The sequence below is a fragment of the Hyla sarda genome, chromosome 9, assembly GCF_029499605.1.
Source record: "Hyla sarda isolate aHylSar1 chromosome 9, aHylSar1.hap1, whole genome shotgun sequence".
NCBI lineage: Eukaryota > Metazoa > Chordata > Amphibia > Anura > Hylidae > Hyla > Hyla sarda.
In genome coordinates, this window is record NC_079197.1 from 142,108,895 (window position 1) to 142,253,073 (window position 144,179).

The 144,179-nt window shown below is 44.1% G+C and overlaps 1 protein-coding gene across 2 annotated transcripts; it reads left to right on the top strand.

The window, feature by feature from the left end:
- The first annotated feature begins 12,856 nt into the window (after window positions 1-12,856).
- LOC130290757 (cytochrome P450 2F3-like) lies at window positions 12,857-105,626 on the top strand. 2 transcript variants are annotated; one of them, XM_056538815.1, is made up of 10 exons: window positions 12,857-13,153; window positions 17,018-17,195; window positions 54,632-54,794; window positions 57,399-57,548; window positions 57,690-57,850; window positions 72,234-72,410; window positions 74,686-74,827; window positions 86,377-86,564; window positions 104,059-104,200; window positions 104,666-105,626. In XM_056538815.1, the coding sequence occupies exons 2-10, from the start codon at window positions 17,019-17,021 to the stop codon at window positions 104,845-104,847; spliced, it is 1,482 nt and encodes a 493-aa protein (XP_056394790.1). In that variant the 5' UTR covers window positions 12,857-13,153; window position 17,018; the 3' UTR covers window positions 104,848-105,626. The 2 variants fall into 2 exon arrangements, with proteins under 2 accessions (XP_056394790.1, XP_056394791.1); XM_056538816.1 differs by lacking the exons at window positions 12,857-13,153; window positions 17,018-17,195 and adding an exon at window positions 32,029-32,111.
- The last annotated feature ends 38,553 nt before the right edge of the window (window positions 105,627-144,179 follow it).

The window sequence follows — 144,179 nt, forward strand, 5'->3', positions numbered from 1 at the left end:
GAAGGTTTCGTTTTCACGCCGTACAATTTATGGTAAAAATGATGTATGTTCTTTATTCTGAGGGTCAATGCAATTAAAATGATACCCATTATTACATACTTTTATATTGTTGTTGCGCTTAAAAAAAATCACAAACTTTTTAACCAAATTAGTACGTTTATAATCCCTTTATTTTGATGACCTCTAACTTTTTTTGTTTTTCCGTATAAGCGGCAGTATGGGGGCTCATTTTTTGCGCCATGATCTGTACTTTTTTTTGATACCACATTTGCATATAAAAAAACTTTTAATACATTTTTTATAATTTTTTTTGAATAAAATGTATTAAAAAAGTAGGAATTTTGGCCTTTTTTTTTCGTTCACGCCGTTTACCGTACGGGATCATTAACATTTTATTTTAATAGTTCAGACATTTATGCATGCAGTGATATCAAATATGTCTATAAAAAAAATGTTTACGCTTTTTGGGGCTAAAATAGGAAAAAACGGACGTTTTACTTTTTTATTGGGGGAGGGGATTTTTCACTTTTTTTTTACTTTTACATTTTTTTTTTTACACTTGAATAGTCCCCATAGGGGACTATTCATAGCAATACCATGATTGCTAATACTGATCTGTTCTATGTATAGGACATAGAACAGATCAGTGTTATCGGCGATCTTCTGCTCTGGTCTGCTCGATCACAGACCAGAGCAGGAGACGCCGGGAGCCGGACGGAGGCAGGTGAGGGGACCTCCGTGTGGCGTTCTGAATGATCGGATCCCCACAGCAGAGCTGCGGGCGATCCGATCATTCATTCAAATCGCGCACTGCCGCAGATGCCGGGATCTGTATTGATCCCGGCACCTGAGGGGTTAATGGCGGACGCCCACGAGATCGCGGGAGTCGGCGGGTCCCTGGCTGCGATCAGCAGCCGGGATCAGCCGCGCATGACACGGGCATCGCTCCGATGCCCGCGGTTATGCACAGGACATAAATGTACGTCCTGGTGCGTTAAGTACCACCGCACCAGGACGTACATTTACGTCCTGCGTCCTTAAGGGGTTAAATGAATTCTCAAGACGGAGGCACATAGGGTATTCCTTAAGACTTGTATCAAAGACTTCTTTCTCCAAAACATGGGCTCAGTTTCCTCTCTATCCAAACTGTTGGAAGCCCACAAGGTAGTATTTAGAGGCCACTGCATTGCACTGTCTTCAAGACTAAAAAGAGATTTGCTCAGATTAACTAATGATACTATAAAAAAAAAATACAAACTCTAGAGGACAGAATGGCTAGATGTCCTTCTATACCCATACTTCGACAAATAGTTAATCTTAGATCTCAACTGAAAGACATTGTGGTTGGAAAAGTCAAGAGACTCCTTACCTTCACAAAACACAAATACTATATGAAGGCCAATAAGCTAGACTCTTTGTTGGCATCCCAACTAAATTCACAATCGATACAAACTAATCCTTTCGCCTTAAAAGACGCCAATGGCCACCTGGTGTACTATACAACACAAATGGGTGGCTTGTTTCACGATTTCTATCACAAACTATAGAATTTCCCTCCTTCCTCGACCACACAGATTAGGGAGAATCTGTCCCAAATCCAAAACTACCTTGCTTCCTGTGGTCTCCCAACGATCAAACCTGATGACTTACACTCACTAAACACCAGTTTTACCGTTGAGGAGATACAGGAGGTAATCAAGGAGTTGCCTAATGGGAAGACTCCAGGACCTGATGGTTTCCTATATCTTTATTATAAAACATACTCTGAGATACTTTCCCCACACCTGTCACAACTGTTCAACTCTTTTTTATTAAAATCCCCCATCCCATCCACTATGCTAAATTCATACATCATCATCATTCCGAAATCAGTTAAAGACCCATCTGACTGCTCAAGTTATAGGCCTATTTCCCTTTTAAATTTGGACTTCAAATTATTTAAAAAAAACTTTTAGCAAATAGATTAGGCTACCTTATCCCCTATTTAATTAATAAAGACCAAGTGGGCTTTGTGCTGAATAGACAGGTGGGGGACGGCACCCGACAAAACATTGACCTGATAGACATACTAAACAAGACGAAAACCCCAGGCATCTTCCTGAGTCTACACGCAGAAAAAGCATTCAATATGCTCAGTTGGCCCATTCTGATGTCAACCTTACACGCTTATGGACTTTAGGGTCCTTTCTTCGATGCCGTCTCCTGCCTTTATACCTCCCCCACAGCACAAGTTTGCCTACCACATGCCACCTCCCATAGCTTTGCCATAAAAAATGGGACACGCCAGGGATGCCCCCTATCCTCATTGTTATTTATTCTTTGCATTGAACCCCTTGCGACTCATATCCACAATAACATTCAAGCACTTTCAATACGAGGGAATTTAAAATGACCCTATTTGCAGATGATGTCCTTCTGTCACTATGTAATCCCCAAATTTCCCTGCCAAACTTACATGCCGCCCTTAACGAATATAACAACCTCTCAGATTATAAAATAAACTCTCACAAAACTGAAGCTTTGCCAATAAACGTCTCTGATGGGGTCCTTGGGTCCTTAAAATCCTCCTTTCCATATAAGTGGCAAACTGAATCCTTATCCTACCTAGGGATTTGCCTTACCGCTAAATACAAGGCCAATTTCCCACCCCTCCTGAACAACATTAAAATTTTATTGAAGAAGTGGTCTTCCCTTCCGCTATCCTTTTTCGGGAGGGTGGCCATGATAAAGATGTCCATACTACCTTAAATATTATATATTCTTGAAACATTACCTGCTCATGTCCCCAAAATTATGCTGAAAAAACTCCAATCTGAAATATTAAAATGTATTTGGGGTTGAGGCCACCATAGAATCCCTACATCCGGCCTCACTACTAAAAAGGCAGTGCCGGATCTCCATAAATACTACCTGGTGGTTCATCTACATGGAATCCCATCCTGGTCGACCTTTCTGGCCTTTAACAAATCGACTGAGGTAGAGATGATGTGGGTCTCCCCTATACATGAAACTGACAATTAAAATTTGGGAGCAATCTACATCCATGTTCCAACTAAAATCTAAGATTGCACTCCTTACTCCCCTTCTATTCAACCCACAGATCCCAGACAGTTGGGACCCTATAACTATCACTCCATGGATCAAATCCCAACTCTTTCACTTGGCGGATATAATAGACCCACGCTCGAGAACACTCCTCCCCTTCCAGAGATTACGGGAAAAATACGACCTCCCAGTTGATGCCTCTAGGCTCTACCAGGTGATTAAACATTATCTGGGGATGCCCCTAAATAGGTTCCCCTTCCCACCTCCCACATCGTTTGAGTTGCTATGTAGGGGTTCTAACTCCACTAAAGGTCTCATCTCCATTATTTACGATATTTTGTCCTCGGAAGGAGGTATCAACAACCATAGACATATGGACAAATGGGAGTCCTATGTAGGCAACCCATTATCCACTTCCCAATGGCAGAATATTTGGAAGGCTGCAGCTAAGTCGTCTTCCTGTATTTCTTACCAAGAAAATCAATACAAAATCTTAATGATGTGGTATCAAACTCCAGAAAAGCTGCACTGCCTTTTCCCTCAGGTGTCCCCTCTGTGTTGGAGATGCCAGGCTGGAACTGGCTCTCTACAACATATTTTTTGGGACTGCCCCGCATTGAGACACTTCTGGTTAGAGGTACAGTCCCTGATCTTTCAGGTCCTAGGCGTTCGTATTCCCCTCCATCCGACTACATATCTCCACCTAAATCTCCCTACTCCCGGTATGCCCTCCGCCTCATCTAAATTACTCCTACATATCCTGACGGCATCCAAGTGCCTTATAGCCCGCTGGTGGAAATCTCCTTAAACCCCGCCGACTCGGGCCCTGCTAGAAAAGATTAGGGAGGTATACAGGATGGATCGCTTGTCAGCAGTGTTGGGTAATAAGTTCCACATCTTCCAGAGGACATGGAGGCTTTGGGAAGAATATGAAAATTCTCTGAATAATCAATGACACACCGTTGCCATGTGAGATTTTATTTATTTTTATTCCCTCTTTCTTACTTATTCCCATACTCTTCTTTAGATCTTTTGCACTTTATTCCACTTCCTCTGCATTTTTCCTTTGTACAAGGTTCTTTCTCCACATATGTGCGAATTTTTTCTTTTCCAATTGATTATGTTCATTGTACATGCTCTGGCCTTTTCTGTTTTGTTTTTCATTTATGTTAAAATGAAAAATTCATTGAATAAACAGTTATAAAAAATATATATATATTATGTCCTGTCAGTTTTCTTACATTATCTATCTCATCAACTGCAAATGTGGAAAACAATATGTGGGGCGTACCACTCAAATACTTAATAAAGTGGGAATGGTTGGTGATATAACTTCCTGTTTGTGGCACATTAATATATGTGAGGGGGGAAACTTTGCAAGATGGGTGGTGACCATGGCAGCCATTTTGAAGTCGGCCATTTTGAATTCAACTTTTGTTTTTTCAATAGGGTCATGTGACACATTAAACTTATTGGGAATTTCACAAGAAAAACAATGATGTGCTTGGTTTTAATGTAACTTTATTCTTTCATTAGTTATTTACACTATAATATGTGTTCAATGTGATGCCCATTGTGTTGGATTGTCAATGCAACCCTCTTCTCCCACTCTTCACACACTGATAGCAACCCCGCAGGAGAAATGCTAGCACAGGCTTCCAGTATCCGTAGTTTCAGGTGCTGCACATCTCGTATCTTCACAGCATAGGCAATTGCCTTCAGATGAACCCAAAGATAAAAGTCTAAGGGGGTCAGATCGAGAGACCTTGGGGGCCATTCAACTGGCCCACGACAACCAATCCACTTTCCAGGAAACTGTTCATCTAGGAATGCTCGGACCTGACACCCATAATGTCCGAGCATTCCTAGATGAACAGTTTCCTGGAAAGTGGATTGCTCGTCATGGGCCAGTTGAATGGCCCCCAAGGTCTCCCAATCTGACTTCATCTTTGGGGTCATCTGAAGGCAATTGTCTATGCTGTGAAGATACGAGATGTGCAGCACCTGAGGAGGAGGAGGGGGAGGAGGGTGATGGGGAGGGGGGGAGGAGAGAGCACAGAGCTGTGAGGAAAGGAGAGCACCGCAGAGGCTGTACAACATGGGGCCTGACTAAAGTAGGTGTCTGCATATTGATGTGTATAAGTAAGTGCGTGTGGATATATATATATATATATATATATATATATATGTAATGTGCCTGTGTGTGTGTTACTACATAAGGTATATGTAAAGTGGATGTGTGCATCTATACCAGTGTTTCCCAACCAGTGTGCCCCCAGTTGTTGCAAAACTAAAACTCCCAGCATGCCTGGACAGCCAAAGGCTGTCTGGTTATGCTGGGAGTTGCAGTTTTGCAACAGCTGGAGGCTCACTGATTGGGAAAAAACAATCTATTCTATGTATGTATGAAGCATGCATGTACAGTATGTAATGTGTGCAGTATGTGTATTGTGTGGATATAATTCATGCATGTACAGTATGTAATGTGTACAGTATGTTTGTGTGCATGATGCATGTACAGTATGTAATGTGTACAGTATGTGTGTTGTGGGGATGTACAGTATGTATTGTGTACAGTATGTATGTGTATGATGCATGTACAGTATGTAATGTGTACAGTGCGTTGTGTGTGTGATGCATGTACAGTATGTAATGTGTACAGTGCAATGTGTGTGTATGATACATGTACAGTATGTAATGTGTACAGTGTGTTGTGTGTATGATGCATGTACAGTATGTAATGTGTACAGTATCTTTGTGTGTGTGTATGATGCATGTACAGTATGTAATGTGTACGGTATGCGTGTGTATGATGCATGTACAGAATGTAATGTGTACAGTATGTGTGTGTATGATGCATGTACAGTATGTTATGTGTACTGTTTGTTGTGTGTGTATGATGCATGTACAGCATGTAATGTGTACAGTATCTGTGTGTATGATGCATGTACAGCATGTAATGTGTACAGTATGTGTGTGTATGATGCATGTACAGTATGTAATGTGTACAGTATGTGTGTGTATGATACATGTACAGTATGTAATGTGTACTGTGTGTTGTGTGCGTATGATGCATGTACAGTATGTAATGTGTACAGTATGTGTGTGTATGATGCATGTACAGTATGTAATGTGTACAGTATATGTGTATGTATGATGCATGTACAGTATGTAATGTGTACAGTGTTTGTGTTGTGTGCATGATGCATGTACAGTATGTAATGCGTACAGTTTGTGTGTGTATGATACATGTACAGTATATAATGTGTACAGTGTGTTGTGTGTGTATGATGCATGTACATTATGTAATGTGTACAGTATGTGTGTGTATGATGCATGTACAGAATGTAATGTGTACAGTATGTGTGTATAATGCATGCGCAGTATGTAATGTGTACAGTATGTGTGTATGTATGATGCATGTACAGTATGTAATGTGCACAGTGTGTGTGTGTATGATGCATGTACAGTATGTAATGTGTACAGTATGTGTGTGTATTGTGCATGTAAAGTATGTAATGTGTACAGTGTATGTGTATGATACATGTACAGTATGTAATGTGTACAGTATGTGTGTGTGTATGATGCATGTACAGTATGTTATGTGTACAGTATGTGTGTGTATGATGCATGTACAGTATGTAATGTGCACAGTGTGTGTGTATTATGCATGTACAGTATGTAATGTGTACAGTGTGTGTGTGTGTGTATGAGACATGTACAGTATGTAATGTGTACAGTATGTGTGTGTATGATGCATGTACAGTATGTAATGTGTACAGTATGTGTGTGTATGATGCATGTACAGTATGTAAAGTGTACAGTATGTGTGTATAATGCATGTACAGTATGTAATGTGTACAGTATGTGTGTATGATGCATGTACAGTATGTAATGTGTACAGTGTGTGTGTATGATGCATGTACAGTATGTAATGTGTACAGTATGTGTGTATGTATGATGCATGTACAGTATGTAATGTGTACTGTGTGTTGTGTGTGTATGATGCATGTACAGTATGTAATGTGTACAGTATGTGTGTGTATGATGCATGTACAGTATGTAATATGTACAGTATGTGTGTGTATGATGCATGTACAGTATGTAATGTGTACAGTATGTGTGTATGTATGATGCATGTACAGTATGTAATGTGTACAGTGTGTGTGTTGTGTGCATGATGCATGTACAGTATGTAATGTGTACAGTTTGCGTGTGCATGATACATGTACAGTATGTAATGTGTACAGTGTGTTGTGTGTGTATGATGCATGTACATTATGTAATGTGTACAGTATGTGTGTGTATGATGCATGTACAGTATGTAATGCGTACAGTATGTGTGTATGTATGATGCATGTACAGTATGTAATGTGCACAGTGTGTGTGTGTATGATGCATGTACAGTATGTAATGTGTACAGTATGTGTGTGTATCATGCATGTACAGTATGTAATGTGTACAGTGTGTGTGTATGATACATGTACAGTATGTAGTGTACAGTATGTGTGTGTATGATGCATGTACAGTATGTAATGTGTACAGTATGTGTGTATGATGCATGTGCAGTATGTTATGTGTACAGTATGTGTGTGTGTATGATGCATGTAAAGTATGTAATGTGCACAGTGTGTGTGTGTATTATGCATGTACAGTATGTAATGTGTACAGTGTGTGTGTATGATACATGTACAGTATGTAATGTGTACAGTATGTGTGTGTATGATGCATGTGCAGTATGTAATGTGTACAGTATGTGTGTGTATGATAAATGTACAGTATGTAAAGTGTACAGTATGTGTGTATAATGCATGTACAGTATGTAATGTGTACAGTATATGTGTATGTATGATGCATGTACAGTATGTAATGTGCACAGTGTGTGTGTATTGTGTGCATGATGCATGTACAGTATTTAATGTGTACAGTATGTGTGTATGATGCATGTACAGTATGTAATGTGTACAGTGTGTGTATGTATGATGCATGTACAGTATGTAATGTGTACAGTGTGTGTGTGTATGATGCATGTACAATATGTAATGTGTACAGTGTGTGTGTATGATGCATGTACAGTATGTAATGTGTACAGTATGTGTGTGTGTATGATGCATGTACAGTTTGTAATGTGTACAGTATGTGTGTATGATGCATGTACAGTATGTAATGTGCACAGTATGTGTGTATGTATGATGCATATACAGTATGCAATGTGTACAGTGTGTGTGTGCATGATACATGTACAGTATGTAATGTGTACAGTATGTGTGTATGATGCATGCACAGTATGTAATGTGTACAGTGTGTGTGTATGATGCATGTACAGTATGTAATGTGTACAGTATGTGTGTGTATGATGCATGTACAGTATGTAATGTGTACAGTGTGTGTGTGTGTGTATGTGTGTATTATGCATGTACAGTGTGTAATGTGTACAGTATGTGTGTGTATAATGCATGTACAGTATGAAATGTGTACAGTATGTGTTGTGTGTGTATGAAGCATGCTCGTACGTGTATATGATCGGAACCTTCCACCAAGATTTACCTCATAATCTCACACTGTGCTATGGGCCTTTTAATAAACATTTCTACCATGTCTGAGCTATAGCTGACACCATTGACGCAATTCACATATTTATTACAGCCATGGTGGTGACTGGGGGGTTGGGGGAGGAGGGAACATAGGGGTCGGGAGGAGGACTAAGGCTTTTGAGGGGACTGAAGGGTCTGGGGTGATTGAGAGGTCAGGGAGGAGAAGACAGGGGTCTGGAGGAGGGGACGCAATTCACATATTTAATTCAGCCATGCGCCCTATGCAAATTGTTTTATTGTACTTTGTACATGGGCTTCTGTGTTTAACATCAATATAACCAAGGGAACTATGACAATATCTGCATAAAAATTGCCCTTATGCATTAGGGAGGACTATTAGGTATACAGTGAGTCAATGTGCATATTAACCCCTGTAAGTCACTGTACAGGGTTAATATACACAATGATGTCACAGTACAGGGATAATATACAGTGACGTTACAGTACAAGGATAATACACAGTTATGTAATAGTACAGGGACAGGACTCAGGAAACAGTATGTGGGGAACAAATTTTAAAACAAAGGGGTCTGGAGAAAAGGAAAGTGGGGTGATGAGGATCTCTGGGAGAGGACTGAGGGGTTGGAGAAGGTGGGTAAAGAGGGGTCTGGAGGAGGATGGGTGATGATGTAGGGGTCTAGGGGTGACTGGGGGATCTGTAGGAGGACTGAGGAGTCTGGGGGTGCCTGAGGGGTCAGTGGAGGAGGGGTCAGTGGAGGAGGGGACAGAGGGGTCTTGAGGAGGACTGGGGGTGACTGAGTGGTCTGGGGATGACTAAGGAAACTGTAGGAGGACTGGGGGTGACTGGGGGGTTGGGGGAGGAGGGAACATAGGGGTCGGGAGGAGGACTAAGGCTTTTGAGGGGACTGAAGGGTCTGGGGTGACTGAGAGGTCAGGGAGGAGAAGACAGGGGTCTGGAGGAGGGGACTCAGAGGTCTGGGGGGACAAAGGGTTCTGGAGGAGGACAGTAGAGAGGTGGGATTCAGCCAAACTGAGAAAAACAGTGTGTGGCAGTATTTTCAGAGGCTTAGTGTTTGGAGGGGTTATATTCAGGGGGCACAGTGTTTAACAGGCTCATATTGATTATTTTTTCATATACAGGTTAAGGATCTGCTGACAAAGTGAGGAACCAATAATGTCTGGGCATCACACTCTGCAGAGGAAGATGTAGCTGGAAGCCACGACCCCATCTGGACTGGATGAAGGAGAAAATGGAAGACAACATAGAAGACGTCATCTGTGAGCCATTATATCATTGTGTATTCTTTCTGACTAGGTGATCATGAGTGAAACTGTAGCCTAATCTGTGGCTTTCCAACTGATGGAAAACTCCAACTTCTATGATGCCTAAGGCTCTCAAGACATTATTGGAGTTGTAGATTTTCAGTAGGTGAAAAACTGCTGGAACTGAGGTAATTGATGGGGGTCCCAGCAGAGGGAGCCCCACCAAAAAATGGGTTGCATAGACTGAAATGCCCATGCCTTTGTGAAGGCTTGTTAATTGTCATCATTGAAAACATGCACAGGGGGATGAGGTTCAGGGATGTGCCTGTGTTGGCATTGGTTTATTTTCGGGGAAGGGGGGACCCATCATACTAAAGTGCTCCGTCCTCCAAGCAGCCTTAATCTGGCCCTGGGAACCGTGCAGCCACTGTCTCTACTCACATGCTACTACTACGTGCACAGGACAATAAAAGGGGGGTCAGACTGGTCAGGTTAATAACTTACAGACTCAACAAGGATAAAATCAGAAGGATAAACCAGAGACAAGCCAAGAGACAAAACCAATCAGTGCCAAGACAACGTAATACAGGCAAGAGGTCAAAACACGAGAGTCAGCAGACAAAAGTTATAGTCAAATGTAAAAATCACACATGGAAAATCATTACAGTATCCAGTAATTAAGTGTTAACCAGTTGATGCCGTACTGATGTGTTACAGTCACCCTGTAGTTACACACCTAATCCCCTAAACCTTGCAATGTGGGGAGTTTCTTTTTTCCCTTGGAGGCATATCTTATCACACATGAGATCAAATATAGAAGTAGCAGGCAAAGGAGGAGGAGAAGATGTGGATATAATTCATGCATGTACAGTATGTAATGTGTACAGTATGTGTGTATGATGCATGTACAGTATATAATGTGTACAGTATGTGTGTATGTATGATGCATGTATAGTATGTAATGTGTACAGTGTGTGTGTGTTGTGTGCATGATGCATGTACAGTATGTAATGTGTACAGTATGTGTGTGTATGATGCATGTACAGTATGTAATGTGTACAGTGTGTGTGTGTATTATGCATGTACAGTGTGTAATGTGTACAGTATGTGTGTGTATAATGCATGTACAGTATGAAATGTGTACAGTATGTGTTGTGTGTGTGTGTATGAAGCATGCTCGTACGTGTATATGATCTGAACCTTCCACCAAGATTTACCTCATAATCTCACACTGTGCTATGGGCCTTTTAATAAACATTTCTACCATGTCTGAGCTATAGCTGACACCATTGACGCAATTCACATATTTATTTCAGCCATGCGCCCTATGCAAATTGTTTTATTGTAATCTGTACATGGGCTTCTATGTCTAACATCAATATAACCAAGGGAACTATGACAATATCTGCATAAAAATTGCCCTTATGCATTAGGGAGGACTATTAGGTATACAGTGAGTCAATGTGCATATTAACCCTGTACTGTGAGTCACTGTACAGGGTTAATATACACAATGATGTCACAGTACAGGGATAATATACAGTGACGTCACAGTACAAGGATAATACACAGTTATGTAATAGTACAGGGACAGGACTCAGGAAACAGTATGTGGGGAACAGAATTTTAAAACAAAGGGGTCTGGAGAAAAGGAAAGTGGGGTGATGAGGATCTCTGGAAGAGGACTGAGGGGTTGGAGAAGGAGGGAAAAGAGGGGTCTGGAGGAGGATGGGTGATGACGTAGGGGTCTAGGGGTGACTGAGGGATCTGTAGGAGGACTGAGGAGTCTGGGGGTGACTGAGGGGTCAGTGGAGGAGGGGTCAGTGGAGGAGGGGACAGAGGGGTCTTGAGGAGGACTGGGGGTGACTGAGTGGTCTGGGGGATGACTAAGGAATCTGTAGGAGGACTGGGGGTGACTGGGGGGTTGGGGGAGTAGGGAACATAGGGGGTTGGGAGGAGGACTAAGGCTTTTGAGGGGACTGAAGGGTCTGGGGTGACTGAGAGGTCAGGGAGGAGAAGACAGGGGTCTGGAGGAGGGGACTCAGAGGTCTGGGGGGACAAAGGGTTCTGGAGGAGGACAGTAGAGAGTTGGGATTCAGCCAAACTGAGAAGAAACAGTGTGTGGCAGTATTTTCAGAGGCTTAGTGTTTGGAGGGGTTATATTCAGGGGGCACAGTGTTTAACAGGCTCATGTTGATTATTTTTTCATATACAGGATAAGGATCTGCTGACAAAGTGAGGAACCAATAATGTCTGGGCATCACACTCTGCAGAGGAAGATGTAGCTGGAAGCCACGACCCGATCTGGACCAGATGAAGGAGAAAATGGAAGACAACATAGAAGACGTCACCTGTGAGCCATTATATCATTGTGTATTCTTTCTGACTAGGTGATCATGAGTGAAACTGTAGCCCAATCTGTGGCTTTCCAACTGTTGGAAAACTACAACTTCTATGATGCCTAAGGCTCTCAAGACATTATGGGAGTTGTAGATTTTCAGTAGGTGAAAAACTGCTGGAACTGAGGTAATTGATGGGGGTCCCAGCAGATGGACCCCCACCAAAAAATGGTCTGCATAGACTGAAATGCCCATGCCTTTGTGAAGGCTTGTTAATTGTCATCATTGAAAATGTGCACAGGGGGGTTGAGGTTTAGGGATGTGTCTGTGTTGGCATTGGTTTATTTTCGGGGAGGGGGGGCCCATCATACTAAAGTGCGCCGTCCTCCAAGCAGCCTTAATCTGGCCCTTGGAAACGTGCAGCCACTGTCTCTACTCACATGCTACTACTATGTGCACAGGACAATAAAAGGGGGGTCAGACTGGTCAGGTTAATAACTTACAGACTCAACAAGGATAAAATCAGAAGGATAAACCAGAGACAAGCCAAGAGACAAAACCAATCAGTGCCAAGACAACGTAATACAGGCAAGAGGTCAAAACACGAGAGTCAGCAGACAAAAGTTATAGTCAAATGTAAAAATCACACGTGGAAAATCGTCACAGTATCCAGTAATTAAGTGTTAACCAGTTGATGCCGTACTGATGTGTTACAGTCACCCTGTGGTTACACACCTAGTCCCCTAAACCTTGCAATGTGGGGAGTTTCTTTTTTCCCTTGGAGGCATATCTTATCACACATGAGATCAAATACAAAAGTAGGAGGCAAAGGAGGAGGAGAAGACCGTAACCAGAATTATTTCAGTCTGGTTATTTGAGATCTGCTTTATGTTACAGCGGGACACTTATCCACAGATAATCACAGCCCTGGAAAGACTCGTTCTGCATCAGGTAAGAAACTTTCCTCACCTTATATCGCATTAAGTAGTCATTATTAGTGTTGCTCGCGAATATTCGCAATTCGAATATTATTCGCGAATATCGCATATTCGCGAATTCGCGAATTTCGCGAATATAGCGCTATATATTCGTAATTACGAATTTCCTTTTTTTTTTTTTTTTTTTTCTTCACAGTACACATCACAGTGATCACCCCTCTCTGCTTCCAGCTTGTGTGGTGTAAAGAAGGCTCTAATACTACTGTGTGAGACTGGCGTGCGAATATTCGCATATGCGAAGATTAGTGTATGCTAATTTTCACATATGCGAATTTTCGAGTATGCGAATTTCCTATATGCTAATTTTCACATATGTTAATTTTCGCATACGCGAAATTTCGCATATGCGAAAATAAAACGAGAATATAACGAATATGCGAATATTCGCGAATATATGACGAATATTCGTCCATATATTCGCGAATATTCGCGAATTCGAATATGGCCTATGCCGCTCAACACTAGTCATTATAGTATAAATAGTCAGCTATTATACTCCCCTAAACTGTTAATGCATTATATGAGACTATACTACATTATACTATGCTATATTACATTTTAATGTATAGTGTTATATTGTACACTATACTAATACTATACTACACTACATTACATCGGGAGGGCAAAAATATTTCATTTTAAAACGGCAAATTTTCCTGGGCTGCATTTTAGGACATAGACTGAGATCATCTGTTGTCAAATAAAATACAGATGACAAATGAGATGGGATTTATGAACTTCAAATATACACTGGGTTATTATACTGATTTAAAAGGGCAATCATCAACATAAAAATGAATTTAAAAAATATAAATCGGAAGAATGAGCTTTAGTCTTTGCTAATTAAAAAGAGCTTGTAAAAAGGCAATAAAAGTAACAAAAATACACAATGAAAGGCAGGTGGCCAAAGAAAGCAAAAAAGGTAGATTGACACATAATGTTGTGCGTATTATATGACCGTTCCTCTTTTTGTACAAAAACTTATAATGTAGCTTTTATTGCCCGGTCTTCCTACCTAAACCTTATGGGAAAGGGAAAGCAACAATGATGCTCTTGTCCTCATATCCCGACCTCATATCCCAACCTCATATCCCAACCTCATATCCGTCCTCATTTTCAGACCTCATATCTAGACTTCATATTCCATCCTCATATTCTGTCATCATATGCCAACCTCATATCTTGTCCACATATATTTTCCTCATATATCCCAACCTTGTAGCCCCATCCTCATATCCCCGTTCTCCTGCCCTCATATCTCGTCCTCATATCCCAACCTCACATCCTGTCCCTCATATCCCATCCTCATATCTCGTCTGCATATACTGTCCTCATATCTCAACCTCATATCCTGACTTTATATCCCGATCTCACATCCCTATCCTCATATCTCGTTCTCTATCCTAACCTCATATCCCAGCCTTGAATCCTGTCCTCATATTCTATCCTTATATCACGACTAGTGATGAGCGGCATTGCCCATATTCAAATTTAAATTTTATTCGCGAATATATAGATAAATATTCTTCTTTGTTTTGCGTATTGTTAAATTTTGCATATTTGTTATATTCGCAAATGCGAATGTTCACATATTCGCGTATTTGAGGAAGAAAACAGTGAGGGGGTGGGCAACTTTACTATTAAGGAATTTGTGAATATGCGAAAAAAAAGTGAATATTCGTAATTTCGAATATATAGAGAATATATTCGCAATATTAACAAATTCACGAATTGCGATATTCGCGATAAAAATTTGAAATGTGAATATTTGCACCTAACAATAATCACGACCCCATATCCCTTTCTAATATACAGTCCTCATATTCCGTCCTTTTATCCCGTACTTTTATACTTGTCCTCATATCTCAAACTGGCCTACTGGTTTTAAAAACTTCTCTCCATATATATATTCTCAGGGAGATGCATAATAAAAAAAAATTAAAAAAATGATCCTCTTTGCTCCCCCATCACCCCTGGAATCTCAGAGCTCCGGTCTCTTCAGCACAATTCATCTGAATTTGTAGATGTACTGTCAGAGGCCCACTCAGCCAATCAGTGTCCGCAGCGATGTCCCACCTCAGCCACTGATTGGCTGAACAGGCCAGTGACAGCACATCTATAAAAAAAAAAGTACAGCACTGCAAAGATCAGATCCTGGGGGCAGTGGGGAGTGAGGAAGGTAAGTGTTGTTTTTTTATTCCACACCTCCCTGAGCATGTTTATAATAAATAAGTGGAGCCTGGACTACCCCTTTAAATCCTGTGTATGAAAAGCTGGCCTTTTCCCAATGCAATGCTAATAGAAAAGTTGTTAAAGGTGTACTCCCATGGAAAACTTTTTTTTTTAAATCAACTGATGCCAGAAAGTTAAACAGATTTGTAAATCACTTCTATTGAAACATTTTAATCCTTCCAGTACTTTTTAGGGGCTGTATACTAAAGAGAAATCAAAAAAAGAAATGCATTTCCTCTGATGTTGTGACCACAGTGCTGACATCTCTGTCCATTTTAGGAACTGTCCAGAGCAGGAAAAAATCCCCATAGCAAACATATGCTGCTCTGGACAGTTCCTAAAATGGACAGCAGAGGTCAGCAGAGAGCACTGTGGTCATGACAACAGAAGAAATGCATTTCTGTTTGGGATTTCTCTTTAGTATACAGCCCCTAAAAAGTACTGGAAGGAATAAGATTTTTTAATAGAAGTGATTTATAAATCTGTTTAACTTTCTGGCATCAGTTGATTTAAAAACAAAAGTTTTCCACGGGAGTACCCCTTTAAATATTAGATGTGTACCACCTACATGTATGTAAAGGAGGACAAATGTGCTCCTTTAATAATGTTTCCACTTTGGATAGGGTCACATGTAGCGTATACGCAGCATATTATATGTGATCATATAGAATAAGAACATGGTGTTAATAGGTGGAAATTTACCGTATTTTTCGCCCTATAGGACGCACCGGCGTATAAGACGCACCCAATTTATAGGTGAAAAATCTAAAAAAATAAAGATTTTGAACCCAATAGTGGTCTTCAACCTGCGGATCTCCAGATGTTTGAAAACTACAACTCCCAGCATGCCCGGACAGCCAACGGCTGTCCGGGCATACTGGGAGTTGTAGTTTTGCAACATCTGGAGGTCTGCAGATTGAAGACCACTGCATAGGAGGTAATACTCACGTGTCCCCGCCGCTCCGGACCTGTCACCGCTGCCCTGGATGTCGCTCCATCACTGTCGCTGTGTCCCCATTGCTCCGGAACGTCTCTGCTGCCGGCCGGGTATCCTCGCTCTCCGTCACCGCCATCACGTCGTTACGCACGCCGACGCACGTACGCAACGACGTGATGAAGAGGAAGGAGAGCGCCGGCCATACAGGGGATCCCTGAACAGAAAAGACACCGAGGAGGCAGGTAAGGTCCCTCCCGGTGTCCTGTAAGCACTAACCCGGCTATCCAGTCGGGCTGTTCGGGACCGCCGCGGCGGTCCCCAACAGCCCGACTGAACAGCCGGGTTAGTGTCACTTTCCCTTCAGACGCGGCGGTCAGCTTTGATCGCCGCATCTTAAGGGTTAATACAGGGCATCACCACGACGTGATGTCCTGTATTAGCCGCGGGTCCCGGCCGTTGATGGCCGCAGGGACCGCCACGATAGGGGTGTATTCGCCATATAAGATGCACCACCTTTTTCCCCCCAGTTTTGGGGAAGAAAAAGTGCGTCTTATACGGCGAAAAATAAGGTACTTAATTATGTTGAACATTAATCTTGATTAATATGTAAGTTATTTCCTAATACTGTATAAATGTGACTTTCGGCAGTATGGACTGGTCCGGCACCTTTCTCCTTCTCTTCATCCTCTTCCTCTCGTCTATCATCCTGAGCTACATGAAGATCTTCAAAGAGAAGGCAACACTTCCTCCAGGACCTATGCCCATTCCATTTCTGGGAAATCTTCTTCAGATCAACACGAATGACATTGTCAGCACACTCATGAAGGTGAGAATTACTTGTAGGGTGAAGGCAATATATTGGTACACATTTTACTCCACAATAATGTGTATGAAAGAAACAGTCCTGGGCATAATTTCCAAATGTCCTTTTGTCAGGCTGTATTAATACACAATAAGAGAGTCTTTGCACATGAAAATGTCCTTGCAAGCTCTGAATAAACTTATTCTTTTTTTTTCTTGCTATGCCAACAGGATTACTTAAACTTTAATGTACAGACATAGGTACTGGTAAACTCACAAACAAAAATGTATTGTCCATGAATTTAGGAACAGGATGACATTATTATGCAAGAAATACATCCTAGTATCTATTTACGTTATTTTTCTTTAGTTATTTAGTTTTTTCATTTTCTTACTGATTAGAACTGTTATAAGTATGTATGACAGAGTGAGAGCGACTACATACTAAGACATTAGAAATCTCCCATTACATTTTTTTTTATACCACATTAGTTACCTGTTACGTACACTGATAATGTACTGGCTTGCCTGAGGCTGTCTGACCAATACCTAGCTACTAGGGTCCATTGGCTACACGCACTTATCCCTAGAACTCTTTTTAGAAAAACCTTACCTAGGTTACCTTTATTGAATACATGTGTACACTTAGGCTTACAGGAGCGCCTTCTGCGCAAGGAAGAGCATCCTGAACACGTAGAGAGAGAACAGAGAACAACTTAGTGTACAAACAATGGTATGGACTGGGTAATGACATGTGACAGTCCCTAAAGTTTTTCTTTTAGTTGTTTAGAGTGTGAGATATTAATTTTGTGTACTGCAATGAGCATGAGGTAGGTACACTAAATAAGTGAAAATATCTACTATGTGTACATGAAATTATTTGGAATTCAGTCTTGATATCTGAGGGGTAGATTACCCTGAGTAGGTGTTAGCGAGGAGTGACATTAAAGCTACTCTCAGTGGAGCTGAGAGAGTCACCTGAATACAGCTACTAGTAACATAGTAACATAGTTCATAAGGTTGAAAAAAGACCAGAGTCCATCAAGTTCAACCTATACCCCTACTGAGTCCCTACTGAGTTAATCCAGAGGGAGGCAAAAAAAATAAAAACCTCATACTAGAGGTAAAAATTTCTTCCTGACTCCAAATATGGCATCAGAATAAATCCCTGGATCAGCGTTCTGTCCCTATAGATCTAGTATACATAACCAGAGATGTTATTATTCTCCAAAAATGCATCCAGACCCCTTTTAAATTCTTTTACAGAGTTCCCCATGACCACCTCCTTTGGGAGAGAATACCCCAGTCTCACTGCTCTTACAGTAAAGAACCCTCGTCTATGCTGGTGTAGAACCCTTCTTTCCTCTAGACGTAGAGGATGCCCCCTTGTTATAGATACAGTCCTGGGTATAAATAGATAATGGGAGAGATCTCTGTACTGTCCCCAGATATATTTATACATAGTTATTAGGTCTCCCCTAAGCCTTCTTTTTTCTAAACTAAATAACCCTAATTCTGCTAATCTTTCTGGGTACTGTAGTCCTCCCATTCCCCGTATTACCCTGGTTGCCCGTCTTTGAACCCTCTCCAGCTACTCTATATCTTTCTTGTACACTGGTGCCCAGTACTGTACACAGTATTCTATGTGTGGTCTGACTAGTGATTTGTACAGCGGTAGAATTATTTCCTTGTCGTGGGCATCTATGACCCTATTGATGCACCCATTGATTTTATTTGCCTTGGCAGCAGCTGCCCGACACTGGTCACTACAGCCAAATTTACTATTAACTATAACTCCCAAGTCCTTTTCCACGTCAGTCATCCCAAGTGTGCTCACATTTAATACATAATCCCAGTCTGGATTTTTCCTCCCCATGTGCATTACCTTACATTTATCAGTGTTGAACCTCATCTGCCACTTCCCAGCCCAAGCCTCCAACCTATCCAGATCCATTTGTAACAGTGCCCTGTCCTCTATTGTGTTTACCGCTTTACAGAGTTTAGTATCATCTGCAAAGATTGCTACTTTACTATTCAACCCCTCTACATGGTAATTAATGAATATATTAAATAGGACAGGACCCAATACTGACCCCTGTGGTACCCCACTAGTAACAGTCACCCAATCAAAATAAGTACCATTAATAACCACCCTCTGTTTCCACTTACACATATTCTCCCCCAGCCCAATCCTTCTTATTTTATTCACCAACCGTTTATGTCGCACTAAATGCTTTGGAAAATTCGAGATATACGACATCCAGCGATTTCCCCTGGTCCAGTCTGGAGCTCACCTCCTCATAAAAGCTGATCAGGTTAGTTTGACAGGACCGATCCCTCATAAAGCCATGCTGATATGGAGTCATACATTTATTTATATCAAGATATTCCAAAATAGCATCTCTTAGAAAACTTTCAAACAATTTACATACTACAGAGGTTAAACTAACAGACCTATAATTCCCGGGGTCCCCTTTTTAAATATTGGGACCACATTTGTCATGTGCCAGTGCTGGGGGACAGTCCCTGTTACTATAGAGTCCATGAATATAAAAAATAGGGGTCTGTCCACTACACCACTCAACTCCTTTAGAACACAGGGGTGAATGCCATCTGGACCTGGTGATTTGTCTATTTAGATTTTCTGTACTTCTTCCTGGGTTCGACAGGTGACCTGTACTGGGGAGTTAACCTTATTTTGCTGTATTTCACCTGGCATTTCATTTTCCTCGGTGAACACAGTGGAGAAGAATTTGTTTAATATATTTGCTTTTTCCTGATCCCCGTTTATAATTTCTTCTTTATCATTTTTTAAGAGGCCTACACTTTCATTTTTGACATTTTTGCTATTTATATAGTTAAAAATAATTTTGGGGTTAGTTTTAATCTCTTTGGCAATGAGTGTTTCCGTCTATATTTTTGCGGCTTTTATCTGTTTTTTACATGTTTTACATTTTTCTCTATAGCTTTTTAATGCTTCTTCACTGCTGTCCTCTTTTAGTAGTATAAATGCTTTATTTTTGTCATTTATTGCCCCTTAACATTTTTATTCACCCATATTGGTTTTCTTTCATTTCTGACCCTTTTATTCCCATAAGGTATATACATCTTACAGTAAGAGTTTGAGATATTTTTAAAAGTCTCCCATTTAGTGTCAGTATTCTTGTTTTTGAGGACATTATCCCATTTTATATTGGTAAGGGCTTCTCTGAGTTGGTCAAATTTTGCCTTCCTAAAGTTCATTGTTTTTGTGGCCCCTCGAGAAATTCCCTTATTGAAGAACAAGTTATAATGTATTATGTTATGATCACTATTTCCTAGGTGTCCTTCTACTTCACATTAGCTACTCTGTCAGGTCTGTTGGTTAATATTAAGTCTAGTAGGGCGCCCCCTCTGGTCGAGCCCTGCACCATTTAGGACAGATGATTGTCTTTAGCTATAGTCAGAAACCTGTTTCCTTTATGAAATTCACAGGTCTCGGTCTCCCAGTTTATATCAGGATAGTTAAAGTCCCCCATTATTATCACCTCATTCTGATTTGCTGCCTTGTTTATTTGCCTAATTAATTGATCTTCTGCTTCTTCCATTATGTTTGGTGGCTTATAGCAAACCCCTATCAGAATTTTATTATTTTTATCTCCATATATCTCTACCCATAATGACTCCACATTATCAGTTCCCTCCCGTATATCCTCCCAGAGTGCGGCCTTCAGACTGGACTTTACATAAAGACAAACTCCTCCTCCTTTCCGTTTTGTCCGATCCTTCCTGAATAGACTATAACCCTGTATGTTGACTGCCCAGTCACAGCTATTGCCCAACCAAGTCTCTGTTATACCCACTATGTCATAATCCTCCTCAGACATCAACCACTCCAGTTCATCAATTTTATTGCTCAGACTTCTGACATTAGTCAACATGCAATTCAATGGCATATGGTTTTTCTTCCTTTGAAGCCTTAGAATTTTGTGTACACGTGTACAGAGTTGAAATCCCTGCACAAAAATTATTTACATTGGTTTAACCTTTGGACACACATTTATTAACAAGTACAACAATTTCCAGGTGCATTCACCTGATAGAAGTGCAAAGGAGCAAGGTAAGCAAATAATATATTAACTTTAAGTTATGTACATGTAAACAGACGCACAAGGAGGAACAGTCCACCTGTGCTAGGAGTCCAATAACACGGCTACCACATTCAGGCCGGGCACACACTTACGAATCTCCTAATGACCAGGAGTCTCTTAGCCAAGGGCCAGGCACAAGCTTGGTGGTTGCATAAGTAACTGGAACTGTCTTAGCATAGTCCTGCTAGGTGCTTCTTTAACATTGCATTCTGTAGGGACAAAGCTGAACAGAAAAAATTAGATCAGCCTTCACATAAACACCTTCCTGACACGCCCTCCCCTCTGGGTGACACTCTTGCGCCTCTGGGAGTCAGGATGAGCTGAGGACCCCTTGACGGGGTTAACGGTGGTGTCCCAAGCAACATTAGACAGGGTAGACTGAGACACCGTGGGGTTTACATTCACGATAAAATTGATAGCTGCTGTTCCCGTTGGTGCCGGTTGGTCCGGCCAAACCTCCTCAGTAGGAGTAGGCCATGGCACTGTAGTTGATACCCACAGTTTAGGCCAAACCTCCTCAATAGGAGTAGGCTTGGGTACATTACAAGGCATGGAGAAATCTTTCTTGTTGGAGGCAATAGGGATGGACCTCTTCGGCCTCAGTCCATGTGGATCCGCCTCCCAGTCATCAGAGGGAAAATACTTGAAGGGGATCTGTGTAGGGTTCTTTGGCCTCGTGACCACTGCAGCCCTCTCACCCTTTAAACTCTGGACCGCTGTATATTCAACGATCTCTCCAACTTCCAGGGAGTGGTATTTCTTCTGAAGATACTCCCTTTGGACGTCCCTTCTGTTCAACAGGATGGTATGCCCAGTCCTGCAATCAAGAAGAGTACCGTATCCTCTGGCTTTATCAAATTTTGCCACCGTAGCGTGGCGGCGCTCTAATGGTGTTTCCCCTTCTCGGGAGTAGTCCCACATATGGATGTAGAGGGCCTCCAGGTCCTTGGTGTTTTGCTGTTGACGGACCCTCTCTTCATAAGACAGATGGATGGATTTAGGAGCATAGAGTGCCCTATGTCGAGCTTGGAGCTGTTCCATAAGCTTAGCCATCTCGGCCTCCCTGCGGGCCCTCTCTCTTTGTGCTATAGGGACCGGTGGGAGTGGCTTCCCGGGCTCAGGGAGGACAGTCTCGTGCATGAATTCGATCAGTCCCAGTTCATCCCCAAATATCCACTTAGGCAGAGGGTGTGAGTGCGTTCGTGCAGTCGGCAGGGTTATTCGGGACAGGGGTATTTCAGATGTCCCTGGAACCTCCTCCAGAGGGGTTGCCGGCCAGTCCTCATCGTCATTGGGCAGCGGGGGCAGGTCTTTGGCCCCCTCCGTGTTCAGCGACAACTGTTGCAGACGGTCGTCTAGTTCTTGGAACAGTTGGGCTGCGTCCGACACAACTTTCCGCTGCTCCGGCACCATCTTGGTACTTTCGCCACGTGGAACACTGCTCTCAGCCATGTCTATACTCTCCTTCTCTTCCTCGTCCAGACTGAAGAGGTATCTGTGCAGTGCTCCTTTTATTATGGGTTTCTCCAAAATGGCTGCCGACCGGAAGGACGTCATCGGTGCACCCCCGGCAAACAACAGCAGTGACTTTAAGTTCCCCTTTGGCTGCGACACATGTACTTGGTAGCCACACCCAGGGCGGGCTTTCTTTGCATGCTTTTCGGGCAAGCAGTTAACCCTTGCAGTACTATATGGCCCAGAGGATCAAAGCATGGCTTCACTACGCACTTTACACATCTTCGCAGCAAATACATTTTCGCCTCCCCCTTACTTTTCGTGCGCACTTCATGCACACTGTACCATAAGCACAGTCCCGTACACTTGAATGTGATTCACAGTACATTAGTACAGCTCTTTACATGGGGGGAGTACTCTGTTAATGGTGGCAACAGCTGTAGGCAGACACCCGTATCCTGTTCGTAAGATGCCAAAAAGCTATGTGGTGAGCTTGTGGGGATGTAGGGTAGGTAGGGTGTAGCTGTGCAGTGATGAAAGTGTGTTGGATTAACCCTTAACTGTTGTGACACCAGGGTGCGGGTTCTTCCTCTGTATATATATATATATATATATATATATATATATATATCCTACCGCCACCCGTCCCAGGAACAATGGGGAGGAATAAAGGAAACTGGAAATAACTTTACTGCAACTTTTATGCAGGTGAACAGGTAGTAAGAGTCTTTACAGAGGACCGGACTTTAAGTTCCTCACAGTTGGTTGGGACCTTGTAGGGAGTAAGCTCTGAGGCTTGCTTTACGCTGTTCCACTGAATTTAGGGTTTGGTTTTAGGTTCAGTAGTCACGTAGATTTAGGATTGAGTTTAGTTGAACTCACGATTTTGTATCCGGCTGAAGTTAGCAGGCTTCAGGCCTAGATTTGTCTTGAAAGTATACACAGAACTCCTCTCTCTCTGCTAGTCCGGAACCCAAGAGAGTGATGATTGGGTAACAGCGCAAGGGGGCAGGCTCACAGCTTATTGGTTCCCACCAACTGTCAGTCCTTTCACAAAGCATTGTGCTCCATCATGTGACCCACTCAAGTGACCTGAAAGGTCCTTAAGCTTAACCTAACAGTAGGCGCTTAGTAGTCATGTGACCTAAGGTCCTGGAAGTACTATATATTACATATCTATATATTATATACCTATTGTTACGCCGAACGCTCCGGGTCCCCGTTCTTCCCCGGAGCGCTCCCAGCGTTTACCTGCTCGCAGCGCCCCGGTCAGACCCGCTGACCGGGAGCGCTGCGATAGTCTCTCTGCGATTTAAAAGGCCAGTGCGCCGCTGATTGGCGCCTGGTCCAAATTAGTGTTTTCACCTGTGCACTGCTCTATATCACCTCACTTCCAGTTCCCTTCCTTGCCGGATCTTGTTGCCATTGTGCCAGTGAAAGCGTTCCTTGTATGTCCCAAGCCAGTGTTCCAGACCTCCTGCCGTTGCCCCTGACTACGATCCTTGCTGCCTGCCCTGACCTTCTGCTACGTCCGACCTTGCTCTTGCCTAAACCCTTGTACCGCGCCTATTTCAGCAGTCAGTCGGGGTTGAGTCGGTATCGGGTGGAACGACCTGGGGGTTACCTGCCGCAGCAAGTCCATCCCGCTTTGCGGTGGGCTCTGGTGAATACCAATAACCCCTTAGACTCCGTTCCCCTGGTACGGCCCACGTCATCACCCCACTGACACAGAGGATCCACCACCAGTATCCTCTCAGTACCCGGATCCTGACACCTATTATATATACATACATCAAACACATAAAATTTAAGAAGGAAGAGGTGACAAAGGGTTATCCCACGAGGAGGATCCTACCAGTATGCAGGAACTCTGTCTTTGGGGAGTTAGCCTACAAGGTACGGTACAATGTACGATATCGGGACACCTCATATATAAAACTCAACATGTGTATGTATGTGTGTGTGTATGTATGTATGTTTGTATGTTCCAGCATCACGTCCAAACGGCTGGAGATATATCTCGATAATACTTGGTCACATGTTACTTATATGTCCACTTAAAATATAGGATAGTTAATTTAACCCTTAACTACCCCCCATTTGTGAGGGTCGGGGTTTTTGTTTAAAGTCCCATGCAAATCAATTGGAAATGTATGTTCCCACATAACTTCTGTACGGCTGGAGATATTTTAATAATACCTGGAACACATATTACTTATGTGTCAAATAAAAAGATATGATAGTTAAATTAACCCTTACCCAGGGCTGCCATCAGAAATTTCGGGGCCCCTTACACAACTCAAGGCCAAACAGTTTTACCCATCATCACTGCAGAACTTACAAGTGACTCCAGCTCTGATGGGACAGTCAGGAGAACACGCAATGATATCAGTGACCTGAGTGACGTCTTCTGACTTGAGTGATATCTTCTCTGTTATCTTTTCTTCTTCATCGGGTCCAGAGACCAGGTCTTCCTCCAGCTCCATCTTCTCTGCAGAGTCTGAAATCCAGACATCATTGGCTTCTCACATTGTCAGCAGATCCTCATCCTCTGCATGAAGACAGTAATCATTATAACCTTGCCAGAAAGTGTACCCTAAATAAAATACTGCCCCACACTGTACCCTGAATATAATACTGCCATACACTGTACCCACTAAATATATTCCTGCCACACACTGTAACCTGAATATAATACTGCCACACACTGTTCCCACTAAATATAATCCTGCCACACACTGTACCCTGAATATAATACTGCTATGCACTGTATCCACTAAAAATAATCCTGCCACACACTGTAACCTGAATATAATACTGCTGTACACTGTACCCTGATTATAATACTGCCACACACTGTACCCTGAATATAATACTGTTGTACACTGTACCCACTAAATATAATACTGCTATACACTATACCCACTAAATATAATCCTGCCACACATTGTACCCTGAATATAATACTGCTGAACACTGTACCCACTAAATATAATACTGCTACACCCTGTATCCACTAAATATAATCCTGGCACACACTGTAACCTGAATATAATACTGCCACACACTGTACCCTGAATATAATACTGCCACACAATGTACCCTGAATATAAAACTGCCACACACTGTACCCACTAAATATAATACTGCTATACACTGTACCCACTAAATATAATACTGCCACACACTGTACCCAGAATAAAATACTGCTACACACTGTACCCTGAATATAATACTGCTATACACTGTACCCACTAAATATAATCCTGCCACACACTATACCCACTAAATATAATACCTCTTATCCTCTGTGTCCTCATCATTCCTCATCACCCCCATAACCCCAGCCAAACCTCTCCTCATCACTACTATAACCCCCCCGCAGCTCTCCTCATCACTACTATAACCCCCCGCACCTCTCATCACTACCATAACCCCACCGCACCTCTCCTCATCACTACTATAACCCCCCGCATCTCTCCTCATCACTACTATAACCCCCCGCACCTCTCATCATTACAACCCCCCGCACCTCTCCTCATCACTACTATAACCATCCACGCACCTCTCCTCATCACTACAATAACCCACCCACACCTCTCCTCATCACTACTATAACCCCCCACACCTCTCCTCATCACTACTATAACCCCCCCACACCTCTCCTCATCACTACTATAACCCCCCACACCTCTCATCATTACAACCCCCCGCACCTCTCCTCATCACTACTATAACCATCCACGCACCTCTCCTCATCACTACAATAACCCACCCACACCTCTCCTCATCACTACTATAACCCCCCGCACCTCTCCTCATCACTACTATAACCCCCCACACCTCTCCTCATCACTACTATAACCCCCCACACCTCTCCTCATCACTACTATAACCCCCCCCCACAACTCTCATCACTACTATAACCCCCCCTGCACCTCTTCTCATCACTACTATAACCCCCCCACACCTCTCCTCATCACTACTATAACCCTCCGCACCTCTCCTCATCACTACTACAACCCCCCCACAACTCTCATCACTACTATAACCCCCCCGCACCTCTCCTCATCACTACTATAACCCCCCCACACCTCTCCTCATCACTACTATAACCCCCCACACCTCTCCTCATCACTACTATAACCCCCCCACAACTCTCATCACTACTATAACCCCCCCGCACCTCTCCTCATCACTATTATAACCCCACACACCTCTCCTCATCACTACTATAACCCCCCACACCTCTCATCATTACAACCCCCCGCACCTCTCCTCATCACTACTATAACCATCCACGCACCTCTCCTCATCACTACAATAACCCACCCACACCTCTCCTCATCACTACTATAACCCCCCGCACCTCTCCTCATCACTACTATAACCCCCCCACACCTCTCCTCATCACTACTATAACCCCCCACACCTCTCCTCATCACTACTATAACCCCCCCCCACAACTCTCATCACTACTATAACCCCCCCTGCACCTCTTCTCATCACTACTATAACCCCCCCCACACCTCTCCTCATCACTACTATAACCCTCCGCACCTCTCCTCATCACTACTATAACCCCCCCACAACTCTCATCACTACTATAACCCCCCCGCACCTCTCCTCATCACTACTATAACCCCCCCCCACACCTCTCCTCATCACTACTATAACCCCCCACACCTCTCCTCATCACTACTATAACCCCCCCACAACTCTCATCACTACTATAACCCCCCCGCACCTCTCCTCATCACTACTATAACCCCCCACACCTCTCCTCATCACTACTATAACCCCCCCCGCACCTCTCCTCATCACTACTATAACCCCCCCGCACCTCTCCTCATCACTACTATAACCCCCCCGCACCTCTCCTCATCACTACTATAACCCCCCTGCACCTCTCCTCATCACTACTATAACCCCCCCGCACCTCTCCTCATCACTACTATAACCCCCCCGCACCTCTCCTAATCACTACTATAACCCCCCCGCACCTCTCCTCATCACAACTATAACCCCCCGCACCTCTCCTCATCACTACTATAACCCCCCCACACCTCTCCTCATCAAAACTATAACCCCCCGCACCTCCCATCATCACTACTATAACCCCCCCCCCGCACCTCTCTTCATCACTACTATAACCCCCCCGCACCTCTCCTCATCACTACTATAACCCCCCGCACCTCTCATCATCACTACTATAACCCCCCCGCACCTCTCTTCATCACTACTATAACCCCCCCCGCACCTCTCATCATCACTACTATAACCCCCCCCGGCACCTCTCCTCATTACTACTATAACCTCCACACACCTCTCCTCATCACTACTATAACCCCCCACACCTCTCCTCGTCACTACTATAACCCCCCCCACACCTCTCCTCATCACTACTATAACCCCCCCGCACCTCTCCTCATCACTACTATAACCCCCCGCACCTCTTCTCATCACTACTATAACCCCCCACACCTCTCCTCATCACTACTATAACCCCCCCCCGCATCTCTCATCATCACTACTATAACACCCCCCCGCACCTCTCCTCATCACTACTATAACCCCCCCGAACCTCTCCTCATCACTACTATAACCCCCCCCCCGCACCTCTCCTCATTACTACTATAACCCCCCCACACCTCTCCTCATCACTACTATAACCCCCTCACACCACTCCTCATCACTACTATTACCCCCCCTGCACCTCTCCTCATCACTACTATAACCCACCCTGCACCTCTCCTCATCACTACTATAACCCCCCCCCTGCACCTCTCCTCATCACTACTATAACCCCCCCTGCATCTCTCACCACCCCCATAACAACCCCCTGCATCGCTCATCACCCCCATAACCCCCCTCTTAGCACCCCTGCATCTCTCATCACCCCCATAACCCCCCCTTTAATCACCCCCTGCACCTCTCATCACCCCCATAACACCCCCTGCACCTCTCATTACCCCCATAATCCCCCTCTCATCACCCCCATAACCTCCCCATGCACCTCATCACCCCCATAACACCCCCCTGCATCTCTCATCACCCCCATAACACCCCCTGCACCTCTCATCACCCCCATAACACCCCCTGCACCTCTCATTACCCCCATAACCCCCCTCTCATCACCCCCATAACCTCCCCATGCGCCTCATCACCCCCATAACACCCCCTGCACCTCTCATTACCCCCATAACCTCCCCATGCATCTCTCATCACCCCCATTACACCCCCCTGCATCTCTCATCACCCGCATAACCCCCCTGCATCTCTCATCACCCCCATAACCCCCCTCTCATCACCCCCATAACCCCCTGCATCTCTCATCACCCCCCTCTCATCACCCCCATAACACCCCCTGCATCTCTCATTACCCCCATAACCCCCTCTCATCACCCCCATAACACCCCCCAGCATCTCTTATAACCCCCATAACACCCCCTGCATCTCTCATCACCCCCATAATACCCCCCTGCACCTCTCATTACCCCCATAACCCCCCCTCTCATCACCCCCATAACCTCCCCATGCACCTCATCACCCCCATAACACCCTCCTGCATCTCTCATCACCCCGATAACACCCCCCTGCATCTCTCATCACCCCCATAACACCCCCCTGCATCTCATCACCCCCATAACCCCCCTGCACCTCTCATTACCCCCATAACCCCCCTCTCATCACCCCCATAACCCTGCCTCTCATCACCCCCATAACCTCCCCATGCACCTCTCATCACCCCTATAACACCCCAAGCACCTCTCATCACCATTGTAGTCTGCAAACAACACTCTCCCCCCTGCCCCTTCACTTACCCTGCCGCGGGGTTTGGTGCAGCTGCCGCTCCTGTCACAGTGTTCCACTGCATGGGGAGGATTCATCGGGAGGATGCTGGACTGGAGATCGCATCGGGACAGGTCAGGTGACTGGAGTAGACGTGCGTGCCTGCGTGGGGCACGTCGACTCCCATCAACCCCTGGCCTGTCCGGCCCTGCCATACTTCTTAAGGGGCCAGCACCCTAGAAAGAGTGGGCCTCATAGTCCTGCGGGCCCCCCGGACTATGAGGCCCGGTCATAGTTCTGACAGGCACCCAGCCAGGAGTCAGTGAGTGACAGTCGCAGTCACTCACTGACAAGCCGGAAAGAAAGAAAAAAGGTACAGGGACATCCGGGCCTTCCTCAAGCTCCGGGCCCCATACAAGTGTATGGGTTGTACCCCCCTGATGTCGGCCCTGCCCTTACCTACACCCTTATATAAAAGATGATGGCTTTTTGTTTTAAGTTCCATGCGAGTATATGGGACTTTCAGTACCTTACTCCACAAGTTCCACTCTGCATCTTCTGGTGAATGTGTCGGTCTGGCTTGCAAGCCACACCCCATCTCACAAAGACGGGACAGGATATGGGGTTTGGATATGGGGTCGGGATATGGGGTCGGGATATGGGGTCGGGCTATGAGGTCGGGATATGAGGACAGGATAGGAGGTCGAGATAGGAGGATGGTACAGGAGGTCGGGATATGAGGCGGGATATGAGGTTGAGATATGAGGATGGTATATGAGGTCGAGACAGGAGGATGGAATAGGAGGATGGGATATGAGGACAGGATATGAGGATGGGATATGAGGTCGAGACAGGAGGATGGAATAGGAGGATGGGATAGGTGGATGGGATATGAGGACAGGATATGAGGATGGGTTATGAGGACGGGATATGAGGACGGAATATGAGGACGGGATATGAGGACGGGATATGAGGATGGGATATGAAGACAGGATATGAGATTGAGATAGGAGGTCGGGATAGGAAGTCGAGATATGAGGATGGGATATGAGGTCAGGATATGAGGACAGGATATGAGGTCGAGATAGGAGGACGGGATAGGAGGTCAGGATATGAGGTTGAGATATGATGACGGGATATGAGGTTGAGATATGAGGTCGGGATATGAGGACGGGATATGGGGACGGGATATGATAACAATATATGAGGACGGGATATGAAGTCAAAAGCTTCCTCCTTTGTTAATTTTCCTCCCCAACAAGGATTAGGAAGGAAAAACCGGGCAACGCCGGGTACTCAGCTAGTATTATCTATTAGCCAACCCAGAGAATTGTTACAAAAAGCATGTCTCTGGAGGACCTTGGAAATCCAAGTATTAAATGGACACTCAACTGATTTCAATAGGAAATGTGTAATGCTCCATTTTACCTGCGGTGGAGCTGTAGACAAACAAAACACTTGCTGCCAGGTCCCCCCACAGATTACAGCTGATTCTCGGTGATAACATTAATAGCATAGTTTCAGGCCTGTTTTGTATAATTTATCTACATGAAACAACAGGGTTAGGGGCAATTTAATGTGATAACCCGAATGACCGTTCCATTATATACCATGAAATATGACATGGCTACAAAAAGATTAACCCACAACCATTTGAAAAGATTTTATAACACCTTTCTTGGACATGTAAGACAATTCTTGGTTATAGACAGAGAGATCAAATGTCTGAAATGTGAGCAGTAAAGAATCTCAGTGTTTTTGTTATATGGGTTACTTAATATTCTGAGTAATTATAATATTGTATAAATGCATTATATGGATAAAGCTTCCATTAAGTGGTATATTCAAGCAAAAAAGAAAAATAGCTAAGCAAAGATGGTGTTGTATTCCACTATTGGTGACTATAGCACTGGTGTTCTCAAGCTAGATTCTGTGTGTGAGGAATGTAAGAAATAATAAAAGTTAAGAGAAATATTGACTATTGATAATAGATTGTGTTTATTAATAAAATGTATATAATTAAATAAATTTGTGCTATATGTGTGGGGTCTGCAGGGCCCATTCAGACCACCCACAAAACACTAAAATCGGTTTTAAATACGTTTAAAAAAAAAAACATTAATAGAATAAAATAAAAATAAAAGAGTATAAATATTTATGCCGCTGGCTTGTTAGCTCATATGCTGTGGAGCTATATGCATTTACCGCAATAGAAATACATAGGATGCTTGGTAGCGGTATGTATATATGTTATGGCAGACAATGTTGCAAATTGTGCATTTATATACAATATATTGAACACATCCTATTTTGCCCACATTTGAAACATTTGTCTTCTGTGAAGACTAGTAATGTAATTGTATCAAAGTTCAGTTCTGCTGCCTGTGGGAAAGAGATTCCTGGTTACTTATTGTACCTTGAGATAAAATGCCTGTCAACACAGCTCCTGTGTAATGAATATTACGTTAATGCATTCTGTGAAGGCTGATGCGATGTCGGCAATGTGCGCCGTTCCTTGTTGCTGTAAGAAGATAGTGGCCCTCATTTACTAAGAAAATCGGGTTGTAAGTCTATGTTGCTTTCTTACCCGACTGCTTTTTTCCCCTGGTATTTATTATTATGTCGCATCCTGTTTGTCGCACGTGGGTTTTGTTGGTTTTGGTTTCCAACTCCTCTGAGCTGTTGGGGAAAAAATCCACAACAATACAACAAATTTGGGTTGGAAACCTTTATAAATACGTGGGAAAGCTCAGAAATGTCGGGTTACGCCCCTTTTTGGGGTTTGGGAGAATCCACATCGGGTCCGTCGGGAAAAAATGTTGCATCGTGTCGCAGACTGGCGCACGATGTCTGCGACATGTCGCAGACAAAGATGCGCCAAAGAAACCCGACAAAACAAGTCGGGTTTACAATAGTAAATGAGGAGCAGTGTTATATATAGTTTATTTATATTTACTTTTATTATTTTTATCCTCATTTTTTATTTTCATGTCATATATATTTTGCAATTTTCCACCACTGTTTACACATATTTAGATAAATTAAAAATACATTCAAAGTTCGGTCTGTACATTATTTCCCTTGATCCTGCAAACTATTCAGGTCTCTTATATTATCTATTAGCCAACTCGGAGAACTGTTACAAAAAGCATGTCTCTGGAGGACCTAGGAAATCCAAGTATTAAAGGAGTACTCCGTTGCACACTTTTTTCATTTTATCCCGTCCGGGCTGCAAAATAAAAGAAAACACACTTTCTCTTACCTGCCAACGAGCCCCCGGAGCTCCGGTACACTCCGGTACTGGTGTTCGGTCCCCGGGCTGTATTCTTCTTACTTCCTGTTAGCCCGGCATGTCACACGGAGCTTCAGCCTATCACTGGCAGAGGCGGGAAATCGCTGAGGCTGGTGATAGGCTGAAGCTCTGTGTGACGTGCCGGGCTAACAGGAAGTAAGAAGAATACAGCCCGGGGACCGAATACCTGTACCGGAGTGTACCGGAGCTCCGGGGGCTCGTTGGCAGGTAAGAGAAAGTTTGTTTTCTTTTATTTTGCAGCCCGGACGGGATAAAATGAAAAAAATGTGCACCAGAGTACTCCTTTAAATGGACACTCAACTGATTTCAATAGGAAATGTGTAATGCTCCATTTTACCTGCGGTGGAGCTGTAGACAAACAAAACACTTGCTGCCAGGTCCCCCCACAGATTACAGCTGATTCTCAGTGATAACATTAATAGCATAGTTTCAGGCCTATTTTGTATAATTTATCTACATGAAACAACAGGGTTAGGGGCAATTTAATGTGATAACCCGAATGACTGTTCCATTATATACCATGAAATATGACATGGCTACAAAAAGATTAACCCACAACCATTTAAAAGATTTTATAACACCTTTCTTGGACATGTAAGACAATTCTTAGAGGTAGACAGCGAGATCAAATGTCTGAAATGTGAGCAGTAAAGAATCTCAGTGTTTTTGTTATATGGGTTACTTAATATTCTGAGTAATTATAATATTGTATAAATGCATTATATGGATAAAGCTTCCATTAAGTGGTATATTCAAGCAAAAAAGAAAAATAGCTAAGCCAGGGTGGTAGCACTGGAATATGGTAGCTATTGGTAGCACTGGAATATGCTTAACCCCTTAAGGACACATGACGTTCTCATACGTCTCCATTTCCGAGTCCTTAACCCCTTAAGGACTCAGGGTTTTTCCGTTTTTGCACTTTGGTTTTTTCCTCCTTACCTTTTAAAAATCATAACCCTTTCAATTTTCCACCTAAAAATCCATATTATGGCTTATTTTTTGCATCGCCAATTCTACTTTGCAGTGACATTAGTCATTTTACCCAAAAATGCACGGCGAAACGGAAAAAAAAATCATTGTGCGACAAAATCGAAAAAAAAACACCATTTTGTAACTTTTGGGGGCTTCCGTTTCTACGCAGTGCATATTTCGGTAAAAATTACACCTTATCATTATTCTGTAGGTCCATACGGTTAAAATGATCCCCTACTTATATAGGTTTGATTTTGTCGCACTTCTGGAAAAAATCATAACTACATGCAGGAAAATTTTTACGTTTAAAAATGTCATCTTCTGACCCCTATAACTTTTTTATTTTTCCACGTACGGGGCGGTATGAGAACTCATTTTTTGCGCCGTGATCTGAAGTTTTTAACGGTATGATTTTTGTTTTGATATGACTTTTTGATCACTTTTTATTCATTTTTTAATGTTATAAAAAGTTACCAAAATACGCTTTTTTGGACTTTGGAATTTTTTTGCGCGTACGCCATTAACCGTACGGCTTAATTAATGATATATTTTTATAGTTCGGACATTTACGCACGCGGCGATACCACATATGTTTATTTTTATTTTTTTTACACTGTTTTATTTTATTTATGGGAAAAGGGGGGTGATTCAAACTTTTATTAGGGAAGGGGTTAAATGACCTTTATTAACACTTTTTTTAAACTTTTTTTTTGCAGTGTTATAGGTCCCGTAGGGACCTATAACACTGCACACACTGATCTCCTATGCTGATCACTGGCGTGCATTAACACGCCTGTGATCAGCATTATCGGCGCTTGACTGCTTCTGCCTGGATCTCAGGCACGGAGCAGTCATTCGTCGATCGGACACCGAGGAGGCAGGTAAGAGCCCTCCCGGTGTCCGATCAGCTGTTCGGGACGCCGCGATTTCACCGCGGCGGTCCCGAACAGCCCGACTGAGCAGCCAGGTCACTTTCAGTTTCACTTTAGAAGCGGCGGTCAGCTTTGACCGCCGCTTCTAAAGGGTTAATACCGCACATCGCCGCGATCGGCGATGTGTGGTATTAGCCGCGGGTCCCGGCCGTTGATTAGCGCCAGGACCCACGCGATATGATGCGGGATCGCGGCGCGATCCCGCTTCATATCGCGGGAGCCGGCGCAGGACGTAAATATACGTCCTGCGTCGTTAAGGGGTTAAGGACACATGACGTGTGAGAACGTCATGTGTTTTACCGGCCCCCCGCAACCATCTGGAGCGGAGCCGGTGCCCGATGCCTGTTGAAATCGTTCTGCAGGCATCGGGGCATATCGGCGATGGCCGCAGATCTGCGGCGGATTCCGGGTCAATCGGGTCTCCAGTGACCCGGTGACCCGGAATTATACAGCCAGAGCCTGCAGGGGTGAGGTGGCACTGGTGCCACCTCACGATCGCCCTGATTCGTCGGCCGGATTACCGGCCGACCAATCAGGGCGCCTGTTGCGGGTGTCACTCCCGCAACCCGCTCCGCCCCTCTTCCGGAGGACGTGAGCGGGTGCGGGACGTGCACCCCGGGGTGCTGGGACCCCGATCCCCGGCGTCCCTGTTGGGATCGGGGCCCCAGGAGCAGCAGCGACGACGAGGGACTGACCTGATGCGGCTGGATCGTTGGAGGTGAGTGACAGCCTCCTGCTGTTGCTTAGCAACAGCTCCCAGCATGCAAAAAGGGCATGCTGGGAGCTGTAGTTATGCAACAGCAGGAGGCAGACCACCACAAGTCCCAGCATTCCCTTATGGGCATGCTGGGACTTGTAGTTTTGCAACAGCTGGAGGCACATTCTTTCTATGGAAAAGTGTACCTTCAGCTGTTGAATAACTACAACTCCCAGCTTGCACAATCAGCTAAAGTGCATGTTGGGAGTTGTAGTGGTGCATCTGGTGGTTGCATAACTACAACTCCCAGCATGCCCGTTGGCTGTCGGTGACTGCTGAGAGTTGTAGTTTTGCCACAGCTGAAGGCACACTGAGTTAAGTAGCAAAGCAGTGTGTCTCCAGCTGTTGCATAACTACAATCCCCAGCATCCCCAGCCAAAGTAGTATGCCTCCAGCTGCTGCATAACTACAAGACCCAGCATGCCCTTCCGCTGTCCGTACATGCTGGGGGTTGTAGCTTTTGCAACAGCTGAAGGCACACTGGTTGCAAAACACTGAGTTTGTTACCAAACTCGGTGTTTCACAACCAGTGTACCTCCAGCTGTTGCAAAACTACAACTCCCAGCATGCACTGATAGACCGTACATGCTGGGAGTTGTAGCTTTGCAACAGCTGGATGTCCCCCCCCCCCAATGTAAATGTACAGGGTACACTCAGATGGGCGGCGGATTAAAGGAAGTATCCGGCTGCAAGTTTGAGCTGCGGCAAATTTTCTGCCGCAGCTCAAACTGCCAGCGAGAAACTACTGTGAACCCCCGCCCGTGCGACTGTACCCTAAAAACACTACACTAACACACAATAAAATAAAAAGTAAAAAACACTACGTATACACATACCCCTACACAGCCCCCCTCCCCTCCCCAATAAAAATGAAAAACGTCTGGTACGCCACTGTTTCCAAAACGGAGCCTCCAGCGGTTGCAAAACTACAACTCCCAGCATGCACTGATAGACCGTACATGCTGGGAGTTGTAGTTTTGCAACAGCTGGATGTCCCCCCCCCCCCCCAATGTGAACGTACAGGGTTCACTCACATGGGCGGAGGATTACAGTAAGTATCCGGCTGCAAGTTTGAGCTGCGGCAAATTTTCTGCCGCAGCTCAAACTGCCAGCAAGAAACTACTGTGAACCCCCGCCCATGCGACTGTACCCTAAAAACACTACACTACACTAACACAAAATAAAATAAAAAGTAAAAAACACTACATATACACATACCCCTATACAACCCCCCTCCCCAATAAAATTGAAAAACGTCTGGAACGCCACTGTTTCCAAAACGGAGCCTCCAGCTGTTGCAAAACAACTACTCCCAGTATTGCCAGATAGCCGTTGACTGTCTAGGCATGCTGGGAGTTTTACAACAGCTGGAGGCACCCTGTTTGGGAATCACTGGAGTAGAATACCCCTTTGTCCATCCCTATGCAATCCCTAATTCAGGCCTCAAATGCGCATGGCGCTCTTACTTTGGAGCCCTGTCATATTTCAAGGCAACAGTTTAGGGTCACATATGGGGTATCGCCGTACTCGGGAAAAATTGTGTTGCAAATTTTGGGGGGTATTTTCTGCTATTACCCTTTTTAAAAATGTAACATTTTTGGGAAAACAAGCATTTTAGGTAAAAAAAAATATATGTTTTTTTACACATGCAAAAGTCGTGAAACACCTGTAGGGTATTAAGGTTCAAATTACCCCTTGTTACGTTCCCCGAGGGGTCTAGTTTCCAAAATGGTATGCCATGTGTTTTTTTTTTGCTGTCCTGGCACCATAGGGGCTTCCTAAATGCGGCATGCCCCCAGAGCAAAATTTGCTTTCAAAAAGCCAAATGTGACTCCTTCTCTTCTGAGACCTGTAGTGTGCCAGCAGAGCACTTTTCACCCCCATATGGGGTGCTTTCTGTATCGGCAGAAATTGGGCTTCAAATTTTTGGGGGTATTTTCTGCAATTACCCTTTTTAAAAATGTACAATTTTTGGGAAACCAAGCATTTTAGGAAAAAAATATATATATATTTTTTTACATATGCAAAAGTCGTGAATCACCTGTGGGGTATTAAGGTTCACTTTACCCCTTGTTACGTTCCCTGAGGGGTCTAATTTCCAAAATGGTATGCCATGTGTTTTTTTTTTTTTGCTGTCCTGGCACCATAGGGGCTTCCTAAAGGTGACATGCCCCCCCCCAAAACCATTTGTCGCTCCTTCCCTTCTGAGCCCTCTACTGTGCCCGCCGAACACTTTACATAGACATCTGAGGTATGTGCTTACTCGAGAGAAATCGCGTTTCAAATACAAGTAAAAATTTTCTCCTTTTTACCCCTTGCAAAAATTCAAAAATTGGGTCTACAAGAACATGCGAGTGTAAAAAATGAAGATTTAGAATTTTCTCCTTCACTTTGCTGCTATTCCTGTGAAACACCAAAAGGGTTAATACATTTACTGAATGTCATTTTGAATACTTTGGGGGGTGTAGTTTTTATAATGGGGTCTTTTATGGGGTATTTCTAATATGAAGACCCTTGAAATCCACTTCAAAACTGAACTGGTCCCTGAAAAATAGTGAGTTTGAAAATCTTGTGAAAATTTCAAAATTGCTGCTGAACTTTGAAGCCTCTGGTGTCTTCCAAAAGTAAAAACTCATAAATTTTATGATGCAAACATAAAGAAGACATATTGTATATGTGAACCCCCCAAAAAAATATTTTAAATATCCATTTTCCTTACAAGCAGAGAGCTTCAAAGTTAGAAAAATGCAAAATTTTCATTTTTTTCCATCAAATTTTGGGATTTTTCACCAAGAAAGGATGCAAGTTACCATAAAATGTTACCACTACGTTAAAGTAGAATATGTCACGAAAAAACAATCTCGGAATCAGAATGATAACTAAAAGCATTCCAGAGTTATTAATGTTTAAAGTGACAGTGGTCAGAATTGCAAAAAACGCTCTGGTCCTTAAGGTGTAACATGGCCTGGTCCTTAACCCCTTAAGGAACGGGGTTTTTTCCGTTTTTGCATTTTCGTTTTTTGTTCCTTGCCTTTAAAAAATCATAACTCTTTCAATTTTGCACCTAAAAATACATATGATAGCTTATTTTTTGCGCCACTAATTCTACTTTGTAAAGACGTCAGTCATTTTGCCCAAAAATCTACGGTGAAACGAAGAAAAAAAAAATCATTGTGCGACAAAATTGAAAAAAAAAACGCTGTTTTGTAACTTTTGGGGGCTTCCGTTTCTACGTAGTGCATTTTTCGGTAAAAATGACACCTTATCTTTATTCTGTAGGTCCATACGATTAAAATGATACCCTACTTATATAGGTTGGATTTTGTCGCACTTCTGAAAAAAATCATAACTACATGAAGGAAAATGTATACGTTTAAAATTGTCATCTTCTGACCCCTATAACTTTTTTATTTTTCCGCATATGGGGTGGTATGAGGGCTCATTTTTTGCGCCATGATCTGAAGTTTTTAACGGTCCCATTTTTGCATTCATAGGACTTATTGATCTTTTTATTCATTTTTAAATTATATAAAAAGTGACCAAAAATGCACTATTTTGGACTTTGGAATTTTTTTGCACGCACGCCATTGACCGAGCGGTTTAATTAATGATATATTTTTATAATTCAGACATTTCCGCACGCGGTGATACCATATATGTTTATTTTTATTTACACTGTGTTTTTTTTTGGGGGGAAAAGGGGGGTGATTCAAACTCTAATAGGGGAAGAGTTAAATGATCTTTATTCACTTTTTTTTCACTTTTTTTTGCAGTGTTATAGGTCCCATTGGGACCTATAACACTGCACACACTGATCATCATTGATCACTGGTTTCTCATAGGAAACCAGTGATCGACGATTCTGCCGCATGACTGCTCATGCCTGGATCTCAGGCACTGAGCAGTCATTCGGCGATCGGACAGCGAGGAGGCAGGGCCCTCCCGCTGTCCTGTAAGCTGTTCGGGATGCCGCGATTAGCCGCGGCTATCCCGAACAGCCCGACTGAGCTAGCCGGCAACTTTCACTTTCACTTTTAGCTGCGGGGCTCAGCTTTGAGCGCGCTATTAGAGGCGGGTCCCGGCTACACTATGACGCCGGGCCCGCCGTGATATGACGCGGGGTTACTGTGTAACCCCTTCCCGCTATTGGACGTATGCATACGTCCAGGCGAACTACACGTTCGCGCAAATGGACGTATGCATACGTCCAAGCGATCTCCTGCTCTGCCGCAGGCAGCGCAGGAGATCGCGGGTGGGACTCAGCTGTCAATCACAGCCGGAGTCCCACCGCAGCTACCGGGGCCGCGATCGCATCGGTCCCGGCAGCATTAACCCTATAGATGCCGTGATCAGTTCTGATCACGGCATCTATGGTGTTTGCAGGGGGAGTGCTCTCCCCTGCCCACCAACGGCGGCGCCGCGATAAAATAAGGGGATCGAGGGTGTCCAAGACACCCTCGATCCCCCTTGAAGAGATAGGAGTGAGGTGGCAGGGTTGCCACCCCTCCTATCCCTGCTATTGATCGGCGGAGCGACCGACCAATAGCAGACTGGGGGCGGGGGGGTTAAAGTTCGGTTCCCCCCCGCTATGCCCACCCATCGGCGGCGAAGCTCCAGATGACGGCGGCGGCTGTGATCATGGCGGCGGTGGAGGTGAGTATGGCGCCACGTGTCCGGGAGTCTGTTGCCTAGCAACATCTGCAGGGCGACAGTTTGGAGATTGGTCTCTAAACTGTGGCCCTCCAGATGTTGCAAAACTACAACTCCCACCATGCCTTGACAGCTGTTTGCTGTGTTGGCATGCTGGGAGTTGTAGTTTTGCAAGATTTAGAGGGGTTCAGGCTAGAGATCACTGACAGTGGTCTCTAAACTGTAGCCCTCCAGATGTTACAAAATTACAACTCCCAGCATGCCCAGACAGCATTTTGCTGTCTTAGCATGCTGAGATTTGTAGTTTTGCAACATCTGGAGGGCCACAGTTTAGAGACCACTGTCAGTGATCTCCAGCCTGAACCCCTCTAAATCTTGCAAAACTACAACTCCCAGCATTCAGGAACAGCAAATGGCTGTCTCGGCATGCTGGGAGTTGTACTTGCGTGCCTCCAGCTGTTACATAACTACATCTCCCAGCATTCCCTTTGGCAATCAGTACATGCTGAGAGTTGTAGTTCTGCAACAGCTGGAGGCACACTGGTTGGGAAATACCGAGTTAGGTAATAGGTTCTATTACCTAACTCAGTATTTTCCAACCAGTGTGCCTCCAGCTGTTGCAAAACTACAACTCCCAGCATGCACGTTCTGTCAGTGCATGCTGAAAGTTGTAGTTTTGCCCCCCCCCCCTCCCATGTGAATGTACAGGTTACATTCACACTGGCGGCGGATTACAGTGAGTTCCCTGCTTCAAGTTTGAGCTGCAGCCGCAGCTCAAACTCCTAGCGGGAGACTCAGTGTAATCCGCCGTCAGTGTGAATGTAACCTAAAAACACTACACTACACTAACATAAAATAAGAGTAAAACACTACATATACACACGTACACTGCCCCCCCCTACCACCCCCCCTTCCCCCCCCCCCCAATAAAAATGAAAAACGTATCCTACAGCAGTGTTTCCAAAACGGAGCCTCCAGCTGTTGCAAAACAAAAACTCCCAGCATTTCCGGACAGCCATTGACTGTCCAAGCATGCTGGGAGTTTAGCAACAGCTGGAGGCACCCTGTTTGGGAATCACTGGCTTAGAATACCCCTACGTCCACCCCTATGCAAATCCCTAATTTAGGCCTCAAATGCGCATGGCGCTCTCACTTTGGAACCCTGTCGTATTTCACGGCAACAGTTTAGAGCCACATATGGGGTATCGCCGTACTCGGGAGAAATTGCCTAACAAATTTTGGTGGCCTTTTTCTCCTTTTACCCCTTATGAAAAGGTAAAGTTGGGGTCTACACCAGCATGTTAGTGTAAAAAAAAACATTTTTGTACACTAACATACTGGTGTTGCCCCATACTTTAAAATTTCACAAGCGGTAAAAAAAAAAAAGCCTCCAAAATTTGTAACGCAATTTCTCCTGAGTACGGAGATACCCCATATGTGGGCGCAAAGTGTTCTGGGGACGCACAACAAGGCTCAGAAGGGAGAGTGCACCATGTAAATTTGAGGTCTAAAATGGTGATTTGCACAGGGGTGGCTGATTTTACAGCGGTTCTGACATAAGTGCAAAACAACTAATACCCACATGTGACCCCATTTTGGAAACTACACCCCTCACGGAATTTAATAAGGGGTACAGTGAGCATTTACACCCCACAGGTGTCTGACAGATCTTTGAAACAGGGGTCTGTGAAAATGAAAAATAAAATTTTTAATTTGCACTGCCCACTGTTCCAAAGATCCGTCAAATGCCAGTGGGGTGTAAATGCTCCCTGCACCCCTTATTACCTTCCGTGAGGGGTGTAGTTTTAAAAATGGGTTCACATGTGGGGGGGGGGTCCACTGTTCTGGCACCACGGGGGGCTTTGGAAATGCACATGGCCAAATTCTCTCTCCAAAAGCTCAATGATGCTCCTTCTTTTCTGAGCATTGTAGTTCGCCCCCAGTGTACTTCACATCCACTTATGGGGTATTTCCATACTCAGAAGAGATGGGGTTACAAATTTTGGGGGGTATTTTATGCTATATCCCTTGTAAAAATGTAAAATTTGGGGGAAAACAAGCATTTTAGTGTGAAATTTTTTTTTTTTTTTTTTTACATATGCAAAAGTCGTGAAACACCTGTGGGGTATTAAGGTTCACTTTACCCCTTGTTACGTTCCCCAAGGGGTCTAGTTTCCAAAATGGTATGCCATGTGGGTTTTTTTTTTCTGTCCTCGCACCATAGGGGCTTCCTAAATGAGGCATGCACCCAGAGCAAATTTGCTTCCAAAAAGCCAAATGTGACTCCTTCTCTTCTGAGACCTGTAGTGCGCCAGCAGAGCACTTTTCATCCCCATATTGGGTGTTCTCTGAATCGGGAGAAATTGTGCTTCAAATTTTGGGGGGTATTTTCTGCTATTACCTTTTTTTAAAATGTAAATTTTTTGCTAAACCAAGCAAAATTTGCTTCCAAAAAGCCAAATATGACTCCTTCTCTTCTGAGCATTGTAGTTCGCCCGTAGTGCAATTCAGGTCAACCTATGGGGTACCTCCATACTCAGAAGAGATGGGGTTACACATTTTGGGGGGTATTTTCTGCTATTAACCCTTGCAAAAATGTGAAATTTGGGGGGGAAACACATTTTAGTGAAAAACATTTTTTTTTTTTTACATATGCAAAAGTCACGAAACACCTGTGGGGTACTAAGGCTCACTTAATTCCTTGTTACGTTCCTCAAGGGGTCTAGTTTCCAAAATGGTATGCCATGTGTTTTTTTTTTTTTTTTTGCTGTTTTGGCACCATAGGGGCTTCTTAAATGCAACATGCCCCCCAAAAACCATTTCAGAAAAACGTACTCTCCAAAATCCCCTTGTCGCTCCTTCGCTTCTGAGTCCTCTACTGCACCCGCCGAACAATTTACATAGACATATGAGGTATGTGCTTACTCGAGAGAAATTGGGCTACAAATTCAAGTATAAATTTTATCCTTTTACCCCTTGTAAAAATTAAAAAATTGGGTCTACAAGAACATGCAAGTGTAAAAAATGAAGATTTTGAATTTTCTCCTTCACTTTGCTGCTTTTCCTGTGAAACACCTAAAGGGTTAAAACACTTACTGAATGTCATTTTGAATACTTTGGGGGGTGCAGTTTTTATAATGGGGTCATTTATGGGGTATTTCTAATATGAAGACCCTTCAAATCCACTTCAAACCTGAACTGGTCCATGAAAAATAGCGAGTTTGAAAATTTTGTGAAAAATTGTAAAATTGCTGCTGAACTTTGAAGCCCTCTGATGTCTTCCAATAGTAAAAACACATCAATTTTATGATGAAAATATAAAGTAGACATATTGTATATGTGAATCCAAAAAAATAATAATTGGAATATCCATTTTCCTTACAAGCAGAGAGCTTCAAAGTTAGAAAAATGCAAAATTTTCAATTTTTTCATCAAATTTGGGGATTTTTCACCAAGAAAGGATGCAAGTTACCACAAAAATTTACCACTATGTTAAAGTAAAATATGTCACGAAAAAACAATCTCGTAATCAGATTGATAAGTAAAAGCATTCCAGAGTTATTAATGTTTAAAGTGACAGTGGTCAGATGTGCAAAAAAGGGCTGCGTCCTAGAGGTGAAAATGGGCTGTGTCCTTAAGGGGTTAAGGGGTTAACGGGGTACTCCGGTGAAAAACTTTTTTTTTTTTTTTTTTTTATCAACTGGTGCCAGAAAGTTAAACAGATTTGTAAATTACTTCTATTAAAAAATATTAATCCTTCTTATACTTATTAGCTGCTGAATACTACAGTGGAAATTATTTTCCGTTTGAAACACAGAGCTCTCTGCTGACATCACGAGTACAGTGCTCTCTGCTGACATCTCTGTCCATTTTATGAACTGTCCAGAACAGCATATGTTTACAATGGGGATTTCCTTTTACTCTGGACAGTTCCTAAAAATGGACAGAGATGTCAGCAGAGAGCACTGTGCTCATGATGTCAGCAGACAGCTCTGTGTTTCAAACGGAAAATAATTTCCACTGTAGTATTCAGCAGCTAATACAGGAAGGATTAAGTACAGGAAGGATTAAGATTTTTTTAATAGAAGTAATTTACAAATCTGTTTAACTTTCTGGCCCCAGTTGATTTAAAAAAAAAAAGTTTTTCACCGGAGTACCCCTTTAAAGACCTTATTGTGGATCCGAGGTGAATAAATAAGGGGAACAGATATAAATACAGATTCAAACGAGTACAGGTTAAAGGTTGTGTACCCAATACAACCTCAATAAAAATGAAGATATAAAGGAGGTTACCGTTTCTGTGTGTGAGGAGTGTAAGAAATAATGATAAATGCTGAGAGAAATATTGACTATTAATAATAGATGTGTTTATTAATAAGATGTATCCATCTCCAGGTGAGCAGGTATATACATTTTATTAATAAACACAATCTATTATCAATAGTCAATATTTCTCTCAGCATTTATCATTATTTCTTACACTCCTCACACACAGAATCTAGCTTGAGAATGGTAACCTCCTCCTTTATCTCTTATTGTGGATCCACCTGTAGAGACTGGATAGAACCAGATTCTTTTATACAATTATATTTTCATATTTGTCTTCTGCTTTTTTCATATTTGTCTTCTGCCGAGCGATCCAAAAAAGTGATATAGATTCCTTTTTTAATCAAATTTCGTAGGATACCATTAAAAAAATATTAAAAATGAGACAATAGTAATGGGAAAATTTGTATTTAACTAAATTTATCTTTATTATAACACAATTTTAATTAATTTTTAAACAGGGATAAATTTATGTGGGCAGGCAGGGCACTAAAAAGTATATACGGCATATACTCATACTACAGTGGGACCAGAGAAGAGCGGCCGGCCGCCTGCATCTATACATTATACAGGATGATTGCATCGGGTGTCAGAAGTTACACTCGCTGCGATCTGTCCATTTATGCAGGTACTACAGCTCCCAGCATGGAGTGTGCTCCATGTTGGGAGCAGTAGTACCTGCAGTTGAGGACAGATCACAGCAAGTATCACTCCTATCTATTGCATGAGACAATATCATGTGACAGAAGAGTTCAGTATCATGAATGGCAAAATGAAATCAAACCTCAATAAGTTGGACAATACCAAGGGACGAACTTCCAGGGTTGATGGGAATCAGCGGCGCTGACCAGGAATAGACCGGTCAGGTAGGTAAAAGAAGAATTTATTTTCAAATAATGCAACGCATTTCACCGCACATATTCCAGTCCTATAGTCACCAATAGTGGCTGGGAAGGCTGCAGACCGGGCTTATTGCTCACATCACGCTGACCATTGTTGTGTGTGAGTCCACACAACCGCTTTCAGTAAGGGTCAAACCTATATTGGCTGTTTGCACCTGTGTCCGGCAGTATTACGCTATGGAGCGCTCTTCCTTCTCTTTTTAGTTTCAATAAGTTTAAGGAATACATAACCCAAATGAAACAAAAGACATTTGTACGCGACCCTGATGACTATGCAAACAATAAAGTATATACGTGGAAGACACAACATAAAAAGCCAAAATCCATTTTAAAAAAGTTACACGGAAAACGCACTGATATGCACATTACCTTTTCCTCTTCAGAGGGCGAGGCACAAGATTCATCCCATGAGTTTTCGGATTCTGATTCCACATTGGATTTTCCACATGCCACATAACAGTGTAACTTACAAAAAAATGGGGGGGGGGGGGGGGGGTCCAGAAACAGGTAGAACAGAATACGAAAAAAAACAATGAACAAGAAAGGAAAAGAACCAGATACTGGGCGAGCACTTCCAAAGGAGGAAACACAGATCGGGAGAGATACTACACCCGCAATGCCAGAAACAAGTAACTGATTGCAATCAGTTCACTGTCCTGAATATGTCTGCTAAGATTATTTCTAAAGAGACTGTCCTGTCACGTGGTTTGAACTTTGTTCCCAGCAAGAATTTTGACATCTATCAGACTTTATGGGACATTAACCGGTTAATTCGCTCTCTTACGGATAAGAAACATTTTTTGGAGATAGAGCAAACAAGTGCCCAGACCAAGCCTGATATCAATGCTCCTGGTTTAAATGAACTGGGTAGTACAAAAGTCCCACTCCATTTGACTCTTAGGGATCAGGTGGCAGTTCTGGAGTTAAATGATTTAAAATATGATATCTCACACGCAGGGAATATTTTGTCCACTAAAGATAGAACAAAAATTACTAATGAGTTTTTTTATCCAGTGAATCCAAGGGTCCCTTGTATGGATAACTTTCAGCATAGGATTGAGGCAGAACTATTGGAGTTAGAACGCACCAGCAACACCACATCTCCACCCTGTTCCAATACCACCCTGAGCGATAAAAAGGCCATGAAGGATTTAGAACAATTTAAAGATGTTATTATTAGAATGTCAGATAAAGGCGGCTCAGTGGTGATATTGGACAAAGAACTGTACAGACAAGAGGATTGAAAAATGCTGAGGGACACTAACACCTACAAAATTCTAGAGGCTGACCCCACACCAACAGCGTTGAGGAAACTATCGCAGATAGAACATATAGGTTTAGAAACATATAAAAATCTTTCATCTTTCTATCCAAAATGCCTAAACATAAACCATCATCCATTTGGGATAGTAAGAGGAAAGATTTTTTTATGTTTCTAAACCCATATGTCCTACCTTTCATTGTCTGCCTAAGACACATAAAGGCCTTTTCCCCCCTCCATTACACCCGGTAGTGTCGGGGATCGGCTCAGCATGTGAACTTCTTTCCACTTGGTTGGATAGTCTCCTCCAACCACTGGTTGTCAGGACACCAGGCTACATCAGCGACACCAAGGATCTTTTAACAGCATTAAAAGGACCTTGGGTGGGATGATGATTTAGCCTGAGTGTCCTGTGACGTAACTTTGCTGTACAGTGTAATACCACATGATAGGGCAATTTTTGCATTGGAACACCATTTAAAGCGTTACAGTAATTATTCACCTCTTGCAGCAATTCATTTTGGATGTAACTGGTTTCCTTTTGACACACAACTTTTCTTCATTTGATGGATCTTTCCTCCTACAGGTATGTGGTTGTCCAATGGGGGCCAAATTCTCGCTCATTGGCAAACCTATACATGACCCTCATTGGCAAACCTATACATGACCTGGTGGGAGGAAAGATCCATCCACACTCCTGACAACCCTTTCCTCCGCCACATCCCCTGGTATGGTCGCTATATAGACGACATACTGGTGGTGGGGCGGGGGCCCTTGGAAAAACAGGTCATAACTCAATTTGAGCACTATCTCAACAACAATCATGATAATGTACAGTTCACTTTGAGTTATAGAAAACATGACATGTTTTTTTTGGACATTAATTGTTTTGTTGATATGAAAAATATGTAGCTAGAAACAAAAACCCATCTCTGGTAATTCCTTATTACATGCTTATAGTAGTCACAAGCGTCGCACCATTCAGAATCTCCCTGTGGGGGGATTTATCCGAGCACAATGTGCTTGTTCTAATGATTTTTTGTTTGATCAGGAATGTGCCATTATTAAAGAAAGACTCCTAAATAGGGGCTATCATCATAGCACTCTTTCTAGAGCAGAGGGCATTGCCAGATCTAAACCCAGATAAGAATATCTATATCTGGGGGGGCAAGACCAGATGCTCACTTTCACATACACATTTAGGGGGTCCGGCAAAAAAAAAAACAGTGGTATTTTCTACAGTTTTTTCTAATCAGTTTATACAATTTATACATTTTGAAACAAGATTCACAGTTGTGCGAAATACTAAAATCTGGACGGCGTTGCTTTGCTAACAGAAATACCACTATCGGTAATAACATTTCACCTAGTTATTTTTTTTGTGAGAGATCCATCAAATACCAAGCAGGGCAACAATTGGTTAAAACATATTGTCAGCTTCCCATGTGGTGGATCTCGTTGTCCACTATGCCGGCATATGATAAAGTCAGGACATGTTACCTCAGATACAAATAACTGCACGTATCCCAACAAAACATATATATCATGTGAAACGGACCATGTGGTTTACTGCATTTCGTGTACGGAATGAAGGAAACAATATGTTGGGTCTATGACCAACAAGTTAAAATGTAGAATCTCTGAACATATTGCGGGTGCACGGTCAGTGGGCAGCATTCACACACGCGCTGTTACGCCGAGCGCTCCGGGTCCCCGCTCCTCCCCGGAGCGCTCGCTACACTCCTCTCACTGCAGCGCTCCGGTCGGTTCCACGGACCCGGGGCGCTGCGATACCGCCTCTGGCCGGGATGCGATTCGCGATGCGGGTAGCGCCCGTTCGCGATGCGCACCCCGGCTCCCGTACCTGACTCGCTCTCCGTCAGTTCTGTCCCGGCGCGCGCGGCCCCGCTCCCTAGGGCGCGCGCGCGCCGGGTCTTTGCGATTTAAAGGGCCACTGCGCCGCTGATTGGCGCAGTGGTTCCAATTAGTGTTTACACCTGTGCACTTCCCTATATCACCTCACTTCCCCTTCACTCCCTCGCCGGATCTTGTTGCCTTAGTGCCAGTGAAAGCGTTTCCTTGTGTGTTCCTAGCCTGTGTTCCAGACCTCCTGCCGTTGCCCCTGACTACGATCCTTGCTGCCTGCCCCGACCTTCTGCTACGTCCGACCTTGCTTCTGTCTACTCCCTTGTACCGCGCCTATCTTCAGCAGCCAGAGAGGTTGAGCCGTTGCTAGGGGATACGACCTGGTCACTACCGCCGCAGCAAGACCATCCCGCTTTGCGGCGGGCTCTGGTGAAAACCAGTAGTGACTTAGAACCGATCCTCTAGCACGGTCCACGCCAATCCCTCTCTGGCACAGAGGATCCACTACCTGCCAGCCGGCATCGTGACAGTAGATCCGGCCATGGATCCCGCTGAAGTTCCTCTGCCAGTTGTCGCTGACCTCACCACGGTGGTCGCCCAGCAGTCACAACAGATTGCGCAACAAGGCCAACAGCTGTCTCAACTGACTGTTATGCTACAACAGTTACTACCACAGCTCCAGCAACCATCTCCTCCGCCAGCTCCTGTACCTCCTCCGCAGCGAGTGGCCGCTTCTGGACTACGACTATCCTTGCCGGATAAATTTGATGGGGACTCTAAGTTTTGCCGTGGCTTCCTTTCCCAATGTTCATTACACTTGGAGATGATGTCGGACCAGTTCCCCACTGAAAGGTCTAAGGTGGCTTTCGTAGTCAGCCTGCTGTCTGGAAAAGCCTTGGCTTGGGCCACACCGCTCTGGGACCGCAATGACCCCGTCACTGCCTCTGTACACTCCTTCTTCTCGGAAATTCGAAGTGTCTTTGAGGAACCTGCCCGAGCCTCTTCTGCTGAGACTGCCCTGTTGAACCTGGTCCAGGGTAATTCTTCCGTTGGCGAGTATGCCGTACAATTCCGTACTCTTGCTTCTGAATTATCCTGGAACAATGAGGCCCTCTGCGCGACCTTTAAAAAAGGCCTATCCAGCAACATTAAAGATGTTCTGGCCGCACGAGAAATGCCTGCTAATCTTCATGAACTTATTCACCTAGCCACTCGCATTGACATGCGTTTTTCCGAAAGGCGTCAGGAGCTCCGCCAAGATATGGACTCTGTTCGCACGAGGCGTTTCTTCTCCTCGGCTCCTCTCTCCTCTGGTTCCCTGCAATCTGTTCCTGTGCCTCCCGCCGTGGAGGCTATGCAGGTCGACCGGTCTCGCCTGACATCTCAAGAGAGGACACGACGCCGCATGGAGAACCTCTGCCTGTACTGTGCTAGTACCGAACACTTCCTGAGGGATTGTCCTATCCGCCCTCCCCGCCTGGAAAGACGTACCCTGACTCCGCACAAAGGTGAGACAATCCTTGATGTCCACTCTGCTTCTCCACGTCTTACTGTGCCTGTGCGGATGTCTGCCTCTGCCTCCTCCTTCTCTTCTGTGGCCTTCTTGGACTCTGGATCTGCAGGAAATTTTATTTTGGCCTCTCTCGTCAACAGGTTCAACATCCCAGTGACCAGTCTCACCAGACCCCTTTACATCAATTGTATAAACAATGAAAGATTGGACTGTTCCATACGTTTCCGCACGGAGCCCCTTCTAATGAGCATCGGATCTCATCACGAGAGGATTGAACTTTTGGTCCTCCCCAATTGCACCTCGGAGATTCTCCTTGGACTTCCCTGGCTTCAACTTCATTCCCCAACCCTGGATTGGTCCACTGGGGAGATCAAGAGTTGGGGGCCCTCTTGTTCCAAGGACTGTCTAAAACCGGTTCCCAGTAACCCTTGCCGTAACTCTGTGCTTCCTCCAGTAACCGGTCTCCCTAAGGCCTATATGGACTTCGCGGATGTTTTCTGCAAAAAACAAGCGGAGACTCTACCTCCTCACAGGCCTTATGATTGTCCTATCGACCTCCTCCCGGGCACTACTCCACCCCGGGGCAGAATTTATCCTCTCTCTGTCCCAGAGACTCTTGCCATGTCTGAATACGTCCAGGAGAATCTAAAAAAGGGCTTTATCCGTAAATCCTCCTCTCCTGCCGGAGCCGGATTTTTCTTTGTGTCCAAAAAAGATGGCTCTCTACGTCCTTGCATTGACTACCGCGGACTTAATAAAATCACGGTTAAGAACCGCTACCCCTTACCCCTCATCTCTGAACTCTTTGATCGCCTCCAAGGTGCCCACATCTTTACTAAATTGGACTTAAGAGGCGCCTATAACCTCATCCGCATCAGAGAGGGGGATGAGTGGAAAACAGCATTTAACACCAGAGATGGACACTTTGAGTATCTGGTCATGCCCTTTGGCCTGTGCAACGCCCCTGCTGTCTTCCAAGACTTTGTTAATGAAATTTTTCGTGATCTGTTATACTCCTGTGTTGTTGTATATCTTGATGATATCCTAATTTTTTCGGCCAATCTAGAAGAACACCGCCAGCATGTCCGTATGGTTCTTCAGAGACTTCGTGACAATCAACTCTATGCTAAAATTGAGAAATGTCTGTTTGAATGCCAATCTCTTCCTTTTCTAGGATACTTGGTCTCTGGCCAGGGACTACAAATGGATCCAGATAAACTCTCTGCCGTCTTAGATTGGCCACGCCCCTCCGGACTCCGTGCCATCCAACGCTTTTTGGGGTTCGCCAATTATTACAGGCAATTTATTCCACATTTTTCTACCATTGTGGCTCCTATTGTGGCTTTAACCAAAAAAAATGCCGATCCCAAGTCTTGGCCTCCTCAAGCGGAAGACGCCTTTAAACGACTCAAGTCTGCCTTCTCTTCGGCTCCCGTGCTCTCCAGACCTGACCCATCTAAACCCTTCCTATTGGAGGTTGATGCCTCCTCAGTGGGAGCTGGAGCTGTCCTTCTACAAAAAAACTCTTCCGGGCATACTGTTACTTGTGGGTTTTTTTCTAGGACCTTCTCTCCGGCGGAGAGGAACTACTCCATCGGGGATCGAGAGCTTCTAGCCATTAAATTAGCACTTGAGGAATGGAGGCATCTGCTGGAGGGATCAAGATTTCCAGTTATTATTTACACCGATCACAAGAACCTCTCATACCTCGAGTCTGCCCAGCGGCTGAATCCTCGTCAGGCCAGGTGGTCTCTGTTCTTTGCCCGATTTAATTTTGAAATTCACTTTCGGCCTGCTGACAAGAACATTAGGGCCGATGCTCTCTCTCGTTCCTCAGATGCTTCTGAAATTGAACTCTCTCCTCAACACATCATTCCTCCTGACTGCCTGATTTCCACTTCTCCAGCCTCCATCAGGCAAACTCCTCCAGGAAAGACCTTTGTTTCTCCACGCCAACGCCTCGGAATCCTCAAATGGGGTCACTCCTCCCATCTCGCAGGTCATGCGGGCATCAAGAAATCTGTGCAACTCATCTCTCGCTTCTATTGGTGGCCGACTCTAGAGACTGATGTGGTGGACTTTGTGCGAGCCTGCACTATCTGTGCCCGGGATAAGACTCCTCGCCAGAAGCCCGCTGGTTTTCTTCTTCCTCTGCCTGTTCCCGAACAACCTTGGTCTCTGATTGGTATGGATTTTATTACTGACTTACCCCCATCCCATGGCAACACTGTTATTTGGGTGGTCGTTGATCGATTCTCCAAAATGGCACATTTCATCCCTCTTCCTGGTCTTCCTTCAGCGCCTCAGTTGGCTAAACAATTTTTTGTACACATTTTTCGTCTTCACGGGTTGCCTACGCAGATCGTCTCGGATAGAGGCGTCCAATTTGTGTCTAAATTCTGGAGGGCTCTCTGTAAACAACTCAAGATTAAATTAAATTTTTCTTCTGCATACCATCCTCAATCCAATGGACAAGTAGAAAGAATTAACCAGATCTTGGGTGACTATTTACGACATTTTGTTTCCTCCCGCCAGGATGACTGGGCAGATCTTCTACCTTGGGCCGAATTCTCGTATAATTTCAGAATCTCTGAATCTTCCTCCAAATCCCCGTTTTTTGTGGTGTACGGCCGTCACCCTCTTCCCCCCCTCCCTACCCCCTTGCCCTCTGGTCTGCCCGCTGTGGATGAAATTTCTCGTGATCTTTCCATCATATGGAGAGAGACCCAAAATTCTCTCTTACAGGCTTCTTCACGCATGAAGAGATTCGCGGATAAGAAAAGAAGAGCTCCTCCCATCTTTTCCCCTGGAGACAAGGTATGGCTCTCCGCCAAATATGTCCGCTTCCGTGTCCCTAGCTATAAGTTGGGACCACGCTATCTTGGTCCTTTCAAGATTTTGCGCCAGATTAATCCTGTCTCTTACAAACTTCTTCTTCCTCCTTCTCTTCGTATTCCTAATGCCTTTCATGTTTCTCTTCTTAAACCACTTATCATTAACCGTTTCTCTCCCAAATCTGTTCCCCCCACTCCTGTCTCCGGCTCCTCGGACATCTTCTCCGTCAGAGAAATTTTAGCATCGAAAAAGGTTAGAGGGAAAACCTTCTTTTTAGTGGATTGGGAGGGTTGTGGTCCAGAAGAGAGGTCCTGGGAACCTGAGGACAATATCCTGGACAAAAGTCTGGTCCTCAGGTTCTCAGGCTCCAAGAAGAGGGGGAGACCCAAGGGGGGGGGTACTGTTACGCCGAGCGCTCCGGGTCCCCGCTCCTCCCCGGAGCGCTCGCTACACTCCTCTCACTGCAGCGCTCCGGTCGGTTCCACGGACCCGGGGCGCTGCGATACCGCCTCTGGCCGGGATGCGATTCGCGATGCGGGTAGCGCCCGTTCGCGATGCGCACCCCGGCTCCCGTACCTGACTCGCTCTCCGTCAGTTCTGTCCCGGCGCGCGCGGCCCCGCTCCCTAGGGCGCGCGCGCGCCGGGTCTTTGCGATTTAAAGGGCCACTGCGCCGCTGATTGGCGCAGTGGTTCCAATTAGTGTTTACACCTGTGCACTTCCCTATATCACCTCACTTCCCCTTCACTCCCTCGCCGGATCTTGTTGCCTTAGTGCCAGTGAAAGCGTTTCCTTGTGTGTTCCTAGCCTGTGTTCCAGACCTCCTGCCGTTGCCCCTGACTACGATCCTTGCTGCCTGCCCCGACCTTCTGCTACGTCCGACCTTGCTTCTGTCTACTCCCTTGTACCGCGCCTATCTTCAGCAGCCAGAGAGGTTGAGCCGTTGCTAGGGGATACGACCTGGTCACTACCGCCGCAGCAAGACCATCCCGCTTTGCGGCGGGCTCTGGTGAAAACCAGTAGTGACTTAGAACCGATCCTCTAGCACGGTCCACGCCAATCCCTCTCTGGCACAGAGGATCCACTACCTGCCAGCCGGCATCGTGACACGCGCACTGTCCAGTGTGTCCAAGCACTTTAGAAAAAGAGCATGGAGGTAGCTTATGAAGGTTACACCAATTGAACATGTTACAAAGTCACCCAGAGGAGGTGACAAAGTCCATAAATAACACAAGAGAGATTTACTGGATCATGAAAATGGCGACCCGAGCTCCAGAGGGAATGAATTTCAGATCTGATGTAATGCTGTTTTATTGATCCACAGTTTTTTGTTCATTTCCTCTGGCCTAGGAATTGTCCTGAATAAAGGATTATATTGATGCATAGGGGTTGTGCTGACAGGTACAATCCCCATTCAGGGTTACTATGAGCAACGTATACTCACAGATATCAATCCATTTATCATGGGTCAGCAAGTAAAGGGTTACCGCAAGATTACGATCAGGAAGTGATGTGCTAGTGAGGGTTTTGTGATATTGTGTATATTTATTCGGCTGAATATTTTTTCCTAGAGAGGACCTTAAAAAAGGCTTTTGTTTGCGGAAACGCGTTGGTCTGTTTTTACCCATTTTTGTACCCTTACTATGTTTTTAATGAAGACATAAATAAAGATTTAGTATTTTACATATACTGGTGTCCAGAAGTGCTAAGGATCCCATGCTCTTCAGTAAGTGAAGTTCTGTTTACTATTTTTTCACAGCTAAAAGATAAATATGGGCCAGTGTATACCCTGTACTTGGGCCCTAAACCAGGGGTCGTCATATGTGGATATAAAGCAATGAAGGAGGCCTTGATTGACCAAAGTGAAGCGTTTGGTGATAGAGGAGACTACCCTGTTTTCTTGAACTTCATAGGAGACCATGGTAAGATTATGATGATTCTCAATGACTACATTTCTTGTGGATCACTTACCTTCACTTTCTGCTCTGCACTTACAAAAGGGGTTGTTTAGGATTAGAAAAAGAAGAGTCAGATTTTTATTCACTCTTGTCCAGTAGCAGTGTATGGTATAGGCCTAGGTATCTGTGTTTTCTACACTGCATACTGTATAAATATATATAAATATATATATATATATATATATATATATATATATATCTATATCTTTCTAGATTTTTCCATCATTACATGCATCGTTTTTACATTGGTCAAAAAATGTCTATATTTTGTGGTGAAAAAATGCTGTCTAGTCCCTGCAGCTTTTGCCTATGTGTCTCGGCTGCGACAAAATACAGGAAGTGTGGGTGGGACAAGCAGGGCTCTGTGCAAGTTCCTGGCTTATCAATCAGCCTGCTGTGTGAGCCGGGAGTGTGTCATAGAGCCACAGTGTACAGAGCCATGCTTATCCTCAGTGTACAGAGACCTGCTTGTCCTCAGAGTACAGAGCCCTGCTTGTCCTCAGTGTACAGAACCCTGCTTGTCCTCAGTGTACAGTTCCCTGCTTGTCCTCAGAGTACAGAGCCCTGCTTGTCCCGGTGTACAGAGCCCTGCTTGTCCCCGGTGTACAGAGCCCTGCTTGGTCTCAGTGTACAGAGCCCTGCTTGTCCTCCGTGCACAGAGCCCTGCTTGTCCTCCGTGCACAGAGCCCTGCTTGTCCTCAGTGCACAGAGCCCTGCTTGTCCTCAGTGCAGAGCCCTGCTTGTCCTCAGTGTAGAGAGCCCTGCTTGTCCTCAGGGTAGAGAGCCCTGTTTGTCCTCAGGGTAGAGAGCCCTGTTTGTCCTCAGGGTAGAGAGCCCTGCTTGTCCTCAGTGTACAGAGCCCTGCTTATCCTCAGTGCACAGAGCCCTGCTTGTCCTCAGTACACAGAGCCCTGGTTGTCCTCAGTGCACAGAGCCCTGCTTGTGCTAGGTACACAGAGCCCTACTTGTCCCCAGTACACAGAGCCCTGCTTGTCCTCAGTGTACAGAGCCCTGCTTGTCCTCAGTGTACAGAGCCCTGCTTGTCCTCAGTGTACAGAGCCCTGCTTGTCCTCAGGGTAGAGAGCCCTGCTTGTCCTCAGTGTACAGAGCCCTGCTTATCCTCAGTGCACAGAGCCCTGCTTGTCCTCAGTGCACAGAGCCCTGCTTGTCCTCAGTACACAGAGCCCTGGTTGTTCTCGGTGCACAGAGCCCTGCTTGTGCTCGGTGCACAGAGCCCTACTTGTCCCCAGTACACAGAGCCCTGCTTGTCCTCAGTGTACAAAGCCTTGCTTGTCCTCAGTGTACAGAGCCCTGCTTGTCCTCAGTGTACAGAGCCCTGCTTGTCCTCAGTGTACAGAGCCCTGCGTGTAGTCAGTGTACAGTAACCTGCTTGTCCCATGTTCACAGTTCCCTGCTTGTCCTAAGTGCACAGAGCCCTGCTTGTCCCCAGTACACAGAGCCCTGCTTGTCCTCAGTGTACAGAGCCCTGCTTGTCCTCAGTGTACAGAGCCCTGCTTGTCCTCAGTGTACAGAGCCCTGCTTGTAGTCAGTGTACAGAACCCTGCTTGTAGTCAGTGTACAGAACCCTGCTTGTCCCCTGTGCACAGTTCCCTGCTTGTCCCCAGTGCACAGAGCCCTGCTTTTTCCCAGTACACTGAGCCCTGCTTGTCCTCAGTGTACAGAGCCCTGCTTGTCCCCAGTATACAGAGCCATGCTTGTCCTCGGTGTAAAGAGCCCTGCTTGTCCTCAATGTACAGAGTACTGCTTGTCCTCAGTGTACAGAGCCCTGCTTGTCCCCAGTATACAGAGCCCTCCTTGTTCTCACTTTACAGAGCCCTGCTTGTCCTCAATGTATAGGGGCCTGCTTGTCCTCAATGTACAAAGCCCTGCTTTTTCTCAGTGTACAGAGCCCTACTTGTCCTCAGTGTACAGAGTCCTGCTTGTCCTCAGTGTACAGAGCCCTGCTTGTCCTCAGTGTACAGAGCCCTGCTTGTCCTCAGTGTCCAGAGCCCTTCTTGTCCTCAGTGTCCAGAGCCCTTCTTGTCCTCAGTGTCCAGAGCCCTGCTTGTCCTCAGTGTACAGAGCCCTGCTTGTCCTCAGTGTACAGAGCCCTGCTTGTCCTCAGTGTACAAAGCTCGGCTTGTCCACAGTGTACAGAGCCCTGCTTGTCCTTAGTGTACAGAGCCCTGCTTGTCCTCAGTGTACAGAGCCCTGCTTGTCGTCAGTGTACAGAGCCCTGCTTGTCCTCAGTGTACGGAGCCCTGCTTGTCCTCAGTGTACGGAGCCCTGCTTGTCCTATTGTACAGAGCCCTGCTTGTCCTCAGTGCACAGAGTGAAATAATAATGAGGGTAAGGCTAGGTGGTGTTGTGGATGATCTCATCCGTTTTGAGGGTTAGCTAATGTCATTGTATACATTAACCACAGTTGTGAAACCACATTGTGATCCATAGGTGCAGGTCCTCCACTCCAACTTAGGTGCACAACTGCACTTGGGGTTGAGCACCTTATATCAACTTAGATCACGTAAATGTAATTTTCTGTTTCATTATGGTCTTTTGTCACCATAGACTTAGGATTTACCAATGGTGATAGCTGGAAGATACGCCGACGCTTTGCTTTGCAGACACTGAGAAACTTTGGCATGGGGAAAAGGACTATAGAAGAGAGAATCCTGGAGGAGGCGCAGTTCCTCATCAAAGAGTTTAAGAAAACAATGGGTAAGGCTACATGAAAATTTGTAATGTTTTATTCTACACTTTTTTGTTCAGAGTGTTTACAGCTGTTGCAAAACTAGACCTCCCAGTATGCCTGGACAGCTAAAGCTGTTTAACCTTCTGTTTGTAATCTTTCCTGCTCAGGTTCTCCAGTGAATCCTACAAAATTCTTGGCTAATACCGTATCTAATGTCATTTGCTCCATAATCTATGGCAATCGCTTTGACTATGAGGACAAGAGACTGAAAGCCATCACTGGCAGTATATATAACAACTTCAGTATCATGAGCAGCACGTGGGGGACTGTGAGTATAAAAAGATCATCTACAAGAAAATTCTAATAGTCTGACACACCTGTAATTTCAGCATACCTGACAGATCACAAAAGTTTGCTTACATTTAAAGAGTACCTGTCATATCCCACACATAAACATTATATGCTATTCAGCATCTAATCCTGATCATGTACATACAATTTGTATGTATCTAGCCCCTATATTTCTCTCATAAATACCTTCTATATGTTGCTCACTTGGTTGGTCATTATGTGCTTTGAAGGGGGCATGTCCTCACTCTACTTGACTCCTCTTCCTCCCTGAGTCTGCTGTGTTGTGCTGGGTCTCCTCATCCAATCACTGCAGGCTGCTGTGTAGCCCTCTCTGTTTTCATGCTGCAGTATAATAGACAGGACAGGAGTGAGCACAGACGAGTGCTAGTCCTGTCCTCACTTCCTGGACTTTGTCCCAGCCTGTGCTTCAGCTGGGACAAAGATGATGCTGCAGCCAGACAGGATTATGTTCTGAATGGTATGGGGACCCCCTAGTGGTGTTTTTATAAGCTATGATTTCTATAAAAAGGAAAAAAAATTATTATGAAGTATATTAGAAAGGTTTATGTTTTGTCTAGATATACAACATATAAACATTTTTCCAATCTGACAGTGCCTATGTAAAGGGTACCTTTCATCAAAAAAAACTTTTGATATATTAGATTAATAATTAAGATAGCTTAACACCTAAAGGACCCTTGACGTACGCGTACGTCATGACACCCTGGCACTTAAGGACCCATGACGTACGCATATGTCATGAAGAATTCCGGCCCCCGCCACGCACCGGGCGGGGATCGGACCGGGATGCCTGCTGAAATCATCAGCAGGCACCCCGTGCAAAGGCCCAGGGGGGTCATCAGACCCCTCCATGTCGGCGATCGCGGCAAATCGCAAGTGAATTCACACTTGCGATTTGCGCGATTCTGGGTCATTACGGGTCTATGGTGACTCGGTGACCCGAAATAGAAGGGGGATCGCGGGTGTCCATGACACCCACAATCCCCATGAAAGGATAGGAGTGAGGTGGCAGGGGTGCCACCCCTCCTATCCCTGCTATTGGTGGTCTATACGCGGGTGGTTTACTTTCGTTTTCGCCGTCCTGCCCACCCACAATAGGTGGGGCAGGACGGGGAAACCCGACAGGGACTGGCGCCGAAGATCCACTTACTGATCCGGAGGCTGCAGGTGACGGAGATCGGCGGGCTGCGACGTCGTGCGGCTGTATCCTACGGAAGCCGGTGAGTTGCCTAGCGACATCTGGAGGGTACAGATGTTGCAAAACTACAACTCCCAGCATGCCCAGACAGCAGTTTGGGCATGCTGGAATGTGTAGTTTTGCAAGAGCTGGAGGGCTACAGTTTGAGACCACTATCTAGTGGTCTCTAAACTTTATCCCTCCAGATCTTGCAAAACTACAACTCCTAGCATGCCCAAACAGCTGTTTGCTTCTCCAGGCATGCTGGGATTTGTAGTTTTGCAACATCTGGAGGGTCACAGTTTGGAGATCACTTTGCAATGTTCTCTAAAACTGTAGCCCTCCAGATGTTGCAAAAGTGCAAATCCCAGCCTTCCCAAACAGCTGTCTCGGCATGCTGGGATTTGTAGTTGCGTACCTCCAGCTGTTGCATAATTACATCTCCCAGCATGCCCTTTGGTGATCAGTACATGCTGGGAGTTGAAGTTTTGCAACAGCTGGAGGCACACTGGTTGGAAAATAGATTTAGATAACAGAACCTAACTGAAGGTTCTCCAACCAGTGTGCCTCCAGCTGTTGCAAAAGTACAACTCCCAGCATGCACGGTCTGTCAGTACATGCTGGGAGTTGTAGTTTTGAAACAGCTGGAGGTTTGCCCCCCCCCCCCCCCCATGTGAACGTACAGAGTACATTCACACAGGCAGGTTTACAGTAAGTTTCTTGCTTCAAGTTTGGGCTGCGGCAAACTCCTAGAGGGAAACTCACCGTAAAAGCCAGTGCGAATGTACCCTAAAAACACTACACTACACTACACTAACACATAATAAAGAGTAAAACACTACATAAACACCCCCTTACACTGTCCCCCCCAATAAAAATTAAAAATGTATTGTATGGCAGTGTTTCCAAAACGGAGCCTACAGCTGTTGCAAAACAACAACTCCCAGCATTTCTGGACAGCCACTGACTGTCCAGGCATGCTGGGAGTTTAGCAACAGCTGGAGGCACCCTGTTTGGGAATCACTGGTGCAGAATACCCCTATGTCCACCCCTATGCAATCCCTAATTTAGTCCTCAAATGCGCATGGCGCTCTCTCACTTCGAAGCCCTGCGTATTTCAAGGAAACAGTTTAGGGCCACATATGGGGTATCTCCGTTCTCGGGAAAAATTGCACTACAAATTTTGGGGGGCTTTTTCTCCTTTTACACCTTATGAAAAGGAAAAGTTGGGGGCTACACCAGCTTGTTAGTGTAAAAAAAAAAAAAATTACACTAACATGCTGGTGTTGCCCCATACTTTTTATTTTCACAAGCGTTAAAAGGAAAAAAAGACCCCCAAAATTTGTAACGCAATTTCTCCTGAGTACAGAAATACCCCATATGTGGGTGTAAAATGCTCTGCGGGCGCACAACAACGCTCAGGAGTGAGAGCGCACCATGTACATTTGAGGCCTAAATTGGTGATTTGCATTGAAGTGGCTGATTTTACAGCGGTTCTGATATAAACGCCAAAAAAAATAAATACCAACATTTGACCCCATATTGGAAACTACACCCCTCACGTAATGTAATTAGGGGTACAGTGAGCGTTTAGGCTCCACAGATGTCTGACAGATCTTTGGAACAGTGGTACGTGAAAATGAAAAATGTAATTTTTCATTTGCACAGCTCACTGTTCCAAAGATCTGTCAAATACCAGTGGGGTGTAAATACTCACTGCACCCCTTATTAAATTCTGTGACGGGTGTAGTTTCCAAAATAAGGTCACATGTGGGGGGGGGTCCACTGTTCTTTCATCACAGGGGGCTTTGTAAACGCACATGGCACCTGACTTCCATTCCAAACAATTTCTTTCCCAAAAGCTCAATGGCGCTCCTTCTCTTCTGAGCATTGTAGTGCACCAGCAGAGCACTAGACGTCCACACATGGGGTTTTTCCATACTCAGAAGAGATGGGGTTCAAATTTTGGGGGGCATTTTGTCCTATTACTAAAAAAAAAAAATTATTTGACGGAAAACTTTAATTTTAGTGGAAAAAAAGAATTTACACATCCAACTTTCACGAAAAGTCGTCAAACACCTGTGGGGTGTTAAGGCTCACTGGACCCCTTGTTACGTGCCTTGGAGGGTGTAGTTTCCAAAATAGTATGCCATGTGGGGTTTTTTTTTTAGCTGTCCTGGAACCATAGGGGCTTCCTAAATGGGACATGCCCCCCAAAAACCATTTCCGCAAAACTCGCTCTCCAAAATCCCACTGTCACTACTTCCCTTCTGAGCCCTCTACTGCGCCTGCAGAACACTTGACATACACATATGAGGTATTTTCTTAGTCGAGATAAATTGGGTTACACATTTTAGGAAGATTTCTCTCCTTTTACCCCTTGTAAAAATTCAATAACTGGGTCTACAAGAAAATGGCAGTGTAAAAAATGAAGATTTTGAATTTTCTCCTTCAATTTGCTCTGAAACACACACACAATTTGCTTTCCTGTGAAACACCTAAAGGGTTAACAAAACTTTTGAATGTCATTTTGAATACTTTGAGGGGTGCAGTTTTTATAATGGGGTCATTTGTGGGGTATTTCTAATAAGAAGGCCCTTAAAATCCACTTCAAAACAGAACTGGTCCCTGAAAAATTTTGATTTTAAAAATTTTGTGAAAAATTGGAAAATTGCTGCTATACTTTGAAGCTCTCTGATGTTTTCCAAAAGTCAAAACATGTCAACTTTATGATGGAAACATAAAGTAGACATATTGTATATGTGAATCAAAATATAATTTATTTGGAATATTCATTTCCCTTATAAGCAAAGAGCTTCAAAGTTAAAAAAAATTCTAAATTTTTTCATAAAATTTTGGAATTTTTCACCAAGAAATGATGCAAGTATCAACAAAATTTTACCACTAACATAAAGTAGAATATGTCACGAAAAAACAATCTCGGAATCAGAATGAAAAGTAAAAGTTATTAATGTTTAAAGTGACAGTGGTGAGATGTGCAAAAAATGGCCGTGTCCTACAGTGAAAATTGGCTGGGTCCTTAAGATGTTAATATATGCAGAATAACTTTCCAATAGCATGTTATTAAAAAATATGCTTCTTTCTATTTAATTTTACACTTTGAAAAAATGGCCTGGCCGCAAGCCTTTTTTTTTTATTATAGATTTCAGACCATTGCTCCCTGCTACCCTTTAAGGAAATGTCATTGCTTAGATCCTGTATAGTAGCATTCTTTTACTTGTTGTATATGGAGCAAAAGGCACACCTAATGCCATCGTATGGTGCCTCCTTTTAGAAACAGTGTTAAGAAAGTAGACAGAAGTTAAATAGCCACTATCACAAATTTTTTTTGTTCAATTCCATGAATCACTATAAAATAAGCTTATTTCTAAATACATTCAATAAGTTTTTTTCATTAACCCCTTAACGACGCAGGACGTATATTTACGTCCTGCGCCGGCTCCCGCGATATGAAGCGGGATCGCGCCGCGATCCCGCATCATATTGTGTCGGTCCCGGCGCTCATCAACGGCCGGGACCCGCGGCTAATACCACACATTGCCGATCGCGGCGATGTGCGGTATTAACCCTTTAGAAGCGGCGGTCAAAGCTGACCGCCACTTCTAAAGCGAAAGTGACCCGGCTGCTCTGTCGGGCTGTTCGGGACCGCCGCGATGAAATCCCGAACAGCTGACAGGACATCGGGAGGGCCCTTACCTGCCTCCTCGGTGTCCGATCGGCGAATGACTGCTCCGTGCCTGAGATCCAGGCAGGAGCAGTCAAGCGCCAATAACACTGATCACAGGCGTGTTAATACACGCCTGTGATCAGGATGAGAGATCAGTGTGTGCAGTGTTATAGGTCCCTATGGGACCTATAACACTGCAAAAAAAATTTAAAAAAAAAAAGTGTTAATAAAGGTCATTTAACCCCTTCCCTAATAAAAGTTTAAATCACACCCCTTTTCCCATAAAAAATATAAAACAGTGTAAAAAAAATAAATAAATAAACATATGTGGTATCGCCGCGTGCGTAAATGTCCGAACTATAAAAATATATCATTAATTAAACCGCACGGTCAATGGCGTACGCGCAAAAAAATTCCAAAGTCAAAAAAGCGTATTTTGGTCACTTTTTATACCATTAAAAAATGAATAAAAAGTGATCAAAAAGTCCAATCAAAACAAAAATCATTCCGATAAAATGAGTCCTCATACCGCCCTGTACGTGGAAAAATAAAAAAGTTATAGGGGTCAGAAGATGACATTTTTAAACCTATAAATTTTCCTGCATGTAGTTATGATTTTTTCCAGAAGTGCGTCAAAATCAAACCTATATAAGTAAGATATCATTTTAACCGTATGGACCTACAGAATAATGATAAGGAGTAATTTTTACCGAAATATGCACTGCGTAGAAACGGAAGTCCCCAAAAGTTACCAAATGGCATTTTTTCTTCGATTTTGTCGCACAATGATTTTTTTTCCGTTTCGCCGTGCATTTTTGGGTAAAATGACTAATGTCACTGCAAAGTAGAATTGGTGACGCAAACAATAAGCCATAATATGGATTTTTAGGTGGAAAATTGAAAGGGTTATGATTTTTAAAAGGTAAGGAGGAAAAAACGAAAGTGCAAAAATGGAAAAACCCTGAGTCCTTAAGGGGTTAATTTAACTTAGAAATTGCTTGTATAAAAGTGGCCACTAGGGGTCCTCACAAAAGAGGCCCACACTGATCTCTGCCCGTCACTATATGAAAACCAACAGTGGCAACACTCCTGGCCCGTTGGAATACAGGAAGTGAGAGTGGGCTTTAGAAGGCTCTGTGCGCGCTCCCGGCCTGTCACTCAGCACAAGGAGAAACATATTCCCATGCCGGGCGCCGTGCTGCAGCTGCTCGTCCATCACAGTTACTGCCTGGGGCTATAGCTCTACCCCAGTCAGAGTACACGACTCTCTGTGATTTGTAGTCCCATTATGCAAAATGTAAGATGAGCAGAGGATTGCATATATTATCCTCTGCTCCTGTTTCATATTGCATAATATATTGTGTGTAGGGGACTAAACATCCCAGCCAGTCATGCAATATGTAAGAGGATCAGAGTACAATATACATATTATCCTCTGCTCCTCTTACATTTTGCATGACTGGCTAGGATTGATTGTCCCCTACACACAATATATTATGCAATATGAAAGAGGAGCAGAGAGTACTATATATATATATATATATATATATATATATATATATATAGATAGATAGATTACTCTCTGCTCCTCTTTCATATTGCATAATATATTGTGTGTATATATCTATTGTGTGTATATATGTATGGTGTGTGGTGAACTACAAATCCCAGCCAGCCATGCAGTATGTAAGAGGATCAGAGGATGAGGAGATCCAGAGAGGAAAGGGTTGCAGAGCAGAGTGCAGTGATTGGCTGACTGCCAGGCTCCTCCCAGACTCAATGACACACAGTAAGTGAGGAAGTTTAGTCATGTAGAGTGAGGGCAGGAGAGGGACACGCCCCCTGCCAGAGAGAAGATGAGAATGCAGACTGCAACTGATGTAAGCTGTTTTAATTAGAAGTATAGGGCCTAAACACATAAAATAACATTAAACCATGTAGCTAAAAAATTCACAATTTTATTAAATCCTCGTAAAAAACCCAATGACAATAGTATAAATAATTAGTATCAATACATAAGAAAGAAGAAGCTCTCCTATGATGAACAACCGTATATCCCAACGCGTTTCCCCGTGTATCTTGTGATATACAACGGTTCATCAGGGGATTACAACAACAGTATACAAATATATACCTAGTAAGCACCGAGATAGGGAGGAACAATATATATATAGATAGCGTGCAACACATGGACAAAGGCACAGCTTAATGTACAATAGATGGAAGGACAATTAGAACTATACATATATTATAATACATCAAAGCAAACATATATACAGTACAAAGCACATGAATGCAGACAGGCGATAGCAAGGCTTATTTGTTGCTTCATTTAAATATCCTCCGACTGATGTAGCAACCTGTAGCAGGAGGCAAAAAAAGAAGGGAGAACAAAAAGGATAGAAGGAAGACACAACATACCACATAAGACATAGCATTAGCTTTAGTACACAAATATTCCATTCTACATATATTTGCAAAGCAAGACAAAAAATAAAAAATAATAACATCACATGCCAAAAGATATTAAGAGATGAAAAGTGTAAAGATTATAATGTAGATAATGGATGTGTTGAAGATAATGACAGAGGTAAGTAAAGAAGAAAATAGATAAATACTATGTTATTGACAGGCCAAGTGCCAAAAAGGAAAAGGAGAGTAGATAAAGTCCTTAAATTACACCAGATGTGGTCTCAAAAAAATCCCAAAGAAAAAACAGAAAACAGAGACATATATATATGTATCATTACCTCTAGGTAGTTGGATAGCTCAGGGGTACCGCCATGGGGAGCCCAGTGGCCCCCTCATATGCAAACCTTACCCTGGGCTGGTGGGAGAGTACCATAGTTTTTGGGGAGGAGGATAGTAAATGGAACCCACATTTAATTTATTGGGGTAGATATATTGATGACGTGTTCGTAGTTTGGTCCGGAAGTGAAAATCTCTTTAAGGAATTTGTAGAAGGTTTAAATCACAACCCCCTTGGTCTTAAGTTTACGTTCGAGATTGACAGGGACGAATTACCATTCCTGGATGTACTAATTAAAAGAGGAGAGAATGGTTTGTTAGAGACATGTACCTTTAGGAAACCTACATCAACGAACAGCCTACTTAGATGGGACAGTTTCCATCCTGTACCCCTTAAAAAAGGTATCCCCACTGGACAATTCCTGCGGATACGTAGGAACTGTTCGTCGACACAAGGTTTCAATAATCAAGAAAGAGATCTGAGGGATAGGTTCGTTGAACGGGGCTACCCCTCGGATATGTTGTTTACATCCTTCAGGAGGGCATTAACATCAGAACGTAGAGAGCTGCTAACCCCGAAGAATAGGACTATTGAGGACAATACTGTTAGATTAATTGGTACCTATGATAACCAATCAGAAAGGGTAAAAAATATACTGAAAAGGTATTGGCCTCTCCTACGGAGTGATCAAGATCTTCACGATATTGTTTCTCCTTACCCCATGATTACATTTCGTAGGGGTAGGTCCATAAGAGATAGGTTGGTACATAGTCATTTTGTTGAACCGACTAGGAAAGGGACATGGCTGGATAGGAAACCACTTGGCACCTTTCGTTGTGGCCGATGTAGGGCATGTAGCAACATCCAGCAATGTAAGTCCTTCACTAGTGTAGTGACTGGAAGGGAGTACACAATCAGAGATTTTGCCAATTGTGACACTGAAGGGGTGATATATGTAGGGACCTGCACATGCCCCCTTCAGTATATAGGCAAAACTAAGAGGTCCTTTAAGAAATGAATTAGGGAACATATCTGTGACATTCAAAATCGAAGAGACACTCCGGTGTCACTACACATGTGGGCAAAGCATGGTGGTGACACTAAATGTATCTCCTTTTGTGTTATGGAAGTAATTCGGAAATCCCCGAGGGGTGGAGAATGGGACAGACGCATCCTACAAAAAGAATCCGAGTGGATCTTTAGGATGCGATCTGTATCACCACTTGGCCTAAACGAACGTCTAACTTATAGCTGCTTTTTGTAGCTCATTACAGCATTGTCACTCTTTATTAACTCTCACTGTAATTTATTTAACTTTTGTTTTGGAGGAGGTCCCGATTGGTACGGGATTTCTTCTTTGCTCACTTTTTATATTTTTCAAAAATCATTATCATTTAGTAAAGACATTACCCATAATATCTTAATCACTTTGTTTTTGGTGAGAAAATATAAAATGGACCTGAAAACTATATGAAACTGCGAGAAATGCCCCTAACTCTATTGGCTCGGTTGAGCGGTTAGGTTTTAAAAGTTATTATACTATTTATGTAGTCACAATTGACACATAATAAGAATGTATCATTTGTTCTCAAGCATTTATGATTCCCTGTATTTTTGTAAAAAAATATGTAGTCTTTATTTGGTTACACAATATTCTACATTTATATTGGTACTCTCTCCTTTTTTTTTTATGTTCATTTACATATATACAATACCTTATTTAAGTTCTCCTGTGCTGCGCTTATCTGTTATACAGCACTATCTTTTTCCAGCCTCCTTTTCAATTCTCCTCCCACTCCTATCTTCACTAACTACCTTGGACGTGCAGTGCAGTGATGGATGCAATGGGTCACGTGATTCATCATCACGTGATCTAATTTGGTTGCGGCGTCCTTGGAGATGCTATCACATGATGCGCGGCTACCGGAAGTGACGCATTTGGCATCCCGGATATGCGCGCGAGTATGGAGGTATTTAAGACAGAGGCTGGGATATGTTTAGCTATCTGCGACGTGGATCGCCAGCCGCAGACGGACGTATCATGGCATTCTGATATGGGGGTAAGCAGTGGACTGTACATGAATTATTTTGGCGTTAGGAATTAGGTTAATCAGTTTAGTTATTTATTGCAGTAACTACACATGGATAATGGCTGGACATCTTTTGGACTATGCTGTGGTTATGTGGACATCATAGAGGTTGCTTTTTTACCTAGTGAGGACTAGGGTGCTGGGGTTGAAACCTTGGACTATTTGCATATACCATATGTACTGATGCTACTCCTCTCCTCCCTCCCCCTCCCCTGTCTGTGTATAGGTGGTATTATTATCTGAACTCTTTATCTAATAATCTGGAGGGTCAAACAAGATCCTGGTGATTGGACAAATGTGGTCTGGAGTTATCTGTAGTAAGGAAGCAACTATTTTCAGGTCTTTATTCCAGGTAGAGGCTTTACTACTATTGAAATGGTCCATATATATATATGGTAGATTTGGTATGGCTTATCATGATTATTATTATTTGCCATTTTATCCTTAGGGGGCCATTTATTAAGCCTATTTTTCTCTTTCTGTGGAGGAGCCCTTATCTTAGGGTCCTCACTTTATCAGGGACCTCGTTTTCTGCTATCCAACTACCTAGAGGTAATGATACATATATATATGTCTCTGTTTTCTGTTTTTTCTTTGGGATTTTTTTGAGACCACATCTGGTGTAATTTAAGGACTTTATCTACTCTCCTTTTCCTTTTTGGCACTTGGCCTGTCAATAACATAGTATTTATCTATTTTCTTCTTTACTTACCTCTGTCATTATCTTCAACACATCCATTATCTACATTATAATCTTTACACTTTTCATGTCTTAATATCTTTTGGCATGTGATGTTATTATTTTTTATTTTTTGTCTTGCTTTGCAAATACATGTAGAATGGAATATTTGTGTACTAAAGCTAATGCTATGTCTTATGTGGTATGTTGTGTCTTCCTTCTATCCTTTTTGTTCTCCCTTCATTTTTTGCCTCCTGCTACTGGTGCTACATCAGTCGGAGGATATTTAAATGAAGCCACAAATAAGCCTTGCTATCGCCTGTCTGCATTCATGTGCTTTGTACTGTATATATGTTTGCTTTGATGTATTATAATATATGTATAGTTCTAATTGTCCTTCCATCTATTGTACATTAAGCTGTGCCTTTGTCCATGTGTTGCACGCTATCTATATATATTGTTCCTCCCTATCTCGGTGCTTACTAGGTATATATTTGTATACTGTTGTTGTAATCCCCTGATGAACCGTTGTATATCACAAGATACACGGGGAAACGCGTTGGGATATACGGTTGTTCATCATAGGAGAGCTTCTTCTTTCTTATGTATTGATACTAATTATTTATACTATTGTCATTGGGTTTTTTACGAGGATTTAATAAAATTGTGAATTTTTTAGCTACATGGTTTAATGTTATTCTAGTAGAAAATAGCTATAGGACACCATTGTGTCCGCCTGTCAGTGAGATTATTCCTAAACACATAAAACTTACATACATTTTTTTTTATTATTTGGGGGAGATGACAGGTACATTTTAAGTATTGGTCCATATTGTAGTGCAATGAGCAACCCAGATAGAGAGGTCACCTTGGGGCCAGTGGAAGGTAGCAGGATGATTGGGGTAACCCAGTGGGTTTTCACAGTGGCAGGAATGGGTATAAGGTCTGAGATCCAGATATAATTCAAAAGCTAAAAAACCACCAAGGACATATAGTATAATCCTGAGACATAGCTTGACACCACCACATTCTTAATAATCTCAGTATGAGATCCTGATACATCCATGCCATCTTAATCAGTTGGATGCATTTTCTACTTCACTAACATGTAGGCACCTGGAGACCACATCCCTATCTTATAAGCTTTTAGCCAGGGAGTAAACCTGCAGTGACCCTCACCCGGATGTATCTAGTGATCAGCGCTGAGACCTTGACCGATCAAAACTTTTCATATGACTGCAAAACATGTCAAAAAAATATTTTTATGTTAGTAATGCTTTAAAGTGCACCTGTCATTAGTAAAAAAAAAAAAAAAAAAAAGTTTTATATAATGTAGATAACATTACACGTATATTTCTAAATTACATTGATTAAAAAAGTTGTAGATTTTTGTATGAAAAAAAAAAAGCTGTCCCTGCAGCTATTACCTGTAAGTTTATGTGCAGGAAGTGTGGGCAAGACAAGCAAGGCTTAGTGCAGGCTCCTGGCTTGTCAATCAGTCTGCAATATAATGTGTCCGTGGAAGGTCCATTCACAACAATATTAAAGGGGTATTCCAGGAATTTTTTTTATTTGACTATGCTACAGGGGCTGTAAAGTCAGTATAATTCATAATATAGTGTCTGTACCTGTGTGTGACAGTTTTGTCACAATTCTTATGTGATTTTCACCCCAATATTTATTTTCACCAGCATACAAAATGACTGTTGTCTCAGATTTTTCCCAGATTGCAATGCGGCCGAGACTTGACTCACTAGTCAGCTGATGACAGGAAGCCTGTCTGCTTCAATGGGTGGAGGGATCAATCTGCAACTAATGCAACAGCTGTAGGCACCCTCGATTGAAAACCACAGGTCTTTTGAATGGATGCAGCTCATTTATGTTTTAATGGGTGGGGTGGCTGATGTGTGGGAGGGAGGAAGATAGAATTGTAGGATTTGTAGTCAGAAAAAGAAAAGTCAAACAGGAAATACCAGTTCACAAAAAGCTAGCCACAGTATTATGGTAATCTCACAACATAGCCATTTATCCCCAAGACAAGCGCAGATCCTTCCTAAGTATGTCCATTACTGTCTGCCAGGTACGTACCGTACTAAAATCACCTTATGGTGGATAACCCCTTTAAGACAGTGGAATTCCGGAGTGCCATTCCGTGCACTGAAATCCTGTAGTGTGAACATGTGGTTACCTAGTACAGGATGTTGTCCTGTCAGGTAAATGTTGCCTTAGGCACTTTTGGTGTATCTGTTTAGAGCCTGCTACTCCAGTTTACATTGTGTTTTTGTGAGTCTTGATGTGTAAATGATTAGAATGATAAGGGAGCTTATGCAGAGTAAACGATGTGATCCTAATGTCAAATGGGATGCCCCCTAGTTTAGGCCGTAAACAGTGTATGGGGGGGGGGGGGAGCTAGTTAGTTCAGGAATGGAGGAGAACTGAGGCAGAAGTCTGGAAAGGAGTTAGGAGAGGTCTGTGGTACCCTGAAGGAGTCCTGTGGAGAAGTCAAAGCCCTGTAAACATGCATCTACAAGTGCCCAACCACACATGTCCAGTCTGGAAGTCTACGATAGAAGGAGATAGAAAGCTTCAGGCAACTCTCGGTCCAAATTCCGTTGTGTGAACATGTGGTTACCTAGTACAGGATGTTGTCCTGTCAGGTAAATGTTGCCTTAGGCACTTTTGGTGTATCTGTTTGGGGCCTGCTACTCCAGGGTACATTTTGTTTTTGTAATTTTTGATATGTAAATGATTAGAATGATAAGGGAGCTAATGCTGAGTAAACCATGTGATCCTAATGTCAAATGGGATGCCCCCTAGTTTAGGCCATAAACAGTGTATGGGGGTGAGCTAGTTAGTTCAGGAATGGAGGAGAACTGAGGCAGCAGTCTGGAGAGGAGTTAGGAGAGGTCTGTGGTACCCTGAAGGAGTCCTGTGGAGAAGTCAAAACCGTGTAAACATGCATCTATAAGTGCCCAACCACACATGTCCAGTCTGGAAGTCTACGATAGAAGGAGATAGAAAGCTTCAGGCAACTCTTGGTCCAAAAGACTACTGTCCAAAGCCTAGCGGTAATCTTATTCAGGGGAAGCACTGAAATGAGTCTTAAGTCAGTGGGATGGTCTCAAATCACAAATCTTTTGGGCCTTAGATTTGTGATTTGAGACCATCACACTGACTTAAGACTCATTTCAGTGCTTCCCCAGAATTAGCTTACCGCCAGGCTTTGGACAGTAGACTTTTGGACCAAGAGTTGCCTGAAGCTTTCTATCTCCTTCTATCGTAGACTTCCAGACTGGACATGTGTGGTTGGGCACTTATAGATGCATGTTTACAGGGTTTTGTTAAAGTCTACACTAACTTAAATTTAGTCAAGTGAAAAGTACTGCAAGTCCCAGCAAGGCAGAAGGCTCCATAGGGTTAATCTACATTTCCCCTGCTCTAATCTGTACTGTTAAGGGTTTCAACAACTATCCTAAAATAACAGTAAAAGGCAGTTTTCTGTAACCCAACATCTGGTGTCTTTATTGCTCAGCGCTTGGCACAGGAGAATTGCTGAACCTTGGAGTGTGGTGGTCAACGCTACACTTGTATCCCGAACTGTCTATTTGTCACCATTACACTAGCCAGCATACAACACCCAGGTAGTACACCATATATATACCCTTACACAGCAGCTCTCCTCTATATTTCCTTGCCACATATGATTCCATGGGACCTCTCTGTTCAAGTCTTTGAGCAATAATTGGTTACACATTTGTTACAATTACTAGGACAAAAAGCAGTATTGTTGTAGTGTTGTGCCGTGATTCATGGCCAAAACTGTGCAGTAAAAGCACTCATGGGCCCCTTTGTAGCCTCTTTAATGGTGAGGCAACTGCTGACACTTGTATCACATACACTTTAGTCAGGTAAACACTCATCATTGAGGGATTTACTGTTCTTTTCTTTTGCCTCAGCTCTACAACATGTTTCCGGGTCTTATGGAATATGTTCCAGGTCCACATCAGAAAATGAGAAGATATTTTCAAGACATCTATGACATCTCAGATGATATGATCAAGAATCATGAGGAGACACTTGATCCAAAAAATCCTCGAGATTATATAGACTGCTTCCTCATCAAAATAAAAGAGGTAAAAATGGGCAGTTCTAAAATCTGGATCATCTGCTGCTTAGGCTACGTTCGCATTCATGGTTACCTGATTCAGAGAACCTATTGTCACATACCCTTTAAGAGAGTTCTGATATGTCAAAGGGGTACTCCACCCCTAGACATTTTATCCCCTATCCAAAGGATAGGGGATAAGATGTCAGATCGCGGGGGTCCCGCTGCTGGGGACCCCCGGGATCTACCATGCAGCACCCTCCTTTAGTGGCTTCCGGAACTGCTGGAGGTCCTAAAGCTGAGTTAATCTCGACCACGAGGACGGAGCATAGTGATGTCATGTGTGACGTCACACTCCGCCCCCTCAATGCAAGTCTCTTGGAGGGGCGTGACAGCTATTGAGGGGGCGGAGTGTGATGTCACACGGGGGCGGAGCCGTGATGTCACTATGCTCTGTCCCCGTGATCGCCAGTAATCAGACCCGGAGCGAACATGCTCCGGAGACTGATTCTAACGGGGTGCGGCGTGTAAGATCACGGGGGTCCCCAGCGGCGGGACCCCCGCGATCAGGTATCTTATCCCCTATCCTTTGGATAGGGGATAAGATGTCTTAGCGCCGGAGTACCCCTTTAAAGGGGGTCCCCTTTCCAAACCCTAACTTATCAGCCATTGTGGAGAATGTGTCTCTTGTACTAAAGGCCACAACATATTCATGCATTATATGGGCAGCCCATTGACTTACATGCAATTCTGTAAAAATCTATTTCCCCACAAGTGGTGCTTTTTTCCTATAGCCAGCTTATCACTGGGGATCTCAGCAGTGGACATCCTGTGATATCTATGACATGAGCTGCTACACCATCATATAGGTGACAGGACGACAATATCAAGTATACCCTTGGCAGGGTTGATGGGTTTGTCAAAAGTTATAAAATAGCAACACAAACAAGAAAAACTAAGGATTGGGAAGGTAAAAATGTATTATTTACAGTAATCACAGAACTCCTAAAAGTGATATGAGCCTAAATATGGACTCCCATATATGCAACAAATTAGAAAAAACTAACAAAAACAAAGACATTTGAAAATAAAGGTTCAACATAGAAAATTTGTATTATGTCATTAATTTCCTCCAATAAAAAAACATTATAAAAGAATAAAAAGACAAGAACGAGGCGGCAGACTGGGACCACTTCACTAAAGACACACCATAAAGGTCACAATGCGATATCATATAAGGTCACAAGGGTATGGAAAAATTGGCAGGATGACAGGAGCAGAATCAAAAGAACAAATATGTAATCACTATGGTAAGAAAGCATTCCATGGTAATAAGGAAAAACATTAAAGTACTAAAGGGAACTACAAATTACATATATAAAAACAAATACCCTTCAGACATGTTCACACTGGCCACAATCAATGATGGATAGTAAGCGGTGGTCCCGGGATGCCTCCATCACAAGTTATAAAAGGATTTTTTCCTACCCATGCTGAAGTGTCAAATGAGGGGACAAGTGCCACAGCATTGTTTACCTCCTAGATCCCCCTCCATGACTGATGAAGGAGGATGCGGTAAAAAAATGGTTTGGGAGGCGCTGCACAGACTACAGTCAAGAAAGAAAAGACTCAAGCAGCACCGGACAATGAAAATTTTATTTGTGTTAGGGGAAAACCCGTTTCGGCACACACTTATGCCGCGGCAGCACAGATACTAACAGGACTCCTTCTGCCAGTACCCCAGCACTGAACGCATCCAGCATCTGGGAACTGTAAGTGGACCTGAGGAAGGCATTAGTGTATGCCGAAACGCGTTGTCCCCAAACACAATTTTATTGTCCTGTGAGTTTTTTCTTTCTGTGCAGTGCCTCCTAAACTGTTTTTTTACCGCATTCCCCTTCATTATCCTCTATCAGTCACCATTATTGGGACCGGATACCGGTAATAGTGCAGCAGCCAGCAACCGCAACCACCTCCGTTCTCTCCTTTGCTGCAAATCCCAGTGCAGCCACCAACAAGGTCGGTATATCACCTGGGTGTGGTGAAGGGTACACACCAGTGGATACACCTTATCAGGAAGCGACCCCTGTGTTTTTTATCTCTTCTCCCAACCTCCATGACTGACCTATTGATTGATATACAGGACTCCGCTTACAGCCTGAGGATAAAATAGTCATTTTACAAGTTGTGGCAAACTCACCAACACAAGCAAGGGTATGTTTGATATCATCGGCCTGTCACCTATCTGTAGCTCATATCATAACTCTTATGACATGCAGTGTGTAACAGTTTTATATTCTTAGGAAATGGATAACCCAGACAGTCCCTTCTATGCCAAAAGTTTACCAAGAACCATTCAAAATCTGATCTTTGGTGGAACAGAGACTGTCAGTACCACTCTACGATACGGAATCCTGATCCTTATGAAATATCCAGAGACAGCAGGTAAACCCAGAAAGTATATTAGCCTGTATTACAACTCGTACACTACAACATATTACATGCGAATTTACATGGATGTCATAGATAGGGGCCTAACTACTATAGGCTTTTCTACATCTATGTTAAAGGGGTACTCCGGTGGAAACCTTTTTTTTCTTTTAAATAAACTGGTGCCAGAAAGTTAAACAGATTTGTAAATTACTTCTATTAAAAAATCGTAATCCTTCCAGTACTTATTAGCTGCTGAATACTACAGAGGCCTCTGCTGACATCATGACCACAGTGCTCTCTGCTGACATCTCTGTCCATTTTAGGAACTGTCCAGAGCAGCATATGTTAGCTATGGGGATTTTCTCCTACTCTGGACAGTTCTTAAAATGGACAGAGATGTCAGCAGAGAGCACTGTGTTCCAAAAAGAAAAGAATTTCCTCTGTAGTATTCAGCAGCTAATAAGTACTGGAAGGATTAAGATTTTTTTTATAGAAGTAATTCACAAATCTGTTTAAAAAAAAAAAAATTTCCACCGGAGTACCCCTTTAAGCATTCCATTTACTGACCCATCCATGCAACTGAATACACTGGCTAACGCAAAGTGACTTTTTATCACAACTGCCTGGAACCCCCGTCCCAAGCTTAATAACGTTTCTGAAGCGATATCTATGATGACAGCTGATTCTGGGACAGCTTCCATTCGAAAGGGGGTTCTTGAAATAATAAAACATTATATACAGTAGTTAAGGAGTACCTGTCATGATCTTATTAAATTTTATAATCCTCCCAGTTCACTGCCCCCATCATGATAAACCACCCCCTGCCTACCTTGATATTGTTCTGTATTTTCTGCTCAGACTCAGACTGGGAAGGGGAGTCACCCAGCAGCAGACGTGACATCATCTGAAGCCATACAGGGGAGAACTTTCTCCCTCACTCTGCTACACACAGCCCAGAGCAGTTCAGTGTGAGATGAGCTATGATTGGCTAAGGCTGCACCCCCCCCCCCCCCCAGCACTCCAGACTGCATTTCCTGATTTTGGACTTTTGCCAGGCCACCAGGCATCCAAAGTCTGTGCAAGAGATGGGGGGGGGGGGGGGAAATGTTCTGTACAAGTAGGGAGACACCTAGTGGCAGCTCTTTTAAACACAAATAAAGCATGGAAAATGTCTTTTTTTTTTTTAAACAAAGTACATTAGAAATAATTTTTATTTACCATAAGTGCCAAAGCAAACATTAATTTTAATGACAGTGCCCATTTAAGTCTTGCAAAAGATGCACAACTGTGAATCATCATCCCTCAACTTTCCCTTGTAATTTAAGGCTATGTTTACATGTCATTTCTGTGTGGAATTCCGCATTGGAATTCCTCACAGAGATTCCACAGCAGCAGGGTCCCATTCATTTTAATGGGATTCTGCTGCACTGTGCACGTGGTAGAATTTCCATGGCAGATGTTTCTGGCATGGAATTTCTGATTCCAGTGTCCCAAGAAAGAATGAACATATCCATTTTATCCATCCCCTTTAGGTGCAAGAGTCTTGAGCACAACTTTGGCAGGACTTCTACACTGTCCCATAACTCATGTCTTTCTATAGTAAATTAAAGGTACTTACCATAAAAGCATAAAAACGAATTGACCATTTCTGGGAAATATTAACACTGACTGAAAGTAACTTCTTTCTATACATAACAACCATGGCATTGTAAAATGCATTAAATGGGGAAGGAGCCTTTGGCATACTGGTTGATTTCAATGCATTAACAGTGATATGGCAATCATGCACTTACAGGTCACCTGTGTGGGTCCAAATTAGGATGAGAGGTATCATTTGGCCAAATGAGAAAAGTTACATAAATAAATACACAGACAAGCTGGTACAAAGTCAATAATGCACTGATCTGTTTATTAAAGGGGTACGCCACTGGGGAAAAAAATGTTAATCAACTGGTGCCAGAAAGTAAAACAGATGTGTAAATTACTTTCTAAATTCTTTCCAGTACTTATCGGCTGCTATATGCTCCACAGGAAGTTCTTTTCTTTTTGAATTTCCTTTCTTTCTGACCACAGTGCTCTCTGCTGACACCTCTGTCCATTTTAGGAACTGTCCAGAGTAGGAGCAAATCTCCATAGAAAACCTCTCCTGCTCTGGACAGTACCTAAAATGGACAGAGGTGTCAGCAGAGAGCACTGTGGTCAGGCAGAAAGGAAATTCAAAAAGTAAATAACTTCCTCTGGATCATAACAGCAGGTGATAAGTACTGGAAGGATTAAGATTTTTTTTTAATAGAAGTAATTTACAAATCTGTTTAACTTTCTGGAACCAGTTGATTTAAAAATGTTTTTTTCTTCCAGTGGAGTACCTTTTTTTTAGCAGAGCTACCCACTTCTTATACATTGGGTATATACTAAGTGTACGTCACAGGTTATACAATTATACATAGGAACTAACCAGAGGACGTCTGCTTGTTATCTTAGCCCTTGGCCAATCTCCCAGAAATTCCTGAGCTTACCGTTATCAGCTCCGCCATTCCTTCCCGATAACGCATCTACTGGTACCAATTAGAATCATTTCCTTAGCCTTTCTCAAACTAAGCTTATTTTCTAACAAATTCTGTACTTTGAGAATGTTAACTGTTTAGTTTCCATAACAACTGTATGCAGTAAACTCCTAAACTTCCCCTAGTGGTGGATGCAGCTAGTCAGAGTGTTATCATTTTAAAACATCTATGCAGCTGGTTTGGACCCTTGTATCTCTAGAAGAACAGTGCACACTTAGTCATACTATATTAGGAAATTATATATACACCAAGCAGAAAAAATAGAGCTACAAATTCCGATAAAAAATTTCACAAATTTTATCTATCATCATTTTAAAATGGTAACATGAGGTATAACAAACAATGACACTCCAATAAAACCACTCAGTAGACATGTGCAATTCGGTTCGGCACGACGGTCTAAATTACCGAATTTTACCGTTTTTGGGCATTTGGACAAATGCACAAAACATATTTTGACCATTCCCGAATAGCCACGATAATACGAATAGCAAAATAACAAATGCATTCGTTATCCGTAAACGAACGTAAAGAATGAATTCTAATAACAAAAACAATAAAAAGGATACAGATACAGTTAGATTTTTCGGATACATTCGGTATTCGGGTTTTTATTTTCTTTCGGATACATTCGGTATTTGGGTACATTCGGTAAATCTTTTTATTCTTTTTTGGACTTTAGTGATCCTAAAAAATTATGGAGATACCTTTTTTTATTAAAATTTCGTAGGGTACCATAAAAAAAATAATAAAAAAGATACAGTAGTGATGGAAAAAATTGTATCTAACGAAATGTATCTTATTTATTATGAAATGTTTATCAATTTTTAAACAGGGATCAATTTATGTGAGCGGGTAAAGCACTAAAATGTTGCCGTCAATAATAAAAATGTAGTGTGTGCGTGTTTTTAAATTTTTTGGGTAGTACTACTACTCCCAGCATGGAACACACTCTTCCATGATGGGAGTAGTAGTTACCTGTACTAATTGACAGATCGCCGGGGTCCCTTGCGATCCTCTTGTATAATGTATACATGAGGCGGCCACTCTTCTATGGTCCCCTGCTGTGATTGGCCAGATGGTTCCAGCCAATCACAGCTCTCTGTGAGTAATAGGAAATTGTGTATATATATGGCCGTGCAGGGGACCATAGGAGAGCGGCCGCCACATCCATACATTATACAGGAGCATCACAGCGGGTGTCAGGAGTGATACACGCAGTGATCTTTCCTTTACTACAAGTACTACTACTCCCAACATGGAGTACTCTCTGCTCCATGCTGGGAGCTGTAGTACCTGCATTAATAGACAGATTCGAGCAGGTGTCAGAAGTTACACTCGCTGCGATATGTCTATTAATGCAGGTACTACAGCTCCCAGCACGGAGCAGAGTGTGCAGAGTGTGCTCCATGTTGGGAGTATTAGTACCTGCAGTAAGGGACAGATCCCAGTGGATGTCACTCCTCCTGACACCCGCTGCGATCGTCCTGATGTGAATGTCGGGATCAGCTGTTCTCAGGTCTACAGAGCCGGGAGAACAGCTGACGCTGAGCCGTAGGTATACATCATATATCTACTGCCCAGCAAGAACTTACAGTGAGCCTGCAATGTGTATACAGTATACATATTGCAGGCTCACGTAACCCCTTGCTGAGCTGTGCGCTATGCGCAAGTCCAGCAAGGGAGGAGTTAACTTACACTGCTGGACAGTGTAGGTTAACCCTTTGGGCGATATGAACTATATACAGCTATCTATAGATAGCTGTATATAGTGTATATAGAAGACGAAGTCCGCTTACTTCCCTCGAGTAACGGGCAGGTCAGTGTAGCTCCGCCCCCTAGTGATGACGTCACATTAGGGGGCGGAGCTACAGAAGGGAACAAGACTAGTTAATCTGAAGCTCTGTTCACATTGTCCATTTTGTATAATGTGAAAAGACCCTTCTGGCAGTGTCTACCCAGACAGGGAGACTCCAGCTGTTGCTAAACTACAACTCCCAGCATGCCCAGACAGCCAAAGGCTGTCTGGGCATGCTGGGAGTTGTAGTTTTGCACCAATTGATGGCTCCCTGTTTGGGTAGACATTGTATCATGGGTGCTCTCCCCAGCGGACAGCGCCAAAAATGTCATAACCAATTTTTTGTGTTTTTTTCTTCTCGTTTCAGATCCGTGTATGCAGAGGATTACTGCGGATTCGATGGATTACGGCGGATTCTTTTTTTTTTTTTCTTTTAATAAAATGGTTAACGAGGGCTGTGGGGGAGTGTTTTTTTAAATAAAATAATTTTTCCAATGTGTTGTGTTTTTTTTTATTGAATTTTCAGGCTTAGTAGGGGAAGCTGGTCTTATTGGCTGAATCCATTACTAGGCCAGGGCTTAGTGCTAGCCCTAAAAACAGCTAGTGCTAACCCCCAATTATTACCCCGGTACCCACCGCCACAGGGGTGCCGGGAAGAGCTGGTACCAACAGGCCCGGAGTGTCAAAAATGGCGCTCCTGGGCCTAGGCGGTAACAGGCTGGCGTTATTTAGGCTGGGGAGGGCCAGTAACAATGGTCTTTGCCCACCCTGGTAACGTCAGGCTGTTGCTGTTTGGTTGGTATTGTGCTGAGAATGAAAATACGGGGAACCCTATGCGTTTTTTTATTTATTTCAATTAAAAAAACGTAGATTTTCATTCTCAGCACAATAGCAACCAAACAGCAACAGCCTGACGTTACCAGGGTGGGCCAGGACCATTATTACTGGCCCTCCCCAGCCTAAATAATGCCAGCCTGTTACCGCCTAGGCCCAGGAGCATCATTTTTGACGCTCTGGGCCTTTTGGTACCGACTCTTCCCGGCACCCCTGTGGCGGTGGGTACCGGGGTAATAATTGGGGGTTAGCGCTAGCTGTTTTTGGGGCCAGCGCTAAGCCCTGGCTTAGTAATGGATTCAGCCAATAAGACCAGCTTCCACTACTAAGCCTGAAAATTCAATAAAAAAAAAACACTACACATTGGAAAAATTATTTTATTTAAAAAAAACACTCCCCCACAGCCCTCGTTAACCATTTTATTAAAAGAAAAAAAAATAATCTGCCGTAATCCATTGAAACCGCAGTAATCCTCTGCATACACGGATCTGAAACGAGAAGAAAAAAAACACAAAAAATTGGTTATGACATTTTTGGCGCTGTCCGCTGGGGAGAGCACCCATGATGCAATGTCTACCCAAACAGGGAGCCACCAATTGGTGCAAAACTACAACTCCCAGCATGCCCAGACAGCCTTAGGCTGTCTGGGCATGCTGGGAGTTGTAGTTTAGCAACAGCTGGAGTCACCCTGTCTGGGTAGACACTGCCAGAAGGGTCTGTTCACATTATACAAAACGGACAATGTGAACAGAGCTTCAGATTAACTAGCCTTGTTCCCTTCTGTAGCTCTGCCCCCTTATGACATCATCACTATTGGGCGGAGCTACACAGACCTGCCCGGGACTCGAGGGAAGTAAGCGGACTTCGTCTTCTGTATACACTATATACAGCTATCTATAGATAGCTGTATATAGTGTATACCGCCCAAAGGGTTAACCTACACTGTCCAGCAGTGTAAGTTAACTCTTTCCTTGCTGGGCTTGTGCATAGCGCACAGCTCAGCAAGGGATTAAATGAGCCAGCAATGTGTATACTGTATACACATTGCAGGCTCACTGTAAGTTCTTGCTGGGCAGTAGATATACGATGTATTACCTACGGCTCAGCGTCAGCTGTTCTCCCGGCTCTGTAGACCTGAGAACAGCTCATCCTGACATTCACATAAGGAGGATCGTAGCGGGTGTCAGGAGGAGTGTTATCCAATGGGATCTGTCCCTTACTGCAGGTACTATGGCTCCCAACATGGAGCACACTCTGCACACTCTGCTCCATGCTGGGAGCTGTAGTAGCTGCATTAATAGACATATCGCAGGGAGTGTAACTTCTGATACCTTCTGCGATCTGTCTATTAATGCAGGTACTACAGCTCATAGCATGGAGCAGAGTGTACTCCATGTTGGGAGTAGTAGTACTTGTAGTTAACTTCTTGGGGGCGAACCCATTATGACCCTAAGGACGGGAGCATCTTTTGCAAATCTGACCACTGTCACTTTAAGCATTAATAACTCTGGGATGCTTTTACTTATAAATTTGATTCCGAGATTGTTTTTTCGTGACATATTCTACTTTATGTTAGTGGTAAATTTTCGGCGATACTTGCATCCTTTCTTGGTGAAAAATTCTAAAATTTCATGAAAAATTTGAAAATTTAGCATTTTTCTAACTTTGAAGCTCTCTGCTTATAAGGAATATGGATATTCCAAATAAATTGTATATTGATTCACATATACAATATGTCTACTTTATGTTTGCATCATAAAATTGATGAGTTTTTACTTTTGGAAGACACCAGAGGGCTTCAAAGTTCAGCAACAATTTTCCAATTGTTCGCAAAATTTTCAAAATCGAAATTTTTCAGGGACCAGTTCAGGTTTGAAGTGGATTTGAAGGGTCTTCTGGTTAGAAATACCTGATAAATGACCCCATTATTAAAACTGCGCCCCTCAAAGTATTCAAAATGACATTCATTAAGTGTGTTAACCCTTTAGGTGTTTCACAGGAATAGCAGCAAAGTGAAGGAGAAAATTCAAAATCTTCATTTTTTCACTGGCATGTTCTTGTAGACCCAGTTTTTGAATTTTTACAAGGGGTAAAAGGAAAAAAATCCTCTCAAAATTTGTAACCCAATTGCTCTTGAGTAAGAAAATACCTCATATGTGTATGTCAAGTGTTCGGCGGGTGCACTAGAAGGCTCAGAAGCGAAGGAGCAACAATGGGATTTAGGAGAGTGAGTTTTTCTGAAATGGTTTTTGGGGGGCATGTCCCATTTAGGAAGCCCCTATGGTGCCAGGACAGCAAAAAAGCCCACACCGCACACTATTATGGAAACGACACCCCTCAAGGAATGTAACAAGGGGTACGGTGAGCCTTAACACCCCACAGGTATTTGACAACTTTTTGTTAAAGTCGGATGTGTAAATGAAAAAAAATATTTTTCCACTAAAATGCTGGTTTTTCCCCAAATTTAACTTTTTTACAAAGGGTAATAGGAGAAAATGCCCCCCAAAATTTGTAACCCCATTTCTTCTGAGTATGGAAATTCCCCATGTTTGGACGTCAAGTGCACTGCGAGCGAACTACAATGCTCAGAAGAGAAGGAGCGCCATTGAGCTTTTAGATAGATAATTTGTTTGGAATGTAAGTCGGGGGCCATGTGCATTTACAAAGCCCCCCGTGGTGCCAGAACAGTGGACCCCCCCACATGTGACCCCATTTTGGAAACTACACCCCTCACGGAATGTAATAAGGGGTACAGTGAGCATTTAAACCCCACTGGCGTTTGACAGATCTTTGGAACAGTGGGCTGTGCAAACAAAAAAATTACATTTTTCATTTTCACGTACCACTGTTCCAAAAATCTGTCAGACCCCTGTGGGGCGTAAATGCTCACTGTACCCCTTATTACATTCCGTGAGGGGTGTAGTTTCCAAAATGGGGTCACATGTGGGTATTTATTTTATTGGGTTTATGTCAGAACCGCTGTAAAATCAGCCACCCCTGTGCAAATCACCAATTTAGACCTCAAATGTACATGGTGCGCTCTCACTCCTGAGCCTTGTTGTGCGCCCGCAGAGCATTTTACGCCCACATATGGGGTATTTCCGTACTCAGGAGAAATTGCGTTACAAATTTTGGGGGTCTTTTTTTCCTTTTTTACCTCTTGTGAAAATAAAAAGTAAAGGGCAACACCAGCATCTTAGTGTAAAAAAATTTTTTTTTTACTCTAACAGGCTGATGTAGACCCCAACTTTTCCTTTTCATAAGGGGTAAAAGGAGAAAAAGACCCCCAAAATTTGTAGTGCAATTTCTCCCGAGTACGGCGATACCCCATATGTGGCCCTAAACTGTTTCCTTGAAATACGACAGGGCTCCAAAGTGAGAGCGCCATGCGCATTTGAGGACTAAATTAGGGATTGCATAGGGGTGGACATAGGGGTATTCTACGCCAGTGATTCCCAAACAGGGTGCCTCCAGCTGTTGTAAAACTCCCAGCATGCCTGGACAGTCAGTGGCTGTCCGGAAATGCTGGGAGTTGTTGTTTTGCAACAGCTGGAGGCTCCGTTTTGGAAACACTGCTGTACAATACGTTTTTCATTTTTATTGGGGGGACAGTGTAAGGGGATGTATATGTAGTGTTTTACTCTTTATTAGGTGTTAGTGTAGTGTAGTGTATTTAGGGTAGATTCACACTGGCGGGTTACGGTGAGTTTCCCGCTAGGAATTTGCGCTGCGGAGAAAAATTTGCCGCAGCTCATACTTGAAGCAGGAAACTTGCTGTAAACCCGCCCGTGTGAATGTACCCTGTATGTTCACATGGGGGGGGGGGGGCTAACCTCCAGCTGTTTCAAAACTACAACTCCCAGCATGCACGGTCTGTCAGTACATGCTGGGAGTTGTAGTTTTGCAACAGCTGGAGGCACACTGGTTGGAAAACCTTCAGTTACGTTCTGTTACCTAACTCAGTATTTTCCAACCAGTGAGCCTCCAGCTGTTGCAAAACTACAACTCCCAGCATGCACGGTCTGTCAGTACATGCTGGGAGTTGTAGTTTTGCAACAGCTGGAGGCACACTGGTTGGAAAACCTTCAGTTACGTTCTGTTACCTAACTCAGTATTTTCCAACCAGTGTGCCTCCAGCTGTTGCAAAACTACAATTCCCAGCATGACTGATCACAGAAGGGCATGCTGGGAGATGTAGTTATGCAACAGCTGGAGGTACACAACTACAACTCCCAGCATGCCGACACACCTGTTTTCTGTGTGGGCATGCTGGAATTTGTAGTTTTGCAACATCTGGAGTGCTACAATTTAGAGACCACTGAACAGTGATCTCCAAACTGTGGACCTCCAGATGTTGCAAAACTACAACTCCCAGCATGCCCAGACAGCAAACAGCTGTGTGGGCATGCTAGGAGTTGTAGTTTTGCAAGATCTAGAGTGCAGTATAGAGATCACTGTGCAGTGGTCTCTAAACTGCAGACCTCCAGCTGTTGCAAAACTACAAATTCCAGCATGCCCACACAGCAAATAGCTGTCTGGGCATGCTGGGAGTTGTAGTTTTTCAACATCTGGAGGGCTACAGTCTAGAGACCACTATAGTGGTCTCAGACTGTAGCCCTCTAGATGTTGCTAGGCAACTACTCACCGACTTCCGTCGCATCTGGGAGCCGTCCTCTTCTGCCGCACACCGCCGCAGATCTCCGTCGCCGCCCGCCGATCCCCGTCGCTCCGCTGCCTCCGGAGGGGTAAGTGGACTCCGGCGCCACTCCTCTTCATTTTCCCCGTTCTGCCCCGCCTATTGTGGGTGGGCAGGACGGGGAAAACTAAAGTAAACCCCTCCGCCCCAGATCTGCTATTGGTGGTCGCGTCTAGACCACCAATAACAGAGATAGGAGGGGTGGCAACTCTGCCACCTCACTCCTATCGCTTTAGGGGGATCCTGGGTGTCTTAGACACCCGCGATCCCCCTTCTATTCCGGGTCACCGGGTCACCATAGACCCGTAATGACCCAGAATCGGCGCAAATCGCAAGTGTGAATTCACTTGCGATTTGCGCCGATCGCCGACATGGGGGGGTCTAATGACCCCCCCGGGGCATTTGCACGGGGTGCCTGCTGATAGATATCAGCAGTCACCCCGGCCCGGTCCCCGCCCGGCGCCGAAATTCCCACGGGCGCATGGATACGCCCTTCGTCCTTAAGTACCAGGACGCAAGGGCGTATGCATACGCCCTTCGTCCCCAACAGGTTAAGGAAAGATCACTGCGGGTAACACTCCTGACACCCGCTGTGATGCTCCGGTATAATGTATAGATGCGGCGGCTGCTCTTCTATGGTCCCTGCACGCCGTATATATACACATATTCCTATTTCTCACAGAGAGCTGTGATTGGCTGGAACCATCTGGCCAATCCCAGCTCTGCGGGAAATATGAATATGTGTATATTTACGTGAGTGCAGGGGACCATAGAAGAGCGGCCGCCGCATCTATACATTACACAAGAGGATCGCAAGGGACCCCTGCGATCTGTCAATTAGCACAGGTAACTACTACTCCCATCATGGAAGAGTGTGTTCCATGCTGGGAGTAGTAGTAATACCTAAAAAAAATTTTTAAAAAAATGGAAAAACACGCACACACTACATTTTTATTATTGTTGGCTACATTTTTAGTCCTTTACCCGCTCACATATATTGATCCTTGTTTAAAAATTAATAAACATTTCATAATAAAAAAAGATACATTTCGTTAGATACAATTTTTTCCATCGCTACTGTATCTTTTTTTTTTTATTATTATTTTTTATGGTACCCTATGAAATTTTAATAAAAAAGGTATCTCCATAATTTTTTAGGATCGCTAAAGACCAAAAAAGAATAAAAAGATTTACCAAATGTACCCGAATACCAAATTTATCCGAAAAATCAACCCGAACACCCGAATACCGAATGTATCCGAAAAATCAAAACCGAAAATATTACCGAACCGAAAATTTTTCCACAACGAAACAAAAGGAAACGAAAATGTTTCTAGTGCACAAGTCTACCACTCAGTGGGGTGCTGGACACCCTATAATACAGATTATAATAATAATATAGTATACACGGAACATTGTGTTACCTAATATAGACTGCAGACTAGACTTATAACCCATCTCCTGTCTATCTACATTGAATCTGCACCACAACGTGAACTCAATAACTGTAAACATAGCATAATGCTACCCAGCATTCTGGGATCCTGTGTATGTTAGGAAATCACTCTGCACAAGGGTTACTCGTTTTGTTATATTCATGACTTATTTCATAAAAGACTTGGCCTAAACTTCATATTATACAATAATATATTACTTTGCCCCATTTCAGAGAGGATTCAAGAGGAAATTGACAGAGTTATAGGACGAGATGAAGTTCCATCTATCGCACACAGGAGTAAGATGCCCTACACGGAGGCTACGATCAATGAATTCATGAGATTCTGTGATGTTATACCTATCAGTCTTCCACGCTGCACAGCAAAGAATACACATTTCAGAGGATTCTTCATCCCAAAGGTTTGCCACCACTTGCCAGCCAAAAAAATTTGAAAAAATTAGCATTGTTTATTAAATATAATACACAAATCATGTACATTTAGAGACTTAATAAACCGTAGAATTTTTACAGATGCCCATAAAGCCATATTTAATTAATTAAAGGGGTGCTCCGGTGGAAAACCTTTTTTTATTTAAATCAACTGATGCCAGAAAATTAACCCCTTAAGGACTCAGGGTTTTTCCGTTTTTGCACTTTCGTTTTTTCCTCCTTACCTTTTAAAAATCATAACCCTTTCAGTTTTCCACCTAAAAATCCCTATTATGGCTTATTTTTTGCGTCGCCAATTCTACTTTGCAGTGACAGTCACTTTACCCAAAAATGCACGGCGAAACGGAAAAAAAAATCATTGTGCGACAAAATCGAAAAAAAAACGCCATTTTGTAACTTTTGGGGGCTTCTGTTTCTACGCAGTGCATATTTCGGTAAAAATGACACCTTATCATTATTCTGTAGGTCCATACAGTTAAAATGATACCCTACTTATATAGGTTTGATTTTGTTGCACTTCTGGAAAAAATCATAACTACATGCAGGAAAATTTATACGTTTAAAAATGTCATATTCTGACCCCTATAACTTTTTTATTTTTCCACGTACGGGGTGGTATGTGGACTCATTTTTTGCGCCGTGATCTGATGTTTTTATCGGTATGATTTTTGTTTTGATCGGACTTTTTGATCACTTTTTATTCATTTTATAATGTTATAAAAAGTGACCAAAATACGCTTTTTTGGACTTTGGAATTTTTTTGCGCGTACGCCATTGACCGTACGGCTTAATTAATGATATATTTTTATAGTTCGGACATTTACGCACGCGGCGATACCACATATGTTTATTTATTTATTTTTTTACACCGTTTTATTTTTTTTATGGGAAAAGGGGGGTGATTCAAACTTTTATTAGGGAAGGGGTTAAATGACCTTTATTAACACTTTTTTTTTACTTTTTTTTTGCAGTGTTATAGGTCCCATAGGGACCTATAACACTGCACACACTGATCTCTCATCCTGAGCACAGGCGTGTATTAACACGCCTGTGATCAGCATTATCGGCGCTTGACTGCTCCTGCCTGGATCTCAGGCACGGAGCAGTCATTCGTCGATCGGACACCGAGGAGGCAGGTAAGAGCCCTCCCGGTGTCCGATCAGCTGTTCGGGACACCGTGATTTCACCGCGGCGGTCCCGAACAGCCCGACTGAGCAGCCGGGATACTTTCAGTTTCACTTTAGAAGCGGCGGTCAGCTTTGACCGCCGCTTCTAAAGGGTTAATACCGCACATCGCCACGATCGGCGGTGTGTGGTATTAGCCGCGGGTCCCGGCTGTTGATTAGCGGCGGGACCGACGCGATATGATGCGGGATCGCGGCGCGATCCTGCTTCATATCGCGGGAGCCGGCGCAGGACGTAAATATACGTCCTGCGTCGTTAAGGGGTTAAACAGATTTGTAAATTACTTCTATTAAAAAATCTTAATCCTTCCAGTATTAGCGGCTGTATACAACAGAGGAAATTCTTTACTTTTTGGATTTCTTTTCTGTCACGACCACTGTGCTCTCTGCTGACACCTCTATCCATGTCAGGATCTGTCCAGAGCAGGAGCAAATCCCTATAGCAAACCTATCCTGCTCTGGACAGTTCCTAAATTGGACAGAGGTGACAGCAGAGAGCACTGTGGTCATGACAGAAAAGAAATCCAAAAAGAAAAGAATTTCCTCTGTAGTATACAGCCACTAATAAGTACTGGAAGCATAATTTTTTTTTTATATAGAAGTAATTAACAAATCTGTTTAACTTTCTGGAATCAGTTGATTTAAAAAAAATAAAAAAAGATTCCACCAGAGTACCCCTTTAAAGGGTACCTCTCATCAAATAAACTTTTGATATATTTTAGATTAATGAATGTTGAATAACTTTCCAATAGCATGTTAATGAAAAATACGCTTCTTTCTATTGCATTTTTCCCGATCAGTCCTGTCAGCAAGCATTTCTGACTCATGCTGGAGTCCTAAACACTCAGAGCTGCCAGCCTGCTTTGTTCACAGCCAAACAGGCTGTGAACAAAGCAGGCTGGCAGCTCTGAGTGTTCTCCTTTGTGAACAAAGCAGACTGGCAGCTCGTAGTGTTTAGGACTCCAGCATGAGTCTGAAATGCTTGCTGCCAGGACTGGTAGGGAGACCCCTAGTGGTCATTTCTTCAAAGTGGAAAATTAAATAGAAAGAAGCATATTTTTTAATAACATGCAATTGTGAAGTTATTCTGCATACATTAATCTATAATATATCAAAAGTTTTTTTGATGAGAGGTACCCTTTAATCTACTATTAAGGCCAGGTTCACAATTCAACAGTAGTGTTGCTCGCGAATATTCACAATGCGAATTTTATTCGCGAATATCACATATTCGCGAATTCGTGAATATTCGCGAATATAGCACTATATATTTGCAATTAAGAATATTTGTATATATTTTTTTTTTTTGTTTTTTTTTTCATAGTACACATCACAGTGATCCTCCCTCTCTGCTTCCAGCTTGTGTGGTGTAAAGAAGGCTCTAATACTACTGTGTGAGAATGGCGTACAAAGTTTCGCATATGTGAAAATTTGCATATGGTAATTTTTGCATATGCAAATTTTTGCTTATGCAAATTTCCGTATTTGTTAATTTTCGCAAATGCTAATTTTCGCATATGCAAATTTTCTCATATGCGAAAATATAACGCGAATATTACGAATACGCAAATTTTGCGAATATATGACGAATATTCGTCCATATATTCGCGAAATATTGCGAATTCGAATATGGCCTATGCCGCTCAACACTATTCAACAGTATGTGGTAGGTATACAGTACATTGGTATCTGTTGAAATGACATGCTGACATATAGATTCCTTAACACTGAAATTGCAACACCAAGAAGGGAAAGCATCCTAATTTATTCAGTATCTAGTATGAGCTTTGCTTGCAGAAGTACAATCATTTAAACGCTTTGACATGCTATCATGGAAGTTATTAATGGTTGTCTGAGGAATGTTACTAATAATATCAGGTTACTGGCAGAACACTTTGCGTTTGACAACCAATGACTTTCCAGATGTGATCAATAGGTGACAGGTCCCAAGACATTGCAGGACATAGTAGAATGTTTTAGGCCACTCTGACTGCTCACAGTAGCACGAGTAAAACGTGGACTGACAGTAAAAAACAGCTCCTGGGACAAACTGCTATACCACTGGTTCTACAACCAAATCAATGTAACACTAAGCTATTAGTACCTAGAATAAAGACTAGATCATGCTACCATATATTATGCCAACTCACATTATCCTGGGAGAAGAACAGACGTTTCATTCCCTTCTTATGGTGCTGTCTACGTGGTCTCCACCAATCTCCGGCTATCATTGCGACAAAAGCAGAATTCCTTGTTGAAGAGGATAAACCTTCATTATTGCCTCCATTGCCATCTTGCTCTGCACCATGATAGCCTATGATAGTGGCATGAGGTCAGGGGAACACCTGTAGCTGGACGTCTGGCTTGTAGCCCAATTTCATGCAAGTGGTTTCTGATGGTTTGTGTAGACACTGTTCAATGACCTAGGCTTAGTATGAGACATATAATTTCACTTTCAGTACAGAATGGATCACTACGCACCATTCTACTAATCTGATGTTCCATCCGTGTAGGGGATCCCTCTGGGAACCTATTGTAGTCGTTCCAGTTCTTCTTTGGGCTCTTAACCAGTGGGAGATGCAATATTAAATAGGGCTAAACCTACTGGCCTACACGTGTAGTAATCTGCCAGAGTGCCAATGTCTTTCCATTTGCGACAAGTGGTTTAATGTGGCAGAAAAATGGCTTTCTGTTTCAATACCTTAATTGTGTTTGTTTGTTTTTTCAAATACAGTAGTAAATACAAAAATAAAAGAAATAAAAATGAAATATTTTGTTCCTTACAGTTTAAGGACAACTATCAGCATATGTAAGGCATGGTCTATTACACACATAGGGGGAGATTTATCAAAAACTGTGCAGAAGAAGAGTGGTGCAGTTGCCCATGGCAACCAATCGGATTGCTTCTTTTATGTTTAAAGAGACATTTGAAAAATGAAAGAAGCGAGCTGATTGGTTGCTATGGGCAACTGGGAAACTTTTCCTCTGGACAGGTTTTGATAAAGCTCTCCCCATAATGTCCACAAAAAAGGAACATCACAAGCAGTAATACAGTATAAAAAGGACAAATCGGTACGATTGTATAACATTCACTAGAAGCATCCGTGAGTCATCCATAAAGAAAAGTGCTTTGTTTCCATGAAGCTAAAAAAGATTTTAAAAAATTGTCCACAAAACCGCTCACTTACGTAATAGCAGATTTAGAGATGAGCGAATTTTTGAAAAATTCGATTCGGCCGATATGCCAAAATTTCCCCCAAAATTTATTCATGACGAATTGCTATTAAAAACAGCTATTTCTGGCCTACAGAGAGCCTCAATAGGGGTGTAGAACACTTGGCCTTGCTGTAAAATGTTTGGGTTAGTGAAATAATACTGTTATTCAATATGACATGCAGATCAGAGGCATCGCTATTAGAATCACTGTCGCTGAGTGGCACAATGGCAGAGATTGGAGATGGCATCAATATGAGGAGACCATATAGTGGCTGAATGGCACACCCTGGAGGTGGCGGAAGCATGACAAGACCAAATAGTGGCTGAATGACACAGCGTGGAGGTGGCTGCAGCATGAGGAGACCATATAGTGGCTGAATGACATAGCATAGAGGTGGTGGCAGCATGAGGAGACCATATAGTGGCTGAATGACACAGCGTGGAGGTGGCGGCAGCATGAGGAGAACATATAGTGGTTGAATGACACAGCCTGGAGGTGGCGGCAGCATGAGGAGAACATATAGTGGCTGAATGACACAGCCTGGAGGTGGCGGAAGCAGGAGGAGACCATATAGTGGCTGAATGACACAGCATGGAGGTTGCGGCAGCATGGGAGAACATATAGTGGCTGAATTACACAGTCTGGAGTTGGCAGCAGCATATAGTGGCTGAATGACACAGCCTGGAGTTTGCGGCAGCATGAGGAGACCATAAAGTGGCTGAATTACACAGCCTGGAGGTGGCGGAAGCATTAGGAGACCATATAGTGGCTGAATGACACAGCAGGGAGGTGGCGGCAGCATGAGGAGAACATATAGTGGCTGAATGACACAATCAGGAGTTGGAGGAAGCATATAGTGGCTGAATGACACAGCCTGGAGTTTGCGGCAGCATGAGGAGACCATATAGTGGCTGAATGACACAGTGCTGAGGTGGTGGCAGCATGAGGAGAACATGGTGGCAGTATGAGAAAGCTTGGAGCTGGCATCATCATGAGGAGAACATATGGTGGCAGTATGAGACAGCTTGGAGCTGGCATCAGCATGAGGAGAACCTATGGTGACAGGATGAGACAGCCTGGAGGTTGCAGACATAGTGGCGCTGTGGGTGGCAATACCAGTACCCAGTGATGAAGGTGGGTGAAAAAAGGAGAGCTTGGCATCAGATGTGTGGCATCAGGCGGGTGGTAGGATCAGAATAGTAGCTGAGGCAGGTAGACAGAAGAAAAAGGTCTCTTTTATAAAAGTGTGCACAAGTAAGTATTGAGGATGTGCACTACGTAAAACTTAACTTTTAATATTATGCTTAGGATAAAATATATGGGCCCCAGATAAAAAAAAAAAAAAAAAAATCTAACCAAAGGAAAGGTGTTCAAAAAACACCATGTGCTTCCTACACCACCAAGTATTGATGTGTTGCAAAGACCTCTAAAAGGTAGCAATGTATGGTCCATTAAAACCAGTGGGGGTAAAAACTTCCCCTGTAAAGCCCTACTCTTGCATTATTAATTCCCTTCTTGGCAAGTTTTACTCGCCCTAAAAAGGGCAGCCCCACACAGGAACCTCTCCCTATTTCCACCTACAAACACTGCCATTTCCCAGTGTTTTTAGGTGGAAATAGGGATTGGTTCCTGTGTGGGGCCGCCCTTTTTAAGACAAGTAACACTTTCCTCGAAAAGGTGGACCCTAAAAAGGGCAGCCCCACACAGGAAACTCTCTATTTCCACCTAAAACCCCTGGGAAATGGAAGTGTTTGTAGGTGGAAATAGGGAGAGGTTCCTGTGTGGGGCCGCCCTCTTTAGGGCGAGTAACACTTGCAAAGAAGGGAATTAATAATGCGACAGTTGGGCCTTACAGGGTATGTTTTTACCCCCAACGATTACAATGGACCATACATTGTTACCTTCCACCTTTTAGAGGTCTTTGCATAACATCAATACTTGGTGGTATAGGTGGCACATGGTGTTTTATGCACACCTTTCCTTTTGTTTGATTAGAAAAAAAAGTTAAGTACGTATATTTTATCTTAAGTTAAGTTTTAGCTAATGCATATCCTCACTACTTACTTGTGGTCTGATGGCGAGGAATGTCTGTAACTGGGGAGCAGCACCTGAAACATGTTTTGCACTATCCATATTTGTGAAGTGTTGGTGTGGCACCATGGTCAATCTACTCTGATGCATCTGGCATTGGTGGGGGGGAAATCCTGGCTGATCCATCCCTGATTCATCTTCACTAAGGTCAGTCTCTCCACATTTTTCATGGACAGATGAGTTCTCCTTGGGATTATTATGGCCCCTGCTACACTAAACACCCACTTTGATGGCACACTACTGGCCGGGCAGAACAGCTTTTCCAGGGAAAACTCTGCTAGTTGCAGCCAAAATGTTTGGCTGCCCAGAAGTTCAGCGGACTTGAAGGTGTGTTGGAATGGTCATGTCAAGGTATGCCACCACCTGCTGGTTCAGGTCCTGCTCCAGGTCTACCTGTGGCTGATGAGTTGCTTCACTATGCAGGTGAAGAAAGCTACTCATCAGCGACTGGAGACTCAGGCTGCTGATGGAGCTGGTACTGCTCTTGCCACCCCACATCTCCCCAGCAGCCATGGCAGTGGAAGAGCCCCCCCCCCCCCCCGAATCATACCTACGAGAGGATGGACGATGGCAAAGATAGGCATCGGCCAACTGACCATGTAGGATCTCTCTGTAGTAGGTCAGTTTGTCCTCCCTCTCAGTGGGTGTGAAAAAGGCTCCCATTTTGTGCTGGTAGCAAGGGTCCAATAAGGTGGAGAGCCAGAAGTCATCCCGCTGCCGAATGGTGACAATTCTGTGGTAACTATGCAAGCAAGTGAGCATGCATTTTGCCATTTGTGCAAGTGACTCAGAGGGACTACCTGCCTCCATCTCCACTGCATATTGCCACGGTGTGTCTGGGTCCTATGTCTCTCCATCCTCATAACCCTCTAGCTCCTCCAGCTGCTCCTGCTCCTCCTTTCCTGTCAGATGACTAGAAAAACCGCCCATCTCGTGAAACCTAAACTGTGCTCCACTGTGCACCTCCTCCTCCAGTTCAGCCCCCACAGGGCTCATGTGACCATGAGATGTAGGCGCCACGTCTCCAGTGCCCTGACCAGCCATCGTTTCCAACATGTGTTGTAGTAGATGAAGCAGTAAAAATAATGTTGTTTTATCCCGTAATCCTGGTGACTGACTAATAATGTGGATTCCTCAACGGGCTTGAGCAAACAGCAGGTGTCATGTATGAACTGCCGCTGGTTGACATTGAAGTTTGAGGATCAAAAATGCTGTAGGCACAGCTGGAAACTGATGTCTTTAGCTGCTCTCCAGTCTTCGTCAGGTCCAGTCCGACGAAGAGGGGTCACGCCCCTCGAAATGCGTTGTCCGTATTAATTTTATGTTGAATAAACTTTTTTAATATACAAGTCCGTTTTACAGTTAAAATTATACACTTGCCCTAGAGAGCGCCTAAAAACATTGGTTTCCAGCTGTGCCTACAGCGTTTTTGATCCTCTAACTCTGACCGTCGGAAAGACGGGTTGATGCCGGCTGTTCTCCAGTTTGTATAATCGGTCCAACATATGGAGGATGGTATTCCATGTGGAAACGTCGCAAATCAAACTATGTTGGGGTATGCCGTTCTGACGCTACAGCTCAAGTAGGGTCTGTTTTGCGGTGTACGAGTGGCTGAAGTACATACAAACCTTCCTTCGCATTGTTAGGATGTCTTGCAGAGGGGGAGAACACTTCAGCAACCGCTTGACAATCAGATTGAACATGTGTGCCTAGCAGAGCGCATGTCTCAGGCTTCCTTGTCGCAGTGCAGACACAATGTTCTTCCCAATGTCGGTCACCATGGTTCACATTTCCAGTTTTTCCAGTAAGCCATGATTCGATTTCTTGATGAATGACTTCTAGCAGTTCCTCCCCAGCATAACACCACCGTGCCCTGCACACATGGTATGCTGGAGGGGCACTGAGACTTGTTCATGCAGTGGAGGCTGAGGACACGGTGGAGGATGAGGAGGCGGAGTCGTACACTGTCACAAGACCAACGGCCTGAGAGTGTAGAGGCAGAAGCGGTGTGACCTGTCCAAGTTGCTGTTGTTGTGGCTGTGCAGGAACCACATTCACCCAGTAGGCTGTAAAGGACATACATTGTCCCTGACCCTAGTTACAGCTCCACATGATGGTGCTGCCGTGCACTTTGGTACAAACCGACAGGCTCAAGGACTGGCCCACCTTCTGTTCCACAAAATTGTGCAGGGCTGTAACTGCCTTCTTCGCAAAGAAATGACGGCTTGGCACTCTCTATCTCGGTTTGATATAAGCCATCAGTTCTCTGAAAGGTGCAGAGTCCACCACTTGAAAAATGAGGGACTGCAGCACCAGCATCTTGGACAGGAGCAAATTCAGCTTCTGCGCCGTTTTATGAGTGGGCGCATACTGTTGTCTCTTGACATGGCTTCGTCGATGGATTGCTGGCAGAATGAATGGCTTGAAGTTGGAGGAGCAGGAGCATCTGTAGAGACAAAAGATGTGTATGACACACAGCTCCCTTCAGCTGAGGTGGTGGAGCCTTGGCTGGCTGAAAGAGGGAGCGGCGTGCCACGAGGTGATGCAGCAGGCTGGACCAACACATTGGAGCCACAGTTCTCCCAGGCCGCTTCATGGTGATGCTGCATATGTTGACGCAGGGCCGTAGTGCCAACAGTGGGACCCTGGCCACGCTTCACCATCTTCCGACACATCTTGCATGTAGCCAGGTTAACATCCTCCGGATGCTTGATGAAAAACAGCCACACCGCCAAGTAGCTGATTTTCACATCAGCAGTCCACACTGATTGACTGCTACGGCCGCCGACTTCAGGTACCCCTGTTTCACTACCACCCAGGAAGGTACGCTGCCGTGAAGCAGGTGGTATACCCCAGGCACGTTTGGCTCCAGACTTTCCACTTCTGCCACCATGCTGACTGCCAACCATGCTACCACCTTGCTGATTCAGCTGCTGCCTCACGGGCAACCTGCAACTCTCTTCTCCTGATGATGATGAAGCCCCTTCTGCACCTGGCTCCCAAGTGTGATTGGCTTAATCATCATCATCATCATCATCGAGTTGTGTCTGCACATCACAGTTGTCCTCCTCTGGTTCTTCAACAGTGTCTGCTTCAGGAGCCTAAATGCTCGAAACACCACCTCCCACGCCACTCTCCTCATTACTACTTGCCCGCCTAGCGGAGGAAGCGGCGGATGTCTTGCCACTTCTTGGCTGGGCAATAGCTGCTGACTGTCCTCACCAAATAATGTAGCTGAACCCACAGCATAAGATACTTCTGTGGGGGAGGGAACACCATAGGACAATGGCAATGGGAGGACAGGGACTGCTCCCAGGCCATGCCAACTGAGGGTTGTGTCTGAGGAACCCATCATCTGTTGACTGGGGGTGTCAGATGTCACTTGTGATGAAGTGGATGACCGTGTTAACCAATCGATGACGGCAGATGGGTTGCTGGTCGAGACACGACCGCTAGCTGATACCTGGAGCTTAGGCCTCTCGCTGCGACTCCTGCTGCCACTCGCCCCTAGTCTGTTATGACCTCTGCCTGATGAATTTAGGCCTCTGCCACTCCTCTGTGCACGTCCTGGCAGTTCTCTGCCTGACATACTTAGTGTGTATATGAGAGGAGTACAATACGCTACAGTACGCTTAGAAATGTATTTGTGCACAACACCAGCTTGTTACGCCGAGCGCTCCGGGTCCCCGCTCCTCCCCGGAGCGCTCGCTTCACTCTCCCCGCTGCAGCGCTCCGGTCACATCCTCTGACCCGGGGCGCTGCGATTCCGCTGCCAGCCGGGATGCGATTCGCGATGCGGGTAGCGCCCGCTCGCGATGCGCACCCCGGCTCCCGTACCTGACTCGCTCTCCGTCTGTCCTGTCCCGGCGCGCGCGGCCCCGCTCCCTAGGGCGCGCGCGCGCCGGGTCTCTGCGATTTAAAGGGCCACTGCGCCGCTGATTGGCGCAGTGGTTCCAATTAGTGTGTTCACCTGTGCACTTCCCTATATCACCTCACTTCCCCTGCACTCCCTTGCCGGATCTTGTTGCCATTGTGCCAGTGAAAGCGTTCCTTGTGTGTTCCTAGCCTGTGTTCCAGACCTTCTGCCGTTGCCCCTGACTACGATCCTTGCTGCCTGCCCCGACCTTCTGCTACGTCCGACCTTGCTTCTGCCTACTCCCTTGTACCGCGCCTATCTTCAGCAGCCAGAGAGGTGAGCCGTTGCTAGTGGATACGACCTGGTCACTACCGCCGCAGCAAGACCATCCCGCTTTGCGGCGGGCTCTGGTGAAAACCAGTAGTGGCTTAGAACCGGTCCACTAGCACGGTCCACGCCAATCCCTCTCTGGCACAGAGGATCCACTACCTGCCAGCCGGCATCGTGACAGTAGATCCGGCCATGGATCCCGCTGAAGTTCCTCTGCCAGTTGTCGCTGACCTCCCCACGGTGGTCGCCCAGCAGTCACAACAGATAGCGCAACAAGGCCAACAGCTGTCTCAACTGACCGTTATGCTACAACAGTTACTACCACAGCTTCAGCAGTCATCTCCTCCGCCAGCTCCTGCACCTCCTCCGCAGCGAGTGGCCGCTCCTGGGTTACGCCTATCCTTGCCGGATAAATTTGATGGGGACTCTAAGTTTTGCCGTGGCTTTCTTTCCCAATGTTCCCTGCATCTGGAGATGATGTCGGACCTGTTTCCCACTGAAAGGTCTAAGGTGGCTTTCGTAGTCAGCCTTCTGTCCGGAAAAGCCCTGTCATGGGCCACACCGCTCTGGGACCGCAATGACCCCGTCACTGCCTCTGTACACTCCTTCTTCTCGGAAATCCGAAGTGTCTTTGAGGAACCTGCCCGAGCCTCTTCTGCTGAGACTGCCCTGTTGAACCTGGTCCAGGGTAATTCTTCCGTTGGCGAGTATGCCGTACAATTCCGTACTCTTGCTTCAGAATTGTCCTGGAATAATGAGGCCCTCTGCGCGACCTTCAAAAAAGGCCTATCCAGCAACATTAAAGATGTTCTGGCCGCACGAGAAATTCCTGCTAATCTACATGAACTTATTCACCTAGCCACTCGCATTGACATGCGTTTTTCCGAAAGGCGTCAGGAACTCCGCCAAGATATGGACTCTGTTCGCACGAGGCGTTTCTTCTCCTCGGCTCCTCTCTCCTCTGGTCCCCTGCAATCTGTTCCTGTGCCTCCCGCCGTGGAGGCTATGCAGGTCGACCGGTCTCGCCTGACACCTCAAGAGAGGACACGACGCCGTATGGAGAACCTCTGCCTGTACTGTGCTAGTACCGAACACTTCCTGAGGGATTGTCCTATCCGTCCTCCCCGCCTGGAAAGACGTACGCTGATTCCGCACAAAGGTGAGACAGTCCTTGATGTCTACTCTGCTTCTCCACGTCTTACTGTGCCTGTGCGGATGTCTGCCTCTGCCTTCTCCTTCTCCACTGTGGCCTTCTTGGACTCTGGATCTGCAGGAAATTTTATTTTGGCCTCTCTCGTCAACAGGTTCAACATCCCGGTGACCAGTCTCGCCAGACCCCTCTACATCAATTGTGTAAATAATGAAAGATTGGACTGTACCATACGTTTCCGCACGGAGCCCCTTCTTATGAGCATCGGATCTCATCACGAGAGGATTGAACTTTTGGTCCTCCCCAATTGCACCTCGGAAATTCTCCTTGGACTTCCCTGGCTTCAACTTCATTCCCCAACCCTGGATTGGTCCACTGGGGAGATCAAGAGTTGGGGGTCCTCTTGTTCCAAGAACTGTCTAAAACCGGTTCCCAGTAACCCTTGCCGTAACTCTGTGGTTCCTCCAGTAACCGGTCTCCCTAAGGCCTATATGGACTTCGCGGATGTTTTCTGCAAAAAACAAGCTGAGACTCTACCTCCTCACAGGCCTTATGATTGTCCTATCGACCTCCTCCCGGGCACTACTCCACCCCGGGGCAGAATTTATCCTCTCTCTGCCCCAGAGACTCTTGCCATGTCTGAATACGTCCAGGAGAATCTAAAAAAGGGCTTTATCCGTAAATCCTCCTCTCCTGCCGGAGCCGGATTTTTCTTTGTGTCCAAAAAAGATGGCTCCCTACGTCCTTGCATTGACTACCGCGGTCTTAATAAAATCACGGTTAAGAACCGCTACCCCTTACCCCTCATCTCTGAACTCTTTGATCGCCTCCAAGGTGCCCACATCTTTACTAAATTGGACTTAAGAGGCGCCTATAACCTCATCCGCATCAGAGAGGGGGATGAGTGGAAAACGGCATTTAACACCAGAGATGGACACTTTGAGTATCTGGTCATGCCCTTTGGCCTGTGCAACGCCCCTGCCGTCTTCCAAGACTTTGTCAATGAAATTTTTCGTGATCTGCTATACTCCTGTGTTGTTGTATATCTGGACGATATCCTAATTTTTTCTGCCAATCTAGAAGAACACCGCCAGCATGTCCGTATGGTTCTTCAGAGACTTCGTGACAATCAACTCTATGCCAAAATTGAGAAATGTCTGTTTGAATGCCAATCTCTTCCTTTTCTTGGATATTTGGTCTCTGGCCAGGGACTACAGATGGATCCAGACAAACTCTCTGCCGTCTTGGATTGGCCACGCCCCTCCGGACTCCGTGCTATCCAACGCTTTTTGGGGTTCGCCAATTATTACAGGCAATTTATTCCACATTTTTCTACCATTGTGGCTCCTATCGTGGCTTTAACCAAAAAAAATGCTGATCCCAAGTCCTGGCCTCCTCAAGCAGAAGACGCCTTTAAACGACTCAAGTCTGCCTTTTCTTCGGCTCCCGTCCTCTCCAGACCTGACCCTTCCAAACCCTTCCTATTGGAGGTTGATGCCTCCTCAGTGGGAGCTGGAGCTGTTCTTCTACAAAAAAATTCTTCCGGGCATGCTGTCACTTGTGGTTTTTTCTCTAGGACCTTCTCTCCAGCGGAGAGGAACTACTCCATCGGGGATCGAGAGCTTCTAGCCATTAAATTAGCACTTGAGGAATGGAGGCATCTGCTGGAGGGATCAAGTTTTCCTGTTATTATCTACACCGACCACAAGAACCTCTCCTACCTCCAGTCTGCCCAACGGCTGAATCCTCGCCAGGCCCGGTGGTCTCTGTTCTTTGCCCGATTTAATTTTGAGATTCACTTTCGTCCTGCCGATAAGAACATTAGGGCCGATGCTCTCTCTCGTTCCTCGGATGCCTCAGAAGTTGAACTCTCTCCGCAACACATCATTCCACCTGACTGCCTGATCTCCACTTCTCCTGCCTCCATCAGGCAGACTCCTCCAGGAAAGACCTTTGTTTCTCCCCGCCAACGCCTCGGAATCCTCAAATGGGGTCACGCCTCTCATCTCGCAGGTCATGCGGGCATCAAGAAATCTGTGCAACTCATCTCCCGCTTCTATTGGTGGCCGACTCTGGAGACGGATGTTGTGGACTTTGTGCGAGCCTGCACTATCTGTGCCCGGGATAAGACTCCTCGCCAGAAGCCCGCTGGTTTTCTTCATCCTCTGCCTGTCCCCGAACAGCCTTGGTCTCTGATTGGTATGGATTTTATTACTGATTTACCCCCTTCCCGTGGCAACACTGTTATTTGGGTGGTCGTTGATCGATTCTCCAAAATGGCACATTTCATCCCTCTTCCTGGTCTTCCTTCTGCGCCTCAGTTGGCTAAACAATTTTTTGTACACATTTTTCGTCTTCACGGGTTGCCTACGCAGATTGTCTCGGATAGAGGCGTCCAATTCGTGTCTAAATTCTGGAGGGCTCTCTGTAAACAACTCAAGATTAAATTAAATTTTTCTTCTGCATATCATCCCCAGTCCAATGGACAAGTAGAAAGAATTAACCAGATCTTGGGTGATTATTTGCGACATTTTGTATCCTCCCGCCAGGATGACTGGGCAGATCTCCTCCCATGGGCCGAATTCTCGTATAACTTCAGGGTCTCTGAATCTTCCTCCAAATCCCCATTTTTCGTGGTGTACGGCCGTCACCCTCTTCCCCCCCCTCCCTACTCCCTTGCCCTCTGGTCTGCCCGCTGTGGATGAAATTTCTCGTGACCTTTCCATCATATGGAGAGAGACCCAAAATTCTCTCTTACAGGCTTCATCACGCATGAAGAAGTTCGCGGATAAGAAAAGAAGAGCTCCTCCCGTTTTTTCCCCTGGAGACAAGGTATGGCTCTCCGCTAAATATGTCCGCTTCCGTGTCCCTAGCTACAAGTTGGGACCACGCTATCTTGGTCCTTTCAAAATTTTGTGTCAAATTAATTCTGTCTCTTATAAACTTCTTCTTCCTCCTTCTCTTCGTATCCCTAATGCCTTTCACGTCTCTCTTCTCAAACCACTCATCCTCAACCGTTTTTCTCCCAAATCTGTTCCTCCCACTCCTGTTTCCGGCTCCTCGGACATCTTCTCTGTCAAAGAAATCTTAGCTTCCAAAAAGGTCAGAGGGAAAACTTTTTTTTTAGTGGACTGGGAGGGTTGTGGTCCTGAAGAGAGATCCTGGGAACCTGAGGACAACATCCTAGACAAAAGTCTGCTCCTCAGGTTCTCAGGCTCTAAGAAGAGGGGGAGACCCAAGGGGGGGGGTACTGTTACGCCGAGCGCTCCGGGTCCCCGCTCCTCCCCGGAGCGCTCGCTTCACTCTCCCCGCTGCAGCGCTCCGGTCACATCCTCTGACCCGGGGCGCTGCGATTCCGCTGCCAGCCGGGATGCGATTCGCGATGCGGGTAGCGCCCGCTCGCGATGCGCACCCCGGCTCCCGTACCTGACTCGCTCTCCGTCTGTCCTGTCCCGGCGCGCGCGGCCCCGCTCCCTATGGCGCGCGCGCGCCGGGTCTCTGCGATTTAAAGGGCCACTGCGCCGCTGATTGGCGCAGTGGTTCCAATTAGTGTGTTCACCTGTGCACTTCCCTATATCACCTCACTTCCCCTGCACTCCCTTGCCGGATCTTGTTGCCATTGTGCCAGTGAAAACGTTCCTTGTGTGTTCCTAGCCTGTGTTCCAGACCTTCTGCCGTTGCCCCTGACTACGATCCTTGCTGCCTGCCCCGACCTTCTGCTACGTCCGACCTTGCTTCTGCCTACTCCCTTGTACCGCGCCTATCTTCAGCAGCCAGAGAGGTGAGCCGTTGCTAGTGGATACGACCTGGTCACTACCGCCGCAGCAAGACCATCCCGCTTTGCGGCGGGCTCTGGTGAAAACCAGTAGTGGCTTAGAACCGGTCCACTAGCACGGTCCACGCCAATCCCTCTCTGGCACAGAGGATCCACTACCTGCCAGCCGGCATCGTGACACAGCTGGTGAGTACTTTTGCCTGGCCTTTCACAGTATCTAGGTCCTTGAGACTTTAACAGGAACAAAATAGTACACCACTTAGATGTACATATGTGGTATGCACCTGCTGTATGAGGGGAGACAAATGCGCTACAGTACGCTTAAAAAAGTTTTTGCGTACAACATCAGCCGGTGAGTACTTTTCCCTGGTCTTTCACAGTATATAGGCCATTAAGACTTGAACTGGAACAAAATAGTACACCACTTGGATGTATGTATGTGCTATGCACTTGTTAGGGGAGAAAAATGCGCTACAGTATGCTTAAAAAAGTATTTGCGCACAACACCAGTAGTACACACCAGTGCTGCAGCACATAGTCGCTGTGTACAACACCCAAAATTGCACTCTCTCTCTTAATCTCACTCCCTTCCCTATCAGTGATTTTAGGCAGAATCGCTGCTGTTCTGTGCAACACACTGCTCTCTGTCCCTCTCTGTAAGAGAACGCTGTGACTGGGAGGGGAATCGCTGCAGTAAGAATGCTTTTCTGTGAAACACACACTGCTCTCTGTCCCTCTATCTTTGCAACAGAACGCTGACTTGACTAGGAGATTAATCGCTGCTGGAAAAAAGCTTTTCTGTGCAACACACAGTGCTATCTGTCCCTATCTATATTTCTGCAGTGAAAGGCTGAAGTGACTACCCAGAATATGGCTGCGGATTATATAGGGCTGTGACATCAGAGGGGTGACTGGCTGCTGATGGGCTGCATGCTGCATGTGATTCAGGGTCATCCCGCCTACCCTTGTTCCCGCCTTCCCAGGTTTCCTTGCCCCATGTCCTCACATGTGGATCCGCCATTTTAGATGCCCTGGAGCCTGGACCGCACTAAATGGAGTTTAATGAAGCAATTTGGGCAAGAGAATCACGGCGATATTCTCATTCGTAGCAAATCAAAATTTTCCTAAAAATCAGAACGAATTCGGATTTGTCAGATTCGATTCGCTCATAGGAGTAGGTAATATTAATAAAAAGATATCGGCTATTTTCTCTATTTGTTTAACCTTACTTATACTTATTGGTGTTTGCAATTTCAATGTTGAGTTGTGCGGGTAGCGGCATGGTATTGTGCCACATAAAATGTGCCACACTAGAGACAATTTTTGGGTAATTTCCCAAATGTATACAGTATATGTATTTTCTGGGTCTCAGAAGTGCAGCACACCACACTTTTGAGTCCCAAAACACAAACATATACAGTACATTTAGGAAATTACCCGAATGTATTCACTTGTTAGGACTATAGTCAGAGAGGTCCTTGCCAGTGTTTTCACATGTGTGGAATATCTGAGCCTGTGTTTCCATCACATGACCAGGAAGATTTTTATGCTCCCTCTTTCTAGCAATTAATGGGGGTCCCTGACATTTCATTAAAGTTTTTTTTTTTTTTGCAATGCCAGGCACACCATGATACATAATTCATAAATAAGGAACACTAGGAAGACGTCAAACTTGCTGGGATCTGATGTTTCGATCCAATAATAATCATGAATTGATCTCTACAGGGAGTGACTGTAAACTATAATATTTCGCTTGACACAAGGAGACTTTCTACTATCTTTGAAAACTTAGATCCAAAAATGTTTATTTCATGTTATTTTCTATGTTAACTTTGTGAACCCATTTTATGCTTCCTTTAGGGCACATATGTCACCCCACTTCTGACCTCCGTTCATTACGATCCAGAATATTATGCTGAACCAAATATATTCAACCCCAACAATTTTTTGGACGAGAACAGTGTTTTTAAGAAGAATGATGCTCACATGCCCTTTGCAGCTGGTAAGGCGGCGTATGTCTTGATCTCTATCTATTGATTCATTTGTTAGTTAGCCCATAAAGCTAGAGAAATTATTTTGGAATAGTTTCAAGGAGAAGTCTCATGGAAAAAACATATCCTCTATCGGCAGGATAGGGGATAAGTTATAGAGCGCGGGGGTCCGAGCACTGGGGCCCCCCGCAATCTCCTCTATGGAGCCCTGGCTCTCCTCCACAGTGGCGCATCACGACCCCCGCCCGGTTCAAGGCAAGCCTCGAATGCTGTTCAACCATTCAAACTGCCCTTATAATCCATCACTGGTTGTGTAGATGAAATATGGGGAACTAATAAGCTTTCTCTATGAGTCAGTGGGGAATGCAGGAGTCATAGGTTTTCTGTATAAGTCCTTGCAAAAGAAGAACAGCTTTTTATGTGAAAATAATTGTTGGGCATTTACCATCAGTAATTTATGTTCTCTCTCTGTCCAGGAAAGCGAATCTGTCCCGGAGAGAGTCTGGCCCGAATGGAGCTCTTTCTGTTCTTCACATCTTTGCTGCAAAATTTTACCTTCAAACCCACAGTTTCAAAAGATGAATTAGATATCAGACCAATAGGAACCGGGCTTGGGAGTATTCCGCCAGAGTACAAGTGCTGTATTGTACCTCGCTAGCCTCTTATAGTCTATGAAAAATGGCTACATGTTATGTAATTAAATATACCCTTAAAAAGTAGGAAAGAAAACTTGGATATCTAAAACTCTATTAAAACATGTACTATATCCTAATACTTAACCCTTTGATAAGGGATAGAACATAAAAAAATATAATGGGTTGTATGGTTTATAGACCCAAGGCTAATAGGTTTAGTTACAATCTAAAATGAACCTATCTTTTTTTTTTTGCTTCATAAATCAGTAGTACAATATACTATATATGAAATATTGTAATATATCCTACTGGAATAAGTGGTATCTATGGTATCTACTAGTGTCTTGTACTTCTACAAAAAAAAATCCATCTTGTATAGAGACAGGAAGGAGGGAGATGAAGCTGCAGTATCTCTTCCCCAGTGTGTGTGAGAAGTTGTTATAGGGAAGGAGGAGACATCTGACTGGAGAGAACATACAGAACAACTGAGCCATCCCAACATACATCCTGAATAGAAAACATAGGGAAGAAACTATATAGATAATATGCCAGGGCAAATACCAGGGCAGCTAAATTCCTCATCTGTCACCCCCCAATTATATTCACTTTTTCTGTAAATGTATGAAATTGTACACGTGGAATGTTTGCAAATGGTGGACTTGGGATTAGTGATATTACTCCTGAAATATCATTTTATGTGGCACCTGTAAGATACACATTCAAATGCTGATGTATCTGCACTACACGGTTTATAATCTTACATGTAATAGTAGTATCTTGTCAAGAAATAAAGGTGATTTCATTTGAGTGCTTATTCTTGTTTTTTCTATATAAAGTTCAACTTCAATAAAAGATTGCAAGAATTGAAAACAGAAGATCAAGCACGTGATTAGGTACAACTTGTCCTGCCGCAATATATTCTGAAGTTATCACTGCTGTCTACACTTCCCTATACGTGACTCATGTAAACTCACACAGTATATCCAACTGAGGGCTTACTTGTACTCATCCCTACTATAAACATTACAGAAGTGTCTAAAGTCCAAAGGCAGCAAAATAGCAGTCAGAGACAGGGACATGGAAGTAACGTTTAAACTGGACTTCTCTCATTTATATTTTTTTAGTAACAAAATAAATGCAGCCTTTAAATTTTGGCACAAACAAATACAAAATAAATCCTGCTTGCCTAGCGCTAAATACACAAAATGTTCTCTCTATACAGACTGGCCACCTCATGACTCCAGCTCTTATCAGAGGTTCCTTACAGCCTCTCAGTGTAGACTTGGTTTCATCTTCTGTAAGCCCAGTATCCAGCCTCAGCACCCATGCTGACTGGGGCCAAGAAAGGCCATGGAAGGCCCAACAATAAAACCTGCCCTCCATCCCATAAAAATCTAGGCCCAACAACTGGACTTAAAGGGGTTTTCCAGGAATAGAAAAACACAGCTAAACAGCTCCACATCTGTCTCCAGAGTGAGTGTGGTTTTACAACTTGGTTCCATTTACTTCAGATGAAGAACAGTTTTTGAAAGAAAGTAGCTGTGTTTTTAATTCCTGGATAACCCCTTTAAATCAAATTCTGTAGCAAGCTAAGTCTTGACAGATATTTTAACTATTTCCTGGATTCTCCATATCTCAACCAGCTTTCCCTGAATAAGATATGCACTTCCTGAAAACCTGGTATCCATAGTCGAAAGGTACCTTGAGGAAATATAGCGAAGTACTCTAGGTCTTCCCCCCGGTACTTATAAACCAGTAAGTCTAAAATTTAGTGGCACTGCACATGCTGAAGAGGCATCTGTATGCAGGGACGGTTTTAGACTTAATGTGGCCCTGGGCGAAATTAAAAGTGGGGCCCCAAAAACCAAACAAGTCAGTCACATTTAATTAATTCAGGAGGTAGCATGCCAAGAGTGTTGCAAGTTTATTAACCTCTTAAGGACGTAGGGCATACCTGTAAGCCCTGCGCCCCTGCTATGACGTGGGCTATCAGCCAATGAGATAGAATTTGGTGTTTTGTAATTTGGTGTTTTGTAATTTGTTGTATGATGTAACATGATCTAATTGGCTATTGAAAAAAAAGAAAACAATAAAGAATAAAAAAAAAAAATTCAACTTCAGTTTTAAAATAATAATAATAATATTAATAAAAAAAAAAAAACTTTCCCAGCAGCTCAGTCGGGCTGTCCAGGACCGCCGCGGTGAAATCGGCTGGATCAGCAGAGCGCCGATAACACTGATTTATGCTATGGCATAGCATTGAATATTGTATGCAATCATGTAATAGTCCACTATGGGGACTAAAAATGTGTAAAAAAATAAATAAAAAAGTTCATAAATGTAATTTAACCCCTTCCCGAATAAAGTTTCAATCACCCCCCTTTTCCCATAAAAAAGAAAATATGTAAACAAAAATAAACATAAACATATGTGGTATTGTCACGTGCGTAAATGTCCGAACTATAAAAATATAATGTTTATAAAAAATCCCACGGTCAATGGCGTATACGTAAAAAAAAAAATTCCAAAATTCTAGATTCAAAAAGTCCAAAATTGCGTATTTTTGGTAATTTTGCATTCCCTAAAAAAAATGCATAAAAAGCGATCAAAAAGTCCCTTCAAAACAAAATGGTACCAATAAAAACTACAGATCATGGCGCAAAAAATGAGCCATCATACATCCCCATACGCAGAAAAATTAAAAGTTATAGGGGTCAGAAGATGCCAATTTTAAACGTACTAATTTTGGTGCATGTAGTTGTATTTTTTTTTTTTATTAGAATAATAACATAAAACCTACATAAATTGGGTATCCTTCTAACCATGTGGACCTACAGAATAAATATGTGTCACTTTTACCGAAAAGTGCACTGCGCAGAAACAGAAGCTGCTAAAAACTACAAAATGTTGTTTTTTTTTGTTTTGTTTTTTTTTCAGTTTTATTCCCACAAATATTTTTTTTTGGTTTCATCATAGATTTTGTGGTGAAATTACTGATGTCATTACAAAGTAAAATTGATAATGCATAAAACAAGCCCTCTTATGGGTCTGTAGGTGGAAAACTGAAAGCGTTATGGTTTTTAGAAGGTGAGGAGAAAAAAATGAAAGTGCAAAAATGGTCCTGAAATGGTCAAAAGATTAGGAGCACAAGCCACAAAGAGTATGTCCCTGTAGACACAATATCGCTATATTGTTAAATAAAAACCACAATACATAGACCAATATTCTCACATACAGTAAGATATGGTGGTAGATACCCGCTATACGCTGGCACCCTGCAGATGAGATTTGTAGTATTCCAACAGCTGGAGGCACCCTGGTTGCGAAACATTCACATATACACACACACATGCATAAATCAGTGTTTCCCAATCAAATGTTAGTGCCATGAGATTTTGCAGCTGCTACAATATTTGCTGCACTAAGGTTTGGCCTTAGGTAGGCCTAGTGACAGATAGTGACAGATGCACCACTGTATATCACATAAATAAAAAATAAAAAACTATACATATGCACATGAATACATACAACACATACATACTCAATCACACATATATCATACATGTGTATATACATACATGCATTACACACACGTACAGCACACTGTACACAAATACATGTAACAGATAAACTGTTTACAGCACACATGTACATCTACACATTACATCTACTTACTTTTATTGAAGGCTGGCTGGGTGTTAAAGGAGCCTCTCACTGCCAGCACTATGTAAATTATCTCTGCAGCGAGGCTCAATCCTGGATGCTGCTGGCTGCAGGGCTACACTGCTTCCCCTAGCTACAAACACTATAGCAGCTGCAGGGGGCCCTCTGGAGGACAGGGGGCCCTAGGCAATTGCCCAATTTGCCATGCCCTAATGCCAGCCCTGTCTATATGCCTATAAACTGGAATTTTGAACTTTTGATGCAGGCAGCTGCAATTTAGCTATTTGAAAAGAGTTAAAAAGGGACATGTGACCAACCAAAAAAAATGTTGATTTAACTTTGATTAAATAGCTTAGGCTATCCTGATCACACTACTTTTTACAGTTTCTTGATACATCCTCCAGTTCCTAAGATTTTAAGGGTTTATAGTTTGACAACTCAGGGAATGTTCACATGTGGACTTCATTTTAATAAGTCACTTAGTGACTCTAAGGTCATGGGCGGGATTATACAGTCAGAGTGTGTGAATGTTGCACATTGAGAGGTGTGTATGCCTAATACATACCCCCTGACTGTATGTTCCTGCCCTTCACCTGATTCACGCCTATTATTAAAATTAAGTTCACGCCCATCTGACTGATTCCCTGAACTGTCAGACAAACTATAACCTCTCATATCTCAGGACGGGTGTATCAAGACACTGTAAAAAGGGTGTCTGATCAGGGCACCCTAAGTTATTTCATGATAATGCTAAATTATTTTAGGGGAGTTGGCCACAGGTCCTCTTAAAGCTTTAGCCTGCGGCTAGGTGTGTTTAGAACCAGACTGTGCTGTTCTATGGGACTCCTGGTGAGGGAACTGCTAATCTCTTATGTAAAGGAAAACAAGAATAACAGGTTGTTGCATAACTGTACTGTGGTTGATTGGGCTGAGGATAGTTCCGCGTTGTACTCTAGTCAGGGACTGACATCTGTTTACTTAGCATCTGGACAAGGCTAGGAATTTCTATTTAGTTTTTTTTTTTTTTGTGAGATAACACTCGTGAGATAACACTGGCAAGGAAGCAAATATAAACCATTCCACTGCTCAAAAAAATAAAGGGAACACTCAAACAACACAATGTAACTCCAAGTCAATGACACTTCTGTGAAATCACACTGTCCACTCTTGATTGACAATCAATTTTGATTGACAATCAATTTCACATGCTGTTGTGCAAATGGAACAGACAACCGGTGGAAATTATAGGCAATTAGCAAGACACCCCCAATAAAGGAGTGGTTCTGCAGGTGGTAACCACCGACCACTTCTCAGTTCCTATGCTTCCTGGCTGATGTTTTGGTCCCTTTTGAATGCTGGCGGTGCTTTCACTCTAGTGGTAGCATGAGACGGAGTCTACAATCCACACAAGTGGCTCAGGTAGTGCAGCTCATCCAGGATGGCACATCAATGCGAGCTGTGGCAAGAAGGTTTGCTGTGTCTGTCAGCCTAGTGTCCAGAGCATGGAGGCGCTACCAGGAGACAGGCCAGAACATCAGGAGACGTGGAGGAGGCCGTAGGAGTGCAACAACCCAGCAGCAGGACCGCTACCTCCGCCTTTGTACAAGGAGGAGCACTACAAGAACCCTGCAAAATGACCTCCAGCAGGCCACAAATGTGCATGTATCCACTCAAACGGTCAGAAACAGACTCCATGAGGGTGGTATGAGGGCCCAACGTCCACAGGTGGGGGTTGTGCTTACAGCCCAACCCCATGCAGGAAGTTTGGCATTGGCCAGAGAACACCAAGATTGGCCAATTCGCCACTGGCGCCCTGTGCTCTTCACAAATGAAAGCAGGTTCACACTGAGCACATGTGACAGACATGACAGAGTCTGGAGATGCTGTGGAGAGCATTCTGCTGCCTGCAACATATGCTGATGTGGTTGGCCCTGGGTTCCTCCTAATGCAAAACAATGCTAGACCTCATGTGGCTGGAGTGTGTCAGCAGTTCCTGCAAGAAAAAGGCATTGATTTTATTGTGGTGTCCCGGTATTGGATTGTATCCGTTACCTTGTGGTGAGGTCCCCAAAATCAGAGTCCCTAGGTACCGGTGGGGTCCTCATCAATAGTTAGCCCCTTGTCACCCCTGTAATAGTTAAAATTATTTAAATTCAATGTGTAAATATGTAAATAAAGTGTACTTACCTTGTTGTAGCATCGCAGGACCTGCGGGTCACGTGATGCGTTCCAGAACTCTATGGTTTTATGGTTCAAGGACCTTTGGAGGAAGTCAGGTGGTCGCCCACCATGCATTGTAACGGTGAGTGACAGCTGACATGGACCAATCCAAAATAACCCTGCCCCTGCCCATATAAGGGAGCGGCGCCCATTAATCTCTCTCTTTCCTCGTGGGCTGCCGATAGAGGAGGATCTGCGCAGCTGTCGTCAGCAGTGACTAGGCCCAAGCCTTGTGGCAACGGCCATCTTACAAAACTGTGAGTTACCTCAATCCTTGTTAAGTCTGCAAGATCACCGGACCTAATCAGACCCCTAAATCCGGACGGATCTCTGCATCTCTCCTAATTCTAATAATCCTTTGGATAAGCTAATGGTCCGCAGCATCTGTCAATCACTGCCGTACTACATCGAGACTGTATTGCTAAGACTGTTGCTGTTAATTGGATGTACCGCAAGTACCTCAGTAAAGTTTATACAAGTTCAAGTTCATCCCTATTGTGGACCTTTATTCATTTAAGCACGCACCTATCGTTTCTGGGAAGGGTGGCGATAGGCCGAAGATTCACCTCAGCGTATTAACCCTCACCCTGGCGTCACAAGTGACAGGGGTTAAATTAACCCCTCATATACCGAAGCAACACCCCGACTACACTACACCCCCAAGCCCCTATCACACTATGGACTGGCCGCTCGTTCCCCAGATCTGAATCCGATTGAGCACATCTGAGACATCATGTCTCGCTACATCCACCAACAACAAACTATCTAGGAGTTGGTGGATGCTTTAGTCCAGGTCTGGGAGGACATCCCTCAGGAGACCATCCTCCACCTCATCAGGAGCATGCCCAGGCATTTTAGGGAGGTCATACGGGCACGTGGAGGCCACACACACTACTGAGTCTCATTGTGACTTGTTTTAAGGACATTACATAAAGTTGGATCAGCCTGTAGTGTGGTTTTCCACTTTGATTTTGAGTGTGACTCCATATCCGGACCTCCATGGGTTGATACATTTGATTTCCATTGATAATTTTTATGTGATTTTGTTGTCAGCACATTCAACTATGTAAAGACGAAAGTATTTCATACGATTAGTTCATTCATTCAGATCTAGGATGTGTTATCTTAGTGTTCTCTTTATTTTTTTTGAGCAGTGTATTTATGTCTTTTGAGTCCTTAGTTGTTGTGTTTACTGTACCCTACCCTTATTCCCCAGAGAATGGTGATCCCTCAAAACTGCTTGTCAGAGGTATCACCGGGGGGGGCTAATGGGGCTGCAGCCCCGGGTGGAGCATTCATAGCCCCAGGTCTCACTGTCAGGCGTGACGTCACAAGGGGGCAGGCGTGAACACGGAAGCCCGCACAGAGCGTTCGGAACTCAGTGTTCTGGATGCTGGGTAGTGGAGTAACCCTTTAAACCTATTTTTTTTCCCACACCTCCTCCTGCCCGGTGACTACCTGGTCTAGTTCAGGGGAGGCACAGAGCTATGCTCCTCCCTCTCCCCTGCACCATATAGAGGCTTCAGGCAGCCACAATATGGAGGCTCCATCTCACCTATGGCCTTGGCTTCTCTTCTGATTTCCTTTCCTCTAGTGGTGACTGGAGTTAAAGTTGGAGATTACGCAGAGGAATGACAGTGTACATACAGACTGTGCTCTGCTTCCAGAACCTGGATGTAAAAGTAAAGTGTGATACAGAAGCTCCTGAGCTCCCTCCCCTGACCTCAACTCTTTTCCCGGTGTCATTGAATGTCATTGAAGCCGCAGCAGAGCAGACACTAGAAGGAAGTTGGAGAGGTCCGTGACAGGTCAGGAGCTCACCATCACTGATAACCTGTCTCCCCTCCATTGCCCAACTTGTGTACAAAAACCTCCCTCTCAATCCACAACCTCAGAGCACCAATCTGTAGGAAGTAAAAAAAATAAAATATGCAGTGGGCTTAACCCCTTAAGGACGGAGCCCATTTTCACCTCTAGGACGAAGCCCTTTTTTGCAAATCTGACCCCTGTCACTTTAAACATTAATAACTCTGGAATGCTTTTACTTATCCTTCTGATTCTGAGAATGTTTTTTCATGACATATTCTACTTTAACATAGTGGTAAATTTGTGTGGTAACTTGCATCCTTTCTTGGTGAAAAATCCCCAAATTTGATGAAAAAAATAAAAATTTTGCATTTTTCTAACTTTGAAGCTCTCTGCTTGTAAGGAAAATGGATATTCCAAATACATTTTTTTTTTGGGTTCACATATACAATATGTCTACTTTATGTTTGCATCATAAAATTGACGAGTTTTTACTTTTGGAAGACACCAGAGGGCTTCAAAGTTCAGCAGCAATTTTCCAATTTTTCACAAAATTTTCAAACTCACTATTTTTCAGGGACCAGTTCAGGTTTGAAGTGGATTTGAAGGGTCTTCATATTAGACATACCCCATATTATACCATTATAAAAACTGCACCCCCAAAGTATTCAAAATGACATTCAGTAAATGTTTTAACCGTTTAGGTGTTTCACAGGAAAAGCAGCAAAGTGAAGGAGAAAATTCAAAATCTTCATTTTTTACACTCGCATGTTCTTGTAGACCCAATTTTTGAATTTTTACAAGGGGTAAAAGGAGAAAATGTATACTTGTATGTGTAACCCAATTTCTTTCGAGCAAGCACATACCTCATATGTCTATGTAAAGTGTTCGGCGGGCGCAGTAGAGGGCTCAGAAGCGAAGGAGCGACAAGGGGATTTTAGAGCGTACGTTTTTCTGAAATGGTTTTTGGGGGGCATGTCGCATTTAGGAAGCCCCTATGGTGCCAGAACAGCAAAAAAAAAAAAAAAAAACAGCTGTTTGAGGTCTGGGCATGCTGTGAGTTGTAGTTTTGCAACATCTGGAGGGCTACAGTTTGAGACCACTTAGTGATCCACAACCTGAACCCCTCTAAATATTGCAAAACTACAAGTCCCAGCATGCCCACACAGCAAACAGCTGTCTGGGAATGCTGGGAGTTGTATTTTTGCAACATCTGGAGGGCCACGGTTTAGAGACCACTGTAAACTGTGGCCCTCCGGATGTTGCTAGGCAACAACTCACCTAGCAGGACCCGGAAGTATTGCTGCCGCCGCCGCCGCACGTGGGGGAGGATCGCGCTCCGGGATCCGGGAAAGGGACCTTCGGCGCCGACCTTCCCTGGACAGTTCCCCCGTTTTGCCCGGACACCGATAGGTGGGCAAAGCGGGGGAATGGAACTTTAACCCCCCCTCCCCCGGTCTGCTATCGGTCGGTCACTCGGCCGACCAATAGCAGGGATAGGAGAGGTGGCACCCCTGCCACCAAACTCCTATCCCTTCAGGGAGATCCATCTTATTTTCCGTGTCACAGGGTCACCAGTAACCCGTATGACCCGGAATCGCGCAGATCGCAGGTCTGAATTGACCTGCGATTTGCGCGCATCGCGGTCATGGGGGGGGTCTCAGGACCCCCCTCGGCGAAGTGCCGGGATGCCTGCTGTTAGATAACAGCAGTCTTCCCGGCCCGATCACCGCTACCGGTGACGCGGCGCTCCCGGAACCCCGCGACGTACATGTATGTCGCCGCGCGCCAAGTGACACTTTGCGGCGCCATACATGTACATCGCTCGTCGTGAAGGGGTTAAAGGGGTACTCCACTGGCCAGCAGCGCTGTGGGGGTTGGCCACGCCACCTCATGACATCAGACCATGCACCCTCAATGGGGGTACCATGCCATGCATGGTCTGATATCACGACGGGGCTTGGCCAACCCCTGCAGCACGCACACATCATTCGGAACTAAATGTCTATGGGAGGGGGAAAGGGCCAAATAGAAAACAAATGAATTTACAAAGAATTTAGAACAGCTTTTAGAGGAAAGCTGGGTAATATGTAATATAATATGTGTAATATGCCTAACAGTACAGATACTCAGCTTTCTTGGCTTCTAAATGGCAGACTTCAAGCTGCCTCTTTGTCTCCGTCTCACTGTTTCCATTACAGTCCGTTTACTTTTACTGTATACAAAAATGTGGGCAACTACGCTATTTTGTACCGCAAAAAAGCATATAAGTTATGGTCCATTGAGTGACAGCCTCTGCAGGAATGACCAACTCTGCTGCTTGTCATCCTGCTTTTCCAGAAACAGATAACATTTTCCACATCTCTTTGATTGTCTATTTATTAGATAGAATGCCTTTTTAATCTTTTAAAGGGGTACTCCGGTGGAAAACCTTTTATTTATTTATTTTTTTTTTAAATCAACTGGTGCCAGAAAGTTATACAGATTTGTAAATTACTTCTATTTAAAAATCATAACCCTTCCAGAACTTATCAGCTGCTGTATGCTCCAGAGGAAGTTCTTTTTTGAATTTCTTTCCAGTCTGACCACAGTGCTCTCTGCTGACAAATCAGTCCATGTCAGGAACTGTCCAGAGTACAAGCAAATCCCCATAGCAAACCTCTCCTACTCTGGACAGTTCCTGACATGGACTGAGGTGTCAGCAGAGAGCACTGTTGTCAGACAGAAAAGAAATTCAAAAAGAGAGGAACTTCCTCTGGAGCAGCACGAAAACAGCGTTCAGAACATTTACTTCCAAATGCTGGCCAGTGGAGTACCCCTTTAAAGCTAAACTGACAGCTGGTTCACCTGCACTAAACCCAATACATGTGGCTATAGGGTGAGATTTATCAAAACCTGTCCAGAGGAAAAGTTGCCCAGTTGCCCATAACAGCCAATCAGATTGCTTCTTTCATTTTGCAGAGGCCTTTTCAAAAATGAAAGAAGCAATCTGATTGGTTGCTATGGGCAACTGGGCAACTTTTCCTCTGCACAGGTTTTGATAAATCTCCCCCATAGTGTGGGTGAACCAGGTTAAAATGTGGTAAAGCCTACCATTATCCCTGGTACGGTTCTGGGGATAAACCTGTCATTAGCCGTAAATGCTAATATGTTAATCGCCAGCTCTGCTGTCAGGACAGGTGGGGAGTCTCCAAACCACAGCAGACACATAAGGGTCGTCATCATCATACACATGGGGTTACAGTCATCATTAATAAGTAGTACATGGCTGACCTTTGCGTTATATTTACTGAAATTTTATGCCATTTTTAAATATGAAAATAAATAACTCCAGTCAGGACATTTGTGTATTCTGCCTCTCACTGTGTCTGACCAGTGTGGAGATACTCTGCAGACCTCCGCTGTGGTATTTGTCCATAATGTGATCATTGTATTGAGCCATAGTACGGTGGCAAATTTAGTAGTCCCATATTGTTTTTTATTTAGCAACAATATGGTGGTATTATGCAGAGGTGCTGCTATTTTGTTATGGAATAGTGGTATTATTCAGTCACAATATGGCACTTTATGGTGTTACGGTATGGTGGTAAAATATTTAGTCCCTGTATGTATTATTATTTGGAGGCAGACTCTAGATTCCGGTACAGCATGGTATTCTGTATTTCCCAGTAGAGCACATGAGTCTTGGTGAAGACAGTGCACACCACTGAACACCAGGACCAGACTGTGCAGTACATACTGACTGGCATCTACATTTATCAGTTATACCACCAATAATTATAATTTTTACAGTATAACGACTAATGATAAATGACTTTTGTTGGTTTTTAATCAGAATATCAATTGCTTAGAATGGATGGAATCCTGATGACAATTTGCTAACGTAAATAGGCCCTATATTGGGGGGCAAATTTTTAGTTAGTGCCTAGAGCTGCAAGAGTTGCAAATTCAGCTCGTTCCCCAGACCTGAATCCGATTGAGCACATCTGGGACATCATGTCTCGCTACATCCACAGACTGTCCAGGAGTTGGCGGATGCTTTAGTCCAGGTCTGGGAGGACATCCCTCAGGAGACCATCCTCCACCTCATCAGGAGCATGCCCAGGCATTGTAGGGAGGCCATACGGGCACGTGGAGGCCACACACACTACTGAGTCTCATTGTGACTTGTTTTAAGGACATTACGTAAAGTTGGATCAGCCTGTAGTGTGGTTTTCCACTTAGATTTTGAGTGTGACTCCATATCCGGACCTCCATGGGTTGATACATTTAATTTCCATTGATAATTTTTGTGTGATTTTGTTGTCAGCACATTCAACTATGTAAAGACGAAAGTATTTCATACGATTAGTTCATTCATTCAGATCTAGGATGTGTTATCTTAGTGTTCTCTTTATTTTTTTTGAGCAGTGTAGTTATGTCTTTTGAGTCCTTAGTTGTTGTGTTTACTGTACCCTACCCTTATTCCCCAGAGAATGGTGATCCCTCAAAACTGCTTGTCAGAGGTATCACCGGGGGGGCTAATGGGGCTGCAGCCCCGGGTGGAGCATTCATAGCCCCAGGTCTCACTGTCAGGCGTGACGTCACAAGGGGGCAGGCGTGAACACTGAAGCCCGCACAGAGCATTCGGAACTCAGTGTTCTGGATGCTGGGTAGTGGAGTAACCCTTTAAACCTTTTTTTTTTTCCCACACCTCCTCCTGCCCGATGACTACCTGGTCTAGTTCAGGGGAGGCACAGAGCTATGCTCCTTCCTCTCCCCTGCACCATATAGAGGCTTCAGGCAGCCACAATATGGAGGCTCCATCTCACCTATGGCCTTGGCTTCTCTTCTGATTTCCTTTCCTCTAGTGGTGACTGGAGTTAAAGTTGGAGATTACGCAGAGGAATGACAGTGTACATACAGACTGTGCTCTGCTTCCAGAACCTGGATGTAAAAGTAAAGTGTGATACAGAAGCTCCTGAGCTCCCTCCCCTGACCTCAACTCTTTTCCCGGTGTCATTGAAGGTCATTGAAGCCGCAGCAGAGCAGACACTAGAAGGAAGTTGGAGAGGTCCGTGACAGGTCAGGAGCTCACCATCACTGATAACCTGTCTCCCCTCCATTGCCCAACTTGTGTACAAAAACCTCCCTCTCAATCCACAACCTCAGAGCACCAATCTGTAGGAAGTAAAAAAAATAAAATATGCAGTGGGCTTAACCCCTTAAGGACGGAGCCCATTTTCACCTCTAGGACCAAGCCCTTTTTTGCAAATCTGACCACTGTCACTTTAAACATTAATAACTCTGGAATGCTTTTACTTATCCTTCTGATTCTGAGAATGTTTTTCCGTGACATATTCTACTTTAACTTAGTGGTAAAATGTTATGGTAACTTGCATCCTTTCTTGGTGAAAAATCCCCAAATTTGATGAAAAAAATGAAAATTTTGCATTTTTCTAACTTTGAAGCTCTCTGCTTGTAAGGAAAATGGATATTCAAAATAATTTTTTTTTGGTTCACATATACAATATGTCTACTTTATGTTTGCATCATAAAATTTATGAGTTTTTACTTTTGGAAGACACCAGAGGGCTTCAAAGTTCAGCAGCAATTTTCCAATTTTTCACAAAATTTTCAAACTCACTATTTTTCAGGGACCAGTTCAGTTTTGAAGTGGATTTGAAGGGTCTTCATATTAGAAATACCTCATAAATGACCCCATTATAAAAACTGCACCCCCCAAAGTATTCAAAATGACATTCAGTAAATGTTTTAATCCTTTAGGTGTTTCACAGGAAAAGCAGCAAAGTGAAGGAGAAAATTCAAAATCTTCATTTTTTACACTCGCACGTTCTTGTAGACCCAATTTTTGAATTTTTACAAGGGGTAAAAGGAGAAAATGTATACTTGTATGTGTAACCCAATTTCTTTCGAGTACGGACATACCTCATATGTCTATGTAAGGTGTTCGGAGGGCGCAGTAGAGGGCTCAGAAGCGAAGGAGCGACAAGGGGATTTTAGAGCGTACGTTTTTCTGAAATGGTTTTTGGGGGGCATGTCGCATTTAGGAAGCCCCTATGGTGCCAGAACAGCAAAAAAAAAAAAAAAAACAGCTGTTTGAGGTCTGGGCATGCTGAGAGTTGTAGTTTTGCAACATCTGGAGGGCTACAGTTTGAGACCACTTAGTGATCCACAACCTGAACCCCTCTAAATATTGCAAAACTACAAGTCCCAGCATGCCCACACAGCAAACAGCTGTCTGGGAATGCTGGGAGTTGTAGTTTTGCAACATATGGAGGGCCACGGTTTAGAGACCACTGTAAACTGTGACCCTCCGGATGTTGCTAGGCAACAACTCACCTAGCAGGACCCGGAAGTATTGCTGCCGCCGCCGCCGCACGTGGGGGAGGATCGCGCTCCGGGATCCGGGTAAGGGACCTTCGGCGCCGACCTTCCCTGGACAGTTCCCCCGTTTTGCCCGGACACTGATAGGTGGGCAAAGCGGGGGAACAGAACTTTAACCCCCCCCCTCCCCCGGTCTGCTATCGGTCGGTCACTCGGCCGACCAATAGCAGGGATAGGAGAGGTGGCACCCCTGCCACCAAACTCCTATACCTTCAGGGGGATCCCTCTTATTTTCCGTGTCACAGGGTCACCAGTGACCCGTATGACCCGGAATCGTGCAGATCGCAGGTCTGAATTGACCTGCGATTTGCGCGCATCGCGGTCATGGGGGGGTCTCAGGACCCCCCTCGGCGATGTGCCGGGATGCCTGCTGTTAGATAACAGCAGTCATCCCAGCCCGATCACCGCTAACGGTGACGCGGCGCTCCCGGAACCCCTCAACGTACATGTATGTCGCCGCAAGTGACACTTTGCGGCGCCATACATGTACATCGCTCGTCGTGAAGGGGTTAAAGGGGTACTCCACTGGCCAGCAGCGCAGTGGGGGTTGGCCACGCCACCTCATGACATCAGACCATGCACCCTCAATGGGGGTACCATGCCATGCATGGTCTGATGTCACGACGGGGCTTGGCCATCCCCTGCAGCACGCACACATCATTCGGAACTAAATGTCTATGGGAGGGGGAAAGGGCCAAATAGAAAACAAATGAATTTACAAAGAATTTAGAACAGCTTTTAGAGGAAAGCTGGGTAATATGTAATATAATATGTGTAATATGCCTAACAGTACAGATACTCAGCTTTCTTGGCTTCTAAATGGCAGACTTCAAGCTGCCTCTTTGTCTCCGTCTCACTGTTTCCATTACAGTCCGTTTACTTTTACTGTATACAAAAATGTGGGCAACTACGCTATTTTGTACCGCAAAAAGCATATAAGTTATGGTCCATTGGGTGACAGCCTCTGTAGGAATGACCAACTCTGCTGCTTGTCATCCTGCTTTTCCAGAAACAGATAACATTTTCCACATCTCTTTGATTGTCTATTTATTAGATAGAATGCCTTTTTAATCTTTTAAAGGGGTACTCCGGTGGAAAACCTTTTATTTATTTATTTTTTTTTTAAATCAACTGGTGCCAGAAAGTTATACAGATTTGTAAATTACTTCTATTTAAAAATCATAACCCTTCCAGAACTTATCAGCTGCTGTATGCTCCAGAGGAAGTTCTTTTTTGAATTTCTTTCCAGTCTGACCACAGTGCTCTCTGCTGACAAATCAGTCCATGTCAGGAACTGTCCAGAGTACAAGCAAATCCCCATAGCAAACCTCTCCTACTCTGGACAGTTCCTGACATGGACTGAGGTGTCAGCAGAGAGCACTGTTGTCAGACAGAAAAGAAATTCAAAAAGAGAGGAACTTCCTCTGGAGCAGCACGAAAACAGCGTTCAGAACATTTACTTCCAAATGCTGGCCAGTGGAGTACCCCTTTAAAGCTAAACTGACAGCTGGTTCACCTGCACTAAACCCAATACATGTGGCTATAGGGTGAGATTTATCAAAACCTGTCCAGAGGAAAAGTTGCCCAGTTGCCCATAACAGCCAATCAGATTGCTTCTTTCATTTTGCAGAGGCCTTTTCAAAAATGAAAGAAGCAATCTGATTGGTTGCTATGGGCAACTGGGCAACTTTTCCTCTGCACAGGTTTTGATAAATCTCCCCCATAGTGTGGGTGAACCAGGTTAAAATGTGGTAAAGCCTACCATTATCCCTGGTACGGTTCTGGGGATAAACCTGTCATTAGCCGTAAATGCTAATATGTTAATCGCCAGCTCTGCTGTCAGGACAGGTGGGGAGTCTCCAAACCACAGCAGACACATAAGGGTCGTCATCATCATACACATGGGGTTACAGTCATCATTAATAAGTAGTACATGGCTGACCTTTGCGTTATATTTACTGAAATTTTATGCCATTTTTAAATATGAAAATAAATAACTCCAGTCAGGACATTTGTGTATTCTGCCTCTCACTGTGTCTGACCAGTGTGGAGATACTCTGCAGACCTCCGCTGTGGTATTTGTCCATAATGTGATCATTGTATTGAGCCATAGTACGGTGGCAAATTTAGTAGTCCCATATTGTTTTTTATTTAGCAACAATATGGTGGTATTATGCAGAGGTGCTGCTATTTTGTTATGGAATAGTGGTATTATTCAGTCACAATATGGCACTTTATGGTGTTACGGTATGGTGGTAAAATATTTAGTCCCTGTATGTATTATTATTTGGAGGCAGACTCTAGATTCCGGTACAGCATGGTATTCTGTATTTCCCAGTAGAGCACATGAGTCTTGGTGAAGACAGTGCACACCACTGAACACCAGGACCAGACTGTGCAGTACATACTGACTGGCATCTACATTTATCAGTTATACCACCAATAATTATAATTTTTACAGTATAACGACTAATGATAAATGACTTTTGTTGGTTTTTAATCAGAATATCAATTGCTTAGAATGGATGGAATCCTGATGACAATTTGCTAACGTAAATAGGCCCTATATTGGGGGGCAAATTTTTAGTTAGTGCCTAGAGCTGCAAGAGTTGCAAATTCAGCTCGTTCCCCAGACCTGAATCCGATTGAGCACATCTGGGACATCATGTCTCGCTACATCCACAGACTGTCCAGGAGTTGGCGGATGCTTTAGTCCAGGTCTGGGAGGACATCCCTCAGGAGACCATCCTCCACCTCATCAGGAGCATGCCCAGGCATTGTAGGGAGGCCATACGGGCACGTGGAGGCCACACACACTACTGAGTCTCATTGTGACTTGTTTTAAGGACATTACGTAAAGTTGGATCAGCCTGTAGTGTGGTTTTCCACTTAGATTTTGAGTGTGACTCCATATCCGGACCTCCATGGGTTGATACATTTAATTTCCATTGATAATTTTTGTGTGATTTTGTTGTCAGCACATTCAACTATGTAAAGACGAAAGTATTTCATACGATTAGTTCATTCATTCAGATCTAGGATGTGTTATCTTAGTGTTCTCTTTATTTTTTTTGAGCAGTGTAGTTATGTCTTTTGAGTCCTTAGTTGTTGTGTTTACTGTACCCTACCCTTATTCCCCAGAGAATGGTGATCCCTCAAAACTGCTTGTCAGAGGTATCACCGGGGGGGGCTAATGGGGCTGCAGCCCCGGGTGGAGCATTCATAGCCCCAGGTCTCACTGTCAGGCGTGACGTCACAAGGGGGCAGGCGTGAACACTGAAGCCCGCACAGAGCATTCGGAACTCAGTGTTCTGGATGCTGGGTAGTGGAGTAACCCTTTAAACCTTTTTTTTTTTCCCACACCTCCTCCTGCCCGATGACTACCTGGTCTAGTTCAGGGGAGGCACAGAGCTATGCTCCTTCCTCTCCCCTGCACCATATAGAGGCTTCAGGCAGCCACAATATGGAGGCTCCATCTCACCTATGGCCTTGGCTTCTCTTCTGATTTCCTTTCCTCTAGTGGTGACTGGAGTTAAAGTTGGAGATTACGCAGAGGAATGACAGTGTACATACAGACTGTGCTCTGCTTCCAGAACCTGGATGTAAAAGTAAAGTGTGATACAGAAGCTCCTGAGCTCCCTCCCCTGACCTCAACTCTTTTCCCGGTGTCATTGAAGGTCATTGAAGCCGCAGCAGAGCAGACACTAGAAGGAAGTTGGAGAGGTCCGTGACAGGTCAGGAGCTCACCATCACTGATAACCTGTCTCCCCTCCATTGCCCAACTTGTGTACAAAAACCTCCCTCTCAATCCACAACCTCAGAGCACCAATCTGTAGGAAGTAAAAAAAATAAAATATGCAGTGGGCTTAACCCCTTAAGGACGGAGCCCATTTTCACCTCTAGGACCAAGCCCTTTTTTGCAAATCTGACCACTGTCACTTTAAACATTAATAACTCTGGAATGCTTTTACTTATCCTTCTGATTCTGAGAATGTTTTTCCGTGACATATTCTACTTTAACTTAGTGGTAAAATGTTATGGTAACTTGCATCCTTTCTTGGTGAAAAATCCCCAAATTTGATGAAAAAAATGAAAATTTTGCATTTTTCTAACTTTGAAGCTCTCTGCTTGTAAGGAAAATGGATATTCAAAATAATTTTTTTTTGGTTCACATATACAATATGTCTACTTTATGTTTGCATCATAAAATTTATGAGTTTTTACTTTTGGAAGACACCAGAGGGCTTCAAAGTTCAGCAGCAATTTTCCAATTTTTCACAAAATTTTCAAACTCACTATTTTTCAGGGACCAGTTCAGTTTTGAAGTGGATTTGAAGGGTCTTCATATTAGAAATACCTCATAAATGACCCCATTATAAAAACTGCACCCCCCAAAGTATTCAAAATGACATTCAGTAAATGTTTTAATCCTTTAGGTGTTTCACAGGAAAAGCAGCAAAGTGAAGGAGAAAATTCAAAATCTTCATTTTTTACACTCGCACGTTCTTGTAGACCCAATTTTTGAATTTTTACAAGGGGTAAAAGGAGAAAATGTATACTTGTATGTGTAACCCAATTTCTTTCGAGTACGGACATACCTCATATGTCTATGTAAGGTGTTCGGAGGGCGCAGTAGAGGGCTCAGAAGCGAAGGAGCGACAAGGGGATTTTAGAGCGTACGTTTTTCTGAAATGGTTTTTGGGGGGCATGTCGCATTTAGGAAGCCCCTATGGTGCCAGAACAGCAAAAAAAAAAAAAAAAACAGCTGTTTGAGGTCTGGGCATGCTGAGAGTTGTAGTTTTGCAACATCTGGAGGGCTACAGTTTGAGACCACTTAGTGATCCACAACCTGAACCCCTCTAAATATTGCAAAACTACAAGTCCCAGCATGCCCACACAGCAAACAGCTGTCTGGGAATGCTGGGAGTTGTAGTTTTGCAACATATGGAGGGCCACGGTTTAGAGACCACTGTAAACTGTGACCCTCCGGATGTTGCTAGGCAACAACTCACCTAGCAGGACCCGGAAGTATTGCTGCCGCCGCCGCCGCACGTGGGGGAGGATCGCGCTCCGGGATCCGGGTAAGGGACCTTCGGCGCCGACCTTCCCTGGACAGTTCCCCCGTTTTGCCCGGACACTGATAGGTGGGCAAAGCGGGGGAACAGAACTTTAACCCCCCCCCTCCCCCGGTCTGCTATCGGTCGGTCACTCGGCCGACCAATAGCAGGGATAGGAGAGGTGGCACCCCTGCCACCAAACTCCTATACCTTCAGGGGGATCCCTCTTATTTTCCGTGTCACAGGGTCACCAGTGACCCGTATGACCCGGAATCGTGCAGATCGCAGGTCTGAATTGACCTGCGATTTGCGCGCATCGCGGTCATGGGGGGGTCTCAGGACCCCCCTCGGCGATGTGCCGGGATGCCTGCTGTTAGATAACAGCAGTCATCCCAGCCCGATCACCGCTAACGGTGACGCGGCGCTCCCGGAACCCCTCAACGTACATGTATGTCGCCGCAAGTGACACTTTGCGGCGCCATACATGTACATCGCTCGTCGTGAAGGGGTTAAAGGGGTACTCCACTGGCCAGCAGCGCAGTGGGGGTTGGCCACGCCACCTCATGACATCAGACCATGCACCCTCAATGGGGGTACCATGCCATGCATGGTCTGATGTCACGACGGGGCTTGGCCATCCCCTGCAGCACGCACACATCATTCGGAACTAAATGTCTATGGGAGGGGGAAAGGGCCAAATAGAAAACAAATGAATTTACAAAGAATTTAGAACAGCTTTTAGAGGAAAGCTGGGTAATATGTAATATAATATGTGTAATATGCCTAACAGTACAGATACTCAGCTTTCTTGGCTTCTAAATGGCAGACTTCAAGCTGCCTCTTTGTCTCCGTCTCACTGTTTCCATTACAGTCCGTTTACTTTTACTGTATACAAAAATGTGGGCAACTACGCTATTTTGTACCGCAAAAAGCATATAAGTTATGGTCCATTGGGTGACAGCCTCTGTAGGAATGACCAACTCTGCTGCTTGTCATCCTGCTTTTCCAGAAACAGATAACATTTTCCACATCTCTTTGATTGTCTATTTATTAGATAGAATGCCTTTTTAATCTTTTAAAGGGGTACTCCGGTGGAAAACCTTTTATTTATTTATTTTTTTTTTAAATCAACTGGTGCCAGAAAGTTATACAGATTTGTAAATTACTTCTATTTAAAAATCATAACCCTTCCAGAACTTATCAGCTGCTGTATGCTCCAGAGGAAGTTCTTTTTTGAATTTCTTTCCAGTCTGACCACAGTGCTCTCTGCTGACAAATCAGTCCATGTCAGGAACTGTCCAGAGTACAAGCAAATCCCCATAGCAAACCTCTCCTACTCTGGACAGTTCCTGACATGGACTGAGGTGTCAGCAGAGAGCACTGTTGTCAGACAGAAAAGAAATTCAAAAAGAGAGGAACTTCCTCTGGAGCAGCACGAAAACAGCGTTCAGAACATTTACTTCCAAATGCTGGCCAGTGGAGTACCCCTTTAAAGCTAAACTGACAGCTGGTTCACCTGCACTAAACCCAATACATGTGGCTATAGGGTGAGATTTATCAAAACCTGTCCAGAGGAAAAGTTGCCCAGTTGCCCATAACAGCCAATCAGATTGCTTCTTTCATTTTGCAGAGGCCTTTTCAAAAATGAAAGAAGCAATCTGATTGGTTGCTATGGGCAACTGGGCAACTTTTCCTCTGCACAGGTTTTGATAAATCTCCCCCATAGTGTGGGTGAACCAGGTTAAAATGTGGTAAAGCCTACCATTATCCCTGGTACGGTTCTGGGGATAAACCTGTCATTAGCCGTAAATGCTAATATGTTAATCGCCAGCTCTGCTGTCAGGACAGGTGGGGAGTCTCCAAACCACAGCAGACACATAAGGGTCGTCATCATCATACACATGGGGTTACAGTCATCATTAATAAGTAGTACATGGCTGACCTTTGCGTTATATTTACTGAAATTTTATGCCATTTTTAAATATGAAAATAAATAACTCCAGTCAGGACATTTGTGTATTCTGCCTCTCACTGTGTCTGACCAGTGTGGAGATACTCTGCAGACCTCCGCTGTGGTATTTGTCCATAATGTGATCATTGTATTGAGCCATAGTACGGTGGCAAATTTAGTAGTCCCATATTGTTTTTTATTTAGCAACAATATGGTGGTATTATGCAGAGGTGCTGCTATTTTGTTATGGAATAGTGGTATTATTCAGTCACAATATGGCACTTTATGGTGTTACGGTATGGTGGTAAAATATTTAGTCCCTGTATGTATTATTATTTGGAGGCAGACTCTAGATTCCGGTACAGCATGGTATTCTGTATTTCCCAGTAGAGCACATGAGTCTTGGTGAAGACAGTGCACACCACTGAACACCAGGACCAGACTGTGCAGTACATACTGACTGGCATCTACATTTATCAGTTATACCACCAATAATTATAATTTTTACAGTATAACGACTAATGATAAATGACTTTTGTTGGTTTTTAATCAGAATATCAATTGCTTAGAATGGATGGAATCCTGATGACAATTTGCTAACGTAAATAGGCCCTATATTGGGGGGCAAATTTTTAGTTAGTGCCTAGAGCTGCAAGAGTTGCAAATTCAGCTCTACTCACTGGCCAACCACTTACAGGATACCCCCACCAGTTTGAGACAGTAGTGGCTGCACCACTGCTGATATCAGATGTGTGGACGTCAGCCAATATATCCCTCCCTCTCCATGCCCTGCACCCTCCAAAGAGTACAAGAGAGAATGCTCCGTTGCTTTTAAGACTGTGGGGCGGTAAAAAGTTCACTTTGCTGGGGGCAAAAAATTATTTAGTCAGCCACCAATTGTGCACGTTCTCCCACTTAAAAAGATGGGAGAGGCCTGCAATTTTCATCATAGGTATACCTCAACTACGAGAGACATAATGAGAAAAAAAAATCCATAAAATCACATTGTCTGATTTTTAAAGAATTTATTTGCAAATTATGGTGGAAAATAAGTATTTGGTCACCTACAAACAAGCAAGATTTCTGGCTCTCACAGACCTGTAACTTCTTCTTCAAGAGTCTCCTCTGTCCTCCACTCGTTACCTGTATTAATGGCACCTGTTTGAACTTATCAGTATAAAATACACCTGTCCACAACCTCAAACAGTCACACTCCAAACTCCACTATGGCCAAGACCAAAGAGCTGTCGAAGGACACCAGAAACAAAATTGTAGACCTGCACCAGGCTAAGAAGACTGAATCTGCAATAGGCAAGCAGCTTGGTGTGGGAGCAATTATTAGAAAATGGAAGACATACAAGACCACTGATAATCTGCCTCGATCTGGGGCTCTGGGTGCAAGATTTCACCCTGTGGTGTCAAAATGATCATAAGAACGGTGAGCAAAAATCCCAGAACCACACGGGGGGACCTAGTGAATGACCTGCAGAGAGCTGGGACCAAAGTAACAAAGGCTACCATCAGTAACACACTATGCCGCCAGGTACTCAAATCATGCAGTGCCCAACGTGTCCCCCTGTTTAAACCAGTACATGTCCGGGCCTGTCTGAAGTTTGCTAGAGAGCATTTGGATGATCCATAAGAGTATTCGGAGAATGTCATATAGTCGGATGAAACAAAAGTAGAACTTTTTGGTAAAAACTCAACTCATCGTGTTTGGAGGAGAAAGAATACTGAGTTGCATCCAAATAGCACCATACCTACTGTGAAGCGTGGGGGTGGAAACATAATGCTTTGGGGCTGTTTTTCTGCTAAGGGACCAGGACGACTTATCCGTGTAAAGGAAAGAATGAATGGGACCAGGTATCATGAGATTTTGAGTGAAAACCTCCTTTCATCAGCAAGGGCATTGAAGATGAAACGTGGCTGAGTCTTTTAGCATGACAATTATCCCAAACACACTGCCCAGGCCAGGAAGGAGTGGCTTTGTAAGAAGCCTTTGAAAGTCCTGGAGTGGCCTAGCCAGTCTCCAGATCTCAACCCCATAGAAAACCTTTGGAGGAAGTTGAAAGTCTGTGTTGCTTAGTGACAGCCCCAATACATCACTGCTCTAGAGGAGATCTGCATGGAGGAATGGGCCCAAATACCAGCAAACAGTGTGTGAGAAAATGTTTGACCTCTGCCATTGCCAACAAAGGGTATATAGCAAATTATTGAGATGAACTTTTGTTATTGACCAAATACTTATTTTCCACCATAATTTGCAAATAAATTCTTTAAAAATCAGACAATGTGATTTTATGGATTTCTTTTCCCATAATGTCTCTCATAGTTGAAGTATACCTATGATAAAAATTACACACTTGTCTCATCTTTTTAGCCTCTTAAGGATGCAGGGTGTACCTGTATGCCCTGCGCCCGGTCCCGGTGTTTAAAACGGGGTAACGCCGTGACCCCACATCACACCAGGTCGGTCCCGACTTCTATTGATAGCCGGGACCCTGGGCTAATAGCGCACGGCACAGATCATTGTGCAGCGCACTATTAACCCTTCAGACGCGGCGATCAAAGTTGATTGCCATGTCGAAAAGGAAAGTAAAAGCTTCCCAGCAGCTCAGTCGGGCTGATCGGGACTATAGTGATAAAATCCCGATGTCCCGATCAGCTAGGACGCGAGCGGAGGTCCCCTTACCTTGCTCCGTCGCGTCCGATCGGCGTTTGATTGCTCCAAGCCTGAGCTACAGGCTTGAGCAATCAACCACCTATTACACTGATCCATGCAAAGCCATGGCTTTGCAGGAATCAGGGTAAAAGATCAGTGTGTGCAGTGTTATAGTCTCCTATGGGAGCTATAATACTGCAGAAAAAAAAGTGAAAAAAATGAATAAAGGTCATTTAACCCCTTCCCTAATAAAAGTTTTAATCATAAATAAAAATAAACATATGTGGTATCGCCGCTTAAATAAATGTCCGAACTATAAAAATATATATAGTTAATTAAACCGCATTGGTCAATGGCGTACGCGCAAAAAAAAATCCAAATTCCAAAATAGCGTATTTTTGGTCACTTTTTATATCATAAAAAAAATGAATAAAAATCGATCAAAAAGTCTGATCAATGCAAAAATGGTACCAATAAAAACTTCAGAACACGGCACAAAAAATTAGCCCTCATACTGCCCGTATGCGGAAAAATAAAAAATTTATAGGGGTCAGAAGATGACAATTTTAAACGTATACATTTTCCTGCATGTAGTTATGATTTTTTCAAAGTACGACAAAATCAAACCTATATAAGTAGGGTATCATTTTAACCATATGGACCTACAGAATAAAGATAAGGTGTCATTTTTACCAAAAAATACACTGTGTAGAAACGGAAGCCCCCAAAATTACAAAATGACATTTTTTTTTCAATTTTGTCCCACAATTAATATTTTTTCCATTTTGCTGTGGATTTTTCGGTAAAATTACTAATGTCACTGCAAAGTAGAATTGGTGGCACAAAAAATAAGCCATCATATGGATGTGGCAGTATTATTTGTCCCATGTCCCTTACTAATAACACACAAAACTACCATTGTGCACCTGTGCATGTATTTCATTTTGTTTGGAGGTGCTGACATTTTTGTACTGATACTGATCTACTGATATTATTAGTAATATTGGTCTCAGTATACAGGATTTGGTCAGTAACCGTATGAAATAATATTCCTCCCTGTGTACTGGCATTATCATTGGTAATGTTGGCTTCTGTATACAGTATTTGGTCAGTAACAGTATGGCAGTAATATGTATGGTGATAATATTTCTTCTAGTATACTGGTATTATTGATAAAGTTGGTCTCAGTATACAGGATTTGGTCAGTAGCAGCATGATAGTAGTGTTTGGTGATATTTGCTCATTGTATACTCCTCTTTAGTAACTGTATGACTTCAACACCAAAAACTAAACACCTTACTATTGCTAGTAAGTGAATGTGCACTCTTAAAATTATACCACCGAAGATTTGTATAAATTAGTGCACAAGAACCAAGAAGAAATAATAAAACATAATTATACTTTATTAGATATCAAGTTAAAAAACATACATAGAACATGTTGAATACACAGACATCACTATAAGACACTGGAATACTATAGATAGATAGGTATGGATCAATGGATGAACTGGAAATAGCAGCAAAAGAAGGATAACATATAGTTATCACTAACAGTACCTGAGCATACACAGGGGGGACCATAAGACAGTAAACTGCTAAGCAGAACTGGACAAGTATAAACAAGAATGCAGAATAAGAAAGTGCCCAGAGTGTATTAAGGGTGCCAGACCATACCTACCAACCCCAACGATCGTTTCGCTTTCTACAATGCTTCCTCAGGGGGTGTGGAGGAAGGAAGCATTGTAATGGCAATATCTCAGTGGCAAGGTGTAGGGATTATTCTCAATATTATATCCACTAGATCAACCTAGCAACACCGTTGGCAATATAGCCCAGCTCCACAGAAAATAAAGTATACAATCTCAAAAAAACACATTTATTTCCATACCCAACGTGTTTCACCCGATTGGTAATCGGCATCCTCAGGAGTAGCACTGGGACAAAACAGATAATTGATTTAGGAACCCGTAAATAACAAAGTCACTGCTGGATCAAATAGCGAGACCAAACCCTTTAAATACATAAGATAACAACATCCAGTGGTGAAATAAAGAGAGATTGCTCCCAATAGGAGCACTTACAGCACCCCGTGCCCATGATGTAAGATGGAGGCCATCATACATCACGGGCATGGGGTGCTGTAAGTGATCTGATCTGTTTTGTCCCAGTGCTACTCCTGAGGATCCCGATTACCAATCGGGTGAAACGCGTTGGGTATGAAAATAAATGTGTTTTTTTGAGATTGTATACTTTATTTTCTGTAGAGCTGGGCTATATTGCCAACGGTGTTGCTAGGTGGATCTAGTGGATATAATATTGAGAATAATCCCAACACCTTGCCACTGAGATATATCTATTTCATGTAATTTCACAAATTGGTGAACCCATTTTGTACTATTGTTGCACATCTTGCAAATCATTGTATTTGATGTCATGAGGGGTATAGTTTAGTTTTAATTGGTCATAATTAAAAGTTATGTTTTCATTTCGGTGCTTCAGTGATAATATTTAATTACACGGTATAGAGAATTGATATCATTATATCCTTATTCATTCTGTGATTGGTTATTTTGTAACTACCAAGCATCCGTATTTTTCTGTAATAGAAGCAACAAGTTCATGCTAGTGTAAAAGACTTCATGACCCTGATGCGGTCCTGAGCCAAGAGGTGGATGATTGCCCCACCGCTGTGGCCTTCACCTACAAATCAATGGTCTCTGAACTGTTATGAGCAGTGAAAAATATACAGTACACGGCAGGAGAATGGGTGAGCGTCATCAGATTTGCCCCATTTGATCCTTTTTAGGTATGGGGCATGTATGGGGCATACATTTACTTCTTTTCATGGATCTATTTGAAAATACTGCATTTTGTTTTTTCAGGTGGTAAACAGTGTAAACAGCTATGATATTCAATTCTAAAAGTTATGGTGATATAAACCAGATGCATATCAGATGGGCACTCCTATTCCAAACAAAGCAATGATGAGAAACTGACATCGAGTTCACCTGCACTAAACCCAATACACAAGGTAATAGTGCAAATGAACCGGATTACAATGAGGTGTCACTTACCCAGATCTGCAGTCCAGTTCTGAAGATACCTGTTGTATTAATGGACTTTACTGGAAATTGCCAGCATGGTGCAATGAGGTGGGACCTGGCATCCCCAGTACCCATGCCTTCATCCCTTCTGCACCGATATGCAGTCATTGGTCTCCTTTGATCATGCATGGCCTACACGATAATGAGAAAATCGTCTACTTGAAAAGTGACCAAATTAGAGCAAAAATATAGTCTACATACAATGATGAATTCACCCTATGGTATGGCAAGGATCTTGCCTTCCTATAGAGTGAAGGATGTTTTGCTTAAGTACTGCAAAAGCCAGTTATGCCTTGGAGTTATAAGAAGACTACAATAAGAAAAGTCCTCAACATTGAGTCATTCATTGTCATTGTGTATTCCCTTACGTCCTAACCAGTAGCACAGATGGGGTATTCCACCCCCCGCGAACTGGTAGGACAGATGGAAGTTTTATTGAACCTAATTAAACAATCAGTAAGACACACCCACAACCCCCTGTATAAGTAAGAGGGTCATCCTCTGCCTCATTGTGTTTTTTTCTGTCCTCCCGGACAGTGGGACAGATGGTGACCCCCTTACTCCTGTTGGAGGGGGGGGGGTTTCTCTTACTTGCAGTTCTGGGCTTAGTTTGCGAGCCCATCTGCTCCTATCCTCGGAGCCGCGAGTCCAATCGCGGCCCCGGCCGGAAGTGCGTCAGCGGCGTCTGACGTCACTTCCTGTTTCTCTCTTTCGCTCCCGGCTCGGTTTTTTGCGCCGTTTTTGCCAATAATGCGGCGAAACCGAGCGAGGAGCCTCTTCTATAACCCTCTAACTAATAGGGTTCCTTTCCTCCTGTTTTTTGTAAGACAGGATTTCTCTTCTGCAACTCCGCCTTGTGGGCGGAGTCTTGTTTTGGCGCCAGCCAGGAGGATATTTAAACTCCCCCTAGGCTGCCATTCAGCCTCCTAGAGCGCAGAGCTGTTGGTACTTCCACAGTCCTGTCTTTTTGAGTCTTAGTAGTGCATCCTTGCGGATTCTACTGTTTCCCTATCTCTTACCTGGTCTCTTGCTGAGAACTTGGATATGTCGACCGAGGGCTCAGGGGATCGTGAAGGCTTGGCAAAAAGATCCGCCAAGCGCAAGCACCTCTCTTGCCATGACTGCAATACTCCCCTGGAGGATAATTATGAATTTTCCAGGTGCCCTCCTTGTAGGGCTAAGTCTCTACCTTCCCATCAGACTGAACCTACAGTCCAGGATATGTATGTGTGGGTCTCCTCTAACATGTCGGCTATGCAAGCCTCTATTGAGGAGCTGAAACACGTTGTCTCTCAGAAACGCGCCAGACCTTCTTCACCTCCCAGAATGGAGATGTCTGTGGATCAGGAGAGAGAAGATTCCAAGTCCTCCTCTTCGGATGAGGAGGTCACTGCATCTTATTTTTTTCCGCTGGAAAAGACCCAGCGTCTTCTGAGATCCATCCGGTCGGGGGACCAGGATGTTGATCCCGGGGAAGCCTCTACCTCCGCCTCTAAGGGACCTAGGGTCTTTAAAGCGGATGATACCCTTCTGTCCGTGCTTAGAACGGAATGGAAAAAACCAGAAAAGGGTCCGGTCTTAACTAAAAGATTTAAGACCATGTTTCCTATACAGGAATCTCAGCTTTCTTCCTGGGGCCCTGTCCCTAAGGTTGACATGGCAGTTGCCAAACTGTCCAAGAGGACAGTGGTCCCTGCCGAGGATGGGTCTTCCTTGCAGGATCCAATGGATCGGAAGGCTGACTGTGCCATGAGGCGCTCCTACTCCACTGCTTCTGCGTCTGCATCAGTGGCGATAGCTTGCTCTGAGGTAGCAAACTTTTTGAAGACCCGTCTTTCTAACATCCAGTCGGATTTGGACCAGGGGGTTCCTAGAGATGAAATTCTTTCATCCTTCAAGACGTCCAATCTGGCCGTTGATTTTTTGTGCGATGCTTCCACCCAGCATCTTAAATTGGCCTCCAAGTCTATGGCCCTGGCTTCCGCTGGACGACGTCCTCTATGGTTAAAACCTTGGAAGGTTGACAACTCTTCCAAGAACACCTTATGTGCTATGCCTTACGAACCCGGCATTCTTTTCGGAGCTGAGCTGGACCGCATTATGGAGGGACTTTCTGACAAGAAAGGCAAGTCCCTTCCTTATTCCTCCTTTCGTGGTCGAGGCCGGCGTTCTGGGGGCGGATCAGCCCCCCAGCCTAAGCCTCAGAGAGAATGGGGTAATCAACGCCGGGGCGGAAAACGCTCCCGTGGCTCCAAAGACAACAGAAAGCTCTGACTGCGGGCTTCTACGAAGCTCTGGGTTCCTTGCCGAGGTGACCTTTCCAGTTTCCCATCCTGCCCCCCAGATTCCAGTTGGTGGTCGTCTTCACCACTTTTCAAGCGCCTGGTCCCTCCACATTCAGGATCCTTGGGTCCTGAGATTAATCTCGGATGGTTATTCGATAGACCTCGAATCAATTCCCCCATCCAATTATGTGGAGACAAGAGTTTTTTCACCAATCAAACAGGGGGCGCTAGAAACCTACATTCTGGAATACATCCAGAAGAATGCCTTAGAGGAAGTTCCTCTTTCAGAACGGGGGTCAGGAATTTATTCTCCAGTCTTCCTAGTTCCCAAGGTAACAGGAGACTGGCGGATGATTATAGATCTGAGATATCTCAATCAGTATGTGAAGCACAAACGCTTTCGTATGGAAACTATTCAATCTGTGGTCAACCTCATCTCGCCAGGGGATTACCTGGCTACTCTGGATCTAAAGGATGCTTACCTTCATATTCCTATTCATACGGTATCCAGAAAGTATCTAAGGATCGCAGTTCAGGTAGGGGGAGTTCTAAAACACCTCCAGTTTGTAGCCCTCCCGTTTGGAATTTCTTCGGCCCCACACACATTTACCAAAGTGGTGGTAGCGGTAGTCGCTGCTCTAAGGCTCCAGGGGCTCAGCATCGTTCCCTACCTAGACGATTGGCTCCTCAGAGCTCCTTCTTCTGCGATCCTGTCCCAACATCTGCAACTAGCAGTATCCTTCCTTCACCAGTTAGGGTGGATAGTCAATTGGGCCAAATCCAATTTCCTCCCTACTACCTCAGTGAGGTTTCTCGGCTTCATAGTCGACTCAATCTCCATGACACTCTACCTCTCTCCCGAGAGGAAATCTCGGGTGCAGGAATTGGCCCTTTTTCTCTCTGTACCCCGGAGAGTTTCCATTCGCACTCTCATGCGGATGTTGGGACTTATGTCCGCTACCGTGGATGCGGTTCCTTGGGCTCTTTGGCATCTACGCCCTCTTCAATCAGAGGTGCTCGCCACTTGGAATCTCAGGCCCTCGGGCCTAAACAAGTGCCACTCCCTGTCTTATCGAGTCAGGTCCTCTCTCAGATGGTGGTCTCACCTCGAGGACGGCAAGTCAATGATCCAACCCCCTTGGATCATACTTACTACCGACGCGTCCCTTGTAGGTTGGGGAGCGCATCTCTTGGATCTGTTAGTGCGGGGATCTTGGTCTCCTCAGGAGAGAGGGTTAACCTCCAATCTCCTCGAGATTCGAGCCATCAGATTAGCACTCCTCCACTTTGCTTCTCTTCTTCAAGGGAAAGCAGTAAAGATCCAATCAGACAGCATGACGGCTGTATTGTACATCAACAAGCAGGGAGGCACTCGATCACAAAGCCTCCTCAGAGAGGTGGGTCTGATCTTGGATTGGGCAGAGAGGAACCTAACCCACCTGTCGGCAGTTCACATTCGGGGATCTCTCAATGTGATCGCCGACCGCCTGAGCAGAGGACTTTCAACTGGAGAATGGTCTCTCCATCCAGAGATGTTCAAACAAATAATACTCAGGTGGGGTATGCCAGAAATAGATCTTATGGCAACAAGGTTCAACACCAAAGTGGTGAGATTTTGTTCCCTGTACAGGGAAGACAACCCAGTAGCAATCGATGCTCTCTCAATCCCATGGAGGTTCAGGCTGGCCTACATCTTCCCTCCAATTTCCTTGATCCCAAGGGTATTGATGAAAATCAGGCAGGACCAAGCCTCTGTCATAGCCATAATTCCATTTTGGCCCAAGAGAGCTTGGTTTACCCAACTCTTGCAAATGAGTCGGGGACAATTCTGGAGGCTTCCCCCAGAGCAAGCACTAGTGTCGGGGGACACTCACAGCTGCTCAAATCTTCAAATGTTCAACCTGACAGCCTGGAGGTTGATCAGTCCCTTCCACATCTAGAAGGGCTTTCTAGTGCGGTCTTGAATACCCTCTCGCATTCCAGAGCGGAGTCCACTAACAGAGCCTATAAAAGAATTTGGACAACTTTTCAGTCTTGGTGCTCCAAGAAACAACTACCTGGACAGAATCCAGCTATTGCCACAATCCTCAACTTTCTCCAGGAGGGATTAGACAAGAATCTATCTCCTTCCACACTCAGAGTTCAGGTATCAGCCATCTCTGCCTTTCTCAATAAACCATTGTCTCAAGACCCACTAGTCAAAATATTCTTGAGGAGATCCTCAAGGTTAAAACCTACAATTATACAACCTGTCCCAGCATGGGACTTATCGACGGTGCTCAAGGGGTTAGCATCTCCCCCCTTTGAGCCCTTGGAGGAGGTGGACATGAAGTTTGTTACCATTAAAATAACTTTTTTACTGGCAATCACTTCAGCCAAAAGGATTGGGGAACTTCAAGCGCTCTCGGCACTTGAACCATATACTAAATTTTTGCCGGATCGAGTGTTACTCAGATTCATGCCATCCTTTATACCTAAGGTTCCATCATTCCAAAATATAAATCAAGTTATATCCCTGCCAGTATTTTCTCCTCCTCCATCCTCCAATGAAGATAGTGCTCTTCATTGCCTAGATATCTCGAGATGTCTCCAGATCTATATAAGAAGATCTTTGGAGTTTCGGAAGGATGAAAATCTGCTAATTCTCTTTTCAGGACCCAAGAGAGGTCTTAAAGCTTCAAAGCCCTCCATCAGTAGATGGGTAAAAGATGCCATTCGTATTGCCATGGTATCCCAAGGTAAGGAGCCTCCTGAGTTTGTAAAAGCTCATTCCACCAGGTCTGTATCTACCTCCTTTGCGGAAAGGAGTCTTGTTCCCTTGGAACATATATGCAAAGCTGCTTCCTGGAGTTCACTCTCCACATTTATCACCCACTACAGACTTGACAGTAGATTGGCCGATTTTTCCTCATTTGGACGGACAGTATTATCTGCCGTCAGGCATGAGAGCCCTCCCTCATAGGGTTTCTGCTTGCCATTTCCCCATCTGTGCTACTGGTTAGGACGTAAGGGAATCGTTAATTTCTAACGATAATTTGTTTTCCCTTAGTCCTAACAGTAGCACAACTTTCCCTCCCTAGTTAAGTTATTTTCTTCTATTATTTACCTTTAGTTCTTCTTGTTACTACACAATGAGGCAGAGGATGACCCTCTTACTTATACAGGGGGTTGTGGGTGTGTCTTACTGATTGTTTAATTAGGTTCAATAAAACTTCCATCTGTCCTACCAGTTCGCGGGGGGTGGAATACCCCATCTGTGCTACTGTTAGGACTAAGGGAAAACAAATTATCGTTAGAAATTAACGATTCTCTCTCTCTCCATCAGTTCCATCAGCACTGAATGGCCTGCAGCGATGGTTTATGGCACTACTTTAGTTTGTGTAACTACAACAATTTCCATCACATACAGGATTTGTTTAAACACATGGGCGGTGGCTCAGATGAGGATTGGGCTTGGGGAGCAGTGGGACTGCCATAACATTCTCCTCACACCTCTGTGCCTCTTCTGCTCTAGGAGCCACTGACTGCACTGTTTTATTTTTATACCGTCAAGTATCAGGATCCAGTGTGCTTTTGAATAAAAACAAAAAAACTGGTGTTTGATGTAACACCTGTTTGACTTAGGTACACCGACCTGGATAGGTAAGTTTTGTGAATGAGTCAATGACTTCTGCTCGAGGGAAGTTCTGAGGATTAAGCATTGGGCAGGGTGTGCTTAAAGGGGTAATCTGGCAATAGACATCTTATCCCCTATCCAAAGGATAGGGGATAAGATGTCTATTTGCAGGTGCCGCTACTAGGACCCCCGCAATCTCCATGCAGCACCCGCATTCTATGGAAAACCTCTGGAAACCTTTGTGTTTCTGGGACTGGAGATGAGATGGTATGCCACGCCCTCTCCAATAATGTCTATAGACATGAATGGAGGGGCGTGGAGTGACGTCACACTATGGGCCTCATTTACTAAGCTGAAACCGACCAGTTTTTGCCTGGTTATTTTGGCGCAGAGTGTCTGAGACATATCTGCGCCAGTCTGCGCCAGTTTGCGACAGTGTGCGCCTGAAAAATCCAACAAACCCGACATTGCACTGCAAAAAGCCGGAAAAGGGGCATGGTCTGTCACAAAGGGGGCGTGTTCGGTCCGAAGAGGGGCGTGGTTTCACAACCCGACCGATTTACTATTGAATTCACAGAGAATACTGTGGGTAAATGGCTGGAAATATCCACCTAGAAAAAGCTGGTCAGAAAATGTTCCTGACTTTTCCCAATAGTAAATAGAGAGGAATCCTGCAAGTCTGACACAACTTTTCCCACTAGTAAAAACCCGATGTTTCCAGTCCTGAAAACACAGTGGTTTATGGCAGGAATACCCCTTTAAACATTGAGGACCAACTTTCCAAGAGCAATGAAGTAGCAGGTAGGTGCAAGGAGATAGCATTGTATGAGTATCTGCAGCTAAGCACTAGCATACAGTGGTCTGTCTGGGGGTAAAATATGCAGGATATCAACTTACCTCACATCCTCGGATCCCTCACCTCTCCTAGGATGCAGGTGGCCCATATATACAGTTGTGGTCAAAAGCTTTGAGACTCATATAAACTTTGTTTTTCACAAAGTTTACTACTTCAGTTTTTAAAGTGGCAATTTGCATTGACTCTAGATTGCTACGAAGAATAATCATATGAACTGCATCTTGCCAGGAAAATTAACCACAAAAAAATGTCCACAGAATTTCAGCCCTGCCACAAAATGAGCTGCTGACATCATGTTAGTGATCTTGTTGGGCGGCCGCCACACCCCCTCCCATAGACTCCCATTGAGGGGGCGTGGTGTGACATCACAAGGGGTGTGGCTTTGATGTCACAACATCCGCCGTCCACACTCAGCGCTCGGAACAAAATATTCCAAACACTGGGGCAGCGGAGTACCCCTTTAATCCTTCAGTATAATACAGTATATTGTTCTATACCTTCTATATAAGGTGAGATTATATCCATTAACCTTATGCATTTTTATATATATGTGTGAACTGTGCTATATAGAATATGTTTTCTTTCTATTATGTTTCCAAGCAGGAGTGTCACACAAATGGTGGGGAACCATCGGAGGCTACTTACCTTAAACAGGTGCAATGTGTTATCTGATTGACGACTCCTCCTTTTCCCTCCCTATATAAGAATTCTCAGTGTATTTTATCTTTTGTATGACTAAGGCTGTGAACTAGCAGCCGAAATGTGTAACAATGCTTGTACCTGTATCTACTGAATAAAATCCTCGTTATTTTACCGAATTAAGCGCTGGACAATCCTGTCTGTTTGATCGATATTGCACGTAAGTGGATAAATCTGGTCTGAGACGTGCTGGGCAAGAGATGGAAAGCTGGACTTCTTATTCTATATTGGAATATATTATTCTGCATAATTGTAGCAACCATAGGGATACACAGGGGACATTACTGTGCAAAATGTAATCAACCACTGTACATAGAAAGAACTGGAGATGCCAGGTTGTTTGTAATCCAATGGTGACATTGCCCAACAGATAGTGGACAATGCTTCTCTGTCTGCTGCCAAAAGAACATTGGCCTTTGAAATCTTATTAGCAGTATATTCAGTTTGTGCGCTTTGTTGGCACTGAAGGGACTACATTAGTCATTGCTGCCACAGTGTGGGAGAAGATACAGTAAGTACAATACTCACTACATTCGGCCAACACTGACCAGATACTGTATACAGCATAAACTTACCGTATTTTTCGCTGTATAAGACGCACTTTTTCTTCCCCAAAACTGGGGGGGGGGGGGGGAAAGTTGCTGCGTCTTATACGGTGAATACACACCTATTGCGGCGGTCCCTGCGCCCATCGACGGCCGGGACCCGCGACTAATACAGGACATCACCGATCGCGGTGATGCCCCGTATCAACCCTTCAGACGCGGTGATCAAAGCTGACCGCAGCCTCTGAAGCGAAAGTGACACTAACCCGGCTGCTCAGTCGGGCTGTTCGGGACCGCCACGGTGAAATTGCGGCGTCCCGAACAGCTTACAGGACACCGGGAGGGACCTTACCTGCCAATGGTGTCTGCTCCATGCCGGGATCCCCTGCATGGCCGGTGCTCTCCTTCGACGTCATCACATCGTCGCGCACGTCGTCTCGTCATCCAATAGGAGCGGCGTGCGTAGCGACGTGATGACGGCAACGGAGAGCGTGGATCCCGGGGAAGAAGACGTTCCCGGAGCGTCGGGGACGCGGCGACAGCGATGGAGCGACATCCAGGGCAGCGGTGACAAGCGGTGACGGTCCGGAGCAGCGGGGACACGTAAGTATTACCTCCTATACCAGTGGTCTTCAACCTGCAGACCTCCAGATGTTGCAAAACTACAACTCCCAGCATGCCCGGACAGCCAACGGCTGTCCGGCCATGCTGGAAGTTGTAGTTTTGCAACATCTGGAGGTCCGCAGGTTGAAGATCACTGTTGGGTTCAGATTCTTTTTTTTTCTAGATTTTGCACCTTTAAAATTGGGTGCGTCTTATATGCCGGTGCGTCCTATAGGGCAAAAAATACGGTACATGCATGTAAGATTTTAAAGTAATACATACTGAGCAATTCCTTTTTAAAAAAAAAAGTTTCCCAGATATAAATCCTTGAAATGCATGGCGAAAGGTTACGCCCGTTGCATACGATGCGCTGAAACTTAAGGAAATGTTAACGGTTTTTAGAGCACAAAAATGGACACATCAGAGATTCAGACTAAACATGGTATGAGCACAGCTAGTTAGAATAGCACAAACTATTATTATTATTTATTGGGTACTTTGGTGTTTTATAATTTTTTGGGAGCATCTTTCTATCACTATAATTTTTTGTTCACCGCATATAACACTTGTTTTTGGGAGAGAATTGTGTGGCACTCACTTCTGGGGGCATGGTGTGCTGCATTTTATTTAGAGGACGCAGTGTGTGGCACTGTTATATTTGGAAGACATAGTTTGTGGTATAATCATATGTTGAACACAAAGTGTGCATCACTATAAGAATGTACAACAAGCTGTAATTTTTCTGGCATGTCCTGCTACAGGGGTAGTGCCAACACAAGTGGATGCTTTAGGGACAAGAGGAAATCTGATGGGCTCTCTAGCAAAGTAAGGACTAGGTTCGTGTATCCTCAGCTACGGACTAATGTTTCGAGTCTCACTTCTGGATGTCTTCAGGTCAGTAACATCTAAGAGTAACACAAGAAAACTCAGGTGATGGAGGGAGACTGCAAAGTTTACCACAGAACATCCCTGTGAGGATCCCCAAAGTACATACTCACACATGAATAGCTGCCAGAACAGAAGAATAGCCAAGTCAAGTTAGTATCAAGTCAAGTCGGAAGTTGTAGTCTAAAGTCTCAAGTGTGTAATCTCCTCCTGCAGATGCAGAGTAGTGCAGGCCAGAAATGCCTAGCATGTACCACTAGAGATAGAGAACCAGTTTATTCCGGTGGACTACAAGTCAAACAATTTCTAAATCTATATTCTTCACTTGTTCAAGGACTGCGACATTTACATAGGTAAAACAATGCGTTGTCTGTACGTTAGGGTGCGAGAGCACTTCAGATCAGTGCACACAGGCATAGGATCCCCACACTTGATTGAGCATGTCAAACAGGAACATGGAGGGAACCCAGAAGTCTTAGGATTTGCAGGATTGGAATTAGTCAAAAATCCTCCTAATGGAGGAGATAGAAATAAAATATTACTCCAGCAAGAAGCAAAGTTAATCTTAATGACAGATGCTATGGGCCCTCCAGGCCTCAACGACAAAATAAACAAGTCTGTATTTCTTTAATTGTTTACGTTGTTCTCCATTTCTTATTTACTCTGATGCTTCTGTTTTTCAGCAAATATAGTAATGTGCCATCTGTATGTCATCCTTGCCCGCAACAATGTATTGCACCAGCCTCTTTAGACTGTTTTGCTCCTTTATTAAAAGTAAATGGGGCTCAAAGGTCAAAGATATCTAGTTTAGAATAATTTGTATTTATTAATATAGAATGAAAAATGAATTAAATAGGGAATGTACAGGGCCCTTGTACTCCCCTAATTAATTTAATACACAGTAAAATATATAATAATCCCAATATAAAAATAGCAACTAAAAACTAAAACTAAAAACTAAAAATAACAACTGTAAAATTATTCTGCGATTTGAGCCTGTGTTATCAATATGGCGATCTACTAATCCTGTAGAAAAGCACAGTGCAAATGTTCATTCCTGTTCTCAGAGCTCTTCAATAAAACAGATACAATGTAGCAGCTGCAGATAACGGTTAGTCAATTGTTACAGTGGTATTGTATCTGTCCAGCCAGTGGCAACTAGATCCTACCGATATGGTGATACAATGTAGCGCTTTGTGAATAGTCGCTTAAAATCGATCTTTAAGTATCTCTGTATATACCGCAAAATATCAGATCAGCCAGTTGGCAATAAACTCCATAAAATGCTCACCACTCCCGGGATACCATGGATCTCCCTTTGGTGTAGTCCTGTGGACCGGCTGTATAGCGTCTTTCGTCCGGTGACTAGCCTCAGTCAGGAATCGTGCTGCTGGAGTCTCGGCCGACTCCTAAGGGCGCAGCACTTGGTGGTGGGCACCGTTTGGGGGGACTGCAGCGCTGTCAAGCGGAGTCCCTTGGTCGGACCAACTGGGAATGAAGGCAGTCAGCAAGCATCGAATCCTTGTTGTAGATAGCCCGGTTAGCTTTACACTTGTGATTAAAGTAGCGGCTGGATGCGGTATGCAGAGTGAATAACCCGGCGGCGTTCCTCGTGCACAGGTCGCGCGCTCGGGAGATAGCGCACTGTAACAAATGTCTTGGATCTGTCGGATGATCGCTAGTACTGTCAGGCAGATGTTCTATATTGGCAGGCTCAATATCGCATATTTAGAATCGCTGGACGCATTTCAAAACCATCCTCGTTTTTTTCTTCAGCAGCGGAACGTGAATATTATTGTTTTGCTCCTTTGTTGCAGTTCTGAAAAGTATGTATTGGATGCATCAACTGGGCATGCTTTGCTGAGCTGCCCCGCCGAGTGGCGTCCTCAGGTTGCTAGGCATTGGCAGTCACATGTTCAGCACTTCAGTGACGCCGGCGTAGCCCCTTGCATGTAGGAAGTACTCCTCGGCAGGGGGCAGGGCTGAGGGTCACATGAGTCGGATCACGTGACTCGGAATGCCTGGTGACTTCCGGCGCCGCCTTCTGTCTGTGGCATGGACTCGGAGCACGGAGCAGGATGATGCAGGAACCGGAACCGCAATTAACACTCAGGTGAGTGTAAAGAAATAGTATATAAGGAGATATTGTACAGAGGTTTTGGTTTAGGAGCCAGAAGATGCGCTAGGCAGTGCGAAATACGTATCGCTCTCCATAGAAAGTACCCGCTCTATGTGCATCCCCTTATTATGAATCTACATTAAAAGCACAGAAGAAAAGCCTGGTGAGTGCAGCCTCTTATTCCTTCTCTCTTTGTGCATTCACAATGAGGGACATTTATCAATCTTTGCTTATGTATTCTTTTTTTTAGTAATTTTTTCCTTACTTTTTTTTTGCTTATGTGCGACGTATTTATCAACTGCTTTCAGCCTGTTGATAATTTTCTTTCACGTAAGCAATTTTTCCTTTTTTACTTTGGTAGTAGCTTTTTCTGCTCCATGTTTGAGCTGGAGTAAATTTAGTCAATTTTTAACGCTGTTGCGACTTTTTTTTGCGCAGTTGCGACTGTCGCAGTTAATAAATACCTGACTACCCGTAGTCCATTTTAAAATTATTACTACATAGTAAATTTTAGGAAAACTTGCTTTTCTCGCTTTCCAGTCAAAATGTCGCACGAAAAATCGTGTAGTCGCAGTTGCGACAATTTTGCGACAATTATAGTAAAGAAAACCTGACTAAACCCGTTGATAAATGTCCATAAATATACTTTAGGAAACATTGTAATGTACCCTACGGTGGTTAGTGGTATCTTCCAGTAGCTTGCACTCCCCCTTTCATTGCTCACAAATCTTTCATTCACCAAAAAGCTCCATCTAGTATAGAGATAGGGAGGAGGGAGATGAAGCTTCAGTATCTCTTCCCCAGTGTGTGTGCGACTGCAAAGTGCTATAGGGAAGAAGAAGACATCAGAATCCAGAGAACATACAGAACAACTGAGCCATCACTTCTGGAAGCT

Coding starts and splice junctions, on each gene's coding strand:
- LOC130290757 (XM_056538815.1), top strand. CDS start 17,019: ATGGACTGGTCCGGCACCTTTCTCCTTCTCTTCATCCTCTTCCTCTCG. Junction 57,549..57,689: donor AGAGTTTAAGAAAACAATGG/GTAAGGCTACAT, acceptor TTTCCTGCTCAG/GTTCTCCAGTGAATCCTACA. Junction 104,201..104,665: donor TCACATGCCCTTTGCAGCTG/GTAAGGCGGCGT, acceptor CTCTCTGTCCAG/GAAAGCGAATCTGTCCCGGA.